This window comes from Quercus robur, chromosome 12 (assembly GCF_932294415.1).
Source record: "Quercus robur chromosome 12, dhQueRobu3.1, whole genome shotgun sequence".
Classification (NCBI taxonomy): Eukaryota; Viridiplantae; Streptophyta; class Magnoliopsida; order Fagales; family Fagaceae; genus Quercus; species Quercus robur.
In genome coordinates, this window is record NC_065545.1 from 6593618 (window position 1) to 6737396 (window position 143779).

The window sequence follows — 143779 nt, forward strand, 5'->3', positions numbered from 1 at the left end:
AGATAGATCCTTAAGACCATGGTGGTCACTACTAGACAAAATGGTTTATATCGATTATGACCTTTGCTAGTTATTTTTAGGCGTAAATTATGCACATTATGCGTGGACCATAGAGCCTATATAATTTTTTTTTCAATATTATGCATATTTATTAGGCTTGGAGTTGGGGTAGATCCAATGCTTTAAGTCAAATCATTGATGCATTTGCTAAGATGGAAGCACACCTAAATCACATGAAATGTTTTGACTATTGTGGCCTCCCTCCCTAAGATCCTTCAAATCATCCAATGCTTTATGATTATGATAACAAAAAATATGTTAAGTCAAACCTAGGACAAGTTCCACTTAGTATTTGGTAATTTCAGATTTGAGGACTATGGGGATTATTGATATTAGTGCATAAAATAGTTACACTTGCTTTATTTTAATAGTGCTTATGAGTTACCCTGCAAATGACTACAATGATATAATGTGAGTTCAAAGTTAAATACTTACCCCATATTTCCATAAAAAGAAAAAAAATATACTTACCCTATATTTGATTGGAGTGATAAGGGAGATGATGGAAGACGACGGGAAAGGAAAAATATAATTTATCATTATTTGATTGTAGTTAAAAGTCAGAGGATTACAATTAGGATAGATGGAGTTTTCACTGAGCTCATCATTTATTTTCCTCTCAAATTAGAGAGAAAATGTGAGAAAAAAAATGGTAATAAGAATAAATAAAAACAAAAACAAAATTGCCCATACTTTTTCTATCATTCTACTTTTAATAATAAAGATATACTAATAATTTATTCTTGATCTTTTTACTTTTTCATCTTCTCAATCAAGCACATATAATAAAAAACACAAATTTTTTTTCTATCTCTCACTTTTTTTATCCTTCAATTTTTTATACTCTCAGCCAAATAAAACCTTAATTATACATTTATATCCTCCCATTTTGTAATAAACATGCAATGATTAGTTTAGTGATTCATTTTGAAACTTTAACATATAATTTAACTCAATTCGCAGAAAATTCACAAATCAATGTTAAGAATGAGGGCAATGTTTTTGTTGAACTTAATAATTTATTTTCATACATTATTTTTATGTATATAATATAACCATACTTTGATACTTTCACTTAATTTTAGATACAAACTAGCAAATAAATAAGTAAAATAAGTCAATCCAATTCCAACCGCATGTTAATTTTGACCTTTTTTTTCTTTAAAAAATTAACTGCTACTTCAAGCGGGCAAAAAAACATAAAATGATATAATGGCAGGAAAGTTACCCCACCAATGCAGCATTTGTAAGATTACCTTGGTTACAACGAATAATGCAGATTGGATTCTAATCATGTTGAACGCATTGTGGGCCACAATATTTGTGTACGGAGGTATTTTGACTGCAAAAAACAACTTAGGAAGGCTCCATTTGGGGACGGCGATGCGATGCAACACCAAGCACCGTGCAATTAACCCCTTATTTGTAAGAGGAAAAAAAAAAGTGTAAAATTAAAATAATAAAAATATATAGGTTTAAATTGCCGAAATTAAAAAAAAAAAAAAAAAAAAAAAAAAAAAAAAAGGACTCTTGAAACTTTAAAGGTCCGTTTGGTAATATTATTCTAATGATGTTTTTTGTATTTTTAAAAAATACTTAGGAATGAAAAAGTGTATGAAAATACATATAATATTGTTTAAACACAAAAAACTGTTGTTCAAAATATACTACCAATCAGTTCCTTAATTTCACCCATTGATTTGCTGTTATATAGTGTTACATCTAATCTCAATTCTGAGCAATAATTTTTCCCCTCAAATTTTTCGGTAATTAATATTTTTTTTTCCGTAATGAATTTGGTTTTGAGAAAAGTGGGTCACATGACATGATCAGTTCCAGAGTGGGGTCATTTCAGGAATGAACTGGAAATGTAGGCCTATTGTGCATGGAAAACATGATACATAATCCATTCCAAAAATCATTAGGGGGGGGAAAAAGAGTGATCTTGCATGTGAGGATAAATAGTAAAAGCTGAAACAAATAGCCAAACATTAATGGAAAGGCATTGCTAATTGCATGTAAGAGTTCCATAAATAAATCCTTTTTTTTTTTTTTTTTTACTAGACAACAAGCCAGCCTAAAATGGTAAAATGGGATGCGCTGAGATTAGGAAGTTGATCATTAATTAGACCATTAAATTATGAAATCAACGGTTGTCAATTGTCAAACATGTAGCTCTCGGTAGTTAGTAAAATGGGGTTGAACCTAAGGTTGAAGTCATTGAAGGCAAGGAAATCTCAAATCACAATAAAAGTTAATTAATAATAATACAGGGAATAACTGGGCCATTGAATATAGAGTTTAGACCGCTGCTTTTGTTTTCTATGCGTTCACTAAATGAGTACACGAGCTTCCGTACACATGATGACACGAATACACATACGTATCACATGGTTGTAGCCTATAGTCGACGTTGATGTCTAATTCTAACATTTTATTTTTGTTCATCTGGGATAGTTTAAATTTCCCCCTTAGTTTTTAATATCATTCTCTGGTTTACCAAAAAAAAAAAAAAATTTATTGATCTATTTAACTTAAACAAATAAATTATATTTAGAAAAAAAAATTAAGATTAAAAAAAAAAAAAAAAAAAAAAAAACTGTACCCAACTCAACTAAGTCAAATAAGCTAGTTCCTTAAAAAAAAAAAAAAAAAAAAAAGTCAAATAAGCTAGATAATGAACCGCGCCAAACACATATGTTAATTCTAAAAAATTTAATAAAAGCCCAAAATGGAAGCATTTGGTTAACAATCACTATTTTTATGTCAAATTGCTTGTTATGCATTTTTTTTCCTTGCCTTTTTCAATGATAGAAACCTATAGTTAAAACTTAAAACCCCTTTCAATCCCTATTGTATCTCAGATAAAGCAATAAAATGAAATCATCTTAAAATAGAGGGGAAAATGAATATTTTGGAACATTTTCTATTTGTCAATTCCTTTTTAGAAAGTCATATAATATGAATTAAACATGCTTGTTAGACATTTGCATTTTACCTACTTGAAATTTCATTAATATTTTTACAAGTTACACGCCAAATTGTTAAAAACTACTAGTGTAAATTATGTGTATTGAAATGAAAATCCAAATAAATACCAGCAACCTAATTACAATAAGGTGTAACTTTTTAAATTACATATTGATAAATTGAAATCAATTCAAAACCGTGTTTCTAAATTGTAGTCTTTCCCACCACCTTGTTAAAAAAAAAAAAATGTAGTGTTCCCCCACAAAAATAAAATAAAATAAATGAAGCATTCTAAAAATTAATGAATTTTGCGATATATAGTTGAGCATATTAATGGAATAATGGTATTCCTTCCCATAAAGTGTGCCTAGAGACATACTCTAGAGTATTATAACGATCCCTTTCAAGGCCGTAAATTGGGTTCACTATCATGTTTTTTTTTTTTTTTCTTGAGAAGGAGGTTCACTATCATGTTAGTTGTTAACAATAAAAGTGAGCACAAAGGTGAAAGGTGTTGATGATTTCAATGCTATCATTATCACTCTAAAATAATTCAAACTTAATAGACAACTTTTGAATTTATTTTGGAGCAAAAAAAGGATTCAATATCAAAATAAGTGAGTTTTAATTATCTCAATTGATAAAGTATTTTATAGTTGAATAAGAGATTTAAAGATTGATTTTTGCGTATATAAAAATCAATTGATATTTTAGTCTAATAATAAAAAGTAATCATTAAGAGATGTTATCATAAATTAAAATTATCTCTAAAAAGATATATCAAAATGAAATCATTACCGACTAAAATGACCAATACTTAATTACTTATTTAGCTTTTTTTTTCTTTCTTTCTTTCTTTTATGAGAATTACTTATATTTTTTGATTCAGTAGTTGAGAGATTAAAAACGCATACATTTGAAACTCCAAAAGATGCAATTTGCATGATTTGAAACAAAAATCCCATCAGCCTGAAAAGTGAAAAAACCAAGAAAGCTGTAGCTGATCTGTTTAGTCGTAGGACTAGTAGGAGTGTAGGACCCAGGATAATCCCCCGTGACCAAATTCAAGAATTCCAATTCCAACTGCCCACTGGAAATTACAAATCCCGTGAACTTCATGGATTTACAATTCCGCGTTTATTATTATCCACAACCACAACCAGAAGCGAACAAATTCCATAAGAGTGACCAAAGAGCAACCACTCTGTGACACGCACACATCGCTCACCGGTCCTTTTTTGGTCGACACGTCACGAATTTCACTCACCGACAGACTAACGCGGCTGTCTGGACCCCACTTTGGTCTCATCCTCGTTAAACAATATTATATTATTTTTATATTTTATAGTATGTGCCAAATTGATTTTCCATCATTGTCGCATGTGATTTCTCATCACTCAACAGTCCAACGCACTCTACACTAAGTATTCTTCAAATCTTTCATTAAAATAAGGTTTATCATTCCGTAACCATTTTTTTAATTGTATTTTTTAATTATTTATTTTTAACCAACTTGCTAATTTATTTTGAAGCATTTGTTCATCTCAGGTAGGTAGAACAGAAGGTTTTCCTATTCTTAGCGAATTTCTATAAAATTCTTTCATCTATTTACTCCTACATTATTAACCTGCTGAATTTTTTTTTTTCAATTAATATCGTTTAAAATATTATCTTCCATTAAGTGATATACTTTTTTCTCTAAGTTTGATCATTATCTTCCTTTTAAGTGATATACTTTTCTCTCTAGGTTGATCTTAATCTGATTTTTTTTTCCATTAATACCATTTAACACATTATCTTCCTTCAAGTGATATACTTTTCTTTTTGAGTTGATCCTAAATTAATTTTTTCAGAAGTTGAACTTCAATTTTCTATATTCCCCTTTTTTCCCCAAGAAACAAAAAGGATTTTTTTTTTTTTTTTTTTTAAGTCATACCACCTCTAACTACTCGTAAATGATATTATAGTTCAAGCGTTAGTCTAGTGGTACCGATACCCTACATGGTACTCTTTTTTTTATAAGTAAACAAGATTGATAATAAGATTACCCTTCATGTACTCATGTTTAGGTTTGAACTCCACATTCTTTTTATTTAGCTAGAAAAAATAAAGTTAATAACATTTAAGGCATTTTTTACTTTCAACCAAACCTAGCATTAAATTGGGACATAGAGAATCATAACTTTAAATAAAGTGAATAATAAGTTGAAAAAAAATTGTGTTTATTTATGATTTAATGCTCGAAAAGTATAATATTTTAGAACATCTGTATTTATATAATAATTTAAAATAATAATTTACTATTTGTTCACTTAAAAAAAAGGCGATAGTAATTTTGTTTATTCAATATTGTGAGGATAAATAGGCTGAGTAAGTGTGTCGGGCCATGGGCCATGCCTGAGGATGGTCAAAAGGTTTGTTAAGTTTTGGGGACAGTGGGCTGAGGACAAGAGAAGATGATAACGGATTGGCGATAGTCCCCGAGGAGCTGAGCCTCCTTGGGAAAGCACTACGGAAGGTTGGAATCCAGCCATCTCGGGAATACTATACAAAAGGCAATCATTCTTTTAAGGATAAGTATCAAGGAAAGTAACAGAGCTAAACTTACAATAAAGGAAGAAATATATGGGGAGAAGGTTGTCCCCATCACATTAAATACTCTGCACCAAACCAACTGGTCGCATTTATGGAGAAATGACACCTGAATAGTGTTATCTCAGCTTACAGCTCATAAAGCTTCCATGAGATTTTGATGGGACAAGCATCTAAGAGATTACGTACAATATCAACAAGTGGAAGGTTGGGATGGAGGTTTGAAGGACCATATAAGATAGTGGTCACTGTAAAAAATGGGGACGAAATCTAAGAAAAAAAAAAAGGAAAGAAGAAAGACATTATATTAATATAAGCTTGAGTTAATATAAGAACACCTTATTCTCGGACTTGACCAAGGAGCGCTATTTTTCTCAATTAGTGTTTTCAATCTTATTGGCATGAATCCTATTATCTATGGTCCATATTTAATGTGCTGAGACGTTTTCTTGTAACACCCATTCTCTAACAAATATCTTGTTTTGGGCTTGTTGGGCCGACATCCATTGTTCTTGGTGGGCTGTGGTGGTTCAAATTCAAGTCCTTACAAATATCATAAGTAACAACAAAAAGAAGAAAGGAATGACACTATTTGATCAAAAACAAAAGCATCCTCGTACTCTTTGGAAGTACTACCAAGAGAGCTAAAGCAACTTTGATACATCTAATAAAAATACTAGAAAAAGTAGTACTAAAACTATAAGAAATAATAGAATATCCTTTAGTATTACATCAAGCTTCTAAAAACTTACATTTTTAATATCACATTCTAATAGTGTGCGTATATGTGTGTGTGTGGTGTGTATGCAGCGGGCAAAAAAAAAAAAAGGACAACTGAAAAGAAACCACGTGGATGCTGATGTGTTATTTTTGCACACACAATATATTTCTAGAGGTGGAAAGTGAGATCCCCCTTTTTAGTACCTGGATTCAATACAACAAGTAATGAACAGATCAGTTTATAGTATGTGGATTTCAAGTTGAAGAGAGAAATAAAAACTCTATTTTTATTAAGTGTTTGTCCTCGGGGTAGTCCGAGGAAGAGCTCTAAAGTTGGTCAGTTCACCTATCCTTGCGCTCTCCCTTTCTCCTTCCTCTCTCTCTCTTTGATTCAGACATTTTCTAACTTTATATATTTAGCTGGAATGCATCTAGATTTTACATTTGGAGGGTTAGGATTTTACTTCCTTGATACTTGTCCCATCAAGGCCTCACTTAGCAGACCTACTGAAGTTTTTAGCTGTGTGGCCATTATTCATGGTCATTTCGCCATTAATATGGCCAGGCTAGTGATTGCAATGCATTTAATGCGGAGGGGATGACTACCTTGTCCTTCCTTTTTCTTCTCCTCCTTGTTCAGAACCTAGTTACCTTCGTCTCCTCGGGGTATGTTTCCTTCATTTCGGATTCTCGGCCTTCCCAAGGTTAAGTAGGAACCCTCGACATAGTCATCAGTGACATCATCCCAAACCCCTTACTAGTAAAATGAGTACTCTCCTTGGACTTACTCTTACTGCCTTCATCAACCACTTTTGATCCTCGTCCCCCCACAATAGCCCCCCAAAACCTCATTCTTTGTTCTTGAGTTAAGAGAGAGAGGTTTTGTCTTCTTAGGACCAATTGTTCTAATACCACGCTTCCAGGATATCCCACGTGAGAACGTCCTTTCAACTGACTGAAGCACGCTTCTGACACTTCAGAAACCACAATGCCTTAATAAATGTTGTAGATGGCTCGCTGTCCACCACATTCTATGGTGAGATCAACATCATACGGTCCTTATTCCTCCACCAAAGAAGCGGGAAAACCGCCGCCACCTTTTCACTCTCTATATATACAGGAAGGTAGAGGACTTTGGTCTCCATTTCTTCCTTTTAAGAACAAACAAACATTCCTCACTCCAGATAACTTGCCCGAGGAGCCATTCTCTTCCGAATTTTGTAAGTGCACATCATTACTATTTTTTCTAAAAAAAATTCTTCCTTCTTCCTTTGTAGTCGCATATTTTTCTCCTCTTTTATCTTTATCCATCCCACATGGGTAGATTCTTTAATTTGGTTGACACTCCCAAACACAAAGAAGAATTTAAGAGATACTATAGGATCCTTAGTAATGTATCAATACAACACTGTAACATAGGTGAAAGGAATGAGAAAAGGCCCACTGAAGCCGTTGTGATTCCAATGATAGCCTTTATTGAGGGAGGAATGAGGATTCCTATGGGTAGAGTCACTAGGGACTTTTTAACTCTATTTAGACTTTGTCCTACTCTATGCGGTCCAAACATGTTTAGGGTTTTAGGTCGTCTAGACGCGATGAACGAAAAAATGGGTATAAACCTCACCTGTCACAACATCAATTGGATCTATAGTTTCCAAAAGAATAACAAGGCCAACTACTACATAAAAACTAGGGTTCCTACTGTTAGACTGATTTCTTGCCTCCTCGAGACGAATAAGGGCATGGATGAAGAATTCCTCATCATTTCCGGGGAATGGCATGACGGACTTCATTGCCCGACCATGGATGGCATTCCAGGTGGGACAGTTTAGGGGAGTCCTTAAGACCTTGCGTTATTTAGGAAAACTACCTTTTTATTTATTTTGTTTATTTTAATTTTAATTTTTTCAAATATTTTGTTACCCCTTAGTTTGATTTTGCTTAATCTGATGAGTAACAAAGATTCCTTTTCTTTCTTTAGATAAAAAAGCTACTGCCAAAAGATGAGGTTTGGTAAATTTTGATTTACTGAACCAAGTTTTAAGGTCCGAGATTTTCCTACACCAGGATAGGCAACTTCAGGCGGTACATGTCATTCTTGGTTTCAAACCTATTTCCAACTAGTTCCAAGCATCAAAGCACGTGATCAAAGCCAGGAATTCACGCCTTGCCTTGGTCGACATTGCCATTGAGGGCTTTATTTGGAAACCTCCACTTGCTGGCACGCAAACTATAGACCGCCCCACTTTCAAAGATCCTCAGCTAGTAGTTAAGGAACTCTTATCCTCAGACGACAAAGCTGACACCCAAACCAAGGATAAAGAAGAAGATATTTCAGAGGAAAACACTAAAAGCCTTGTCCATGATGAGGATTTTAAGGTCTTTTATCATCCAAACTAGACCGAGGATATACCATCTAGTTCAAGGTTAACCACAACTCTCGTTAGTGAAGACCAAGAGGTATTCGAGGTGCCCAAATCAATGGTGCTAGAAAAAAGGATGCTCTACTTGCTGTCTTCACTGGAACCCATGCTGGGACTACCACTCCTGAGGTTCCCATTGTTTCCAGACCTACTACTCTGATTCCTTCTCCTTCTCCCAAAACGAACCAGCGGACAAGAAGTGAAAAGGGGATAAGAAAGGTGGAAGGGGCTCAGCTAAGGAAGGAGAGATCCAAGAGGAAATGCCTCCCGAGTAGACAAAGGTAACGAAGATGAGCCAAACCCAACAAAGGAGGGGAGGAGAAGATTCTGAGGTACTACCTGAACGCCGATCTCGCGATCCGAGCTGGAACCCTCAACTCCTGCTGGATAGTGCCCCCCTCCCTACAGACTCCTCTATTTGTGACTTTAATCACGGGAGGGCAGGTTACATGGCCAACTCTGTTGAACAAGCGCTTATTCTTCTGAGAGACATGGCTGAACTTTGGAATTTGAAGAAGCACGAGATGTTTCTGTCCCTGAAGAGGGATCTAGCCTTGGTACACTTTCTTCTTTCCTCATTTACTAAACACTACTTTACCACTAGCACACATTTTATCGATTTCTAGACACACCTAACTTTTGTTTTGGCATGTATTTAGGCCACTCAGGTAGCACATGTGGCCGAAGAGTGGTTTGATCAAGCTCTCCATGAAAAGAAGGAGAAGGAGTCGAAACGTTACACTACTCAGAGGACACAAGCTCAAATAGATAAAAAATTAAAGGAAACACTATCCAAGCTATCTGAGTGAGATAAGGCCTAAAAGAATGCTGAGGCTTTGATAGAGAGTACTGAAAGACAGACCTAAGAGCAACTCCACCACTTGAGAGAGGCAGAGAGTCAGCTTGCTATTACTCGAGCAAAATTTTTTGAGCTAAACAAGGAATTGGGGCAAAAAGCCTAGGAGGTGGGTAGGGTTGAGCAAGCTGCATTTGATCTGGAACAAAAAGAAACTGAAGCCCACCTTAAGTCCCATATCCCGGTGGTGTGCCGAAGTTTTTGTCTTCGGACCTGGCCTTAAATATTGCTGGCGTTGACCCTTCTTTAGAACTAAGAAATCTAGAGAAGGTGTTTTACCCTCCAGCCATCAAGGCGCACACTTCTGCTCACTCTCCCCCTGGCACTGCTACCACTGCACAGCCTTCCCCAGCTGAGAACCCACCTCTGAAATCCAACACAACTACCCCTCCTACCTCCACTGTGGTAGTTGAGACTCATCATTAGGAAGAGAATCCAACTTCAGCTGCAACGGCTCCCCTGACATCTCAGCCTATTGCAGAAGGGCAAACCTCGAAGGAAATCGAGAAGTAGAAGACACTAGAGGCCTTGGGGGCACAGTAGAGGCCAACTTGAAACACCCTTTTGTAATTTTTCCTTCTTCTTTTTTTCAATATATATGGCTTAAGCACTATGTTCTTTTCCAGAAATTTTTGTGTATTGAACTTTTTATCTCATCAATGAAAGGATTTTAATTCATGCCTTGTCATACACACTCTTCGCAGGCTTCAATTCCTTCACACTTTAATTCATTCATTCATTTTTTTTTTTTTACCAATTAGTCCCAACCAAACAACTTACCATCTCCAATATACACTAACTTATTCAAGGAATCCGAGGACTGGGAAGGCTTGACTAACTTAATCCATAACCATATACTCAGACGTTAATTTATCCAAGGCAAGTGATCCAAGGAATCGAACTTGGCTGAGGTTCTGTTTAACTTGGGGTGAATGAAATTAGATGTTAATTTAACCAAGGTAGGTGATCAGAGGAATCGAACCTGGTCGAGGTTCTGTTTAACCCGTGGTCAACGAAATTAGGTGTTAATTTACCCAAGGCAGGTGATCCAAAGAATCGAACATGACCAAGGTTTTGTTTAACCCGTAGTGAATGAAATTAGGTGTTAATTTACCCAAGGCAGGTGATCAGAAGAATCAAACCTGACCAAGGTTCTGTTTAACCCGTAGTGAATGAAATTAGATGCTAATTTACCCAAGGCAGGTGATACAAGGAATCAAACCTGGCCGAGGTTCTGTTTAACCCGTAGTGAATGAAATTAGGTGCTAATTTACCCAAGGCAGGTGATCCGAGGAATCGAACCTAGTCGAGATTTTGTTTAACCCGTAGTCAATGAAATTATGACAGTTTTAATCAATAGAATGACAATATAGTTTGTCAAAACATGTGTTTGCATATACGTAGGCAACTACTTACAGGACTCCATACTAGAAGTAATACTTTCGTAAATTATTTACATTCGACGAGTGAGGCACTACAACTCCGTCTAAGCCTTCTAACCGATAAATGCCTATTCCTGCCACTGAGGTCACCTGATAAGGTCCTTCCCAATTTGGACCAAGCTTTCCCCACAAAGAATTCTTCATGCTTCCAACCACTTTTCACAGAACAAGGTCCCCCAGAATAAACGCCCTCACTTTAATGCCTTTCTCAAAACCTTGTCTAAGTCTCTATTGGTACTCCACTAGTCTCACTGCGGCTATTTCCCTTCGTTCTTCGACCAGGTCGAGTTTGAGGGACAGGAGATATTCATTGTTACCATTGAGGAACTGCTCAGTCCTCAATGTCGGAAAGCCAATCTATGTTGGGATGACTGCCTCAGTCCCGTATGTCATAGAAAACGGGGTTTCTCTAATTGACCTTCTAGGAGTCGTGTGATACGTCCACAAAATGTGGGGCAGTTTGTCCACCCATTTTCCCTTCGCTTCCTCCAGCCTCTTCTTTAAGCCATCCATGATGACTTTATTTGTGGCCTCTACTTGGCCATTGCTTTGGGGGTATGACAAGGTGGAATGCCTATTTTTTATTCCCAACACACAACAGTATCTTCAAAAGGCCTTGCTATCAAATTGGAGCCCATTATCTGAGATGAGAGTGTTCGGAACCCCAAATCTTGTTACAATATTTCGTCACATGAATCTCTTCACATCCTGATCTCAGATGTTTGCTAGGGGCTCGGCCTCTACCCATTTAGTGAAATAGTCGGTAGCAATAAGTGAATACCTTCGGTTCCCCGTCGCCCTCGGGAATGGCCCAACAATGTTTAGCCGCCATTGCGCAAAAGGCCAAGGGCTACTTAGTGGATGCAAAACCCCTCATGGCTGATGGATATTGTAAGCATATCTCTAACATTGATCACATTTCTTCACATAGTCCTAGGAGGATTTTTGCATGCTTAACCACCAATAGCCTTGCGTTAGGGCTCTATGGGCAAACGACCTACTCTTTGTGTGGCTTCCACAAATTCCTTCATGCAACTCTTCGAGCAAGGTTTCCACCGCCTCAAGATGGACGCATAATAAGTATGAACCTAAATACGAGCGCTTGTATAATTTTCGATCCTCGGACAGCCAGAACCTCGGGGTTTTTCTTCGGATCTTATCTGCCTCAGCCCTATCCTCAAGCAAGGCTCTATCTGTGAGAAATGCAACTACTGTGTCCATCCAACTGGGACCCACCTGTGTGGAGTGTACTTGAACCAGAGTTTGTGTGTTGTATGCAGGGGACACAAGATCTTCCACTAGTATAATCTTGGGGAGTTTCTCCTTACTCGTGGTGGCTAGGATTACTAATGAGTCAGTATGAGAGTTTTTACTCTGAGGTACATGTTACAGAGCAAAAGTGTGGAAACCCCCGATCAAACGCTTTATTTGGTTCAAATACTAGAGCATCTGTGGGTCCTTGGCTTCATAGTCACCTCAGACTTGCCCAGCTACGAGTCTCAAGTTGTAGTATGCCTTGACAAATTTGCCTCTGAGCTTCTAGACAACAGCTAATCCTGGTTGTAAGGCCTTATATTCTGCCTCATTGTTCATCGCTGAGAAGCCCAGCCTCAAAGATTTTTCCAAGATAATGTCGTCCAACAAGATTATCACAATTCCAACTTTCGAACATCTCTGATTGGCCATGCCGTTGATGAATAACTGCCATGGTTGCTAAGTTAGTATTGAACCAACACCCACTACTTCCTCGGGTACCCTTACTTCTTCGAAGTCGATTGCCCCTTCGGTGAACTCTGCAACCAAGTCTGCTAAGATTTGCCCCTTTATGGCTGCTCGGGGCAAATATTTAATGTCAAACGTACCCAGCATAGTACCCCATTTTGTCACCCTTTTGGTGTAATATGATCTTCAGAGCAACGCTTGTAAAAGCAATTGGATCAAGACAACCACCGTGTGGGTTTGAAAGTAATGCGGCAGCTTTTTGGTGGCATGGATGATAGCCAGGATTGCCTTTTCAAGGTGTAGATACCTGACCTCGGCTTGTTGAAAGGACTTGCTGATATAGTACACCGGTTTTTGAATTCCTTCGTCAACCCGTATTAGGACCAAGCTCACAGCATGCTATGTTATAGCAATATAGGCATACCGGACATCCTCCCTCTCTGATCGGGATAAAATCGGTGGGTGGGCTAGATACGCTTTAAGATCCTTAAAGACCTTATCACACTTTTCGGCCACGTAAAACCCTTCCCCTTATGCAATAACTGAAAAAACGGTCTATACCGATCCGCAGACCTTGATATGAACCTGTTCAGAGCTGCTATCACCCAGTAAGCTCTTGCACCTCCTTTGGATTTCGAGGAGGGTGCTGATTACGAATAGCCTCAATTTGGTAGGGATTAACCTCAATCCCCCAGTAGGTAATCATGTAGCCCAAAAACTTTCCAGAACCCACCCTAAAAGAACACTTAGTGGTTTAGGCGTAGCTTATGCTTTCTTAAGATCATAAATACCTCCTCAAGATCTGTCAAATGCTTAGACTCTTTTTTACGTTTTACCACCATGTCATCAACGTATGCCTCCACGCTCTTCGCTAACTGACTCTCGAACATTCTCGTCACCATTCTCTGGTATGTAGATCTAGCATTCCTTAAGCTAAACTGCATTACTCGGTAATGGTAGTTCCCCGTTGGGGTGAGAAAGGTCGTTTTTTCCTGATCTAATAATGCCAAGGGGATTTTATGGTACCCCTGAAAGGCATCTAAGAAGCTCATCCTCGAGTGTCCAAACGTTGCATCCACCAACTAATCTATAATTGGGATATGAAATGGGTCCTTTGGGCAGGCTTTATTGAGGTTCGTAAAGTCCACGCAAACTCTCTATTTCCCTGACTTTTTCTTTATAACCACAGTGTTGGCCAACCATTCGGGGTAAAAAACCTCTTTAATTGACCCAACCTATTTAAATTTCCGAACTTCGTCCTTCACGGCCTTGGCATGCTCATTAGACAAATGCTGAGGTACCTACTTCTTCGGAGTGGCCCCAAGTTTGACATTTAAGTGATGGTAGATAAACTCGGGGTCAATCCCGGGTGCCTCATACGCGCTCCAAGTGAAAATGTCTAGATTTCTCTTCAAAAATTCTATCAACTGCTTTTTATCCTCCACTGGGAGTTGTGTCCCAACTTGAAAGTATCTTTCCCTATCCCCCTCAATGACAACCTGCTCCAACTCCTTGGACGGCACTGAATGATCCAAGGAATCTGGCGAGCCAAGCTGTGATTGCTACAAGACGGGAGCCATCTTCGGAGGACTTGCTTTGGGAGCATGATAGTTAACCGTTGCCTCCAAACACTGCCTAGCCATCACTTGGCATCTTGCCAGCTCAGCTACCCCCTTGCTCGTGGGATATTTTAACTTCACATGCAAAGTCGAGGAGACCACCCCCATAGCGAATAGCCATCGTCTCGCGAGAATAGCAGTATATGGTGAGAAAGCATCGACTACTATGAAGTTCACGCTCACCACCTTTTCCCCCGTTTGCACAGGTAACTGGATCATACCCTTCGGAATAGTGACTTTCCCATTAAACCCAACCAAAGGGACGTTGTAGCTACTCAAATCTTCTAATTTAAGCCCCAAACCCCTAAATAGATCTGAGTACATAATTTCGGCCCCGCTACCTTGGTCAACCATTACCCTTTTTACGTCGAACCCTGTTATCTACAAAGTTACCATCAATGCATCGTCGTGCGGCTGAATTGTCCCTTCCTTATCCTTCTTCGAAAATCCCAAGATTGGGTGTGTCGAAATCTTAGATCTCTTGTAGGACGCTTCTTCCTCATATCCATCCAACTGCAAAGATATCGCCATCACCCTATCGAGTGAATGATAGTATTCCTTTTGGGATGCAAAAATAATGTTTATCGTCCCGAGGGATGACCGAGGAGCTTCATTTCTCTGCGGCCCTGGGCGAGCTAACCCTTTTGACTATTTGGCTGTTGTAGGAATTTCTCCAGCCTTTTGGCTTTGATTAACTGGTTAAGGAAGGCTTGCAAGGTTCTGCAGTCCTCGATTGTATGACTTCGATCCTGGTGATACTGGCAATATAGAATCTGGTTTCTTTTAGTGGGATCTCCTCCCATTTTGTTCAGCCATTTAAAGTAAGGCTCGCTTTTGATCTTCTTTAACACTCGATATATCGACTTTTTGAACACCGAGTTTACTGCTTGAAGGACAACAAGGCTACGGGATGCTTGACTGAAAAAATCCCTCCTCGGTCGGGTGGACGTGAACTGACCCGATGAGTTATCCCTCCGATCAAGATTGAAGACCTTGGTTTTACCCTTTTTAGAGCTCTGATTATCCTCAACCCTTTTGTGCTCCTCAATCTAATCCATCAGTTGATGCATACTTCGAGGTGGTTTCATAGTTAGTGATTTCCACAAGTTGGAATGCGTAGGGAGGCCTACGTTGAAGGTTCGCATAGTAACATCTTCGAAGTCTCCATCAATCTCATTGTAAACTTACCAATACCTATCTAAATAGCTCTTCAAAGTCTCTCCCTCTTTCATGGACATAGACAGTAGAGAGTCTAGGGTTTCAAAACTCGGCTACTTTTACAAACCTTGCCCCAAAGGCCTTGGTTAGCTCTTCAAAGGAGTGTATCGACCCTTCTTCAAGGCTATCAAACCTCCTCATGACAACCGGGCCAAGGCTTGAAGGGAAGACCTTACACATGAGGGCTTTGTTCTTGGAGTGGATAGCCATTCTTTGATTAAAGTGGCTCACATGTTCAACAAGATTAGTCGTTCCATTGTAAATGGTGAAGGTAGGCTGGTTGAAATGACATGGTAGGTCAGCCTGTTCAATATGCCGAGAAAAAAGGGAATGGAATATCTGAAGGAGGGCCCTTCCCATGGTGTCATGCCCCTGGCTCCTTCTTAGTGAAGTTTTGGACCTTCTGCGATATTGCTTTTGCCCAGTGTAGTGGGCCTTTTTGGTTATGTCGGGCTGGGCTGCCTCTTGCGGTATTGGGCCCAAATATTATGAGTAAGGGAGTTGAGACCGGTCCAACTGCAACTCAATTTGGTCTGACATGTGCGCAAACTATGCCTCGTTTGCCAAGAGCACGCTTACGGCGGGCAGAACTGTTTCAGATGAGTCGTGGCAAGCAGATATGATAATAATAAGATAAAAGAAAGTACTTTGACTTCTTAATTAAAGTGAGTAGATAATCCTTAACTAAGAAAAGATAATCACAGTTTAACAACAATTACTTTTATAAAGAATGTAAGGGAATAAGTGGGTAGTATATGGGTTAATCAAAAGAAGAAAGAAATCAGATCAAATCTGATCCACATGATCAAAACCAAAGAGGGAAGAACATCTCTTCTCAAAGTGAATAATCTCCCAGGAAAATCCTACCGTGGAAATTAATCACTTTGAGGGAAACAGACCTGAATGGTTGGTGCACGAGAGAACTCTTTGTTTCTGGCAAATAGTAGGACTTTGAGAGGGAGAGAGGGAATCAACCTATTGGTGCATGCCTGGCGCTCTAACTTTCTATCTTTTTTCTTTTCTTCTCTTCTAATATTCCCCTTTCTTATCTTTTTTTTTTCTTTCTTCCTCTTTTTCTTAATACTTGTTTTCTATTTCCTGGTTTTCAAATTCCTATACCGTGGTGCTTGTGTCGTTGTTTCCTATACATAGCAAGGGCCTCTTTTTATAGTTCCTGTCGTGACTGGTTTTACTATTTTAGCCCTTAACCACCTTTGTTTGGTTTGGGTGTACTTGCGGACCACCACTGGTTCGTCTGTGTGCCACTCCTCATCGCCAGATAAAATAAAACTATTTTGCTTGTTTGTCAACTGTGGCACCCTTCCCTGCTATGGTGTGGGTGCCTTCTCTCTTCTTATCCTTCATGGCATGCACCTAGTGGTTCCAACTCAGTTTTGCTTCTTTTGGGTGGTATGTCATCCCAGCAGGACACTTCCCCCAAAAGAGCCCGAGCAAAAACCTTTAAAATAGGTTTTTCCCCTTTTCCCACCGCCAAACCATGTTCTCTCACCTCTGACTCATGACCTCACCGTGTCCTATATTGGCTGGGTACAGGCTGGTGAGGTCTGGGTCTTACGCGTGTCTCTCTTCCATGTATGTCCAAAATTTGCTTGCTGCTTATGCGTTTTCCATGGTTGGCCTGCACAGTCTGCCGTCCATTTTTGACTATTTTCTGGTTCCCCTTTCTTTTATGGCTTGCCCCACTTAGGGGCTGGGCCTTGCTTGATGGTGGGCTTTGCCTTTCTTCTGCCTACCTTTTTTTTTTTTTTTTTTTTTTTTTTTTTTTTTTTTTTTTTTTTTTTTTTTTTTTTTCTGCTACCATCTCTTGCCATGCCATTCCATCATTCTTGCTGCGAAGTTGTTTGCCTCAATCCTGCTGGGCCTCTTTGGGCCCGCCGTTTATTATTCTCCCAATGGCCCAGTACGGCCATTGATTCTTTTATTACATCACTGGCGGGCTGCTGTGTCCCATTTGTTTTCTCTTGGGCGTCCCTGGCTCATTTGCTTTCCTCGGCCCTTTTCTTAACTTTGCATTTCCATGGGCTTTTACTGAGTTATTTGGGTTTCCCTGACCCAAATTACATTATCCCTCGTCCTTGAGGGTTCATGGGCTTGCCATCAACCCCTTACTTTCTTTACTTTGGGCCTGTCGTGGCCCATTCTCACTTTTTCACACCATATACTGCCCATGGTTTGCTTATTTTTCTCTTTCCGAGCTCCTTTAAGCCCATTTACCCCCTCAAGACCCATTTGTTTATCTCATGAGCCTGTGATCCATTATTCCTACTACTTGGGCCTAATGGGTTTTCTATTCATTTACCAATTCTTTTATGTTCGTGTTGCTAGGCTTTTCCTTTCCACTTGGACTTCCAAAATGGCCATCAACACCCAGAAGTTCGACGGGTTGATGACGTATATGATTTGCTTAGCAGAGTTCTACTTTAAGGACAATAACTTTTGTCGATTCCTATACTTGAATATTGATATGGGGAGGGAGTTCTATCCTCCCTTATTCGAGCTCTGCGATGAAGACGTCAATGAAATCACTCCACCTTCTTCTCTAGCTTATGCGCTGGGATCCCACGGATTCCAATGACAAGCTGCGCCTGGGACCGTCTATCATAGTAAGATTTTGCAGAGGTACCTTGGGAGAACTTCCCACAGATGGTGCCAAATGTAGCAAGTAAAAAAAAAAAAAAAGGACAACTAAAAAGAAACCACGTGGACACTAACGTGTTATTTTTGCACACATAATATATTTCTAGAGGTGGAAAGTGAGATCCCCCTTTTTAGTATCCGAATTCAACACAACAAGTAATGAACAGATCGATTTATAGTATGTGGATTTCAAGTTGAAGAGAGAAAGAAAAACTCTATTTTTATTAAGTCTTTGTCCTCAGGGTAGTCTGAGGAAGAGTTCTAAAGCTGGTCAATTCACCTATCCTTGCACTCTCCCTTTCTCCCTCATCTCTCTCTCTGATTCAGACGTTTCCTGGCTTTATATAGTTAGTCGGATTGCATTTGGACTTTACATTTGGAGGGTTAGGATTTCACTTCCTTGATACTTGTCCCATCAATGCCTAACTTAACAGGCCTACTGAAGTTTTTAGCTGTGTGGCCGCTATTCATGGTCATTTCGCCACTAATGCGGCTAGGCTAGTGGTTGCAATGCATTTAATATGGAGGGGATGGCTGCCTTATTCTTCATTTTTATTCTCCTCCGTATTCAGAACCTAGTTACCTTCAACTCCTCGAGGATTGCACCAGGTTTCCTTCATTTTGGATTCTTGACATCATCCCAAATCCCTTACTAGTAAAATGAGTCCTCTCCTCGGTCTTACGCTTATTGCCTCCATTAACCACTTTTGATCCTCGTCCCCTACAATATAAATAAATATATATATATATATATATAATATATATAGTATAACTCTAAGTAATATTACATTATCCAATAACTTGTTATTGAATTCATATTTTAAAAATTTCATCGTTGGATTATTGTTTTATATGTTCTTAACATGCATACCAATATTCATGCCAATCAGTTGTTATTTATTATTCGATCCATAAACTCAAATTTTATTCATTATTTTAAAATACAAAAATTTGAACTTAAACAATTGATTGATGACATGACTATTGATATTTAATCATCTCGAAATTTTGCAAGCATAGAGAATACACAGAGATAATGTAATCTAACTGTGGATTTGTTAAAATTCGAATTCAATTAAAAAAAATATTGAGTGGTGTAACATTATTTAAAGTTACATTGAACCCAACCATATATATATGAGTTGGGTTCAAGTTACACATGGTGTAATTCTAAGTAATGCTACACCGCTCAATATTTTTTAATTGGATGCGAATATTGACAAATCCACCGTTAAATTACATTATCTTTGTATATTCTTTATGTTTGCAAAATTTTAAGGTGATAAAAAATTAATATCTATGTCATCAATCAATTGTTAAAATTCAAAATTTTGTAGTTTAAAATAATGCATAAAATATGAGTTTATGGATCAAATGATAAATAACATCCGATTAATATGAAAATTGGCATGCATGTTAAGAACATATAAAACATGTAATTCAACAATTGAATTTTCAAAATATTAATCCAATAACAAGTTATTGGTTGGTATAATATTGTTTAGAGTTACATCATGTGTAACTTGCACCCAACTCTCTCTCTCTCTCTCTCTCTATATATATATATATATATATATATATATATAATTTCAATCTAGTGTTTAGAGTTACGAATAAAATTAATTAAAATATGTTAGATTAGGTTTAATCTTATAAAAAAACTATATTAGCTTAAACTGATTAAAACTTATCTCCTTTTTCAAGGAAATCAAAATTAATCAGATTTTGATTATATGTCAACAAACTATAATTAAATCAGATATGTTATTTTTAATAAATAATTTATTTAATTTATTTGTTACTCTTATTTTTTAAATCTCAATTACTCCTATTTTTAATTAAATGTGTATCGAATACAAATATTTATCCGTCTTCTATAAGTTATTTTGTAAATGACACTAAGTCTATTGTTGGTTATATTTAAAATCATTCATTCTCTCATATTAGGAGGCAAGACAATGATTAGCTCATGCCTTAGCAAAAAAAGAACTAGATTATTTTTTTCCTTTGCTATTCTGTATGGAATCTATTTCCTTAGACATTCATAGTATTTTTGTTTTTGATTTTGTAGTTGGTGAATAAACCTTGCTGAGTTGATCCTTAAAAAAAAAATACAAATATTTATTTATGAAACTTTATTCTACTACATTATTGACTATTATTATTATTATTATTTTATACAAGATAGAATTTATACTCTAATATAATCTAAGTGTATATGTGTGTGAAACTCTCACCTGGAGACTTGAACCCCGGCCCTTACCCCTCACACCCCACAAGTACTTATACTTATGAAGTGATCACTGTACCAATGCACGATGATATTATTGACTATTAGTTTTGAACTTTCAACATAGTACAAAAGACTAATAATACATTTTATTAGATTAAAAATGATTAATAATATAACCAAGCCAAGAGTTTGATAGCTCAACTAATATTTGTCATTATTTTCAAAATCCAATAAAATTTTATAAAATCTTATAATAGTTCAAATCTCCCTCCATAAACTAGTGAATATTTTTATTAAAAAAAAAAAAAAAAAAAAAAAAAAAAAAACAAGTAACATGGGAGTGTCTAAAGTGGGAAAAAGAGTGAGTAGGGGTCGGCTTTTGTGTTGTGCCTAGTAGGACGGTTTGTACACTTGATCCAGGCCTTGGCAATTGGCATGATTACCGCGCAGTAATTAAGGTTGAAAATCTGTCTTACTCTTAGATCCTCTGCCCTTTTGAATCCAAAAGCCACAACATTTCGTCTCCACGAGACCACACACCAGTGACACCACCGACAGAGAAAATCATATAAAAGTCTCTTACTTTTTTTATAAATTGGTTGCTACACACAGATTTTGAGCTAATTAGATACAAAGGGAAATTTGGGTTTTTTAATTAACTATAGGACACAAAATTTCATAGATTTTTTTTTTATAAGTTCAAGATGTTAAGTTAATATTGCAGCAATATATAATTATATGAACTACATCAATAAATACGGTAAAATAATTGTGAAAATTCTTAGTATTTATCAATTATTTGTTACTTTGTTACCACCAATGTGCGAGTGCCGTGGAAGTATTAAATGACCCACCGCGAGCTAGTTAATGCGTAATGAGTAATGGACAAGGAGTGTGTGAAATGTGGAAAGAGAACTAACTGTAAATAAAATATTTAATACACCAAAATAAATAAAGAAACAGGGTCCCAATCCGTCAAATTAGGCGCAAGTCAAATGTGATCCAAATACCAATCTTTTAAAGACTTTTACTATTATATGATTTTATTAATAAGTGTCACACACACTCTCTCTCTCTCTCTCTCAATTCTTTTTTTTTTTTTTTTTTTTTGAGAAACTCTCTCTCACAATTCAGATCTACCATTTTAACACTCACTCACATACATACAAACGTCCATCACGCTAGCTAGCCAGCAAGGAAAAACAATTCCCATCGTTTTTTTCCCTATAGAAACAGAAACAGGTCGGTCACTTTGGTTGTCTTTTTATATAAGAGAAAGCGGTACCTCATCCCAAAACAGGGTCAATGATAAGTCTCGCATTAAAAACAAAAATGTCACGATTACAACATTTTTACAATAAGTTTGTAATAAATTCTAAGTATTAAGAATGTGTTTAGATATCATTTATTTGTTAAAAATTAAAAATTTATTGTTAAAAATACTATAATAAAATAATTTTTAAAAACATGAATAATACTATGGGGTCCAAATTTACTTAAAAATCTATGTTTTACTAAGTTTGATAAAAAAGTAAATAGTACTCATAAGACCCACTAAACTCTTTAGTAGAAAAGTAAACAATACTCATAAGACTCACCAAAAAAACGCATAACGCGCATATTGGGCAATACCCCAATCCAAAGGCAAGCTAGGTTGTTGTTTTTAAACATTTATCAGAATTAAATTGTTCTAAAGAGAAAGAGACGTGACTAACGAAAAATGGGTCGGAGTCTATTTCTTTGGGGCTTCCTTTTCTAACTCTCTCTCTCTTTCTCTCTCTAGGAAATGAGATTTGGGTCTGAGTGTCATAACTCATAAATAAAGAGAGAATTACAGTTGGGTTAGAACTTGAGAACTCAACTGGTGAGAGAGATCGCGTGTTTAATAAGAGACTCGTAGAGTGTACATTAGTAATTAACGTAATGGTTATAAATTATACCACTACTGCACTAAAAAAGTGCAATTATTTCGATCTTTCACATTTATACTGTGATACGCAATTTTAATAGTTATCATAATTAAAAAAATAAAATAAAATATTAGATAATCAAAAAAAAAAAAAAAAAAGTATTCACGAGCCCTGTCGTGATTGGATCAGTACAAAATCTCTTTGTTCTCACACTGTGTTCCCCCTCTCTCTTTGCTAACTGCTAAGCATTGAGCACAGTGGAAGAGAGAGTGGGAGAATATAGAGAAGCAATTGGATTAGGACTGATAGCTAAATAAAAGAAAAGAAATCTACAGAAGTGTGTGTTTTTTTTTTTTCTTCGTTCAGCAATTTTCACACTGGTTTTCTAAAGGGCTTTGTTTGCTCTATATCAGCTTTGCCACTCATTCAATAAGGTAGTGTTCGCTTTTCAAAAACTTTGCTTGATTTGATTTTCAAAAGATGCATTGCTAGTTTGTGATACCCATTGAATTGATCTAAATGGGATTTTGTTCGTTTATGAATAGTGAACCAAAGTTAACTTTTTTTTCTTTTATTTTTTGGGAAGAAAGATAAAAATGGAGTTGAGTTGGCCTTTAGTGGTCACTTGGGGTTACAGAACTCACTGAGCTGATTTTGGTGTTTTATTGAATGGAAATGTATCTGCTTGACTTTCCCTTCGTTTTCTCTGAATCCCAATTACGCTTTTGTTTCCTTTTTTGGGTTGTGTGAGTCTTTTACTTTATTATTAGGAAAGTTTTCTTCTTGTTTTTTGATTCGGGTTTGTGGGTTTAGTATTGTAAATTGGATGGACAGGGCTTTATCCAAGACTAAAATTTTCCTTAAATTCTATGTTTCAGACTTTTTGAGTTTTATCTCAGTTGATTAGAAACCAGTTCTGGGTTTGCATGTTTTTTAGGATTTAACTCGTTCAAGTGAAAAAAAAACCATATCTGGGCATCTTTGTTTCATAGGTTTAACTGGTTTTTCATTAATTTTCAGTGTGGGGTTTCTCTGTTTCTTTTCATTCTGTGAACTGTGTTTGAGTGAAAGACTTTTCTGGATTTTGTTTTCTTCATCGGTTTTATTTTGTTGCAATTTTATTGTGGTGGGGTTTTCAGGTCAGAGGATGTCCAGGCCTCTGCATAGAGGTGTATCTGGAGGAGTACGACTCTCTGGGAGCAACAATGATTTGTGGGACTCTCAAATGAAAGATAGAACAGAAAAGGAAGACTTAGATAGAAGGGGTTCTGATCAAAGTATTCTATCTGCGAAGTATCCTTATCATCTAAATCTCTCAGATAATTCTACTCTCAAAAATGGTATCAGCGAGAATGGTTTTGCACCCGATTCATTGACCAGTGGAACTCCGAGAAGTCGGCACAAATTAGCAATGCTGCTTTTGAAGTTCAGTCTAATATCGATTGTAATTCTTGCTCTCACTGGATCTTTTTGGTGGACGATTTCTATTTCTGCATCGTCGAGGGGTCACATATTCCACGGTTATAGGCGACTCCAAGAGCAACTTGTTGTAGATTTGTGGGATATTGGGGAGCTTTCTCTTGGTTCCTCAAGGTTGAAAGAGTTGGAATTCTGTCCTGAGGAGTTTGAGCATCATGTTCCTTGCTTCAATGTCTCTGAGAATATCGCTTTGGGTTATACGGATGGCAATGAATATGACCGATTTTGTGGGCATGGATCGAGGGAAAACTGTTTGGTTCTTCCACCTGTGAAATACAAAATTCCTCTCAGGTGGCCTACTGGAAAAGATGTCATCTGGTTTGCAAATGTTAAATACAACCCACAGGAGATAATGTCCTCAACAGTGACCAGGAGGTAAGCAGAGTCTGGTATTAGCAACTCTCTTTTATATGAGCTTTAAATTCTCCTTGATCTTTATTTAATTTATCCATGTCATGTATATGCAGGATGATGATGCTGGAGGAAGAGCAGATCGCATTCCGTTCAGACTCTCCCACGTTTGATGGAATTGAAGACTACTCGCATCAAATTGCAGAAATGATTGGGCTGAGAAATGAATCTAGCTTTATACATATTGGGGTAGGTGGTCATTTACTTTTTGTTAGAATCTACACGTTAAACATGTTTTTTTGTTTAATTATTTTGGTTGTCCATCTCCATCATCTGGTGAGTGTTCATATCATTTCTAGTATATCCCTTTAGCCTCATCATGTGTGTAATTATAATAAACTGATGAGGTCCAAGCCAAACTACCACCCTGGATGTTAGGATACGCCTTTGGAAAAAAAAAAAAAGAAGAACGAACCCCTCTTACAATCAAATAGTGCAGCTTGTTTATGCATGTATCAAATTTCGCCTTTGTCCTGAAAATACAACTCAGGACATGTGAAGTCTGAAATGTTTCAAGCATATTGTAACTTCATGGTACCCAATCCCAACACGATTAGAAATTCTGTAGCAATTGCATGACATCATTGACTGCTTTTATCAGTTTCTTTGGTTTTATGAAGCTTTTTATACAGGTTGTTGTCTATTGTTTGATTTATTATGTCTGTCAAATCATCTTAGGGTTGCTTTATTACTATTTTGACACAGAAGCTAGCTTCATAGAGTTACATAAAGATCTTTCCCCAGTATATTTATTGAAGCATTGCATATTCGACATCTTGATGTATATTACATATGTATGCAATTCATTTGTTAATATCCTTCTGAATTCTGATGTGTGCTTGTGGTCTGATTCAACCTACACCAATTTTCAGAGACTTGACTTGTACATTGCCTTCCTTGTCTGAAATGGTGATAGAATATGATGAGCTCCTAAATTTTGCAGGTTAGAACCATCCTGGATATAGGATGTGGATATGGTAGCTTTGGAGCACATCTCTCTTCCAGTCAGCTCTTAACTATGTGTGTTGCAAACTATGAGGCTTCGCGCAGTCAAGTTCAACTGACTAGTGAAAGGGGTCTTCCTGCAATGATTGGTTCCTTTACTTCAAAACAGTTGCCATATCCATCTCTCTCTTTTGATATGGTGCATTGTGCATGGTGCGGCATTGATTGGGCCCAAAAAGGTATCGGTACTTAAAAATTAAATGTGGAAGTGATGTTAAATTAAGGACATAATTGAGCAAACATGTATATATTCTACAAAAAATGGAGTAAATATGTTTTCCTTTATCCACAAAGGCAAACATGCTTCTTCCATATTTTGCCTTTTTGTTTTCACCTGTGTCTTTTCCTTCTGTATATTTCAGTCTGTTCCAAATAGGATTCTAGATTACCAGTGCCCAAGTTACTATGAAATTAATTTGAAAAAGAAAGAGATCTTTTTTTATTGTTTCACCTTTTGAATAAAATTTTTTACGTAATATCTGCCTTCATATTCTTTTCTGCAAGTAATTAGTAGGTGATTTAAGGCATGCCGGGTGGATTTTTTTGTTTTTTATGTTATTGAAGTGGTGAACATACTAAGGCATGTCATAAAGCTTAGAATTCCCAAATGATTAAGTCACCAAATGCTTAACATAATGAAAGATTTGTGATCTTGTGAATAATTTGTATTCCATGCAATGCTACTATCTGTCTGTTTTGAATATCATGTAGTAAAGATTTTACAGATTTGAGATGTTTTAACATTTTTGCATTAAGGCTTATTTAAATATTACTTTTGAAAACCAGTCATTTTGATATGCCAAAAACTAATTTGAATTAATCTTCGAATGGTGACCAGTACTCTAGTTCTCTATTCACTTGTGTAAACTGTTGGGTCTTAGGTTGGTCTTATTAACTGCATATTCATTTGATGTGGTACAGATGGTATTTACTTGATTGAAGTTGATAGATTATTAAAGCCTGGCGGATACTTTGTCTGGACATCACAGGAGAACAAAGTTCAAAGAGTAACTCGTACCAAAGAGAAACAAAAAATTACGGCAAATTTTGTCCATAGTTTTGCAGAGAATCTTTGCTGGAAGATGTTATCAACGCAAGAAGGAACTATTATTTGGAAAAAGACAAGTAAAAGGAATTGTTATAGTTCACGGTATGGCTGCCAACATAAGACACACACACCTCTATATATGTATTAGATCTGTATGTAGGTGAACATAGATATAACGAGATTTATATCATAGAGTATGGGTGGTTTTGTGCATAAGTAAGAATAGTCCTGAGTCATAGTATTACCTGCTTGTTTTTATAGGAAGTCCTCATCGGGCCCTTCGATATGTAGCAAAAGCCAAGATGTTGAAACTCCATATTATCGACCACTCCAAGCCTGCATTGGGGGGACACAAAGCCGCCGATGGATTCCTATTGAAGAGAGGACAACCTGGCCATCAAGGACCAACTTGAACAAGAATGAACTTGCATTATCTGGTATTTTTTATATTCTTGCACAGTATGGAACAGCATGCAAATGGCAAAATAAAAACCATGTAGGATAAAAAAATTTGTCTGTAATATTCTTTGTCGTATTATATGTTAATTTTTAAATGTTTGGTCAGGTTTGCACCCCGAAGAATTTGCCGAGGATACTGACAACTGGCAAGTGATGGTCCGTAATTATTGGTCTCTTCTGTCACCATTGATATTCTCTGACCATCCAAAGAGACCTGGTGATGAGGATCCTTCACCACCTTATAACATGCTTAGAAATGTACTAGACATGAATGCTAATTTTGGTGGTTTCAATGCTGCGTTATTGAGAGCCAAGAAGTCTGTGTGGGTCATGAATGTGGTCCCTACAAATGGACCGAACTACCTTCCCTTGATCATGGACAGGGGTTTTGTTGGTGTATTGCATGATTGGTAATGTAACCTTCTTCCTACCATTTTTCTTTCAGTATAAATGATACATCTTGGTATTCTTGCTTGACCTGGAATCTCAACTAAATGTTATTCTATTGCTCCAGTCTTTCATATACATGCAAGGATAGTATATCAGGTTAGTTAGTTTAGTCAGTGAACCCTGGAGATAAATTGATCCAAGTTACATGTTTGCTGTCCCCTTCCAGATATCTTTTCAATTGGCTGTCTTGTTCCAGGAACTTTTATTTAAAAATTTATTTGGTGGGTCATCTTAAACAGAATGGACAAGTACTAACCTTTTTGAAGGGGGCTTGTCTTTCCAATCCTTCTGTTGAACTTGGCTGGCATTACATGTCTACTAGTGAAAGTGTTGATTGGAAAAGATTTACAGTTACTTTAATTTGTAGGTGGTTACCTGCCAATTCTATATTTCAGATACGTATGGTGAGTATTTTAAGGGTACTTAGTAATAGTATCAGTATAGGGGATTTGATTTTTAGCATTCAAATAATTTGGAGCTTGGAGTTAGTTGGGAGTATTGGTGAATCAAATTACCAAAGATTATAAAGTAACTCTGAAAGAAGTTATGCATTCTAAGGATATGCCATAATAACAGAATTATATGATACGATTCAAGGATCCCTTGAAAACTCAGCACTGTCGCAGAATGATCTTTTTGAGTAATATAGAATTATAAGGAACTAATTTGGTATCATTTGCTTCACAAAGAAGTTAGCCACTGTATTGTACTTTTATCTGGTTATTGTAAATAATTTATGCTTTGATCTTGTATATATAATAATTCCATTTTCCTTTCAGGTGTGAAGCCTTTCCAACATATCCTAGAACTTATGACTTGGTGCATGCAGCCGGACTGCTATCCCTTGAAAGTATCCAGCAGCGCCGTTGCACCACACTTGATCTGTTCACTGAGATTGATCGAATACTTCGTCCAGAGGTACCAAATCATATAATTCTCTCTTTTAGTTCTATATATAATCATTATGCATCGGTCGCCTTATTCTTGAAATAAACCTTTAATTTAATGGCCAAGGGTGGAGCAGAAAAATCATTAGACATGCTCGAAGCAATTAGTGTCCATAGATATATGAGAGATTGCATAATAAAAACAATTTTTTCCTCGTGGAGTCCCCCATAAATCTACAATACCATTTTCATGTGCCTAAATTTATTTATTTTGCACTTTGATGTCATTTTATTAACCTCTTCTATGAAATGTGTCAAAATCATTTGAATGGTGTGATATACATGGACTTTTTTTTTTTTTGATGGGGTGATATACATGGACTTGAGTCTCTGTTGTCTTTAGTTCATATTAGATCTTCTGCAACTTTACATGTTACTTATGGTAAGAATAAGAGGTAGGCTGACCACTAATAGGAAAGATACATCATACTGACTGATCAGAAATGGACATATATGCTGGCTGCTTGTTGCAGTAAAGACTTTTTTTTTTTTTTTTTAATGAATGCGCTTAATTAGATAACAAACAACTTTTAAAAAAAAGGTACAAACATATGAATAGCAATTTTACATGTTCATACTTGATTAGCAAATATCTGTTTGTTTATAATCAGTCATGAGTTATATGATTCCTAAAGTCTCACAAATCATATATTGGGGTATAGCATGGAAAAAAAGGAGATCCCAGACAAATTCAATATCTAGCTTTTTTCAAGGCTGTGTTTGAAAAACCTCATGAAATTGAATAATTCAATTTGTTTTAACTTAAAAACAAAAAAAAAAAAACAAAAAACCCCCCTCAAATCTAGAGTAATGCAGCTAGAGAAAATCAAAACCCTGAAATATGGTTAATAAATGATTGTCCAGAGTAAAAGAAACCCCAGATGGTTTGAAAGGATTGGTGTTAATTATTATAAATGCCACAAAAATACGATATTCACGTAATGGTTGCTGTGTTAAATGGCTTTTCATTTGCTCTACCATGTTAAATATGCTGATATAATGGTTGCTGCAGGGTTGGGTGATAATCCGCGACACAGCTCCCCTCATTGAATCAGCAAGAACTACAATAACACGGCTGAAGTGGGATGCACGGGTTGTAGAAGTTGAAAGTAATAGTGATGAGAGACTTCTTATCTGCCAGAAACCTTTCTTTAAGAGACAAGCTAAGTAAGTAATTATGAGATATCAATGGGAGCCCAAGAAATTAGATCATAGTATCCATATTCATTTTCTGGACGTTAATTAATCATCATAAAGCTCCGCCATGAAAAGGTGGATTGAGAATTTTTGAACAGAAAACAGAGAGAGAAAGAGAAGAGTCTTGGTGGAATTAACCACAACTCCTATGGAGCCGTAAGGCTTGCATAGGGCCATGTAATTACGCAGTTGAGTGCAGAGCAAGTCAGAAATATAGGATGAGATTTAATTTTCAATTTGATGTTTCATTATAACTATACAACCACATGATTAAGATTGTGAAGATAATTACAGAATAAGCAGATGTTTGCTGTAGTATATAAGCTGCTTGGCAGTGTATTATTTTTGTGAAGGAATTAGTTTTTCATGTTCTGCCTTTTTCTTCTTTAGCAAAGATCAATTACGTTCATTGACATACTAATTCATGCCATTCTATTATACTTCACCTTCTTAGCCTGTCTTCATAATGCTTTCTACTTCAGAAGTATACTTGTCTTGACTGGCGATTAAATGCGGTTCCCTCACTCTGAAGTTGGATTGGATAAGATAGAAAAACTTCAAGTTGAAGCAAAACTGTGTTCTTTGATCACGTTAGTGTTCAAAGTCGATGCCATGAGCTTTATACTAGTTTGATTTGAAGAATGTAAGAATGTCCAAAAGCTCACGTGCCTTACGTTTAATACAATGGAGCAGACAATGTGGATTTATAATTGAACTATGATGAGGATGAGTGGTAGATGGATTTACCAGCAAAACCGAGCGAACACTTGCACCAATACACAAATTTAAACCTTCCTAGTATCACGCGGTTACTACGTCACCTACTACCAATCTGCTTCCAGCAATTTGTCTCTCCATCGTAACTCCTCGTCGTTACTAAAAACAACAATCACACACAGCCTTATGGATTTAATTAGGTCTCTCCTCCTCTAATCTTGCCGAGACAAGAAATAGAGCTCTCTAAATCGGAGATGCTTTTTGACGTGACTGCTACTGCTTTCGTTCAATTATCCATGTAGGTAAAGGCATGTTCGTGAGACTATAGACAAGGTTTGATTGAATTTGTAGCATATTTATAATACAGTGGATCATTTTGTAATTTGGTCGGGTGTAATTTTTAATGTACATTTTTTATGGAAGGGTGAGTTATCACTTATTAATTACAAGAGTCAGTCCATCACGCACAGTTGTTACTTTTTGTATCTTAAAATCAAGTATATACATATTGAGTGTATAGCTATTTATAACGAAAGTTGTATTATAAGAAGACAAAATAAAATATAAAAATGAAGTGTAACGTGTCATTGTTTACAAAGTGGTCATCTACCAATGATACAACATATAGACAAATGTCTTTGTAATACAAAAATACAAAAAAAATAACAACAATGGCTATTGATTACTTACAATCCTTATCTCGCACTTGTTGATTACTGTCCAATAGAGGCCTAATTGTAATAGCCGAGAAAAAGTCCATTTAGGATCAAACTGAGGTCACTAACAAAGGAAGGAGGGAAGTAACTAAGAAGAAATGCTCGGTTAGGCAAGTAAGAAACACCAATAAAAGAAGTAACAGTTACCTCCGCATTAATTATCCTCACCTATCAGCATTCACTCAACATTAAATGTTCAATGACCCATTTGAATAATAGAGTAGTCTATTGCAACTTGCAAGCCTACTACTTCCTCTTAACATGGGCAAAAGGAGGTGGTGAGACAACAACCCATTAACCCATCAACCATTAATAGGAAGCTAGTATAAATACTCACCCCATCCCTCAACAAAAGGGAGATAGTGAAAAAGAAAAAAGTAGTAGAACAAGCCTCAAGGATGGGAGTGATGAAATAGGAGTTAAAGCACTAGGGTCTGAGTTTACAAGGAAAGGCAAGAGAAAGATTTTAGTCTTGTAGAGAGTTTTCAGAAGAGGGAGAGAATCATCTTTATCATAACTAGGAAAATTTATTTGAGTTCCTTATTGTAAATTCTTTTCATTAAAAAAAAAAAATGTTGTATTGTTTTTTTTCTCAATTTTACCGACTACAAATTTTGATTATCTAAATATCATTTAATTTAGAGCTATATTATATTACAATTATGTCATTGGATAAATTCATATAGTAAAAACTTTTAAGAGCCAATTGACTAGCATCATATATAAATCATGCTAGATGACTCTCAATAATCCGACCTTAGCTCAGTTGGTAGAGCGGAGGACTGTAGTGGGACTAAAACCCGACTGGTATCCTTAGGTCACTGGTTCGAATCCGGTAGGTCGGATTTTTTTAAAAAGTTTCAGTTTTAATTTTTTGCCAAATCTCAATCCCACCTGTGCCTTTTCGCTAAAACAGAACACATATACAAAAGCCTCTCTCTAACACTCTCTCAGTTGAATCCAAAATTCAATGGCTTGGCGCCTGGTCCTGACCAGAACCAACACCAAAACCCAAACTCTAAACCCCAACTCAAACCCATTTCTCTCACTCTTCTTCACCTCCCCATTCTCCACTTCCTTTCTCGTCACCAAAACCCCCAAAAAGTTCAAGAAAAAACGCAAGCGAAACAAAGAATCCCCACGCACAAAACACGTCCAATCCAACCCAAACCTAATCCCCCACTTCGAGCGCATCGTCGAGCGCGACTCCCACTTCCGATTCGCCACCAAATCCAAGACCTTCCTCTCCTCCCAACCCGAACACGTCCTCCGCCTCGACGACGCCGGCAAGCTCCACCGCGAGCTCGGCTTCCCTCGCGGCCGCAAGGTCTCCCGCTCCATCCTCCGCCACCCTCTGCTCTTCCAAACCTACCGCCACACCGACTCCAAGATGTGGTTCGGGTTCACCGACTTAATGGAAGACCTGCTCCTAGAAGAGCAAGCCATTTTCAATTCCATGGAGTCCCAGCGCGTCACCACGGTTCGGAAATTGCTCATGATGTCTGTTAATAAGCGCATTGCTTTGAGTAAAATTCACCATTGTAGGCAGATTTTCGGGATTCCTGAAGATTTTCGTGACCGGGTTTTGAAGTACCCGGATTTCTTTCGGGTTGTGGTTGAGGGAGATGGGAGGAGAGTGCTTGAATTGGTGAATTGGGATCCTTCTTTAGCTGTTAGTGCATTGGAGATGGAGTTTATGGTTGATGAGGATAAGGCTAAGAGGGCATTTAAGTTTCCAGTGAAACATGGGAAGGATTTGGATTTGGATTTCGACGATTCCCGGAAGCTTAACTTGTTGAACACGCTTCCGTTGGTTTCGCCTTATTCCGGGGATGGTTCGAAGTTGGATGTTTGGACATTGGAGGCGGAGAAGTATAGGGTAGGGGTTTTGCACGAGTTCTTGAGCTTGACATTGGAGAAGAGGGCGTCTATACATCACATTGTGGAGTTTAAGGAGGAGTTTAGTTTGACTAGACATACTTATCAGATGCTTTTGAAGCAGCCCAGAACGTTCTATTTGGCGGGGACCGAGATGAACTGGGTTGTTTTCTTGAAAGATGCTTATGATGAAAATGGGGTTTTGATCAACAAGGATCCCCAGGTGGTTTTCAATGAGAAGCTGTGTAGATTAGCTGAAATGCAGGAAATGGAGCCAGGTTTTTGCCTCTAGAAGAACTGAATTATAGATAAGAGTTTAAGCTATACGAGTGTACTTGGATTTCGTATCAATCAGTCTATGTTGGGATTGAGAAGGTTCATTCTTAGGTGCTTTGCTTTTACTAATAAAGTAGCACACCAAGGAAACTCAATGCGTTTTAGTATTGTAGAAATGTAAGGTATAAAGGATTGGTCCTTGAAAATCTTTGTTTCCTGTTTTTGTATCAATCTTCTGGAAAATTTATGTCATTTCTTAGTTATATGACTTATATCAATTAATGGAATGCAGTAACTTATTGTTGCTTGCGGCTGAGTTTAATTCTCCTTTTCCTGATGTGAAACTTTTTTATTCTCTATTTTAAAGGCTTTCTCAAATTTGAGTTTCATTTTGTTGGTTTAGAGTTGGGGCATCACATTATGGCTGGAAGCAGTTTATGTATAATTTTTAACTCTGTATCTTCTGCTAAATCATGTATAGTTCAATGTCGTTTTAGTGCCAGTAATGTCTTATGTCATTATGGCATTTTATGGCAATTAGGATGAACCTATGGCTGTAAACTTGTAATGCCCTTGACTATTTATGCTTGAAAATCACCCCAAGTTCCAAAGAAAAATTCATATAGCATTGATCAAGTTTTTTTTTCTATTGATGATTGACAGTTAACACACAACAGTTGACAGAATTAAACTAAAGCAAATGAAAAGATCTACTAGGAAGTAGGATCCATGTAGGGGCAAGGACACAGTGTCAGCGAAGGTGTTTACAGGCTAGGCATTCATCCTACGAGGACTACATGTGTATGGTTTGTTTTTCTAGCACTGTGGTTTTATAGTTCATTTGTTTTACTCAAACCTTTCATTGATTATGAAAATCCTTCATTCATGGTCCATTGTCCTTTGATTTTAAGCTTTGAGTTTGTTTGACAACTTTTAAAGTTTAAACCTTTAGCGATAAGTTAGTACTAGAGAACTGGTCTTTAAAGGGAAAGAATATGTTACTAGTCATATGTTCTGTAACAGCCAGTGCATTCTGAAAGAAATTTTTTTATGGTGCACTAGTAGATGACTAGACCTTGCATGAAATGCCTTCATACCTCTCAAATTGAGTTAATATTTTTTTTAAAGCATAAGGTTAGAAAATGTGTTAATAATAAGGGGAGGAATAGTTTCTTCTTTCATGCGAAAATTTAGTTGTGGTAATCTTGACAAAATATGGATCAAAAGATTAACCCCTTAATCCTCCTCTATTTGAACTTTGTTACAATGGCTTGAATTATCAAAATTCGGTGGCTTGACATTAGTCAACAAGCCATTAAATGTTTGCATGCGCTTGTCAAAAAGTGTGGCTTGATATTCAACCAAGCCTAGGTTGGCAATCCAACAACAAGCATGAGTGAAGAAATATTCTTCACCTACATCACACTAGCATTAAACGTTGTAGAGTTGTTGAATGGATTCTTGGCCGAAATTGTTTATTTCTTTTGGCAATAGAAGTCTTGCCATTATTTTCATGTGATGAACCTGTTTCAACTCTGGCTGAACCTCTAGATATAAATAGAGGTGGAGCAAGAGAGATAAGCGTGAGCAACTAAGTGAGATAGCTTCTTCTGTGTGTGCACACCAGAGATAGGAAGCAAGAGTGTTTTGCAGTTCTTGTCTAAATATAATAGAGTGTTCTCTATTTATTTGAGAGAGAACCAAGGGTGTTATTTGAGGTTTGGCTTTGTGAGAGTGACTTGAAGCTATTGTTCTAATCTGCAAAATTATAGTGAAACTTTATTCTGTTGCCTCCTGTGGACTACGCATATTGCCAAACTATGTAAAATTTCCTGTGTCATATTTTCTCCTTTCTCTACTTTGACCTCAATGTAAACAGATTTTTTTTTCTTCTAAAAAAAAAAAAAATGAAAAAAAAAAAAAACTGGAAAGAGCTGATTCTTGGGGACTGGTCTATTGCTCTTTCCTTGTGCTTATTTCACCTTATAAAGTGTTGGTCTACAAACTTCATGGTAGTACCTACTGCTTCACAAGTAATGCAACTCTTTAAATCATTTATCTTGCTTGAAGGATCATATGTAGACTGGTCTTTTATGCAGGTAAATCATGTAGCAGCAGTGCACAAGCTAGGATATTCATTTAATTCTCCATTGCTTTGGACATCTGATGTAGAAGGTAAGGGTTGTGAGGTCGCTCCTTAATTTCTCTTGATTGGTATTTCTGATGACTTTCATTTTTGCCAAAGAAAGTACTTAACATGTTTTGCAACAAAATCCTGTTGGCTTATGTTTTTTCCATAAATCTATCGGCTTATGTTTTGGAGTTACCTTTTACTATTTGGCTGTTCATAGACTAGTTTCTCCTTACTTCATGTCTTTTTCTTCTTTTTTGAAGTTCGTTTTTATCCTCGTACAAGTTTTCTTTTCTCAATCAGAGACTAGCTAAAATATGGTGCTTGCAAACTGCTCTCTTTTTAGATTTCATTACAATAATGGAGGAATCTATGACTGGGTTCACATTGAAATGAATGATATATTATTATTATGATAGAAAAGAATTGAAGTAAAATATCATTTCCTTAGGTTATAAATTCTCTATGACTTCTAGTCCAATATGGTTTACACTCTCATATCATGTCCTGGTCAAATTCATAAATGGCTTATAGTAGAACCAGAATTTTCATGCTCTACTAGAATCATTAGTTACCTTGAGTTCCCAACAAAGTTTTATTAAGTCAAATTAACATGGACGAGACTGCATATGCTAGTTCACAACTATCCAATATAATGAGAAACATAATACTTTGTCCAAATTGGATGCTCATGATGAATCAGAGCAAACCAAAACGTAAAGACCTCAACACTGCATTCCAATTACATTGCATTTGCATTTTTATGAAACTCTCATCAAACAGCCAAAGACAGAAGATGCCTAGCCTGCAAACTGTCTTCCAAGAGAAAGAAACACAAGAAAGAAAAACTGAAATATGGAAATAGATTTCGGGAGAATGGGACACAATCTAATGGGATGTAGAAGCCTCTGCAGCTGGTGCTTTCATTAGGGACATTTGCCGATGAGCTTGGCTTTTTGACCTGTTCTTGCTTTTCTGCACAACACTTGCGCTGCTCTTATGCCCAGAGGCATAAACTGATTTGGACTGGCTTGTTCTCTTCACCGCTTTTTTACGAGAGCTTCTGTTCCCAAGTGCTGCTCTGGCAACACTATCTGTCAGTAGCTCCCTTGCCCGCTGAGGTTTAATTGGCTGTTTGTTCAGGTACGCTAGCTTTGGAAGAAGATCACAAACTGCTTTGCGAAGCTGGTCATCACTGATATTGCTCTGGATTGGATTCCCTAACAGATTAAGAGCCTGCAGAGTGTGGTAGTTGGCTACAAGCTGGCCCAGTGCTTTTGTTGTTGTTATTTTGTTGAAGCTCAGGTCCAGGACTGTTAACTTCAATAGCCTATGTAGTCCCTCAACATCACTAATCTTGTTCCCAGCAACATACAGCTCCTTTATTAGTGTACAGTTGGACAACCCTATTACAATCGAGAGCAAAAATTTAGATTTATATGAATTAAGAGGGACCCCAACTAAGCTATCTAAACTTCATATCCAAAGTAACAGGCACAATTAGGATAAGTACCATGTCCAATTCTAGAAATGCGGTTGTAACTGATATCAAGCACCCGTAATCGGGTTAGTTCTCTGAGTCCTTCAATGGTGTTGATTTTGTTTCTTGACAAATTGAGTGTGTGAAGGCCTTTTGGGAGAGATCCTGGAGTAATTTGGACTGCAATTTGAGGAAGAAAAATAACCAATCAGCTCAATTAGGACTTAAAGATAAGTGTAACCAATGAATATTTTATTTATGCTAGGATCATTACCTATGAAGTTATTTGACAAGTTGACAGATCGAAGACTTAAGAAGCTTGAAATGATGGGGATAGCTTTTAAGCCAATACCCGAGATGTGAGCCACTGTTGAGGAGGAATTCAGAGACTCTATGACACTATTGGCATGCAAAATCTCCTCTGTAAAATTGATATCATGCTGCCGGGTCAAGTGAGTTGGACTTCTTGCTGGTGATTTACCAGTCTCAGGAGAAGGTGGGAAGGTAATGCCCTCATCATTTTCATAGTTATCAATCACTGGAATTGGATATTGCGTTTCGAGACCTTTTACCCACTCATCTACTCTTGCAAAGGGGGATGAATCGGAAGAGAAAGCAACCCATTGGTTCTGGGGCCACAAACCAGAAGCTCCATTCTGAAAAGCATTCCAGCTTTTGTTACCATTGTTGTTGTTGTCTCCTTTGTTCAAGGACTCTCCAGTAAATGATCCAGGTGATGCCATCTTGCCCAATTCCATAGTTTGGTTTGGTTCAAGTGTATCTGAAGAATAACCACCTTGTGGATTCAACACAGCTCTAGTCGGAAGTGAGTGTGATTTCATGGCCCATGATGCATTGTGCAAGTTTCTATGGCTCCAGAGGAACAATTTCCACCACAATCTTCTACTTCTAGAGGGGAGAACTTGGCTTGAAGAATGCTTCTTCAACATCACCCTGTCTGCACTGCAGTGGGTCATTACAGACTTGGGGCTGCCAGGATCAATATTCTGCCTCACTTTTTCAGATAATTCCTGCAACTGTTCAAAAGACTGTGACTTGGAAGGAGGCAAATGAAGATCAGCTATCTTCCTAAGCAAATCTCTTGTTTCCACATTGGAGCATGAACGGTTAAGCTTTGGGGAACTCCAGAACTCAGCCTTCCCAACTCCGGGATCACTAATATGTCCGGTTTGAATCATATCAACACCCTTTTCACTATCTTTGTCATCAAATTGTTCTTTCACCAAAGTATCACTTGGATAAGAGAAATCCGCATTTGCATTTCTCAAACCTGAGTCTTTATCACCAGAAAGATCCTCATGAGCAGAGAGATCAAAGTCAGAGTAGTTCTTCTTCATTGGGGAGTTCTCTTCATGTTCATCTTCCCCTTCATAAGCTACCTCTACTACTTCATCCCCAACAGGACTCTTATGGCTCATAACCTTGACGCTGCACTGAGAGTTGTTTGGGATGCTATAAGGTACCTCAACGGTGAAAGTCGTCAAAGCTAACTCTTCACTCTTGGACGAGTTCACAGGGTGTTCAATCTTGACTTGCAGGGTTTTCTGGCCCTTGTGTTCATCATTTCCCAAAGATTCCTTATTCCCCTGAAGTAAACACAGCGAAGATAATGAAGTTAGAAAATCACAAGGTACATAAGTCCCAAATAATAAAATCGTATATATATTTCACAATTCAACTGATTCTTACCTTATCTTTCTTCTTCTTTCCAACAAGCAAGGCAAAGCAATTGAGTTTTGCCATTTTAGAAGATGGGTTTGCTCACAATCCTCAAGAAAACCAGAGTATGCACTTCTACTTCTTCTTTACGCAATTGCTGCTCACATCTCTAATGAATAATAATTGAACTATGGCAGAAAGGTTCTCAATAAACGTAGATTACATTGGAAATCTCTTCTTCTTATCGAGTCAAAAGTTAGCCGTAATCAATGGGCAGGCGTGAAACTAATGACAAAGTCCAGCCCAAACACAAACCGAAATTGGAAAAGAAAATATCATTACTTGCTCTGGATTGTGAAGATATGTTTAGAGTGTCGGCCAGAGTTGAACTCGAATCAGCTTCTCTCCAGAAGCCTCACCAAACAATAACGTTTCTTCAAAAACTCTCCTATTTTAACATACCAAAAAATACCAAGCAAACATCATATTAGAAACTTTCATTATGCCCCGTGTCAAACACGCGAACCCCATATCAAGAAAATTCCAAATTCAGATCAAACCAAAATATATGATCCTTATCAAGTAAAGCAAGAAAGAAAGAAAAACCCATATTAAGAGAATTCCAAAACCGACAGTATTCCATACCACCTTTACTAGTAATTTGGAACAAGTGCGTGATTGTTTGTGTAAAAACAGATTGAATGGAAACTCATTTTGAATAAAAACGATTTGACACAAAACTGAATCCTTTGCTTTTTAAGAATTTTGATACACGTTGGTCCAAACAATATTGAATCTTGCACAACATACTCCATGTGGGTTGTTAATAAAGGAGGAAAGAAACATATGTAAAAACTAAAAACAAGAAGAAAAAAAAACGTACGAGTAGGTTTGAAAATATGGTACCTTTTGAAACCGAACTCCGCCAGATTGTCAAATCGAACCGTACACTGAAATAATTTCTTCTTTCTCTAGCAGTATAAACTCACTTAAAAAAAAAAAACCTGTTTAGATCAAAGAAGAAAAGCCCAACAAAAGAGAGAGAGAGAGAGAGAGAGATCTCTGAGGTTAGTTGACTGGTTGTTTTAGAATTGGGACATGGATGATTGGCTAGAAATAAGGAAATAGGTAGGACTTTGTTGAGATTCCTTTTTATAATGGAGTAACAAACATACGCGCATTAACGCGGTAATTCTTAACGTAACCTACCTTGTGTGTAATCTACCATATAAATATTTTTAAATGCGAATAATAAATAAACTACTATTATTTTGTTCTGTGATTCTCTGTTGCTTTCTGTATATTTTGCTGATCATATGGTACAAAGATTATTACCGAAGCTTTATAGGTTACAGGCTATATAGCACCTTTCATGTAAAATCTGGATTCTGGTTGCTATTGGTTTGTCTACATTCCCAAAGTTTCACCCAGCCCATAGATTGATTTCAAGCTTTTGTCTTCTAGGGAAATAAATAGTCAACATCAAATGAGGTTATACATGCGAAGAGAAGAGGAGGGATCTGTTCTGAATTGTTCTAGAAAATGATGATTTAAGAAATCAAGATCCGGTTCAGGCCGGGTGTGTACAACCTCTGGTAGTTACTAGACATGACAAACATGATGTCCTTACCCTATATTTTATTTGAATTCGGTTAATATATGTCGTATACATTAATAATTTATTTTAAAAAAATTATTAAAAATTGAAAATTTTGTCAAAAAATTTTAACAACTTTTTAAATTTTCAATAAAAATTTTCCTAGAATGGATTATATGTTAGTAAAATCCATTTTATTTTATAGTGAGCCTCTAATTGTGTTTAACACCATGTTTGGTTGTTGAGGGAAGAAAAGAAAGAGGAAAAGAGAAAAAAAAAAAATCATTTGGTGTGTTTGAATATAGGAAGGAAAGGGAAATGGGAAAAAAGAAAAATATAGAATATTCTTTTGTTGAGTTTTTACGTATGTACTCCTTGAAAAAAATTAATGTTTAAAATACTTTTGACTTAAGAGGGATATATTAGTAATTTCAGTATATAAAGTCAAAAGTCATCAAATATTTCTCCCATTCCCCTCAAAAGTTCGGCTTCATGGAGGTTATTTTACTCCAAATCAACCATTTTTATCCTCTCTCATCCAACCAGACGCAATTTGGGTGGTCACTGGACAGGTTTGAGTATGATCAAGAGTGTCTTGTCTCGTCTTTGACTCTTTGAAGTAGAGAAAACCCATGCAAATTAAATGGAAGCGAGGCAGGTCGGTACTATTTTTCCATCCTTTAATTAGTTAGCTTCAACTTTTTATATATATATATATATATATATATATAAAAATATATAAGGTAAGGCAAGTAAAACCTGTCTATATCCTATCACCTTTTTATTGCGAGAAAAATTTGCATGGAGCAAGACCGGCCATACAAGACGGAAAATGTTTGCTATCCTTATTTAGTTGTATCATATATTTTGTGGGATTTCATTAACTAAAAATTCATAAAAATAATAAAGTATATCTATGTGATAAATAATAACCAAAATTTTTTTTTTTTTTTCTTGAAGTTTACATGAAGTTTGTTAAGTAGTGGTACACTACTCCTTCACTTCAAAACTTATAAAGTAGAAAGTGAGGGGATTTCTATTCGATGTGGGACGACTAGGACTTTGCAAGCATGCCGAGGTCGGCCAAGGACGTTGCCAAGCATGCTGAGGACGTTGCAAAGCATGCCGAGGACGGCCAAGGACATTGCTTGCATGCCTAGGACGTTGCCATGCATGCCTTAGGTACCCACATATATATATAAATAAATAAATAAATAAAGCATGAAATTTGGTTTTCATCCATAGACTATTAAAAACTTCTTCTCTTTTGTTGATTATTGAAAACATTCTATTTTATGTCCTTATGTCCACTTCCATTAATTTTCTATCCTACTTGTCTAATAGAATGCTTAGGTGACATTGCTTAATTAATATGACATGGACCAAAAAATTAAGCCTATGTTTGGTTGGCTGAAAAGGAGAGAAAGGAAATGAAGGGGAAAATTGGAGTTTTTACAATTTGATTAAGGAAAGAAAATGAAAAGGAAGAAAAATGGGATGGGTGATTTTCCACCCAGTCCTTCACAACTAAATACAAATTACCAAAAAAAAAAAAAAAAAATTCATAAACTTTACTTACGTTGAGGATAACATATATACTTCTTATATACTCATTAAAAAAATAGTTTTTATAGGCAATATAGTAAATTTAGACAAGTTGTCTTTTGCATCCTCTCAATTCTCTTCCTCATCAAAGTATCAAACAAGTAAATTTTATATTTATTTTTCATCATTATATTTTTCTATCCTTAAACCAAACACACATAATAGAAAACTAAATTTTTTCTATCCTTCAACTTTTTCATCATCCCAAATTTTTTCATCATTTCAACCAAACAAAATCTAAAAATCATTAAAACCTATCGCCTTGATCTTTTCATTTCCCACATGTATGTGGTTCTACTTTAAAAATGCACTATTAAAAATCTTCTTCTTCTTTTTTTGACAATCGACAGTATAACCCCACCCCTTCCTGGGACCACTCGAACTTAGGTTCATGAACCCCTCAAGCCTTTAAGGCTTAGGTACCAACTCGCCTAACGTAGGTGGTGGTTATTTAAGACTACTTATATCATATAAGAAGTCGGTAAGTTCTATGTAAAATTCAAAACTATAAATAATTTATATCTTTGCTTGGAACCAACATCCAAAAAAATATATAGAAAAATGAGCATTGAGGGTAAGATTATTATTCAATTACCTTTCAACTTTCAAGATCTTGTAGACTGAATATGACATTTTAAAATTATTTATATCTTTTTTACCTCTACATTATAAGGGGTTTTATATTCTCATATCAGTATCAACTTGGTCATCAATAGAAACAGTATCTTTGATCATAGTATTGACTCGATGTGTATAAAAATATTTTATGTAAATCCCGTACAAAGTTTGTATCTTTAAATTACAAGTTTATACCTTTATGATGCATAATTGCATATTATAATTAATTATAAGGGGGCATATGATCCCTATTCTTTTCTTTAATGGTTTCCAGAATGATCAACGAAATTTATTGTCCAGTCATACATATGCTTGATCATTATTATATATTCTTTTTCTTGTGATGGCCAGTCGAGGATATATACTTCATGGGGTACACCGGTCAAGAGTGTAGACTACCACGCTTCTTTTCACCATTTAATCACTTGCAAATCAGGTGATGCATACCTTGTAAGCTGGTTCAACCACGCATATGGTATTTGAGAGAATCCTTTGAACCTTTTTATTCTCTTTCTTAGCTAGATTTAGAAATAATGCTTCCTTTATATGAGCTAGTTTCAATGTTTCATTCACTTATTTCTTTGGTTCACTCGTATTGAAAAAGAAAAAGTAAAAAGACCTTTTAGTCAGGTGGACTAGGTCTCAGAGATGTCACATCAATAAGAAGTGAGAAGAATTGATGTTGGGTTAAACAAAAGTATTTCCTTTTTTTTTTTTTTTTTTTTTTTTTTTTAGAATAAGGCATTGTAAGAGCATCATCACCAAAGAATGCTATTCTATTCTATTTTACCATCTCAAAAAGTCACTTTATTACTTATACCATACCATTTTACAATACCTCTCACATTCCAAAACTTTATTTTTATTAAAATATTATTTTTTAATCTTTCTTTATTATTTTTTTTCTAACCGTAACTTTTGGTTTTCCTGGGCTTTTCCAAACCCATCACCACACACACACACACAAACACAAACACAAACCATCAAACCTTAAATAGATCCACACACACACAATCGAAATATCCGCCGGCGATTCGTACTCATTGTGATTAACTGATTCTGGCGACATGTACAAAGGAGTTCCTCTAAAATCCCACCGGAACAAAAATCCCATATTAAAAAAAAAAAAAAAAAAAACCAGCATCACAACAGAAACCCAGCAACACCGGACTCGCCAACAGAAACCCAGCCTCATAACAGAAACCCAGAAACATTGACCTCGCCGTGACCCACTTCAGTCATACCACAACCACTTCAGCCCACTCCGATCTCTGATCTCCGTGACCCACGCCGTGACCCACTTCAGCCCACTCCGATCTTTGTGACCCACGCCATGACCTACTCCGATCTCCGTGACCCACAACTCACCTCAACCATACCTACCACTTCCTTTAAGCACCGGTCACAGTAAAAAAAAAAAAAAAAAAAAAACAAAAAAACAACCACAGAATCCGCCGTATCACAACCCACCAGAGAAAATGAACCACTGTGAGATGTTGGGAGGTGGATGATGTTTGGGTCTGAAGAGAGGAGAGAGCAAATGAGAAAGAGAGAAGGAAGAGAGAGAAGATAATAGAAATTATGGGAGAGGAGAGAGAAATGTCGGGGAAAGTTGATTAAAATATATATATATATATATATATTTTTGTTTACAATACTGCTACAATACAATTCTAAAGATAGAATTGTACTGTAGCAGTATTGCAAAAAAATTTGCAATACCTATGTTTAACATTCCTTGATGCAGAACACTTTGAGCTATGAAATGCCAAAAAGACCTTAGATATGGCATTAGCATTCTTCAATGCTAATGCTTTAAAGAGCATTAGTATTTGGGAATGCTAATGCCAAATGTGTAAGGGATATTTGGCATTTCAAACTCCAAAATGTATTGCATTAGGAAATGCTATTGTTAAGTATTGCAAATTTTTTTGAAAAAAAAAAAATTAATATTTTATTGTGATGGTGATTGGGGGGAATATTATTTTATTGTGTAGATATATTATTTTAATGAGTAGAATAGGAAAATAAAAGTTTGGGATGCTGAAAGTATTGTAAAATGGGATGATATAATTGATAAAATAGTTTTTTGGGATGATAAAATAGAATAAAGTAGCATTTTTTTATGCTAATGCTCTAACTTTCATCCTCTCATCATGTTCTGGGGGAAAAAAAATTAGCTAGGTTGTGTTCTTTCACATGCATATGACATATCATGTCTTATATTATATATTTTATATTGTGCATTATTCACTGCAAGTTGATGCCTTTTATCTTGCTCGATGAAGTCACCCATTACGCGATCAAACTCTTTAGACAAATCTCTTTCTATAATGTTTCCTTGTTGGCTATCAAGTGAGTGAGTTTTGAAAGTATAGGTTCATCTACTCATTACCTTTATTCACTTGAGTAAAACCTATAAATAGTAAAAATTTATAAAGGGAATGTTACAGTGAACTACTTTGAGGTTTTTATTATTGGATGAGGCTTAAGTCCAGTACATTGGACCCATTAAGATGATGACACATATCTAAAAATTGACACATGTCATTATTTCAACAGTCCTGTACAACTAGGCATTGGACCCAAACATCATCCTTTATTATTTCACTCACATGCATCCTCTTTATTTTAAAACAATCACTCACCTTCCTTAAATAAAAACTATTTGCACTAATTTCTCTTAAATTACTAAAACAATTATAAAAAAAAAATCATGAATTTTCTATTTTTTTTTAATCATTGACTTAAATATTCAGATCACCTCCAATATGAAATTCAGAATTTGTAAAAAAACCCTTTTTAAGGATTTTTTTAAAGTTTTTTTTTTCCCAATCATTTATGGGAAAAGCTAGTGTAAATAGTTTGCATTTTAGTAGAGATGAGTGTTTTATTCCAAATTAGAAAGGAGGTGAGTGTATTGACAAAAATATGGGTCTGTTTGGATGGACGGATGGAAAAGTGAGAGAATAGAAAATGGTGGAAGGATAGAAAAGTGGGAAGATAGAAAAAATTTTAATTTCCCTCATTTTTGTTTGGTTGGGAGTGAAAAAATAGAGGGATAGAAAAAATAAGTTTATATAAATTTAATCATTTACCCTTGTTAAAAAATGATGCCCAATTAAAACAAAAAATGAAAAAAAAAAAAAAAAAACAAAAAAAATACAATCACCCAAATTTATTAAAAAATAAAAATCATGTCTAAAAAAAAAAAAAGGAATGAGAACAAAAGAAACACATAACAAGGTTACTGAAGCCCAAGAAAGCAAATGAAAAAAAAAAAAAAAAAAAAAAAAAAAAAAAAAAAAAAGAATGAGACAAAAATCATACAGTTATTAAAACTGGAATTAAAAAAAAAAAAAAAAAAAAAACAACAACAACAACAACACGTATTGAAGCCCATTTGCAATTTGCACATGGGCATTTTTGTCCTTCATCCATCTGATTTTCCCCCATCAAGTTTTCTCCCCATTTTGGGGAAAAAACTTTTTGTTGGGCCCTATCATCATTTTCCCCTCCCTTTCTCGACTAAACATCCTCCAAAAAGTTTTCCCTCCTCATTTTCTCTCTCTCTCTATATATATATATATATATATATTTTTTTTTTTTTTTCATCGTCCCTAAAATCCACTTTACTAAACACACCCTAAAAGGGAAGTCACCCCTTGCGTGATTAAATTTTTTCCATATTTTTCTTCCTACATTGTTCCCTTACTAATGACTATTAATTGTGCATTTGGAAAAGTGAGGATTTGAACCGTAGATATTTTCCTTGGAAAAACAAAAGCCAACTGGTTAAGACAAGACTCTTAGTAGTTAAAATGTTATTAATTGAACCGAATTCATTAAGTATTATATGTTTATAATGAATGATTAAAATAATAGTGTAGTATGCTAAGCCCTAAACTAACCTAAATATTAGAATTAAGGCTATAAATTCAAGCAAAAAAAGAAAAAGAAAAATAAAAAATAAATATGATTGTAAATGAACCAAACTGTTCATAAACTTCTCAAGTTTGGTTCAATAAAAAGCTCATTCATGTTTGATTGTTTATAAATAAACAAAGTTTGAATCTTAGTTTTAGGCTTGTTAATTAAGCAAGCACAACCCAATCCCAAAAAAAAAAAAAAAAAAAAAAAGGTTCAAGAACAGACTCATGAATATTATGACTTGATAATAAAAAAACAAACAAAAAACAATTTGAGCATTAAAGGCTTGGTAGTAAGCTTGATTGAGCTTGACAAATATTCTCGTATCTTACTAAGACCTTAATTAAATAAGAATTGAGACCCCTAATCTAAAACAATTGGACTTGATATGTGGTTGATAATGAACTTGTGTTGAATATCAAGCTCAAAAGCTTAGTATGAGCTTGAGCTTGGCTTGACTAATGAATTAAGTCGAGCCAAGTTAAGCTCAAGTTTTTAGAATTTTTGATGAGGTTGAGTTTAAATATTATCTGTAGGCTTTATTCGAGTTTGAACCAAGCTTAAATAATTTACTTTTGTTGTCAAACTAAACTCCAACATTTCACTCTTTAACAAAACTCAATTCATTTACAACCTTGAATAGAATAATAATTATTTCTACTTATAACGAATAAAACTCAACTTGTTTACAACTCTTATAACAACATGAACTAGGAGAGTGGATTTGAAGTTTTGAACCTCACTCAAGATTTAACCCTAATATCTCTTACATTCCTATTATTTTATCCTCTAGGATAAAAGTGTGGCACTAAGGATTGGCCAAATAATAATTAAAGACTGCCTAGTACACCTTCTCCGGGAAGGGGGGAAAAAAGCAAAAACACTTTTTTCTTTTCAAAACTGGGACCACACATTCTATCACATCTAAACTTAATGCTCTCTTTCCTCCCTGATATTAATGGTCGCCAGGAGTTATCAGGGGACAGAAGCTAAGTCCTTTAAAGTAAGTAAGCAACTAATTGGTGCACCATTTAACCAAAAAAAAAAAAAAAAAAAAATAATTAGTGCACCATGGGGTTTGCCTTTTTTGCTTCACTTTCCACCATGCTATAATTACATTGATTGTTAAGAAAAGGAAAATAATTCTTTATGTGCAGGAATTGGATAAATTGTTCCAAACTCTGTCGGGGGATTAAAAAAAAGAAAAAAAATGCATGGCTACAGTAGCATGACAAAAGTATATGGTGGGAATCAATTGCTAGTAGTACTGATTTATAATTTATATATATTTAATTTAAAAAATCAAATGCATTGGGATTTAACCTATTTTGCAAGTTGCAACCTGATAAATCTATGAAAAGATTTACAGAATAGTAACTTCTCTTGTCCCAGCGAAATAGACAGAGAGAAGAAATAAAATATAGACAACATACACCATACATCATACAATACAACAAAAGTAGTGGTAGCCACGTACTTACATTTTAAGCCATGTACTTGATCGTCAATAATGACATTAGATAGATTAAGTATTTGCTGAGGCAGACAGGCAACTACTTTGTCATCTTATTGCCGATGAATATGGCATTTTTGTGATTTACATATTTATGCTATGCGTATGGTGGTTTGGGTTGGTTGCGTATCTCGCTTACTTGGATTTTTTTTGGTAAAGCTTGTCTTACTGTTGCGTTTCGTTTGCCGTCTGGATTTAAATGAAGAGAGGTGTTATGTCTATAATATTTTCACAATATTTTTACAACAAATTATAGGTGGTTAGTTATTGTTGGTTCAAATTTGAACTTAATACTAAGATTACTTTTTTGCCCCAACAATAACAACCAGTTACAACCTGTCACTTAAGATTTGTTGTGAAAATATTGTAGACATATAATTTCTCTTAAATGAATGTAGTTTTACACTTTTACCACCCTTAGATTTTTGCGTGAATGGCATTAGGCTTGCCTGCCGCCATGGAGATCTTGGTTTGGGGAAGGGGAATGTAAATCTAGAATCACAACTTTTTTTTTTTTAACCACAATTTTGTTTTAATTTTGATATAACAAACCATAAGTGATGAAGAAAAATAATGAATTTATGTAAATTTAATAAGCAGTCACTCTACATTGGACAAGGGTTGGGTCCAGTGCTCTTGTGCACTGGACTTATCAAGATGTGAACACATGATAATTATTTGACATATGTCTAAATCTCAACGGATTCAGTGCTTTGAAACACTAGACTTAAGCTTGTAGTAAAAAATAGTTGCGGAAGCCAAAAAAAAAAAAAAAAAAAACTAGGAAATTGATAACATCCATACACACGTTATATAATCAACTACCCAATTACTACTATTTTTATAAATTTTTTTTTCAAACATCTTATAAATATATTAAAATTAGAAGTATAATAACGCAAAATGTCCAAGAAGAAAAAGATATTTTACTCATGGAGATTTGAATATGTGGTTTCTCTACATCAATTGGTTCCACCAACCTTCTTATTGAACTTTAGTCCTTAAGTGATGTATTATCTATGGCTAAATCACTCAATATTAATATCTCAAATTTAATTGTCAATGGGGATGCTACTAAAGTCATTGCCCTTGTACCTGCTACCAATGTTAAAATTGCCCCCAATAGGGCCGAAACAAAAGGTACAATGAAACTTTGTTAATGATTGGGCTGGGTTCAGGTAATTGGGCCTTTATATATGACAAAGATGCGGATTCTCTACTGGGCCGAGTCATTTCACAAGCTAATCTCCAGATTCTCCACAAAATCCTCTGGTCTTTATTAATCCAATCCAATTCTAATCCAGCGGTTCTCATAATCAGGAAACAAATCAAAAAACCCCACGTGCCGCCACCCCGCGTCAATCTCACAAAACCAACACAAGCCACGCAACGCAATAATAACTCACACACCCTCGATTCCCTAAATTAACGTCACTCGCACTTACTCCACCCACCCACTAACTTTCTTTCTTTCTTCCCTATCTATCCTATTCATTCCCAGAAACCAAAACAGTTGCTCTCACTCGTGCAACCGTAATCGCAATCTCAATTCTATGTCATGGCCTCCGCCTCCGTCGTTGACAACCACCGCCTCGAAACCCTGCCTCTAATCGACCTCCGCCTCCTCTCTCAGTCCGAACTCTTCTCTCTCTCACTCTGCTCTTCCTCCTCTTCCAATGCCTCCTCCCTTTCCTCCTCCAACGACAACGACGACGTTTTGATCCCCAAAATCGACCGCTCCGTTTTCAACGAATCCGCCGGCAGTCGCAAACAAACCTACTCTCGTCTCCGCCTCGCTCCTCGCAAACCCCAGTCTCCTTCCTCCACTTCCTCCTCCCCTTTTTTCCTTCCTCGCCAAATCGACGAAGAGAATTCACAAATTATCTCCCTCCTTAAACAACTCTTCGCCTCCGAAACTCACAATCATGACCTAGTGCCATTTCGGGCCGAATACGAACCGTCCTTACCCGATCCATCTACCGAGGGCTTGCAAAATGTTCGAATCGAATACGAACCGTCGCTGCTGCCTGATTCTTCGAATGCCGGCTTCCAGAGTGTTCCGATTGATGTTATTGGCGGCGGCGGCGGCGGAGAGAAGAAAAGGAAGCGAGGGCGGCCGCGGAAGAATGAGGTTATGATGATTGAGCGGAAGGTGGAGGTTCTTCCAATTGTGCCGGTTAATGTTGGTGTTAGCAGCGAGGGGAATAAGAAGCGGAAGCGAGGGCGGCCGCGAAAGGACGATAAGAGTCGAAAAGATGAGAGGAAAAAAGTGAGAGATGTGAATGTGGTGGAAGAGATGGTGATGGTGAATGAGAAAGGGGATGTGGTGGACTTGGCTGCATTGGGGAATGTGGAGGATTTGTATGGTGAAGAGTTGAAGAGGAGGACCGAAGGGTTGCAGACCAAGGATGAGTTGTTAGGGTTTTTGAGTGGGTTGAATGGAGAGTGGATGAGCTGGAGGAAGAACAGGAGGATTGTGCCCGCTAGTGTTATCGGCGACGTGTTGCCCAGAGGGTGGAAGCTTATGCTCTCTATCAAGAAGAAAGCCGGCTATGTATGGTTGCATTGCCGCCGATATATAAGGTTGTCAATTTCTCTTTGATTTTTTTTATGTTATGTGTCAGTAATTTTGTGTGTGTGTGTGTGTAGTTACTTGTTTGTTAAGTTTGACATTTGAGTATGATTTAGTAAGTATTAATAAGGAAGAATAAGAAAAAGAAGACTTATGGAAGTAGGAAATTAAAGTGAATTTTTAACATACAAGATGTCTCAGTTGTCTTCTGCTACTCGTGGATATGAGGTGTCTATTGTTGAACTGTATAGCTATGGTCAGGGAATATCAAAATGTTTATATCCTGTTAATATCTGGTGCCTGGCGTATGAAGAGAACTTATGATTTTAAGGATACCCCAATGATGTTTTTGAGCTGTATATCATGAATTTGATAAAATTTATCGATTTTAATTTCTAGGAAATATGCCAAGAGCCTTGTAGCCCAATTGGCATCTCCTAGTATTTCCAATGGAGAAAGATATCCAGGGTTCGATTCCCTCCTCCCCCATTGTGACTATCAGATATATATATATAGGAGATTTTTTTTTTTTTTTTTTTTTTTTTTTGGAGTGACTACAGCTCACTATGAAGACAATTTGGTGAGGGATTCTTCTGTAGAAGATGGAATTTTTCTTCTAATGCTTGCTGATTCCAAGTAAGCCCAACTGCTCGTGTCTAGTTCTATTGATTTTATCACTTGATGTTTAACTCAAACTCTAGGTGTCAATTTTTAGGTCCAATCCCTTTGTTTCCCAAACAAAGTTCCTCTCATAGAGTGCATCAATTTTGGTATTAGAGCAAACATCAATCCATCGATCAGCCTCCTCCACCACTAATGACCAAAATGCCATCAACACCAATATTACCTAACGGATTGTTTGCAATCAACAAAGCCCACACCCAATTCTAAACAACCGTCCAACAATCACCAATTTGACACTGTCACACAAAATTAATCCCAACAACCCATATGCCACCTGTTTGGCACCACAATCCACCCATTACAATGAATATAAAAGCACAAGATTAGCCACAACCCGAATCCATGTTTTAGCCATAATAGCCACCAACAATAAAACAACATTTGACTCAAGGCCCAAAGCCAAATCAAAATTCCATAAATAAAATTAAAAAAAAAAAAGAAAAAAAAAGAACCAAACTATTCACACCATTGATAGAAAAGCCTAGCTAGCTACTTATCAAAAAAAGAAAAGCCTAGCTAGCTGTCCCATAGCTATTGTCTTCGAGCCAAACGGTCCCAATTGCCGCTGATTACTCATCACAGATTGTGACTTTGCAAGCACCAAGCTGTCCCCATCTTTAATCACTGCCAAACAGACAATATTGAGTCATCCTTGTGCTGGTGAACCTGCTTTTTAAATCCCCGTGCTTTGTCGACATCATTTTGTCGAAGACAACCTTACAGTGGTTGTCACCACCGAGATCCCCTAGGCAAATCTAACCCTGATTCCAAGAACCGAAATGTCTGTTTCACTGTGTCACCTCAAAGCACGATAGCTTCTATCACTAACTGCAAACCATCATTTGCTGTCGACAGTCAACCACTGACTGAGCACCGTGTTTGACATCAATCGCAATGCAGTGGAACTGATGGAAGTTTTATGATGAACACAAAATGAACCATACCCAGCCTAATTAGACTTGCCCTGATCCATTAGGAGGGAAAACTATACTTGCATTTGACCCAAACCTTTAAAAGCCAAAGTTTGCAACCGACCCAATCTAGTCTACCTAAACCCAAGACTTCACCTGAGCCGACCTATATGTGGGGAGAGAAAGTTCAATCAAAACCATAGCTTTACAATACCCAAAGAAGGGGGAACAATCCTTTCGCCTGACCCAACCCATCAAACCAATTTTTTTTACCCAACCTGACCCATTATGCAAAAACAAATGTGCAAAAGGTCTGGGGAATCCGTTGATCATCTCCTCCTTCACTGTCCTTTTGCTTTTGAGATGTGGAGTATGGTTTTTTGCTTGGGTGGTATTTGTTGGGTGATGCCGCAAAGGGTAGTGGATTTGTTAGACTGTTGGTCTTGCAACTTCAGGCGTCATCATAATATAGTTATTTGGAGGATGGTGCCTCACTGTTTGTTGTGGTGTATCTGGAGGGAGCGGAATGCTAGAAGTTTTGAGGGTCGTGAACGGTCCATTCTTGAGTTTAAGTCTTTTTTCTTTCTTACTCTTCTCGAATGGTGCTTAGTTTTACCTTCTTTTTCTTGTTTATCTCTTCCTGCTTTGTTTGATCTTTGTAATTTGGTTTCTTGATGTTTTTGCCTTCTTAGTACATTTCCTATGTACGGGGCTGTGTTCTTCTTTATTTTATATCTTCCATTACTTATCAAAAAAAAAAAAAAAAAAAGCTTGAGAATTGATCTGACACATTTAAGAGATCCAAGCCTAAGCCATCCCCCACCCAATCCTCAGTTACCTTCACTAAAGCCTCAAACATTTGCTTCTCAATCACCACCATTTTATTTTCTCTCAATTGCAAAGGTTTGACTTACTTTAATACAGTTGCCAAATGTAGTTAATTAGCTCAATATGAATAGAATAAAACTTACTAGAACCTGAACTGGCCTTGTTTTATGTATTTGGGTTGTTTGTCATGGCCTTTTGGATTTTCTGTCTTTGACCTGAACGACTTTGACTCAAGCTGATTTTGCCAAAGTCATTTCAACTGCCATCACATTTATGTTCTTGTTAAGAACATAAATTTATATAGTCTGTGAAAGGATTGTTCTCAAACTTCTTAGATTTACATCAATTATTTGATTTCTTCCTCATGGGAATGGATCTTTTATGTGTAACAAACTAATTAGATTTTACTTGCTGAACTTTTGGGTCGAAATTAGCTTATTCAGGTTGGATTTTTGGGATCAATCTTGCCTTTAAATGTTAATTTTTTTTTGGTTTTCTTTAATGTATGTTGTTTCATTATGTTGGAAAGTATGGTAATTATAATGACTTTGAACTGTGCCTGTCTTACGTCAGTTATATCATGGAACTGTTGGATTTTACCTTTTTTTCCTTTTCTTTTCTTCTTTTGCCTTATGTATGACTAGAAGGGTGTACAGCTACTTTCATTGATTTTGGTGCTTATTCTTAATTCTTTTTAATGCCATGTGGTTCTTACTCAATTTGCCGTAATTCGGAACCATCCAGCCCTAATGGACAGCAGTTTGTGTCGTGCAAGGAAGTTTCATCACACTTACTTTCCTTTTCTGGACTCCAAGATGCAAGCCAACCCAGATCTGGTTATACTGATGAAAATTTTCAGTTGGCTAGCAAAATGGATTTTGGAGATGTAAGTGTCTGGGATCTTCATCTTACCCGTTTAATTTGATTTATATTTATATTTACAAGGTTTGCAACAGGATGCAGATCCTAAACTTGAAGATGCGAAGAATGCTGATGACCTTGTTAGTTGTTCACAGCTCCCCATGACTTCTATATTAACTGATGAGAAGCAGGACACCTTGAACACACAGGATTCAGGGATTCAAATAGGGGAAGTTTTAAAATGCCACAAATGCACCATGACATCTGATGGGAAGAATGATTTAGTTCACCATCTGATATCATCTCACCAGAGTACGGCAAATAGGTGTAAACAAGGTACGTCTATTGCTGATGGTGTAATAATTAAAGATGGAAAATATGAATGCCAGTTCTGCCATAAAATATTTGATGAGAGGCATCGTTACAATGGCCATATTGGGGTCCATGTGAGGGACTATGCAAAGAGTGTTGAGGCTTTGGGAGGATTAAAAGACATGCAGAAGGGCATTGACTCTGCACCAACCAGAGTTCTGCCATCAACCTCAAAGATGCATGAATCTATTGGAATTGGCAGGGAAAAACCTCCCACTGCTGGTGTTGTCAATGAATTAAGTTCTGGCTTTTCTCATGGTATAATAAAAGTAGATAATGTTACTGAAACTTGTGGTGACACAGATGGTCATTTGCTCGTTCTTTTGTCTCAAGACAATCAAAATGTAAAGGCTGACAAAGATGACTATTCTTTAGTTGAGGAATATAGTGATAAGCAGGATAAAATTTGCAACATGAATATGGATGACTTGGTGAAGGTAGATGTGGCTACAGTTTTTGCCAATAGATGTAATGCTTGTCCAGTCGATGAAAATTCTCTTAAAAATGAGAATAAAATTAGTTGTGAATCTTCTGATGAAACAAATGCCCACAAATGCATTCCCAGTGGAATTGATAATTGTGTTGCAGAAAGTAAAAGTTTTGGAAGCTGTTCACTTGCCCCACCTGGAAATGAGAGAGCTCTTGTTGTTGAAAACAATGTGATTGAAGCATCTGTCCACTCAGTGAAGGAGCCACAGCTGGAGATTGGTTCTGAAAGCAGTTTTCATACTTTGAATGGTAAGGATAAATGTAGTGGTGAGGATTTGCAGGACAAATGTCTTACTAGCACAGTTGAAGATACGAAAGTTGACAGTGGTTGTACATTTGAGAATAATGAGTCGGTATCTGGTTTTGGCAATCATCTCAGTGGGCTCAAGGATGTTTGTACTAATGTTAAGCAGCAATGCAGTTCTGAAGTCTCTTCGCTTTTACCATTTGGGAATGAACAAAGATCCAGTTTAATGAATAATGAGAACGAGATTGTGAGTTCCTTCATGTTGGAGTCTCTGCAGGAAGGGAGCTCTGGAAGCAGTTTATGTAGCTTGTCTACTGATAAAAGAACATGTTCTGCCAGCAATATTGTGAACAATGTTTCTACTAGCACAGGGGACAAGCCTAGATTTGATGAAGTCAATATCTCTGGGAACAATGTAATTGCAATTGGTTTTGGGAGCAATCATGCTTCACAGAGCAACGAAGCTGTGATTGGCATTAAGAAAGATGGGAGTTCTGGAAGCTCTTTACACATTTCATCTTTGGATGAGGAATGCATTGTTGATAATAATGTAAATAAGAATCCCCATTGCACAATGGAGGAGCCCTTTCAAGGAGAGGCTTCTAAAAGCCATGTATTTGCCCCATCTGCTGATGAGCAAAGATCTGATTTTGACAATAATATGAATAAAGTTTCTACTGACACATTAGAGGGGCTCAAGCTTGATGAAGTCGAAAGCTGTAAGAATAATCAGTTAAGTATTGCTTTTGACAGGAATGAAACTGGAGTAGGTGTGGATACTACTGCTTGCAGTGAGCAGGAAAAATGTTTTAAAGGCTCTTTACTTGTTTCATCTGCAGATGAGCATGGATATGACATCTGGAATGGTACAACGAAGGAACTTAAACAGACAAGAGGTCCTTCTGAAAGTGGCTTACTTAGCCAATCTGATTATGAACAATACCAGGTTAATATGAATGATGTGAATAAGGTTTCCTGTAGCTCAATAGAGGACGCCGGAAATAAGAAAGTGAAGAGCCCTTGGAGCACTGAACTGTTACCTGCTTTTGACACCCAGGCAGGTCTAGATGTGGATGTGACAAGCACTATGCAGGGACAAAGTTCTGAAGGTTGTTCCTCTGTTCCTTCTGGGGCTGAGCAAACATTCTCCGCTGATAATGACGTAACTGGTGTTTATAGTAGCGCAGTGGGGGAGCTTAAGCATGAAAGAGGCTCTAAAAATGGTTGTGAACAAGTCGAAAATAAGTTGAATAGGTTCTGTACAAGCACAGTGTGGGAGCAGCCCAGATTTGAAGACATGGGGAAGCCTAGGGATGCTGATTTAATGATGGGCTTTGGAAATCATGCCCAATCAAATGAGGATGTCATGGAAGAGCTTATGTGGAGAACTAATGAACAAAATGTACAGCAGAGTGGTTTAGCCAATAGTTCATCTCCACTGATGCCATTGTCTGAATGTTTACCAAACTTTGATGTAATGACAAGCAAGGTATGAAGCATAACTATTTTTGAAGCAACAGTATGTTGCTTGGGATAAATACAGAAATGTTCATGCTTGATGAAATTAAACTACTAAATGTTTTTCTTCAATAAGTTTCTTTTCATTTTTTTTAGTCCTGGATTATTTTTTAATATGTCATAGGATTACTCATTTGCCATCAATTTATTTCTGAAATTCACTTTTTATCTGTCAGACAGCAAGAATATGATGGATCCCTTGATTTGTTTGTGTTGCACGTGGCTAGATATATTCCTTTGTCCCACCCCTTTTGTGTAAAAAAATGCTAAATTGCTTGCTTAGAGAGGATTATGAATTCCTTGATTTGTACATAGAACCAATTTGGGCTGGCTTGGGTGATGCCCAAATCAGTGCTTGAACTGTTAGAATGTTGGAAGGTCAGTTTCAGTGCTGCAGAGGAGCCAAGGTGTGGCAAGCCTTGATTGTGTGTGTCATGTGAATTCTGTGTTACGAAAGAAACAGGGGGGTCTTCGATGGAATCAAACATCATGCCTTTGTAATCAAAGAGCATATTTTACAGTCATATTTTGCTCTAGGAGGCACCCCCTCCATGTTTTTGTTGATTTTAATTGATTGTCTTTTCTATTTGTATCCTTTGAAAGGTGATTGTACAATTATTATGGTGTCTTTCCCTTTTTCTTTTCTAATTAAAATTTTCATTTATCAGAAAAATAATAAAAATTAAAAAAAAATTTTAAAAAAAAACATAAAACCAATTCAGACTGCCCCCTTTCTTGGTCATTAAATTTTTTTCTTCATTTATTTACATTTGTTTTACTATAAAGGCTGAAAAGGTTACGCTATGTGGTATTGGAATTTTTCAGCAGCATTAAACACATGCTACCTTTGTATTTTAATAAACAGGGTGGAGACAAAAGTTTCAGCTCTAATGAGAGATTTGACAGCACATCAGGTTTAGAAGGGCTTGGATCAAGTAGCATAGCACATTTGGAATACAATTTCCTGACAATGCAGCCAAGCCCTAATCCAGAGGAATCGAATGTTTTGTCTTATGATGCAGAGATGGAGCAAGGGTTTGATTCCTCTATTTGGCTTAAAAAGGAAGCTTTGCCTTTGTTGCCGAAGTTAGCAAGCAGGCATCAGGTCAGGACTGCGTGTGTCTGGTGTGGAATTGAGTTTCATATAGAATCTGCCAACTCTGGAATGCAACCAGGTTCAGTGGGTTTTATGTGTGGAACCTGCAAGGCTAAGTTCTCTGGGCAATTCAATGTATTGTAATTGTCCAACTGTCCCGTGACACCTTGTAAGGATTTCTTCTCATATAACCCACTTCCTGTCAAGAATAAGATTTTGAGATATGAGGTAATTACTAAATCTAATTGCATGAATGCATTTGTTCTGTGTTTTAAAGGATAGGTTGATCCTTTTATTAGCTTTCTATATTTTTTAAGATGGCTAATTACTACAGCTTTCTTATTCCTTTTTTCTAATTAAAAATTGCAAATGTTACAATCAAAGTGAACAATAACTTACAATTATGATGACATTAGAATAAAAGTTTATGAAAACAACTTGAGTTTGTTTGCTCTAAGTTCATTTGTTTTCTTTTTTTCTTATTCCAAGGCAGTATCTATAACCTCTCACCTCCTTTTAAGGAGGCTTATAATGTTTCTGTTAGTGTGTAAAATGTCTGATCCCCAAGGAAGGATAATGATCATGCATAGACATCTTCCCCCACACCCCCCCCCCCCCCCCCCCCCCCAAAAAAAATATATATATATATTGGTAAAACCCAAAAGATAATATGAATGTATATGTCACTGATGATTTTCATTGATAGCTTTTATATTTTCCAGGTAATGGTAGACACCAGTTGGAAAAAATGATCACCTGCTGATAGACTCGTACAGCTGCACAGGTTGGTCCTATGCAAGAGCCTGATTTTATAAATCTGGTATGGCGCCCTCTTTTGTTTCATTTTGGAGATCAGTTAGCGCATTATTCATTTTTCCCTTTAGGTCCAAATGATTGTTTATCAGAATACTGACAACAGATTTGTGGGGTTCCTTTATTTTGAGGACCCATCTTTTCCACCCTTGACAAGAAAGAAATAGGATTGCCAACTGTAATGGTTTTATGGGCTGACTTGGGGAACGGTATTGGCATAACCTTGTTGCCCCCTTAACTTGCGCTCTCCAAATATCTACTCACCTTCTTTTTTCCCCCAATTTTTCTGCCTATATAGTTCCTGCTTCTGTTTGTAGTATTTGACTAAGATTGCATTTTACCAACTCACTATTACCTCTATGGCTCTATATACTTTAAGATCATACATGGTTCTTGTAGTGTTAAGAAGGAAAAAATAGGGGGGAATTTGACCTGGATAACTTCTGGTTTCCCACGAAATAATGGGATTTTTTTTTTTCTAGAGATGCTGCAGGATCATCTTTAAACCTTGTTTGTTAATAATTTGGTCTTTAGAAAAGGGTTTTTTTTAATTAAAAATTAAAAAGAGGGCATTGTTTCCTGGCCTTGGGTGCAATTCAATTTGGGGTAAGAAAATTCTTTAAATTGCAACAATTGTAAAGCATTGTTTGCGTCTTGAAAAGTCATTTCGCTAAAGTCAATTTACAACAAGAGAGATATCAGACATTATGGTTTGGATTACGCTGCAACAGTCAAAAAGGCAGTTTAGAGGTGAGATGTCAGGAAACTTAGGGTCATTTGGTAATGTTGTTTTAGTAACGTTGTTTGTATATTTTAAAAATATGTGTAGTTGAAAAAGTATTTGGAAATACGTGTAATGTTGTTTAAACACTGAAAACTGTTACTCAAAACACCTTACCAAACAGCCCCAATTTCATGTGGTTTAGTTTAGCTGTAGTTGGCAGTGGAGGCACATCTAGGACTAAGAGTACACTTTTGAGTTTTCATTGTATCCTTCAAGGTCAACAATTTTCTTTTTAAAATAAAAGGCTTATATATAAAAAGCAATATTTGTCTATTTGCTAGGGGAAAAAGTATGATTTTGCTACTTTGTTTTTGTTTTTGTTTTTGTTTTTGTTAAAGAGAGTATAACTGGTCTTCGGCTTTGTAAAAAAATCTGTGCTCAAGTTATGTATGGGACGTCGATGCCAATGTGGTATCTTGACGATTCTATTATATGTAACTAAGTCCGAGAGCCAGACGATTTGCCAAGGAAGACTTGCTTGTTACTGATCTCCGAAATTTTTATATTCCTTTTAAAATAAAATAAAAAATTTATCTTAACTCGGTAGGTAGTGTGAGTAATACTGGCGTTGTCACAACCCAAAACGCTTATTCCATTACTGAATACTCTTAAAACAAATACTGCCCATGCACCTTTACTGGTTTTGGGTTTCCAAGCTTGGTACGACTCGCATACACCCATTTATTTAAGAAAAATCCCCATACACAGTTTCCATCTGCTGCTATTTTATGTTAATATCTACAATTGATATTAGAATATCTATATTTTAAAACATGAAAGTGGATGTTAAAAAATGAGTGTTATCCTTTTATTTGATTCTCTCATATTAATCTATTTATTCAATAATGATCGCAAATTTTGCTATGCAATTCCCTTTCCTCACTTCAAAATGTCTTCCCCACGGATGGAAAATAAAAATAATCACTTTGAGGCCAAAATTCTAATCGAGAAGGCTTCAAATCTTCATTATTCTAAAATGTCATTGCTCTTGAAAACCTTGTCAATTTTTCGTATCTTCAGATTATAATCAAATTCAGAACGCTAGAAACATCGTAACCCCCCCCCCCCCCCCCCCCCCACCGACTTTCATTTTATTTGGAGGTATATATGGTTGTTTGAGGTCAGCCCAAGCCCACTTCACGGGCCACTTAAACAACAAAATTTGATCTATGGCTACCCGTGATCAGTGGCAATGGAGATTGCTGAATATTATACAACTCTCTCTCTCTCTCTCTCTCTCTTGGGTTAAAAAATGAGTCTTAATAAAACTACCCTGAAAGAGAGCGGGAATCAGTTACATGGATTACATTATGGGTGCTTCCAAATAGCGCTGTCAAAAGTTATTGAAATTAATGAATGATGTAGAGCATTCACTTTGGTGCAGCTATATTTTTTAGCTTTTAGCCACTTAAAAAGTTACTTTATCTATTTTAAATTTTTAACACCACACTTATCAATACATCCAGCATCAATGATTTTATTTTAGCAATATTTTATTTAAATATTATTTCTTTATTCTTTGTTTTCCAAATGTTGTATTTTTAAATAATGGTCTAGTGCAACAAAAATATTTTTTTAATCCTAATGTTTCTTAAAATTAAAGATTTTTTTTTTTTTTTTTAATTTCATCAAAGGATTGTTATAATGTATTTCCTTTATATTGTTCAAAGAAGGAACAAGCGATTTTGCCTTCAACAAGTTTTAGCTTTGGGTTCAGGGATGAGCCTATTGATATATGTATGATTAGGGTCCATTTGGTTGGAGGGGTAGAAAAGTGGAAGGATGGAAAATTAATGAGAGGATGGAAAAGTGGGAAGATAGAAAATATTTGGTTTTCCCTCGTGTGTGTTTGGTTGGAGGGGTGGAAATTTTTTTTGTTTAGTTAGAGAGAAAAGGGGGAGGATGGAAAATGTAGTTTATATAAATTGACTATTATGTCCTTATTATATAATATATAAGTCTTTCTAAAAAACATATATAATATATAAGAAATATATATATTTACACTCATTAAATAATATAAAAATTAACATAAATACATGTACATTTATATTACTTTTCTTTATTATTATATATAATTTAAAATTTATGGACAACAGAAATTGATTATGCATTAATTGGGAAGACATTTTCAAAAAAAAAAAAAAAAAATACTTTATCCACATGACCATTGTTACGTAGACCGAAGATATTAAAAATAAAAAATAAAACTTTATTCACATTGGTGACTAGGCAAACTTGGCAAAACATCCTTCACTTGGCAGCAAAACAATTCACCTAGTAGCAATTCAACTAGGTTTTAACACATCCTTCACCTAGCAGCAAAACACCATTCAACAAATATTTAAATTTTCTTCACCTGGGCAACAAAACTCACTATTCAATAAATATTTATAAATTCTTCACCTGTTTCAAACTTAATTTATTAACACACTATATATATACATTCCTCTACTTCGTGGTCAAAGCAATCATGTTGAACATGAAATGATGTTAATTTCATTCATCCATAGCACAATGTAAATTAAAATATTACATTATCTTCTAGTGTCTTAACCGAAATACAAAGTTATCAAATATTGCTAATTATGTAATATACTACATTCAGCCCACAAAAGTTAGCAAATCAAAAGTTGGCAAAATGTTAAGTTGCATTGTTTAGTATTATGCAACTTAGCTATTACCAAAAATCAGTTGACAATTATCCAATCACTAAGGGGCTGTTTGGGTGGAAAAAAATGGTCACTCATCACTCAAATATCATCACTCATCACTCTATAACTCATTTCCTATCACTCAATAATCCTCAAATATCTCCAAAACCCAGTTTGGCACCTAATTCAGATTTGTTTTTCAACTTCAAAAACTTAAAAATATGGGACCCATTTTTAAAACTTAAAAAACTTAAAAGTCAAAAGTTGCGGCTGGACCCATTCCAAAACATAAAAAAAAAAAATCAGTTCGGTTTGTCAAAAGTTATGGCTAGACCTGAGAAGTGCTCTGACCGTGGGTCCCTCAATGTGTGTGTATTTACAAAAATGCCATCATAACTCAATTTCCATAACTCAAAAACACCCAAAACTTATTTTCATTTTTGCTAACTCATTACTCAAAAATCAAAAAATTGAGTGATGAAAATAAAACTTGAAAACATATCCAAATAGCCTTTCTCTACGTGGGTCTCACCATTTTTGAGTGATGAGTAATGAAAACACCAAAATCCAAACAGCCCCTAAGGTTCCTTAGCATACATCATCTTCAATAATATTTGTTGGTGTAACTCACAGCTAGAACATCATAAAAATGCTCTCATTTTGGATGGATCCTTAATTAGGAAGAGCACAGCATCAAGTTGCACGTTCGTCGGTATTCCTATATTCACCAATTCAAAAAATACTTCCTCTTTAGAGTAACAATGTGAACATCCTCTCTCCATTGTAGCAAGTCCTTTCTTAGCAATCTCATGTCCTTGCATCATAATAACAAGTCTCTCCTTAGCAATCTCATTTTCTTGCCTTATATTTGCTGCCACATTATCAAGGATTGAAAATTTTTCATTTTTTTTTCAAGCATTTCAACCATTTGAGGTGTTTTCTTCGCCTTCTTGGATGATGTCTCACATAAGTAAAAAGGAGAGACCATTGGAGAATATGATTCTACATTTGGCATGCTAAACTCATCAAAGCAATCAATATTTTCTTCCAAATTTATGCTATCCTCTCTTTCCTTTTCCCATCGACGAACTTTCTCCTTTGCACTTATACAACCTTCACCATTTGCCCTATCCTTGGAAAACAAATCAAACAGCTTCTTATAATGTTGAATTGGAGTTATTTTCTATTTTTTAGCATTTGAGTTTGCCTATAAAAATACAATACACACTTATTAGTATTATTATTACAACAAAGTACCAACAAAATGTATCAACTTGATCTAAAAAAACATTTCACAATATCAAAATAAATATAACTAACCTCTATTAAAGGTTCCCACACTTCATCTTTAGTCTCAAAAAGTCCAGTAATTAGATTCCATGCAAATCCACTCCTGTTCTTGAAAAGGTCATGACATGAATGGAAAGTACCTTTCAAAATTTTGATGCGATTCTTGATGTTACCTTTCTCGACGGCATAACCGAACGATGCTTAACACTTTTTACACATATTTGAGTAAGCATGAAAGCTCCATGTTCCATGGGGCCTATTTCCATTGTTTTGTTCCTCCAACATAACGTTAAGTAAAAAGTCATCCATGTCATCAGTTCATCTCATGTTAATCACTTTAGACTCACTATCAGTTGTCTTTTTCAATGTCTTGGACATTTTAAACACTACATGTTAAACATATTATTTTTTACAATATTACATACAACTACTACAAAGAAACCAACAAGATTTACATACAAATACCACAAACAACCCAACAAAACAAAATACAACATAACATAATATTACTATAAATAAACTAGTAATTGAACATTCTTCTAAAGCATTAATAAGGTACAAATAATAGTTGTACAAATCTTGGACATTTTAAACACTGTATGTTAAACATATTATTCTTTACAAGATTACATACAACTACTACCAAAAAAAACCAACAAGATTTACATACAAATACCACAAACAAACCAACAAAACAAAATACAACATAGCATAATGTTACTATAAATAAACTAGTAATTGAACATTCTTCTAAAGTATTAATAAGGTACACATAATAGTTGTACAAAAGCAACTACCGTTAAATGTTCAACAACAGTCATTCCAAAACAACTATTCCATAAAGAAAGATATACATAAGCAAGTCAAATCTCATAACATGATGACTAAAATTATTGATCATGCGATACATAGTCATTCCACATTCTAATTGCTATACTAGTTCATAATATTGCTCATCTTCCAGCATCTGCATCACTATCATTTGTACTGTTTCTAGCTTCATTATGTATGTCACCATTCAAAATCTCTCGATCAACTTCTGCAATCAACCTTTCATCCGAATCAACTCCCATAAGATAGTTGTGCAATATACAACAAGCTAAGATAATCTCAGTAATTGTATCAATTAGGAAAAAGGGTTTTGTCATTCTAGATATAATAGGAAATCATTTCTTTAACACACCAAATGTCCTTTCAATGACATTGCATAAAGAGGAATGCCGATGATTAAATATTTCCTCAGCATTTTCTGGGTCACATGTTGAATACTCTTTTAAATGATAACGTACACCCCTATATGGCGCCATAAGTCCACTTCTCAGCATAAAGCCCGCATCTACTAGATAATATTTGCCTATTAAAAAAATAATTTATATAAGTAATTCACTATATATTTAAGTAATTCTCTATATTTTTTATAAGTATACTTTGTATTTATAACTTAACATTACCTTTTTGGATTATAAGTTTGTCTTCCTTACTTAAAGCGTTTTTAATTATCCTCAAGTCAGAGGCAGTCCTTTCCCATCCAGGTAAAATATATGTAAATCTCATGTCAAAATCACATATTGTCAATACATTTTGAGTTGTGTACTCTTTCCTCCCTTAATATCCAGGCGTATCTGTTGATGACACTTTTACACAAATATGTCTCTCATCAATAGCCCCTAAACAATCTTGGAATTAAAACAATCTATTAAATCAATAATTTTTTATTCATATTAAAGCAATCCATATAGTTGCTTGAAAACATGTTTACCTTAAAGTATGGGTAAATCTATGACCATTTCGTATCTGTTAGGGAACCTCTACCCCATTAAGTTGTAGAAGAAACTGATCTTCTAAGTAGATGACTGCTCTCAACACATTGTGAAAATGATAGCTTATGGTCTCATTAGAATGACGAAAGAAAAAGGAAACCATACGAATTCTCTCATTATGTGCTAAAATGTAAAGAAATTTGGCTACTTGCTTTTCAAAAGAAGCATTACTAGTGTGTTTAAAACAGCCAGTTCCTCGAAGAATTTCACACAACTTAGTAAAGGCATAAGGCCACATTCAAATTATGTCTCGACATTTTTTACTACATCTAAGTTCGCTTAGTAGTTCTTGCCGAACGTTTTCTCTTTCCCCACTACTTTCAATAAGTACTCTATCCAAATAACGTGGACTACAATATATGCCCATCATCCATATTGCATGCACCACATGTACAAAAAGTTGCAAAATTACTACATCTTATCTTCTCTGCCAATCAATCAAAAGTTGCAAACCAAATTGGTTCAATTCATGAATGTGGGCCCAAAGGGCTTATTTTCCACCCCATTTTCTATTTCTCTTGTTTTCTCTCCTGAACCAAATAAGAGAAAACTCTATTTTCCACCATATTTTCCTCTCCTTCTTTTCCATCCTCCATGTTTTCATCCCAACCAAACATACCTTAAAGGTGAGGATATTTGTGTAATTTACTACCCACCTCATCTTTTCTCCTTAGTTTTCCTCCTAAATTGGGAGGACAAAAAAATGTGGGCCCGAAGGGATTATTTTCCATCCTATTTTCTATCTCTCTTGTTTTCTCTCCTAAACCAAATAAGAGAAAATTATATTTTCCATCCTATTTTCCTCTCCTTCTTTTCCATCCTCCCTATTTTTATCCTAACCAAACATACCCTAAATAAATATGAAACGGAGGAATAATAATCAACAAACATACAGTTGCTTGCACGAGAAGGGGAAAAAAAGAAATAAATATTATTTTAATTGGAGGGAGAATAAAATATATTATTTGCTCTAACATTTGAGCTCTAGATGGCTATGTACTGTAGCTGAGTAGTTAAATTTTTTACATATATGATATACCACCACCAATGTAGCACACTTTTTACATATTGTGGTGCTAAAAATAACATTTTAGCATTTTGAAACCACCAATGTGGATGTTCATAGGGAAGAATATAACCGTATCTAAATTTTTAAGGATTTGATGTCCATGAATCTTAAATGTTTAGGAATATAACTCTACCTATGTCTTGTTTGATTATAAATCTAATAACATTTCCAAGAATGTGATTTCCATGGTTGGTTTATTGTTAGAAAATTTATTGGACTTATTTATTCTTCTTAATATATCTTTAGATTTATATACACAATGATAAGTTTGTTTCCATATAATTCTTTTTTAAATCTTCCTACAAATAAATAATAAGAAAAGTATAATAAGTTATAAATCAAGTATTATTCTGTTGTCGTCTAGCTCTCTTTAGAGCTTTTATTTCTCTCATATTTGTAGACAAGGTAATGCTTTAGCTGATGTCTTTGCCAAGAGAGTAAAGTTTTATTTTCCATTGTTGGTTTGGATGGAGTCTGTTCCACCAGATGTTTATAATTGTTATTTATCGGATTTTTCAACTATTGAATAAAGTGGCCTTTTTGGCTTGTTTCTCAAAAAAAAAAAAAAAAAATCAATTTTAAAAAATGGTAGTCTAATTTTTTTCGAATGACACCTACAATACCCAATATATATAAAAATTAAAATCATTATCTTCCCACGCTCAGTTCCATCCCAATCGCTAAACAAGTGCTGCTAGACAAATTTCACAAATGGCTCGCGGGCTTCAAATCAAACTTCTTCTCATGTATCGTAAGACTTACCACTAAAACATACTTTCTCAATGAAAAGCTAGAAAAAAAAAACATTTTAAAAATTCTAGTGGTAATAAACATACTTGATTTATAGATAAGGTCCTAGTTATTGCATAAGATTTCAATTTGACAATCTCAACATCACTTGGCATTTAATGTTAATTGCATTTGTGCAATAAAGGTTGCCATATGCATGTTCTAATCTTGTATGTGTAAAAGTATATGGTTGTTAGTATGAATCAGACTTATTAGTCCAAATGGTATCTCTTCATGCACCGAGTGTACTGGGGTCCATGTGGTCAGGTCGAGCTGCAAGGGGCAGCGTATAAGTTTAGGGTTTTCAACCATTTCAAAAAAAAAGTGTTGTGATATCACCCTTATTCCCTTACCAACCAAATTATTATTAATTTTCTAACATCTACCCTTGTAATCAAATTGCAAGGACTTGAACCACGTAATTTGGTTTCATCCATTTTGGCCCATTATCATTCAGGCAAAAAAGAGCTTTATAAGTTGCCCTCTTGAGAATTGGTGAAGGCTCATGGGCCATTGTCCATGCGATCATAGGCTGGGCTCAAGACCAAAAAAGGGCATGGGCTCATCCGAGGCCTTCACAGCCCAAAGAGCCACGCCCAGGACAAAGAACCATTATCATTTCCTTTAAAAAAAAAAAAAAAAACACACTATAACACGTGCACTGTTCCACTTGCATCACTGCTGGCAAGATCATCATGATCCATTAATATCTATAAATGTCAATTTTCTTTTGTCGTCTAAAACCAACCACCTGATGATCTTTAGCACCCACCAAAAAAAAAAAAAAAATCCTGATCTTTCTCAGCTTGTCGAATATAATATACAAATTACAGAGTACAAAACAAGTTGCAAAAAACCAAGTTAACACCAAAACACACACAGGTCTGACCAGCACCACCGTCTCGCAACCAAACCTAACCAATTTTCCTCTCATCCTCCGCCTCCTCCTCGTCATTAGGCTCAGCTCCTCTGAATCTGAATCTGATTCCCTAATTAAATTTGACACTCAATCAACATCCTCTAACCATATCATAAAACCCTTCTTTTTTTTTTTTCTTTTTTTTTTTAAAATTTCATATTTAATATAAAAAGTAAAAACACCAACCCCACCACCTATTTTCATTTTCTCAAAAAATATATATTTTTTAATAATAGAAAAGATACATTGATTCTCTTTCTTTCAGACCCTCACAAGGCCACAACTTTAAAATGCTTTTCTCTTCTCTCTCTTCTGCTCCAGAACTTGACTTTAAAGTTCTCTCTCTCTTTTTTGTTTAAAAATAGAGATTGATTTTTAAATAAATTTTTGTCTGTGGGTCCGTACGATTTGATTGACAATATCTATCATTAGGGTTATCATAATAAAATCATCGTCAATGGAGATGAGGAAATTGGGTTTGTGTTTGGGAACGAGGATCCTGGTGATTTTGGCGGTGTGGGTAAGGCTAACGTGCGCCGCCGATGATTTTTCTAGTTCCAGTACTAGTTCTAGTCCTAGGGCTTTGTTATTTTGTGCTAAGGAGTCCGTTGCCGATTCGATCCTAGGGTTTCGGGATTCCAATTGCCCCTTGTACGCTGATGTTCGATCCCTTGGTTCCGTTGCTGTTACCGAGGTACGTGTTTCTGCAATTTTTCCATTTCATTTTCTCTTAGGTTAATTTTGTTTGGGGGAGGAAATGAAATGTTTGGTGAATTTTTAGCATCTGATGTGTTTTGTTTGTGTTATTTAGGATTTTTTTTTTTTTTTTTTTAGGTTGTAATATTGATGAAATTCATGATTAGATTATATCTTTGTTAGGATGTGGATTTGGAATGATTAGATTTAAGATGTTATTTTCAAATTCATAACATCACAAGTCTTCAAAACTTGAATCCTTTGTGTGTTGTTTAATTCATATGTTACAATTTATACTAGGAAGTGAATTTTAAACACTTTCTAGAGTTTGGGATTTTAAAGTCAACAGCTCGGCCAGGAGTATTGGAAAATTCTGGGAATTTTATTGTGCTATTGGCAGTTGAAAATTTGTAATATGCTTCGGAAAAATTTTATAGTGCTATTGATCTTGCACTTTGTAGACATTGCTTCGGAAAGAATAAATTTACCAGCTCTTCAGTGGTTATTGTTGAATATAGTTTCATAAGGCTTAAATATTATTCCAACTTAAATAAATTGGATAGGTGACTGAGTAGATATTGGCTTGTGTCATGTAACAACTTTATTCCAAGTAATAGAAAGGATAACAATTGTTGCATTGTAAGTTTGCTCATGCTCTGTGGAGTGAAGTTTTTCTGATGTTTGGGGTTCAATGGGTGATGCCGAATACAGTTGCTTCTCTTCTATTTGCATGGAGCAATTGTTTGGGGAATTTTTCTTCAAATGTTCGGAATATGATACCGGTTTGTTTTATGTGGTTAATCTGGAGGGAACGTAATTTGTGTATGTTTGAAGATATTGAGAGACCGGTAGATCTTGTGAAGTCTTTGCTTGTTGGGACTCTTTTTGAGTGGTCTCGTATTTGGGGTTTTACACATTGTACTTCCATGTCTGACTTCTTAATTTCTGTTAGCTATTCGCTTTGATTTGTTTGTATTCATTTCAAGTGCAGTGGGTTTACTATAGTAAACACCATGTACTTTTCTAATCAATAAAATTTCTATTACCTATAAAAAAAAGGATAAACAATGATTAATCGATTATTACTTTAAAGGTGGCAACATGCCCGATAGGGATAATGCTTATCGTTGTTATGTTTTTTTTATATGTCACTGCTGACATGGTAAATATATGGATCCTAACAATAGTACATGATCTTTTCTTTCTTTTATATATTTGTTTATAAGATTAACAACAGTGCATGATCAAATTGAGAAGTTGCTTTGCTTTTGTAAGTCTTTTAGTATAATTCTGAAGGATATTTTATACTTTGCTATTGTGAAGGGAGATGAGGTTTCGCTTCAAAGGGCACTAAATATAGTTCACATGAACAGTCATGAATATGTAGCTGTGCTGTTCTATGCATCATGGTGCCCTTTCTCCAGGACTTTTAGACCAAGCTTTTCTATCCTGTCTTCTTTGTATCCCTCCATCCCCCATTTCGCAATTGAAGAATCAGCCGTCAGGCCAAGGTTTGTATATCACTAATTTTCCTTAAGGTTTGCTTATTGTGATTTTATCATATTGAAAGTTGACAATGACATTGGTTGAGTTCCTGCAGCATCCTTTCGAAGTATGGAGTTCATGGGTTTCCTACCCTTTTTCTTTTGAACTCCACAATGCGTGTTCGTTATCATGGCTCCCGGACATTCGGTTCTCTAGTTGCTTTCTATAGTGACGTGACTGGTAAGGCATTTAATTTTGCTTATTTGCTGTGGCCTTCTGTTTTGAATTCCCATCTCAAACAGTCTCTGTCTACAATGAATTAATACAGCTAGTTGTAGATTAGAACCCTTTATAATGTTGTTAAAATTGTGCTTAGACATGCTTAAAATGTGATGTTTTAAGCTTTCTATGAGTAAAATTATTATCATATTTTCCATTGATTATTGTTTCCAAATTTACTATATAAAAATTTTAAGAAATTCAAATAACTGATGTTACATTCGAATTTACAAGCTTCTTACAAATGTAGTGCTATTGCACTATCCATTTGAGTTGATAGAAAAAATATATTACAACTTTGAGTTTATTTACTTTTTTCAACTATTTGTCATGAATCTTTTTATGAGAGTCATTATACATTATATTTGAAGAACGTGTTTTCACTTCAATTAGGCGTGCACTTGTGTTTTATGCCTAGGCTCCAAATTCCAAAGGCCTTTATGCTTAAGTGTGATTGATGCTTTTACCTACACTGGGTCCAAGCAAAAAATAGGCCTATTCAAATTTTAGTCAAAAGCTGGCCAAACATGAGAACTAGAACCAGTTTTGATCAGTTTTCTTTAAAATTTAGATTACTTCCACACAAAACAAAAAGGTGCATTACATGCATTTTTTCAACTAATAACAAATGGAATAAGCTATTATTTAACTTAAGAATGCTAGGCCCATTAAAAGTTAGCCCATGGCCCCATGCATTCAATGCTCAAATACTTAAAGGAGTTTGCCATTTATAAAGGAAAAGGTATGACAGCTTCTGTTATTTTCCTTTGTGTGACTTATAACTTTTTGTTAAACCTCTCCATTGAGCCAAAAAAAAAAAAAAAATCCCCCATATTGATAGAGAAAGAATCATGGCATCTTCTTCATTCTTTCAATATAGGAGTTGCAATACTTCCTTTTAAAACATTTTCTATTCATGTTTTTCAATGTGGGACTTGCATATTATTTAATTACTTATGACATCATCTGGTTTAACTCCAATCCAATCTTAAGACCTTGAACCTCTCCCTTTTCTGGTCCTTTTAATGGTCCAAGTTTGGTTATTGAAGGGTTTTTTAAATTCCTCATTTGCAAATTAATTATTACTTATATGTCCTTGAACTTAATTGGGGATTTTTGAATTGTTAGTTGTGGTGTTTTTTTTTTTTTTCAGTTTTAGTTAGTGAAATCATGGGTTATTTCTTTGTGTAGGCCAATAGTTGAAATGTCTCCCCTTATTTATTTCCCCACTTGCTTTATTGAAAATTGTATGTGTATACATGCATGGAGATGGAGAGAGAGTTGGCAGGGGAGGGGGGTTTTTAAGATTACATGTGGTATCAACCATGCCATTGATCTGCATTAGCATGCAGAATGCATCCTTTTTCCTCTGCTATTATTTTTTAATGAACATCTACCATTCTCTCCGTGCATCTTTTCTTTTTTACATATTATTTAAGTTTATTCTGTGCGATTTTTATTGAATTTAATTCATGGTTTTAGGCATTAAGACTGTATCATTGGATCAAGTATCCCTTGACAAAGTTGGGCGTCCATCAAACAATGAGACGCATGATAACAGTGAGCAGGAAAGCTGTCCATTCTCATGGGCAAGGTCTCCAGAGAAATTGTTTCGGCAGGAGACATATTTGGCTTTGGCAACTGCATTTGTTCTTCTGAGATTGATATATTTCATTTTTCCTACTCTACTTTTCTGTGCTCAATATACTTGGAGAAAACACATTCAGAATGTGAAATTAGGGAGTTTATGGGAGCATCCTTCAGCCTATCTGAAGCGTGCAATACATTTATTCAATTCTCTAAAAGAGCCTTGCAAGAGAAGCAATTTGCAGGAGGGAGCAATGAATGCCAGGGCTTGGGCTTCCAAGTCCCTTGCCACAGTTTCTATCGGTGATGCGAGCACAAGCCGGGATTTGCCTGGAAGTTAATGTAGATGACCTTTCATTATTATTGGATTGGAGACTTGAATTTTCTTTTGAAAGCTTTTGGCTTCAAATTCTATTTGCCAGTTCTTTTATTTCAGATAATCATCACGACATCCTTGATTCTCAGTTGGGTTGAATGTCTTTGTGATGAAGCTGAAATATGTTACTGTATCTTGTTGTTGTAGTTGTCTGTTTCTCATTTGTTTATATGTTTAGAGAACACTTTATCCTTGAAAAGGTTAAAATTTTAGACCGCAATTTGTGAATAGTTCATTATTAATAGACTCAATTTCCAATTTTGTATCAGTTATTGGTGAGAGTCCACCTGTCTTTATTCTTACTGAGTTGTAATGTTCATAATTATTTACAATATGGAATTGGAATGTAGCAACCAATGTTTATGGCTGGATCACCAGGGTATGAAGATTGATATTAGGAAAAATTAGCTATGGCGTTTTGGGGTTCAACACTTCAACCCTTAAAAATGGGGATGTTATAACTTTAATCATTCTATTGCTGGTTTTTCTTTTGTTTTTTTGTACTTTATTTTCTTGGGGAGGTGGGGATGGATCTAAAATTGATTTATATTGGAATTCATAATTAGATAAATACATCAAACGTTTCCATAAAATTCTCCCTTAAGAACAAAATTATAATAAATAGCTACTCCAACTAAATTCAGATTTTTGGAGGAATTATCTGGGTACAGTAGCAAGCATATCACTTTCTAGGTTCAACTAATGACCTAGAGCAAATTGCAAAAAACTATGGGCAAGCAACACGCATTGTGGCCAACCTCCATCACAGGAATTGGCCAAGCGAGATTACTCATGCCAGCTGCTAACCCTAATCTCCTACGCAAAATATACATTGAGCAGGTACTCCATACTCCACTATATTTCTATTTTATAGTCAACTCATCAAAACCGCGAACTCGCGTCTGCATAGACAAGGCAAAGGACATTTCATGAGCATCAAGCTTTCCTTCAGAAACTAGTCAAAAGTAACTTAAAAAAGAAAGCGCAATTAGATTCTACCTCAATTGGGTTAGCTAAGAGAGTCAGACACTAGTCAACATCCCCACTGGCAGCATCTTTCTTCACAATCTGCCAAACACATAGAATACCTTCAGAAAGCCATAGTTCAGAAAAACATAAAACATATCAAATTTTTTTCCCCCCAAAAGGAGTATGTATTATTCTTCTTGTCAGTGACTAAGGAATAATCAATTTGTCATGTGCCAGCTTCACAAACATGTAACTCCTAACATTTCATCGGCTCTTACCAGGTTTAAACAACTAAATTATAACATAATTGTCATAAAATTATAAACCATATCACCAATAAATTACATGACTTTTTTGGTTGACAGTCCAATCAAGTCTTCCAGAGCATCAGAAAAATCCTTGGCTCTATGTACTGTATAAAACTTATTATTAGTCCCCATGCATTATATCCGCTTCAACCTCAAGCCATGCAAATTGCAAATATGCAGCAACAAGCCCATTAAATGGGTTCAAGAGGAGATTTCTACACACACATACTTCTGATGAACATGGGCAGTAAGAACCTTGTCCTATTAAAGAGTTGACCATGGAGAATCGATGACATGGAAAACCTCACTGACAGCTACATTCATTCGCTTACCAACAAATGTAGGTAATTCAAGTTCTTGTAGACTGATTAAAAAATAGGAATTTTACGCATTTCAAACAGAACTGATTCTATTATATAAACATGACTTCATTGAACAATCTTGATTGCTAATCAATACCTGTGATATGTATTCTTTAATCCTGTCATTAACTGGTGCATCTAAAGTTCTCTCAGCAAGTTCGTAGAATAAAGTACTACCTTCAGGTCCATTAACTTTGTCCTTCTGCAAATATCTGCAAAGATAAACAAGAATGGGGATAAAAACAACTGTATGTCTGTTGTCATTTAAGAGCACCATAAATGACCAGTTAAAGAAACATTATAACTAAAAATTCTACCCTATCAGACAATTCTAACCTTTGCTGGACAAGTGCCTCCAATGCCTGTTTGACGTTTCCAAGAACTGGATGGATTTCATCACTATCAGAAAATCCCATCCGTCTCAAATGATGCCAAAGACTCTCTGCAATGTTTCACAAATAGTGAGCTTCCATTATGTTAGGAAAGTATGAGAAAAAAGATAAATTTAGAAGGAACTTTTTCCCTCATAATTTCTAAGTGAGAATCATAAGCCAACAGCCTCTTGAGGCGATGTTTACAATCTGATCTGTCATAATTAGACAAGCATCCCACTTAATTTCTATGAAGTGAGAATCCACCAAGCAGATGGTCTAGATCCTCAAAAAGATGAAAGTTTTAACCATGAATTTTCTTGAAAGATAGGCTGTTTCCAATAGAAATATTCTTCCTTCTTGGTGTGCTTTCTAAAGTTTATTATCTTAGAACAATTTAAGCAGAGACCATACCTTCTGGAATTTTGCCTCCTGCTAGATGTACAACACCAAGTATGACGAAAGTGAAACCAGTAAGATGTGTTGTATTTACATCTTCAACATATTTGCTATACACATCAGCAGGTAACTGACTTATAAGGATATAGGATTTTGCATCTGCAACACCTGGAACAAGGAATTAATGTAACTACATTAGAGCCCATAAAGATAGAAAATATTTAAAAACAATTAAAAAAATAACCAAGGGCTAGGTCTCTTGGCACTGCACACCATCTCAGATGGTTGGGAAAAACATGTCGAGATAACTGCAAGATTCTTTGTTCTTCCTCATTGAAACATACGAACAAGTTATTTAGAGTTAGAGGTTCAATTGGTGAACATGCTTTTAGTGCCTCTTGCAAATATTTTCTCCACATTCGCAAGAGGCACTAAAAGCATGTTCACCAATTGAACCTCTAACTCTAAATAACTTGTTATTCGACTGGTATCCGTGTTTCTCACCTTCTTTTTGCTGGTGATACCATTCTTTTCTGTGATGCCTCTAGAGAGCAATTTTTTTCCATTAGGCTGGTTTTGACTTATTTCCAAGCTTTTACTGGTTTGAAGGTGAACGTGGGGAAAAGTGAAATTGTCCCTATTGGGGAGGTGCGTAACATTCAGTCTTTGGCTAATATCCTTCGATGCAAGGTGGGCAGTTTGCCTATGATTTACTTGGGTATGCCATTGGGTTCTTTGTACAAAACAGCCTCTATTTGGAATCCGATCCTTGAGAGGATGGAAAAGAAGCTTTCAAGCTAGAAGCGGCTTTATTTGTCAAAGGGTGGTAGACTTACCTTGCTGAAGAGTACCCTTTCAAGCCTTCCGACTTATTACCTTTCCCTAAAGCTGTGGCGACCAGATTGGAATGCATTCAAAGGAACTTCTTGTGGGGTTCTTCAGTTGAGTGTTTCAAATATCCATTGGTGGCTTGGGAAGAGGTTTGCTTACCGCGTGAGTTGGGTGGTTTAGGAATTCAGAAGTTGGCGCCTTTGAATCAGGCCCTATTAGGGAAATGGCTTTGGAGGTATGGCCATGAAACCTCGCATCTGTGGCGTAGGGTCATTGCCATGAAATATGGGGAAGGAAAAGGGGGTTGGTGCACTAGAGCTTGTAGTAGGGCTCATGGTTGTGGGTTATGGCGGAGCATTAGCGAAGGGTGGGAAACTTTCGCAAAGCATTTCTCTTTCATGGTAGGGGATGGTGCTTGTATTCTGTTTTGGCATGATAAGTGGACTGGGGATGTTTCTCTCAAAATTCTTTATCCTCGGTTATTTTTGTGTTCAGCTAATAAGGAGGCTTGTATCTCTGAGGTGTTAAGCCCTTCAGTGGGTGATAATGACAGAGTGTGGAGTTTAAGATTTCACAGGGAATTCAATGATTGGGAGTTGGCGGATTCCTACTCCTTTCTTCATTTCATCCAAACCCGACTTCCTAGGGGTGGAGGGTGTGACAGACTTTGTTGGGACCTTAATGGCAGTGAGAAGTTCGATACTCGGTCCTTTTATCATAAGATTCGAAATGCAGATCCTTCCACCATCCCTTGGAAAGGAATTTGGAAAGTTAAGGTTCCTAAAAGGGTGGCTTTTTTTATGTGGACTGCAGCCCATGCTTAGATTCTAACTTTGGATAATCTTATGCTTCGTGGTCACCCTTTGGCAACTCGTTGTTGTTTGTGCTATAGCAACACGGAATCTGTGGACCACCTGTTACTGTTCTGTCCGATAGCTCATTCTTTGCGGATGTATATGCTTCGGTTGTTTGGGATCAAATGGGTCATGCCAGATTCAGTTGTGGACTTATTATTTTGCTGGTATCATTGGCTTGGGAAGCATAGCTCTGATATTTGGGATTTGGTTCCAGGTTGTTTAATGTGGACTATTTGGGCTAAACGGAATCGGCGGTCTTTTGAGAATGAGGAGAAAACTGTGATTCAGTTATTAGAGTTTTGCCAGCGGACACTCTTTGATTGGTCTAGATGTTGGGGTTATTCAGATTGTTCTACCCTTTTGGATTTTCTTTCATCTATTAGAATAGATTAGGGGCTGCTCCTGTCTTTTTAGTTCTTTTTCCTTTGTTCACTACCATGAACCCTTTGTGGTTTTTTTTGCTCCTTTTTTATTAATAATATTCTCCTCTTACTTATCAAAAAAAAAATTTCTCCTCATTCGCAATATTATAATTTCAACTATATGGGTAAGGCGACAGCAGTCAAAGGTTACCTCAGTGGTTGTTGCAGCTTCTGGCTGCAAGGTGGTGATCATAGTGACTGAATGAACAACATTACTGTAACTAGAGAAGAAAGTGAGATTTCTGAAAATAAACAAACTGGTTTTTACTAAGTTGACTATCCAACAGATCATGAATCTACTCTGGGTAGCAGCTCAAGTAGTGGTGAGAGAAGAGAGAAAGGTAAAGAAGAAATGAGGAGTTATAGGAGATGGATTAGAGGGAAGGGAGGAGTATTCAACCCCTCCAGATATTAAATGAACTGGTTAATCTGGAAAATAAGGGGGGACAGAATGGCCCCTTTAAACAAAGGGAGTTGAAGGCTAAATTGAGTACTTTGCATATTCCTATTATTTGCCTGGTGGAAATAAGAGTTAAAGAGGAGAATGTATCTAGAGTCAAAGATATTATTACTCCAGGATGGAGTTTTTATGCTTAGTATGGGTTAGGGAGGATTTGGATTTGTTGGAAGCGCGATAAATGCTCAGTGCAGGTTATACACTGTATATACCAAACTGGTCAAAGAAATCATAGCATCTTTTGGTCTTAAAGTATGGTTCCAATAAGGGTGACAGAAAGAAGGAAGCTGTGGAAGGAAGAAGTTGGAGAGTTTAAAGCTCAGATTGTAAATGGGGCATGGTTCTAGCGAGTGATTTTCATGTGGTAAGAAAGAATGGGTGGTAAAGAGCTTTCATTACATGATCATCAATTTGGGCAGTGTTTGTATAATATTGAAGTCATGGATCGTCCTTTTATTGGGTGCTTTTACAAAACGTGCTATAAAAGAGGGTAATTTTTTTTTGGAACAAAGTCTCTCCAAACTACTTTGGAGAGAAACTCTTCAAGCTTCTCATATATTTCTGTTATGGATGTAAATTTTGAAAATCTAACCATTGAATTTCATGTTCCTTATATTCTTAACATGCATATCATATTTGCTATTCAATCAATACGCTTATTTTTTATACACAATTTTAGATCACAAAAACTTAAAATTTTAACATTTTTTTTTATGACATAATAATTGATTTTTGATTTTTTTGAAATTTTGTAATCATGAAGGATATAATAAAAACATGCAATCCAATTGTTAGATTTTCAAAATCCACACTCAATATAAAGATATACAAGGAGTTTAAAGGGTTTCTCTCCAAACTAGTTTGGAGAGAAACTTTGTTCATTTTTTTGCGAGGAATCTGGATCAGGCTATGGGCAATGAGCACTGGTTTTCTGAATTTGGGCAGGCAGTGGAGGAAATTTTAGCCCCAAGGATCTCAGATCACTCTCCTGCTTTAATTTCCATGGGGAGAACAGGAATTATGGGTCTAAACCTTTCAAGTTCTTCAATTTCTTGGCTTATAACAATAAATTTTTAGATTGGGTGAAACAAGAATGGGCTATTGAGGTTCAAGGGTTCTCAATGTTCAGGTTGTATTGTAACTAAAGTAAGTGAAGCAAGCTCTAAAGAGGATCAGTAAGGAAGCTTATGGAGGCACACAGAGTTGCTTGTGCAAGAATAAGGCTTGAAAGTGTTCAAAAATGTTAATTTCCTAGGCAGAATGAGCTAGTTGTTAAAGAAAGGAAATGCATGCATGAGTATGTGTCTATAAGGGGGGCTGAGGAGGCTTATGAACCAAAAATAAAGAAATATTGATTAAATTTGGGAGACAATAATACAGCTTTCTTTAATAGAGCTGTGAAAATCAGAAGCTTTAGAAACTCTATTCTGTGTTTGTATGATAATGAAGGCGAAAAGACAGTGGATCCTCAGCAAGTAAAAAAGATGGCAGTAGAATTCTATCAAAACCTACTTGGTGTTTCTAAAGGACAGCAGCCACAAGAGGTAATTAGTAAAAACCAGATAGTGATGGACTTCCAGATTGTATCTAGGCGTGAGGAGAATTTGCTAAAGGATGATTCAGATATGGAAATTCAGCAGACCTTGTTTTCCATGGATAATGAGAAGGATCCAGCCCTGATGACTTCAAAACCTAGTTTTTCAAGGCATGGTCTATTATTCAAGTTGATGTGGTGAAAGCTATCCAGCCCTTCTTTGCTTCAGGTAAGTTGCTTGGAGAAAATGAATGCCACTATCCTTATCTTAGTACCTAAAGCATGCAATCCATCAAATATGGGTGATTTTAGGCCTAATTCATGCTGCAACATCATTTACAAATGCATCACAAAAATATTAGCAAATAACCTAAGGCATGCTAGAGTTAATTAATCAGCCCTAACCAAACTGCATTTGTACCACGTAGAAGTATAGCTGAGAATGTGTTGTTAGCACAAGAAATAGTCAAGACTTACCATAGAAAGGGTCTTGGCAAGTGTACTATTAAGGATTTAAGGTAGATCTGAAAAATGCCTATGACTCAGTAGAGTGGAAGTTTAGTTTGCTTTGTCATTGTCTTGTTGGCTTTCCCAATAGATATGCTGCATCGGTTGAAAAATGTATTACAACACCTAAATTTTCTGTGGCTATTTTTGGAGGCTTGGCTGGCTACTTCAAAGGAAGTAAAGGTCTTAAACGAGGGAATCCTTTGTCTCCTTACTTGTTTGTGCTAGCAATGGAGGCATTTACTAGACCACCATGGATAAGAGAGTTGAAATCTCAAAGCTTCAAGCTTCACCCTTAATGTGGCAGGCTACAGCTTATCAATATTTGCTTTGCTGACAACCTAATGAATTTACATTTGCTGATTTGTCATATGTCCAATTGGTCAGAAAAGTGCCGGATGAATTTAAGGCTGTCTGAGTTGTAAGCTAATGAATAGCCTTAAACAGCAAATTTTTAGTTCTCTCCACTTCCATGAAGGTACCTCTTTATCAAGATTTTCGACCTCTAATTGATAGAATTACAGCTAGAATGAGCTCTTGGATGTCAAAAAAGTTGTCCTTTGCAGGAAGATTACACCACCTAAAAAGGTCATTACAACTGCTGAACAAAAAGTTCAACAAATTTTTGTGGAATGGTCCTGATAAAGCAGCAAATAATGCCAACATTCCTTGGAAAAAATATTTGTGTTCTTAAGGAGGGTGGGTTAGGCTTGAAGGAGAGAAGTGGAATAAGGTGACTTGTTTGAAACACATCTAGAACTTTTTGCTCAAGCAGGTTCAATTTGGGTGGCATGGGTTCATAACAACATATTGAAGGATTCGGCGTGTCAAAGCATCCCAAGATGGTACCTGGGGATGGAGAAGATTAATTAAGTTAGGGGCTTGGCACCACAATATCTGAAATTTGTTGTTGGAGATGGTTCCCAACTTCCCATATCTTCCTTAGCGCGTGATTGGTGGCATCCAGATGGGATTCTATATGAAAAATATGGCTGTAGAGTAATTTACAATGATGCTACTAGGTATGGACGCAAAGCTGTCTAATGTGCTGAGGAATAATGGAGATTAGAGATGGAAGCCTGAAAGATCAAATGAGATTGTAGCCATTCAAAACAAACTCCGCTTGGTTGAGATTGGTGGTAAAAATCAACCCATTTGGCTGCCCTCAAAGACAGGTAAATTCAATTTTTCCATAACCTGGTGTGAAGTTAGATTGAAAAAGCCAGAAATTTCTTGGAGAAAACTGATTTGGTTTCCTATAGCTACATCAAAGCATGATTTCATTGGATGGGTTGTGTTTAAAAAAAATACGTCCCCCTCATGATAGGCTCCTCCAATGGGGCTACATGGGAATTCAGATTGTGTTTTCTGTAGAAAGGTCTTGGAAAGTAGAGATCATTTTTTTTTTTGAATGCTTGCTGATATGGAGAGAGGTGATGAGGTGCTACCTTCTTAGAAATCCTTAGTGTTATTGGGATGCTGTGATCAACTGGGGATTGCAGAATTTGAAGGGCAATAATCTTAAGACAATGTTATGCCAGCTAGGCTGGGAGGCAGTCACGTATCATGTTTGGATCCAGCGTAATGCCAGAATCCATGCTTAGAATCTCAAGACTGGAAAGTCCATTATCCAGGCAATAAAATGGGAAGTTAGGGCTCAGGTCCAATCTAAAGGAGGCTTCAAAAAAACTATATGTAGCAAGATCCTATGCTGTAAATTGGGAATATCTTTCTCAGTTCTTAAAGTAGTTTAGGATTCTCTTAGTAGAGGTTGGGCCTTGGTGTAATGACAAGTGTCTTTCATCAAAAGCAACAAGTCGCAGGTTCAAGTCCTAGAACCAGCCTCTCCAAAACAAATTGAGGGTAAGGCTACCTACCATGACTTCTCTCAGACCCCGCAAAAAGTGGGAGTTTTGTGCACTAGGTATGAGAGAACATTGCTATAACTAAATTTCACTATCACTCCCTCAAAATGCTTGGTTTCCATTTCGGTTGTAGGCAGGTCACTCAAGGTGTTGGAAATAAACATGGGGGTGGAAAGGAAATTGAAACCTCTTATGGCAAATGCCTATTAAAGGGTAGCCAAAGGTGGCAATTCTTAAAATAATTAATAAATAAGAAATAGAAATGACAGACCAATGTATTGTCAGCCGAACAACTTATTGGTGAAATCTACAATAGAACAAATTATGATCTGATAATCTAACTTTGTGTAACTGGGCTTAAAATAATGGATCAAACTGCACTTTCTCTTATCCAAGAAGTCAAAACTCAAATACTGTTATACATCCATATATACATGCACATATACGTGCGTCTGTTAATTTATAAATTCAGTTCAAATTACAACTAGTGTAACAGTTTCACCATGTTACATCACTTAGTAACTTCTCTGGGATCAATATTTCACTAAACCAATCATTGGATTATATGACCTTTGCATGTATATCATGCTTGCGAAATACCAACATAATCGAAGATTAGGAACATCTAAAAATCGTTTAGAATTATGGGTTTTTTATATTTTAAAAACATACTGAATAAATAAATTTTACATTAGCATAAAACATCATATTGACATTAAATTCAGCATGCATGAATGTGTATCAAGTCAGGAGAATAAAATCCAGTGGTAGTCTTGACAAAATATTAATTTTTTATTGATAGGTGTCTTGACAAAACGTTAATACTTTTAAAAAGTTAATATAACCTGGCCAGCAAGCTCTAGTTTAACTGGCACCTCCCTCCCTAGCAAGTACTAGGTGGAGGGTGAGGTTATAAATTCAAGACCAACTGAGTGCATGTGTAATTTAACTATCCTCCATCCCCTCCCCTCTTCTCCCCCCCCCCCCCCCCCAAAAAAAAAGGTGCCGCTGTAACAGGTAACCATGGGCTTGTACTCATAGCAAAACATGGCAAACATGTGATCACTACTTCTGTTATAGAGATTAGTAAGTCAAGTGACTTGTGATCAATGTGAAACAAACGTGTATATCTAGTGCAAACTGGAGCCTTACACCTTGTGCACACTCCAGAAAATAATATGCTTTATCATAAATTTTAAGGTGATAGTTTCTCACTTTGCTGGGAAGAGCGCCCTTGGTTTGTTGATGAAGGACGAGATCTTTGAAGCTCCCTCATCTCATAGCCAAAAATGCTTGAGAGCCTTTCTTTAGCCTCATTAATCACAACAGCAGGAAGAGCACGCTGACGATAGTTTTTAGTAACGAGTTGAGTAAGCTCATCCCTCTTAATTGGGCACCCAGAATTTTGGTGGGTTTTGAAAAGGACATAGCGGATTACTTCTGCAACAAGTTTGTCCTTTTCCTGGGAAGAATATTGTTTACACATTAGATCAGATATATTTTCTAATTTAAAGACATGACAATCATTAAATGGAAGTGAAATGCAAAACTACACCTCTTTTGAAATATCAAATTGAGAGAAATCTTCCCTAGCACTGGCCATCCTACAGAAAGAAAAACAAGTAGGCAAGAATTACATCAAAGCACCAAAACAAGTACACAAGAAGAGATGCCATATTAGAGTATAAATGGGGTAAAACGTAAAAAACAATACCCTATTTGAAAATTTTTTGCCATTATGAATTTTAAGAGCAAATGCCATGACAAATCCATGATTGGTTTCAAATCCAGCTCATGTTTTATACATGCACAATATAAAACATAGCAACCTAAACAAGCAGACTAACTGATAAGCACTGCCCAACTGCAAATAGGCCTCAAATTTTAAACCATTGTCCTATTCATGCTGCATCGAAGGAAAAATTAATTAAGTAGAATCCAGGTTGAGATCTCCAATCCTCATATCTAGGCCATTGTAAAAAGGATATGCATGGCTTGAGATGCTTGCTATTACTCGAAGAAAAAACTCGTAAAGCAAGTCTTACGACCAGTTATTCGTTTTGGTCTGAGAAGGTAGAAAAGCACAAGAGCACACCACCAATTTGGTTTCGGATGTAACTTTCAACCTTGAAGAAAGGTGCCATCATTAAATTTATCAAGAAGTTATTGTGATACTTCAGCAGGGAGTGTTGCTGTTGATGAGCTCAAAATGCAGGATGCTAAAAGTTCATTTGATGAGAATAGTATTGACAGGAGTACTACGATTGTAGCAAATGAATGAACTGGTGAAATCCCAGTGTGAGAATCAAGATTCTGATTGTGTGGTCAATGCTTTTATACAATATCAATTATTATAACATCAAATTCAACAGGAACTGCAAAACAATTCAGTGGCATGAACCTTATCAGTATTTCCTTATCATATATTATCCCCAAATTATGACGTATTTAGATAATGATAAAAACAATAATATAATAGTACAATAATATTAATAATAACAAAAACAAAAGCACTTGTTTCAGTTTCCTTATTGAGAACTTCCGAAAGATCAGTTTCTTACAGAGCCACCAGCATTTGATTAACATGTATTTTAATAGCTTCCACAAAGAATGTTAAATATTTATAAAATATAAACACATACTTATAAAAAAAAATTATAAAAAATATAAACACACACATCAAAGCACAAATTTAACAGACCCTCCTCCTAATCTATTAACATTGTGTGTGTGTGTTTTTTTTTTTTTTTTGATAATCAAGAATCTTTATTGAAAAAGCTGGAGAACCAGCAACAAAACAGAACCACACAGCCCGAACCAGCAACAATACAGACAAGGCTCTTAAAAGGGAGACCAACAACAACAAACCAAAAGGAACCTCAAATAAGCCCCAGCCAGACAAAGCAACACAACCTTCAAACCTGCAGAACCATAACAGAACTACAACACCAAAAAAGAAAAAAAGAAAAAAAAACCAACTAACAAAAGCACTACCAAAACAAAATACAAGCAACACTCAACAGCAGATAGCCAACAAAGCAAACAACAAACAACTTCATAAAGCTAAAGGGAGGCCTAGGCAGCATCCTTAAGCGAAATAGGGTTTCTCTGAAGAACAGAATCTGTGAATCCAAACCTACACAGCAGAGTTTCTGAATAAAATCGGCACTAGGGAACATGCTACCCCCTTCAACTCGAATCTTTGACTTGCATTCTGATAAGCCCCACAGTCTGATCTTCTTTTTAAATCAATCCTTGAAAAACCATTGCATTTCTATGACTCCAAATGCGGTAAACAGCTGCACTAAGTCCCAGTCTACTACATACAGATTTCAAGGATTTTCCTTTCCACTGTTTCTCTGCCCAGTCAACAACATCATCATCCAAATCATCCCCTATGGATTCTTGGTAGCACCAATAATTAACCCTCTTCTAAATTCTACTAACGCAAAGCAAATCAACTGCTAGTCCTCTGCTCACTAATCTCTCTTTTGTAAACAAATTGTTCTTTATTGCCAACCAAGACATAAAAACACAATGTTCTTTATTAACATTGTGTTTGGATGTAGTAATTGATTTTTTTCATAGGAAAATCTAAAAATGAAGGGGTTTACAGTAATCCATCATTTAAAATCCAAACAATTGCAAATTTCATTGTTTGGCATAGATAGAGAAATTACACTCATCTAAACTAACAATGAAAATATAAATCAAACAAAACAAGAATAATTAATTGCTTTATAATCGTTATAAAGCAATTATAACGATTGAGACTAGAGATTTTACCTGATCGTTAGATAAACCAGAGAGAGTTGGCAGAGCCTTTCAGCCTGAGCAAATGAAGCCCTGTAGTTTTTGCGTGTTTTGGTTTTGATAAGTGAAATGAATAAAGAAGGAATTCAAATTTTCTGAGTTCTCTCTCTGAAACCCTAATCACCGGCGCGGATCATATGGCGGGAAAAATAAGCATATGTTTACATCCTTCTAATCATATTATGCCACGTCAGATATTTTTTAAAGTTAAGCAATAATAGACCTCTTCACACACAATTCTATCCTACAGAACAAAAATTAAAACTTGACTACAGTCCTTCGAGTTTCGACCCACCAAACACACCGACGGGTCCAATTTTGAAACCTCGAACTTTAACTTCACTTTTGACACCAAATTCAACATGCACTGCACTCTCATCACCAGTTCGCACCCTAATTTTGGGTCTTTTCAATTTGGTGAGGATGAACGAAGTGGTGGTGGTGGGTGATTAGATCGAGAGGGTTGTCCTTTTCTTTTTTTTCTTTTTTTTATTTCCTAATGTAGTTTTTTTTTGGGATATAATTGTGTGTGAAGATGTATATTACTAAACTTTAAAATATCTGATGTGGCATAAGATTGGATAATTTTTTCTTAGATAGTTTCAACCAATGGATAAATTATAAGATCCACATGGTGGATAAGTGATGTGATCTACCATTTCACTAAAAAACTTCCACTTATTCAAAATTATTAGTTATAAAACTTTTTTAAACAGAAATTAGTTACTGATTCAGCAATTTTAAACAAGTGGAAGTTTTTTAGTAAAATAGTGGATAAGTGACGTGGTCCACCAAAAAACTCTATAATTTCTCCAACCAATGGCATCCGCTCCTCGTAATAGTTTTATCATCAGACCAAGGCACTAATCAGTTTTTTGTGTAGACGGAAATTGAACCTCATATCTCTTATTCAACCATTAGAGACTTTACCAGTTGAGCTAATTAAAAAATATAAATGAATAATTTTACATTACCTCCTTATTAAATTAAATTTGTCCATTTAATTTTATTTCGACTACTAACTAAGTCTAAATTCATTAGCTAAGCCTAAATTCATTAGCAAGCTATGTTATATGATTCGGCTTTGTTTATTTTCTTATTAAAAAATTTAAACAAAAAAAATTGTTTCTGAGTTACTTGATATATATATATAGAGAGAGAGAGAGAGTAAAATCATGACAAAAATTTTGTTTATAAATTCACAAATTTTTACCAATAATTAATAACTAAATTATAGTTAACATTATATAATTTAAGTTAACTAGTCGCTAACCATGCAAAGCACTTAAAAACTACTTAAAAGATTTTTAAAAATAGTACTAGTACTTTCCAAATAATTTTTTCCATCTATCTCTCGCTTAATAATGGTTGTATCCCTTAATATTTAAATGTTACAAAATTTATAATTTTCTCCATTGTTTGATTTGTCTTTGCAAACACACATTAATACAAAACATATAATTCATAAAAATAAAAAATAAAAAATTCCATTGTAAGAAGATTACTATTCCTGTTCGGAGAGAAGAAGAATACTATTCTAATGTTGCAATTTGGGTTTTTATGATAAAACTTCTAATGTACTAAAAATACCAATTATGTTCATGACCCAGTATGCCAAATACATATGAACCAAAAAAATAAACCCAAGAGAAACAAAACAAACCAAGAAGTTAACTTAAACTAATGCATAAGTAACGTATTTTGTCAAACACGTGGTATAGTGCAAGTAGTTAACTTTGTACCAGAGACCATTTTGATTTAGTTAAGGAAATGATATATTTCGATACCAATTAACACCATTGTAACATTTCGAAAATATTGTCTTATATATACTAAACTAAATGTTCTACAAAATGCTAAAGATATTACAAATTTTATAACATAACATTTTGTAAATTGATGTGATAATAATTGTGATTAGTAAATCGCAATAACATAGTATAAATAATAATAAAAATATCAAAAAAAATATTATGACTGGTGACATTAAATTTTTAGGGGTTAGGAGGTGAAATTTATTGTATCTTTACCATCATTTATATTTTTTACTCTAACTATCCTACCAACATTTTTTTACCTTATTTTATTCTCATCCACTTATTCTCTCTACCTCTTAGGTTTTTTATTTTTTTTATTTAACTACCCCACATGTTCCAGTCCAAGGAAACCAAGAACGTTTCTGTTTTGACTGGCAAACAAAAAGAAAACAATAGATGTACTCATATATTATCCCCAAATTATGACGTATTTAGATAATGATAAAAACAATAATATAATAGTACAATAATATTAATAATAACAAAAACAAAAGCACTTGTTTCAGTTTTTTTTTTTTTTTTTTTTTTTTTTTTTTTTTTTTTTTTTTAAGTTAAGGGTCTGTTTAGGATCTGTTTTTTTTGCTGAAAGTACTGTAAATAAATGTAAAAATTAGCTAAAATAATATAGTGAGACCCATGAATAGTACTAAAAAATGCAATGGAGCCTATGAATAGTAACAAAAATAAGCTGAATAATAAAATAAACTGGCTTTTTAATATGGAGCAAAATGCACACTAAGTTTCCAATTTGAATATTTGGAAAACGTTGAATAGTATGTAGTAATAGTCTAATACTAGGGGGAAAAAAATAAAAAATCGTTAAGAGCATTCATATAAAAGGTGCTAAAAATTTTAGTATTTAACACCTCAAAGACTTACTCTATCAATTTTAACACTTTACTTTTCTATACACACTACATCAAATCTTCTATATTTACATTCAACGCATTAAAATAATATAAACAACCTATTAAAATAATATTAAAAAAAAAACCACCACTAAAAGTCGGAGTAACCAACCACCGCCACAACCTACCACACACACACAAAAAACCAAAACCAAAACCACCAACACAACCACAACCACGACCGTCTTCAACAACCCACTACAAACCCATTAAAAACCACACAACAAACCTACAACGAAAATGATAGCAAAAACAAAACCCACAACCACACAACCCAGCAAAGCCAGAGATCTCACTACACAAACCCACACCATCGGTGGCGGCGGCGGCAACAGAACCCAATCTAGCCACCACAAGTGACGAACACCATCACACCTAGACACAAAGAACTTTAATGGAGCGATGGAGATGAGAATATGGAGGAGATAGACGCGATGGAGCCATGAAGAAGAGATGGCCCTGAAGATTTGGGTTGGATTTGAATTCAAATGAAGAAAAGAGGCATGGGTGAGAGGGAGAAGGGGAGGGGCTATTGGCCTTGAAGCTTTTGATTGGATTTGGTTTTAGATGGAGAAGAAAGGTATGGCTTAGAAGGCTGGAGAGAGGGAGAGAACAGGTGAGAAAGAAATTTAAAAAAAGAAAAAAAAAAAAAAGAGTGAGAGAGAGAAGAGAGAGACCGGTTAAAGAGAGAAGAAATAAGAAAGAAGAATCCGGTGAAACAGAGAAGAAGACAAGAGAGAAAGTGTACGAGAGCGAGGGAAAAGATATTTTAATTGAAGAGTATTATAAAATTATTATTTTTATAAGATTTAAGTTACAGTGGGCTATTATAGATAGCAATCCATTATAACTCAATCACTAAAATTTTTAACAATAACACATTTGTTGTAGTGTGCTATTTTGGAATGAAATGCTAAAAAATAGCATTTTTAGCTCTTAAGAGCTTTAATGTGAATGCTCTAATCCTGCTATTCCCATTCTCCAAACCCACCTTCCCCACCTTCTAATTTCTTCTTCATCTTCCTCCTTTTTAACTTTACTCTTTCCTTTGTACTTTGGGTTCTCCTCCTTCATTCCTTCACTGTTTCAACTTTTGACTAAGAGTTTTGTCAGCAAATCAATGTGTTAGGTTCTAAGGACTTAGGATCTAAATGTATTAGAACTTCAATGTGTAATGTTGGCAAACCATGATCAAAACTTAAAGTCTAGATTTAGGCTACTCAAAGTATGTTTATTGTGAAGTTGGAATCTAGTAAGTGCATAAAATTACTGTTCACTTTCTGTAAGGCTCGATCGATCAAAAATTAGACTCGATCAATCGAAACTTGTGCATAATGTTTTTATGCAGAATTCTCCAACTCAGCCCAAGCCCATATGACGTGTAGAGTTTTATGTTTTGTCTTAAGTATAAAAGGAAAAATCTTGGCCACGTTTTTATGTTGTTGATTATGCCGTGTGTGTGAATCTCTTGTGAGATCTAGAGGTATTTGTCTTCATACGCAATTAGGGTTATCAAGATCAAGATTGATGTTGAGAGTTTGGTGATTGCTTCAACTGCTGCATAAAGAGCTTAAAAAAAAACACAAGTGAGAGTACTTGTGGTTGTTGTAAATCCAAGAAAGAAGTAGTCCATGGACTCAGAGCTGTCACATAGTCGTGGTAATAAGTTTTCTACTTAAGGTAGTAATAGGATGTTAATGGTTTAAGTCGCTATTGTAAAATTTCAATTATTTCATAGTGGATTTGTTTTACCTTGAGAATACCTAGGTTAAATTCTCCTCAGGTTTTTTACCGGTTTAGTTTTCCTGAATTATCATAAAATTTTGTGCTCGAAAAAGTGTAACACATGTACAAAAAGAATATAAGGTGTAACCTCGGCTTATAATAATAAAATTTGTGTGTACATTATTGGGATATAATAAATTTCAAATCAAATAAAATTGGCGTGTACATTATGAGGAAAAACAAGAAACTTACATGATTGTAAGCTTTTATTATAGGAGATGTGAGAGTTATATGATGTAATTCTTTAAGTGATAGTCACTTTCAAACTTATGTGATGAATTTTGTAGAAATTGTGATTGATCACTATTTACTTATCACCTCACATGTATCTCAAGCTATTCTAGTTACACACACTACACAAATTATTCTTTGCTAAATTTAGTACATTATATTGTATTTGATCTTGTTATGGCCATCCAAGATTAAAAGTTTATTGATTTTAATGCAAAATGTGTTTAAAATTTGAGATTTGAGGACAAATTGATTGAAAATATTGTTTTTGGAAGATCTGGGTTAATTCAAGGGTTTTTGAAAAACTTTTCATCTCATACTCATGCATTCTATTCATAAAATATTGTGATTTGAGGAGTTTTTGCATTAAAATGCTTTGTTTTTCAAAAAATTGATTTTTCTAGATTTTCGATCGATCGAACTTGTTGCTCGACTGATCGAAATTGCGATAAAAAACTTGGTTTGAATCTGCTTGGCTCGATCACTGCTCAATTGATACTGGATCGATCGAATGTGATTTTCGATTGATCAAATCTAATTTTTGACCGATCAAAAATCGTTCAAAGAGTTTTTTAAAACAAGTTTTTTCACGTGTTCTTCACTGTTTCAAACTTTTCAAAAAGCTTCTCTCTCTCTCTCTCTCTCTCTCTCTCTCTCTCTCTCTCTCTCTCTCTTCGACTGATCTAGATTCAAGTCAACTTTTTGTTGTTTTCCTCCCAAATTTTTCTCAAGGTTTTTGTCTTCTAGTGTTGGTAAGACCTTTATACCCTTTCTTTTTTAGTTTATTCACCTTTTTCATGCATTTTTAGGGAAATTTTCAGACCTATAGGAATTTGGGGTTTTTGATTTTTGAGTTGGTTTTTGTCCAAATTGATCAATGGGTTTTTGTTCTAAGATGATGTAAACATGTTTACCATGCTTTAATTTGATTAATTTGGTGATTTGAGAACAATTTGAAATTCTAGAGCTTGTAACTACTCGAATTTGGGGATTTTGTTCAATTGGGCTTAATTTGGTAAAATTGACTTGTGAAATTAATTGATTATGTCATTATATGATGATTTCTATCTAGTGTAATGATTAATTACTCAATTTGGTTAAATTTTTGAAAGTGGGTTTTCAAAATTTGGGTTTTTGTTATAAACTCTATATTCAAGTCAATTCTTGGTTTTTAAAGTATAATTGGACTGTTCTCAATGCATTAAAGCATGCATCATGTGTTTATTCTGTTCGTGCATTATATAGAGTGATATTTTCAATTGTTGTTTTCTCTTTAACCTTGTATGATGTAGTCTGCCCTTGGTTTTCTTTGTTTTCTTTCTTTGGTTTCTTTTTTGTCTATCATTTCCAACCCTTAGCATCATGGTTAGGAAGACTAGAGCCTATAGGAAAACCACCTCCTCTTCTTCTCCAGCCTTTGATAGTGATAGGTTTCAAACTGAGAAAAATCAAGAAACTTATGAGAAGTTGAACATCTTTAGATCTGTTTGGGCTGGGAGGAAGGTAGTGTTAGATGAGCTAGATCTGAAAATTAGGAGGAACTTTGAGCATAGGGGTTGGTTACCTTTGTTGGATATAGACCATCCTCCTCTGGCTACCTTAATTAGAGAGTTCTACTCGAACCTCTCTATCCACTCCAGTGATTCTAACACTCAGTTTGTGAAGAGTTAGATATGGGGTAAAGAGTATGTCATTACTCTTTTGGTAGTGGCCTCTGCTCTTGGGGTGCCTAAGGTACAGCAGCCTGTGTACCCTTATGATGAGACCCCTTCTTTAGATGACATTATGTCATATCTCACCGGTACTTCCATTTAGTGGGGTACTGATCCTTGGATTACCTCTCATGAGTTGACCGAGATTCATTACTTGTTTTTCCAAATTTCTTATCATTCCATCTGGCCAATCTCTCACTTGCACACCATTCCTATTGAGAGATGTGCATTTTTGTATACCCTTGTGACAGATGCTCCTATGAGTTTTCCTACTCTTTTCATTCGATCCTTGGTTAAGGTTTATGGGAGTTGTTCTACTGCCCATGGTCTTTTCTTCCTTGTTTTTATTCATCGGATTTTGTTACATCTAGGATTAGATGAGTTTCTTGCATCTGAGCCTGTACACATTATAACTCCTATAGCTGCCACCTTCCTTCGGTAGAGAGCTAGCTCTAAACACCCTCGTGTAGAGTCTTCTTCAGGTGCTGCACCTTCTCCTCCTCCTTCTTCAAGTGACCCCATAGCTGAGGAGTATGTTGATCCGACGGTCGCTGTTGATCCTCCACCTTCTACTTCAGGTGATTCTAGCATTCGGAGTATGTTGGACACTGTCATGACCGTTCAGGCAGCTCATGGTCAGCTTTTGGTGGATGTACTCATGGAGCTTCAGGCCCTACATGCGGATTTGGCAAGCATTAGGCAGACACCTCCACCACCTCCTTTTGATGATGAGTCTTGATTGCCCTTTGGCAATTTGTCACAAAAAGAGGGAGTACATATGGATGAAGATAAGGGGAGATTTTGAGTTTTTGGAGCTTTAGATTATATCTAGGTGCTTCATGATGTATTTATTTTTTTGGCTCATGATGTATTTATCTTGATGTATTTATTTTTATGTGATGTATATGTTAGGGGGAGACATTATATATATATATATATATATATTTATTTATTTATTTATTTCTGTTTCTTGTTTCACATTGTGCTACATTGGCTATTGGTTTATATTATGAGGTTATTCATGATATATGTCTTTTATTTTATATTTTGTGAAATCAAGAATTTATTTTGTTTTACTTGTATTTTCCACACATACGTTTATGCGTTTGTTGAAGTGTTTCAAGAATATACAGGTTGATTTAGTCGTGCTGTTGTCTACACTTGCAACTGATAGATAGTAGTTAGGTTGAATTGTTTTTGGTTAGACAATTTTATTGTAATGGGCTATTTTTGTAACTTTGAGCATTTTGTTTTATTATGTGTTTTGTCACAGATTGCCAAATGGGGAGTTTGTTAGGATCTAAATGTATTAGAATATTAATATGTAATGCTGGCAAACCATGATCAAAACTTAGAGTTTAGATTTAGGCTGCTTAAAGTATGTCTATTATGAAGTTGGAATCGAGTAATTGCAGAAAATTACTGTTAACTTTTTGCAAGGCTCAATCGATCGAAAATTAGACTCAATCGATTAAAGCTCATGCAGAATGTTTTTCTGCAGAATTTTCCAACTCAGCCCAAGCCCATATGACGTGTAGGGTTTTATGTTTTGCCTTAAGTATAAATGGAAAAACCCTAGCCACATTTTTATGTTGTTGATTATGCTGTGTGTGTGAATCTCTTGTGAGATTTAGAGATATTTGCCTTTATACACACTTAGGGTTATTAAGATCAAGATTGATGTTGACAACTTGGTGATTGCTTTAGTTGCTGCATAAAGAGCTTAAAGAAAAACACAAGTGGGAGTACTTATGGTTGCTGTGAATCCAAGAAAGAAGTAGTCCATGGACTCAGAACTGTCACGTGGTCGTGGTAGTAAGTTTTCTACTCGAGGTAGCAATAGGATGTTAGTGGTCTAAATTACTATTGTAAAACTTCAATTCTTTCATAGTGGATATGTTTTACTTTGAGGATAATTAGGTTAAATCCTCCCCAAGTTTTTTACCGGTTTAGTTTTTCTGGGTTATCATATCATTGTGTTCTTTATCTCCCACATTGTTTACTTGATATGATTTACTTGTGTTAACCTAGATTTGAATAATTTACCTAAGTAATCACTTGGTTAAATAACTAGGTTAAACAACTTGTGTTTCAAGGGGTCTAAAAACGTACACAATGGACCATTAAGCATTAATGGCTACACAGAATAAAGATTTATGCCACCTCTTTTACTTTTGATCTTCATCTATCTCGTAAACATGTGGACTTACAGTAGTCCTTTACAAAATTTTCTTATGATTTTGCGTTGATTTTTAGAGCTGGGTTTTGATTTTACGTTTTGGGGAAGGAGAAGGGTAGAGAAGAGAGATGTCGGGGAGAAATGGTTTTTGCGTTTTGAGGGTTTTTTTTAAAATTTTTTTTTTTTTTAATAATGGTGATGTGTAAAAACGTAGGAGCTTTAAACAAAAGTCAAATATTGGCTAGAGGCTTCGATTTTATAGTATATATAGATTAGAATAAACGATTTTTTGTTCATGTGCTTATAAAAATTAGATTCACCAACTTAATTTTGTTGAAATTTGTATACAATAGACTATATATTATTAGTAAATTATAAATATTAATTTGATATATTATGAATTTATTTAGAAACTTATACAATCCAATATTAAATCTATATAAGTATATTTTTACATTAAAAAAAAAGGAAAAAATAACTTATAATCCAATATCAAACACACACTGAATGTTGCTACCCCCTCTCAAAAAGCTCTAGCTTTTCCCAATGATCCATATAAAATATCATCAACATAACTAAACTAAAATTTAAACTCATTAACTGAATGGTCTATAAATAACAGTTTTTAAGGAATCTGATTTTGGATTTCAATTTTATCATTGAGAAGGGTATATCATATGGTCCAAAAATGAGTTTTTATAAGCTCAAAAAAAAAAAAAAAAAAAAAAAAACTCGCATCAATGCTTGTATAATAAAATAAGGATCACATTTTAGTCAATTAAACTCAAAATTCAACCATTTCATATCATGCAAATTTATGTAAAAATACATAATTGTTACAATAATTATGGATATATATATATATACACGAGCATTGTCACATTTTATTTCAATATTTTATTTTATTTTCTCCCTCCTTTTCTCTCATGTGTCATTAGACTCTCTCTCTCTCTATATATAGATATATATGAAGATAATAAAAAAATAATGAAAATTGACCATTTTAATAAAATATAATATAGAATAGATATTCTAATGTGATTATTGTTAAAAAATGATGATGTAAAATACAAAAAAATGGATTTGTTATACTAAAATAAATATAATTTTTTGCCCAAATTAATGGGCATGATTTGGTTGTGCTCGGTGGAGAGTATATGTGTCATTCTAATGCGCTGCCATGTCACCCTCCTGTATGATTTGCTGCAGCCATCTTTGGTAAACATCGAATCTTCAAGAATCATTTTTTATTCTCCCATGTTTTGATTTGTCATTTGTGTCCAAAATGGGACTTTGGTTTTCAAAGGCCTACCTAAACCTTTTCTCTGTCCCAACGCAAAAGGCAATGTATTTTGTTTAATTCACGTGTCCAAACAATTCGAAAGCTAGAGTGGTAAACCACAAGGTTGTAGCCACGTTATGACGGAGACATCATATAAAACATCGAAATAAAACCACATGGGCAGACCCAAAGGTAAGACCATAAATAGGGGCGGTGTATGATAATTGGCTGCTAGGTACCATCACACTTTGGCTTTTGTCCTAATACAGTCATCTGGTGCTCTCATAGGCATAGCGACTTTACAAAAACATGGCAACCAAGCATTGCAAGATGATAAAGAATTTTCCTATTTCAAATTTCTTATTCCTCAACTTTTAAAAAATAATAAAGTTATTTGAAAAACATGTACCTAAAAAATAAAAATTTTAAAAGTCTATACTTCAAAAACTTTCTTGCAAAACCAACAAATTACAATGACTCATTAAATAAGTTATGTGAAAAAAATATATACATACATGAATAGTTTTATCAAACCGATCTAGGGGTAAACTTTTTTTTCTTTAAAAAAGAAATATTTATTAACAAAAAATTTCACTAACCACTAAATGACAACTATTGAAAATCTCAAAAAAAAAAAAAAAAAAAAAATGACAACTATTGAAGCGGCATATTATAATTAATTTAAATAAAAATGTTGTTGATAGCATATAAAAGTAACTGCTCTAATTATAACTTCTCACGTCAATAATTGCGGCAAAATATATATATTTTTAAATGAAAATTTTGTATACTGTACTATGCTTGTAAATGAAGTGTACTTGCTGCGTCTATGTAAGAAATTCCGTGAACTTTATTAGATACAGAGAACATGGAAGCAGAAAGGGACATCCCAACCCCTTTACTTGACAAGCGTCCGGATGGAACAGCTAGTGGGATGTTTCTTTTATCTAGTATATTAAAAAAATGCCCCTATCAAGACCAGCCTCAGGCCCACAGTTTAGATATTCTTTACACCACCACCCTCACTACATTTCTTTCAGTTCACACTCCAAGAAAAGTCTCAAATCTATTACTATACTTTTATAACTAGTAAATGTTGGCTAAAGAAAAAGTGTGCGTTATTATCAACCAAAAAAGAAAAGAAAAAGTGTGCGTTGATAGCAATAGAAAGTTCACACACTATGGCAAGTAAGAGGAAGAACAAGAACATGCAAAGATTCAATGATGAACAAATCAAGTTGCTGGAAATTACGTTCGAGGAAGAGTCAAGGCCAGAGTCTCGGATAAAACACAAGCTAGCTAATGAGGTTGGACTACACCCTCGCCAGGTTGCTACTTGGTTCCAAAATAGAAGGGCCAGATTGAAGACTAAGCAGATTGAACGAGAGTACAGCTTATTAAAAGCTAGTTATGACACTCTAGCTTCCAACTTCGAGTCACTAAAAAGAGAGAATCAGTTGTTACTCCTTCAGGTACCATTATTTTAGTTACTAACAATTATTAAGAACAGTTTTTTATTAGAATAAGTGGGGGTGGGGAATTTGAATCCAGGTTCTCCCTATAGAGAGAATTTGATGTTTTCATTGAGTTACAAGGTTTTTAACATGTTAAGAACAGTTAACTACAAGCAGTACTGATAAGTATTCTGTGGTGCACAAACAGTTGCAGAAACTGAAAGATACGCTGGATAAGCAACATGGAAAAAATGGAATGAGTAGTGACAGCAACTCAGTGAAAGGAGATTCTACTTCTGAATCAAAAGAGAAGCCCAGCATTCTATCAGAAAGTGTCAACCATAACATCAACATGTTTATAGGTGATGCTAATTGTGAAGATGCTGAGTGTACTGAGGAAGAAACTGGCATGCTGAACATAGCAGAACCAATAGATGATTCCTCAACATCATCAGAAGATTGGTGCAGTTTTCTTGACCAGTCAAGTGGTAATTCACAATGGTGGGAGTAATAGTTTTGAGCAACTGCACAACCCCTACAATTACAGTAGCAAGAATATGTATGAAAATAATTTTCCTAGAGAGTAAGGTAATATGATCAGTATTGCATTAACACACTGTTCACTTTTGTACAAGCACGCCCGATACCCATTGGTCACTTCACTCACTTTCGAGTTGGTTAACAAAAATGGAAGAAGTCGTCTACTCAAATATAAGAATTCCAAAGACCTTCTCAAATAACTAATAAGGATTTAAGTATTTAACTGACTCCAGATTCCACAAGTGCATCCACAATTAAAAAATGACCATCAAAAGAATAACTAAATCCAGGACCTCTATAGTCGTCAGTTCTATAAGTTTAGATTCTCCACCTTATGCACATGTAGCATATCTCAGTGTACTACAGGTAAAAGAGAAGGGAAATGTTAGGAACACAGCTATTTTCACTTCTTCTTTTTTCTCACAACTTATTTGGATGGTAAATTATGATTAGAAATTGGAGTGACATCACTTTCATATCAACCCACTATTGACACTACTTTATTATACCCTAATCACAACATGCCATATCGACAACTTTGCACAATTTGCGTCCCAAGACTTATTGTAAAGAGAATTTCTTACTCAGCAAATAGAATTACTTCAGCCAGCTAGCTTCTATTCATGCAAGTGCACACAATACACCCATATGTATATATAAAATCAAATTGTTACGCAAAGATAGCAGTAGGAAGAAACAGGAATTTCAGCAGATATTCAGCCCCAAAAAACCAAAGGAATATCAGCAGATGTGCGCTTCCATGCACATGTTTTGATTTATTATTTCCTGAATAAGCATTAGTCTTTAATAGTACTGAAGCTGAAACAAACACAAATTCATTAGAATCTGGTGGAAAGTTCAAATTATCAAATAATCTCAGAAATATATGCAATAAAATTCAGGTCCCATGAAGAACAACTGAATTTGACTGATAATGAGAAAGTTAAGAGCGTTGAAGAACAAAATTTTTATAATGGCCACACTAAATTGCAATCAGTATTTCTTTAAAGGCTAAATTGCATATTTGGTCCTCAACCTTTGACCTTTGTTTCAAAATCGTCCTTATATTTTAGAATATTTCAAAAAGGCCCTTACCATCATCTAAAAGATGGAAAGTACAACAAACGAAATTAATAAAACTGAGGTCACTTTAATGACGTTGCATGAATTCTGTTGGCCACATCAACATTTTTCATCCAACAAATGACAATTAGAACATTTTTCACACAATTATGAAAGTATAGGGACTAAAGTGAAACATTTTAAAGTATAAGGACGATTTTGAAATAACAGTCGAAAGTTGAGGACCAAATATGCAATCTAAGCTTCTTTAAATTAGATATGGCTTTATTAAAGGATTTAAGAATGGCCATGCAAGAGTCTGCATATGGACTCTCTTACCTTGCATATATTACACTGGAACTGTCTATATCCCCCAAATTAGGATTCCCTTGCTGTGTAACCACGTTAATAACTAATGTCATACCACTTAATATTTCACTCTAACAAAAACACCAAAGATTTTGAAATCATGCATTCTATAACTTTTGACCAATAAATACACATATTCATTACTAATTACATTCACTCTCAAATAGCAGGCATGTGTGAGAGAGAGAGATAGAGAGAACAAAAATCTAGGAAATCCAAGTTTATATTACTTGAGTAAGAAAACCCCTAACTGCAGTTCATAATTTTTCATCAAACATTGGTTGAAGATTAGAATAGTACATACACTCGTCCACAGAGGATATTATACAAGCTAAAAAGCCAATGCATGTCCCATACCTTTATTTATTTTTATTTTTTTTGAGAGGAAGACAGAAGTCCCATACCTAAACACTTAGATAGTGCTGACATGATCACCACAAATTTCTCTATTAATGACCTTGAATATTTTCAGCCTCATTCAACATTCTTGGCAGCCTTTTACGTTTAAGACTTTAAGGCAACAACATAGCATATTCTCAATAAAGAAAGTTAACTATAACTTAAAATAGATACTCTATCCTATTATTTCAGCTTTGTAGGTGAAAATTAATCCCATAACATGCTTTACAACTTCCACTCTACTGATCCTACTAATAATGAAAACTAAATTCCCATATTAGTATGTCCCATAACAACATACTTGGTCCCATAGTTCCTTAGTGTAATGTATCTGAAACAAACCATTAAATTAAAATAAAGGCCAAGCAGACACAATTGGATGAGATGTATACCTTTGTAAAATACATTGAAGTGAAAGGAAAAGTTTCAAGGTATACAAATACAACGAATGGTCTATTTTACAATTTCCCCCACAAAGATCATTAGAAAAAATTACAAGCATGCACATGTCCAAATTTTTTATCAGCACGTATTGAAAAGGAAGTAAAGAAACTCTGCTATAATAAATCAATGTATCCATCTAGAATTTTAACAACAATCACAAAATTACAGATATGCTGAGAGATGGATATTAACAACCAAAGCAATACTTACATAAACACCTAAAGCTCGGATTTGACCTTCATATCTCCATTTGGTAACATGCTTTGTGCTTGTGCAAGCCGCTTTGATTCCTGCATTAGATATAAAAGGCAAAAAAGCTTAATATGGTAAACACAAAACATTAAAAAGAAGATACACTAGACTTTTCTCTCAGATAGGCTCCAGCTTGGTTTACTTTTAGAGGAAAAGCTGATTAATTACTTGAATCAAGAATTGACTTCAACGTTGGGTGTTTGAAATTCTCATACCATTCAGTTACCAATCTCCATTCAAGATTATGAACATAACTGTTTTTAGCATTTCATTCTCCATTGAGTAACATAACTCAAGTAACACAATCGCTTGAGGAATGAGATGCGCATCCAGAATCTTCTAAGACAAATTCTTCACATTTTATGCAACAGCAGAAATAATAATACAGAACTAACAAATAAAGAGGTACCCTACAATTTTTTTTTACTTGATTAGTAAGTTACACAAGCACTTGGTGGGTTTTGAACCCATGACCTCACCCTCCATCTCAATATTATTGTAGGAGGAAGTGCTAGTTGAACTATAGCTCATGGGCAAGGGGTAACCTTTTACAAATGGAGTGGTTTTGATCTTATACATGGCATTAAAGGGAATTGGGGGAGAGCACGTTGGAAGGAGGTTCTTCATGTAATAATGGCAAAAATAATAATAAATGTTGAATTTAAGAAAATTTATGGAGTGACGTGTATAGAGCACCATTCTATGAAATTAGTGCATCAACGCAAACATAACTTACAGCAGCAGAGGCTGCACGTATCTCTCTATAAGATTCAACTTCATCAGGAAATGTTTGTTCAAGTTCTTCCATAAGATGCTTGCGTAAACCCTGAAAAAATATGTAAGGTCAAAATAAAACCACAAATAAACACAAAATCCATTATTAAATCTCAAATTTACATGAAGAAATAGAAGTGAAAATAAATAATTATATAAATATGTCATATCAGGAGCAAAAGCAACCTTAAAGGCATCAGTTTTGCCTTTGGTGATCTGATTCTTGGCAATACAGCTGTTTATGACATCCCTTGTGAATTCGTCTGGATTCTTTCCATCATCAATCAAACTAAAAGAGAAAATAAAATATCAGCAATCACAAGTAAAGAAAACCTGAATTAGGTTCTAAAAGACCATTTGTAGTTGAAAAAAAAAAGGCTAATCAGGGGAAAAGACTCACTTTAGCACTTCCATAGGAATTTGAATGTTGCACTTCTCAGCCAATTTAACCATGTTGTCAAGCTCCGTGACAAGAGAATTGCTGCAAAACCAAACCCACAGTGGTTTATGTCTTAGAAAAGGAAGTAAAAAATAAAAAGAACTAATTGCAATAGATAAGACAAAAGAAACATACAGGCGATGGAGAAGAGGAAGCTGAGAGGCAGCATTGAAGGAAGAGACAGTAAGGTAGAGCTGGTGAAGAAGGCCCAAAGTTTTCTGAATAGAGTTGATGACATGGTTCAGGTTCTGCTTTGGATCGTCCACAGCAGGTGTAGCTGCCATATCATTGGTTTGAGAGATCATCATCCCATTGCCACCACCACCAGTCCCTGCTGTTACAGCACTCTGTGATGAATCCATTGTTGTATTTTACTTCAAAAACCTCACTAAGACTTTTGAAAATATATCTGTTGCAAAGAAATAAAGTACAATATGAATATAAAGAAATTAAAAGCAGACAATTAATTGTTAAACGATATCTTTCTGTAGATATCAAAAGTTTTAAGGAACCACAAAAATAATTCAATCAATAAAATAATGAACATGCCTGAATATATACGCAAAAAAAAAAAAAAGAAAAGAAAAGAAGAAGCTGTCTTAAAGGTATATTCAAATGGATTTTTATCCAGTCCTCTCATTCAATTTTCCATTATATAGGAAGCAAAAGAATATTTTTTTTTCATAGGTAAGAAAAATTATATTTAGAGGAAATTAGTCCATTGAAGAAATGAAGTAGGCAAAGAAAATATGTACAACAGAATGGATTCTCTAGAAGTAAATCACCACGCAACATGACCAATCAAACAAAGTTCCGGCAAATACAGCTAGGAGCTTGTACCTGAGAAGCAAAAGAATTTTAAGAGAACAAAGTTGACTCAATTAATGATTTCATAATTATTTTAAAATACCATCATTTATTAAAGGGAAAATTACAGCACCCTCCCTTGAGGTTTTACAAATACACTACCGGGGAACGTTTCATGAAATGAAACTCCCCCCTCTAAGGTTTGTATAATTGCAACAGTTAAGTTCATAACCTCACAAACTGTTATTTTTATTAACAGGATATTCCATTTTTAAAACAGATTCTTACCCAGACAATGCACAAAATGACACTCCCCTCCCTTGAAGTTTGTGGATGACTGATACTCCCCCTTAGGTATGTATAAATTAATAGGAATCTTTTTAAAAATAGAAATATTCCATTAATGAAAACTAAACTTTTACATTTATATAAAGTAAACCATGAGTGGCATGTTATAGAAACAATCCATTAAAGCTCATGTCATGACCCAAACCCAAATTCCGGATTTGAAACCATGAGTGGCATGTTAATATCAAGCCTAAACTTGATACACTAACTTGTATGCATTTTTTTTACTTCTTACTACTTGCTAGTCAGAGCATCTAACCTTAACCTTTTTTCTCCAATGGATAACAAAGCCATTAATTATTTAAAATATCACATGTTCACAACATAAAATCTCCAATCACATCAAAGGTTCCACCTCTAAACAACTGATTTTGATTCTAAGGTACAAATTCTCAACAGAAATAAGCATAAAAATACCTAAAATAGAAAGCAAGTACTACATAAACCTAAAACGGACACAGGCAAAACACAACTAAGGCTCTTGCTGCTCCTCCATTGCATAGAACATGCTTGGGCTGAGTGCTAAAAGACTTAGTAAGGGGGGTTAGGGAGAATGAAAATTTAGAAAGAAAACATGAATGCATGTATATCAAAGGCTTTTCTTAATATGTGGATATGCTTTGAGATAAAATTCTTTGAACATGCACAAATAATTTTTCATAAAATTTATAAAAAATTCTTTTGCATAACTCTGAAAAATAACTTGCATACTTTCTTTAAAAAATAAATCTCTACACATGAAGAAAATACTTTTCTTAGAAAATTATATCTTATTATATAAAGCAACCATTTTTCCTTAGAAGATTTTTTTTTTTTTTTTTTTTTTGATAAGTAATTTCTCATGAGAAAACTTTTTAAGACCTGATGAGGAAAACTCTTACTTCAAAAGAATCAAAACTTATTAACATCACAATCATATTTCATGATTTAACATCATATAAGACGTTTCCTAATCACTTTAAAACATAATTGTTGATAAGTAAATAATTAATAATTTCCTTTACCATAACATAAAACATAATTACTTAATAATGCAACTTTGGTAAATTTGTCGAGTAAGCATGAAGCATCCAACCCTCTTGGGCCAGGCATCCAATAGTTCCCACCATGTCGGGTATTCCCAAGTACATACATGCTCATATCATCAATCACAAATGGCCTTGGCCACTCATGATGATCCTTCATCAATCATAGAGATGATCAGCATCCACCCAAGTTGGTCTTGACCAAATAAAGGTAGGCTACTTCATTCATCTCACAATTTGGCCTAGGTCACATTCCACGGAAAGCCCATACCGTTATCCATACTGGAGAAGTTCAAAACATACCATATAACTTGGCCATAAAACAATCCTTGCTTCTCAAACTTATCGTTTTCATAACATTTAAATGTGACATCACATATCCACTAATTTAATTGTATAATACATAATTATGTACATAATGTTCTTATTAAAATTAAAATAAGTTAATGAAATATCAGCTTCTCAAATCATGTCATGACCTTCCAAATATTTAAAAACATAATTTCCCTTACCTCAGAGTAGAAGAAACGCAGGCCTAAACTTGAAGGAGAACAATCCTGGGTACTAGGAACACCTAATCCAAAGATTAAAGCTCAATATTCTTAGTTCATTAATTTAAGGAAAATTAACATATAACTCTTAACCTAAAACACTCATGCAACTCAAGAAAATCCTAACCCACCTAAAGGAGGTTCCCCAAAAAGCAACTTACATACATCAAACATTTTAATGCCCTACTTCAAAACATGCAGTTAACAAAGCAATATCACACATCATTCAATAAATTGAGAATTATTAAAATAGAGGTAGTAAAGCTTGTGCCTTTCCTTTGGGAACTAAAAATAAACAAAACGAAGGAATAATAAAATTCAACCAAGTAGTAACTGAATCACATAAGGTAAATACAAACAAGAAACTACAAGTCTTTTAAATTACATCTGAGGCATAAGATTATACAATCTGGGAGGCTTTATCAATAGCTCACATTACAATAACAATAACAATAGCTCCAATGATGGAAAGAAAAGAATACTCCGGTAACTACCTATCGAACCTCATAGTCAACAAGAAAAGAATACTCTGGCAACTTTTACCTCAGCAACTCGGTCTTCTTTGTTACACTTCTTCAATTTGAACCAAATTTGTAAGTCAAATCAATTTTCTGTTCCTTTCTCAAATTTTCCTATGTATGTACATATATAACCTTTTCCTTTAACACTAAACTATCTAACCCTCCCCCATTGTTTCTCTCTCTAGCTAAATCTCTCAGTTGGAGCCTCTCTCTCTCGCTCGCTCAAGTGAGTCCTCCCAAGATCTGAGAAAACAACAAACACAACTTCAATTTGTACTCCTAGTTTTCTTATTTCCAAGCAATTTATCTCTGAATTTTCTTATTTCTTTATATATATATACATTTCTTTATTGGTCTCCGATAATCTTGATATTTTGCAAGTATAGTACAACTATATAATCCACTGATTGATTTGTCAAATTACTTGTTTAGCATCGCAAAGAGTTATACCAGGTGTAACTTGAACATGACCTATATGTGGGTTTCTTGTACCTGCTTTTGGGTTCTACTCTTGTTAGGTTGGTTTATTATTATTCTTTTTCCCAATAAATTAGCTGAATTTCATTCAAGAAAAACACTTACAACAGTAATGAAATAATCCCATTAACACTTAAAATTCAGGAGCACAGCTAACAGAATCCTAAAGTACATTTAAGAACTGAGGAAGATATTTCCCATTTACAGCATAGAAATTTGTTGCAGATAGTGTTTTTGAAGCCTCATTCAGATTGGACATGAGTCTTTTAACTTCCCATTTTATGTCCTAGATAATGGACTCTTCACTCTTTAGATTCCCAGCATGGATTCTGGCATTACGCCGGATCCAAAGATGATACATGACTGCCTCCCAGCTCAGCTTGCATAACACTTCCTTAAGGTTATTGCCCTTCAAATTATGCAATCCCCAATTGACCACAGCATCCTAACAACATGCAGGATTTCCGCAAGGCAGCGTACCATCTCTTCACTCCATATGCTTTTAGAAAATGATCATGTAATCAAAGAATAAATGATCTCTACTCTCCAAGACCCTTCTAAAAAAAACCCACTGTTGCCCCATTGAAGGAACCTATCATATGAGTGTGAAGTCTACTTTTAAACACAAGCCATCCATGAAAGCATGCTTCAATATAGCTCTGAGAAACCAAATTAATTTCCACCATGGAATTGTTGCCTTTTCACTCTAACTGCACACCAAGTCATGGCACAATTGAATTAACCTTTCTTTGGGGTTAGCCACATAGGCTAGTCTTTATCTCCATTCACAACCAAGCAAAATTTTCTTTGAATGGCTACAAACTCATATGATCTCTCAGGTTTTCATCTCCAATCCCCATCCCTCGACATGCTAGCCAGCTTTGTATCCATACTACTAGCAGCATCATAAATGACCCTAGGTAAAACAAAAAAAAAAAAAATTCATATAAAATTCCATCTGGGTGCCATGAATCATGCCAAAGGAAATTTGGGATCATCTCCAATAGAAAATTTTAGATATTTCTGCCAATCCTCTTAACTTCAGTAATTTTCTCCAACCCCATGTACTACTGTCTTGGGTGCCTTTACACACCAAAAGTCTTCCCCTTCAATATGTTTTATATGAACCCATGCCACCCAAATTGAACTTGTTTGAGCAAAGAGGTTCCAGATGTGTTTCAAACAAGACAGCTTATTCCACTCCTCAATCCCCTTCAAGCCTAACTCACCCTCCTCAGAAACACAAATGCCTTCCCAAGTAACTTTGCCATTACCTGCTGCCTCATCAGGACCATTCTACAAAAATTAGTAAAGCTTTTGTTCAACAATCTTAATGGTGATGTGGAATAATCTTAATTAGTAAAGCAAACTTGGTTGCAGCAAATCCTGCACAATGGTGATGTGGCAGCGTATTATAATGACACCTGTCAAGACTATTTTAATCACTTCCAAGTTCTAACGAGACCTTTCACCTCAATCACTTTATCACAAAAAGACCATGACTCTCTAGCGATCAAGCAATGAATTAACAAGCAATCATGCATGAAAGCTTATTTCAAGTTGCAACCATGATCCTGATGTCTACCAAACTTACATTACGCATTCAAATCAGTCATGTGTTTTCCTATGATACTTCACGTAGATTTCATACTTTGAAACAACAGAAGTTAGATAAACTTTGATATAAAATTGATCAGACCCATAAGCTGTAAACTAAATAGTAAATACGGATACAACAAATCAGCTACTAAACACAACCAAACTATTACAACAAATCAACACCTACCACCAGTAATCACCACTCTATTAATCACAATTCCAGCAGCACTCTACGCTACATAACTCAACTAAGATCAGGCCAAACTCAATTATCCAAGCTTTAAAAATAAAAATAACAAAATCAAAATTCTAAAAACAAATGTAATGAAATGTGTTAGTTACCCACGCAAAAAGTTATAATGAATTATATCAATTTTCAATGATTTGTCAGCGTAAGCAAAAGTTTTAATTTACCGAATCTCCGAAAATAGAAGAAATTGTATGATTTACCCACAGCAAACCCTAAAACCCTCAAAAATAATAGACCGATTTGGAGGTCGGTTAGGTAACAAACCTAGAAAAATTCTGAGTTGTAGTCTTCATCTTCGCCACAGAGATTTCTATCAAAAGAAGGGGTTGGAGCGGTGGTTCTTGTCGGCTAAAAGGTGGTGGTGGTGATTTTTCTTTTTGATTTGGTTCTTCTGCCCCTGCTGCGTGTGAGAGAGAGACAGGAGAGAGAAACAGTAGCGTTAGGTTAACGGAACGGAAAATTTTATTAAGATAGTTTTGACAGGTGTCATTCTAATACGCTGCCACGTCACCATTGTGCAGGATTTGTGTAACGTTGTGGGATTTATCCCCCTATCCTCTGTTCTGAACTTTTGTCATGGGTATTTGAAGTTTAGATCGAGATGGTCTTATGTCTTAAAAAGAAAACCGCCACTGTCCTAAACTTTTGTCTTGGGTATTTGAAGTTTAGATGGAGATGGTCTTATGTCTTAAAAAGAAAAAGCAAAACGAGATGGAGATGGTCCACAAAGTTGTAGTTTATTTGTTGTTCTCTTGTTCTTCTTTAATGTTTATTTTTAGTCCAAAAAAATCAAAAATAAAAAAACAACACAAAGCTTGTGTACAATTTACAAATACATACCTATGGTAAGGTCCATTAGGTCCCTACTAAATCCAAAGAGGCAGTTAAATTAACCAATGAACCCCAAACCTTATTTTCTCTCTTAAGGACAGCTAATTTCAATGCAACTATATTTTTAATTTAATGCACCTAAGGTACTTAAAAAAAGAGTAAAATATAAAAACTACAATTGAGATTTTGGTTAATACCAAACACCCAACGTATTTAAAAATGTTCGCAATCCGTGGGTTCCGATTAACTCAACTGGTAAAGTCTCTGATGGTTAAATGAGAGATCTAGTGTTTAATTCCCGTTTATTAAAAAAACTGATTGATGTTTTAATCTGATGATAAAGAACTATCATCAGAAGCGGACGTTATAGGGTGAAACTCTATCTCAAAAAAAAAAAAAAAAAATATATATATATATATATGTTCGCAATCCTCTAAAGAATATTTCAACAACATTTTCGAGCTTAGTTTCAATTGCATTCTATATTTTTGGTTGTTATATCTACCATTTACTACCAGGACACTTCACTGTGCATTAATTCCCATAATATTATCATTGTAGATATGCACTGTGGTTAAATTGAATTTGATTTGGGGGAAAATAAGCACAAATAGTGTTAAGGTTGGATAGTGTATGATGTGGATGCAATAAATAAACCAATGTTTAATTACTTGTTTTAAGAACACAATTGATATAGATTATGCGCTAAAATCAATTTGCAATGGGAAATTTGAATAAGAAACCAAAGATTGTTTCAATCTTGTAAAAGTATGTAAAAAAGCTTGCATTTGTATGATATTTATTTGTTACAATTATCACTCTATGTGTTTCTCTCTTTGTATTTTGTGTGTCCCCTTTCTCTTTCTTCTTTCTTCATTTTTATATGAGTTATTTCCTTATTTTTCATGTTTTGTCTTTGTCCACCTTGATAACTTTTGATCTTATCGGGTTCTTCTTTCTTGGTTTTTCATCATGAATGGAGCTTTCTAGAGCTTCTTCTTACTGTTTAGGCATCCACCTGGATAACTTATGATCTTATCGGGCTTTCATTTTTGGTTAGTCATTATGAATAAAGACTTCTGGGGTCTTTTTTAGTGTTTAGGCTTTTCCATCTACATTAAATGCAGTGATGCTAGGCAGGTGACCTTCATTAATGTGGGGGTTGTTGTGGAATCAGCTGGAAATCTCATACAACTTCCTTGGTAAAGTTGATCTTCTCTGGGATTTACCTTGATAGTTCAGACACTACCTTAAAACTAGGCTAGGAAGAAGATTGGGCTTGATCAATAGTCCAAGGTTCTGTACTTGTTATTAGAATGGGTCAGTCTATGTTGGATTTGTTTTTTGTGTTTCGGCCAATGTTTGAAATGGGCCAAACATTTATCCCGTTATAATAAGGCCCAATGTTTACCCCATTGCATATGACATTAGGAAAACATTAAGATAATTTTATATTATATTTCAATTTGGTTTATAATTTTTTAATTGTGTTAATTTGATCATTAACATTTCAATACTGTGTCAATTTAGTTTTTGCTGTTATTTATTTGATGAAAATTGCTAATATGGCAAATGACCAAAATTAAATTAAAAAAAAAAGTTTTCGTTGATGTGGCAATAAACAAACTTTTTATTTTAGTCATTTGTTACGTCAGCAATTTTCACAAAAAAAATGACAGCAGAAACTAAACTGATACGACACTAAAAGGTTAGAAGCCAAATTAAATTTTTTTTTTTTTGAGAATTCTAAATATTTTTAACACACACACATGGAAAGAGGGAAGAATATCTTAAAGAAACTTATAGTGGTTGTACAGGAATTGGGCCCCCGATACAGGGCTTAAGCCCTTGAACCCGTGTTCCTCGGGCCTAAGCCCCACAACACGTCATACAACCGTCCTCGTACTTGGACCTTAAGCCTCGATCTAGATTCCTCTGAGCACAATTTGGGCTCAGGAACCCGAAATAAGACCACAATGAACACCTCAAGCAAACCCCCCCAATAATTTATGACCTGGATAGGAGAGTTCTTGCCCAGAGGCGCACTATGCCTAACTGTCCGGCCGTGCATTTAACAACGTCACTACCGAGCAAACGTCGGAAGTGGGAATTAGTTCCAATGCCACTTCCACAATTCCGATGAAACATCCACTTTGAGATGATGAAATTGGACCTCCATTCGCACTAAGAGGGAGAAGTAATCATAACTCCTCCACTCATCCTAACCTATAAATAGGAGGAGAGAGTGAGGAAAAGGGGTTGGCAATTTTGGGAAGAGTACTAGGAAAAGAAAGTAAACACTTAAAGAGAGCAAAGGAGTGATTCTGTTAGGAAGAGAAAAAATGCGTGAGGAAATAGAAGTATATTTAGGTCTGCTGAGCATAGGACCACTTACAGTAGGAAACCCAAAAGCCCACAAAACAAATAGATTGTGAGCCAAAGTAGAGGTTAAGCCCAATAGCCATATATTTTGGGTACGCACAGTAGTGGATATCCAAAATGATCAAACTTTTGAATACACAGCACAGACTTTAAGCCAAATTAAAATATAGTATAAAGAATATGAATTAAATATGTAATTTACCAAAAAAAATGATGAGCCACTCCAAATTTAATTATTTCAATAAAAACCACTGCCTTTCCTTACTTATAAAAAACCACCACCTTCCTTAAGAAAAAAAAAAAGAAGTAAAAAAAAAAGGAATATTTTGAATACCAGGTTCTTCTGGGTAAAACTAAAAAAAATAAAGAAGTTAAAAAAAAAGGAATATTTTGAATACCAGGTTCTTCTGGGTAAAACTAAAATATGTATTTTTGTTTGAACTTTGAAATCGGAACCTACGCATTGTAAAAAAGGAAATGTGGGCCAAGGCAGTTGCCGCGAAGTTCGCTAGGAATTGCTCCCTTGGGAAATTGGGGTTGGGACGGTTGGAGCGATAAATACATAACCGTACATCGCTATCTTTCCGTCTATATATTTTTTTTTGAGAAGGATCTTTCCGTCTATATAATAATGAATGAGAATACATTTCAAAAATACAATAAAGTTGACAAATTAGACAAAAAAGTGGAGCCCACGGCATAATCATCACCGCAAACACACATACAATTACATTTACAAGCACACAGATTTTATCAATCTTTCTTTTTTACGACTATCACACAGCCGTCAGTGCTCGTCCCAGTCAACATCACACACCATGTGACTATCACTAACACCTAATTCTCATCCAACGGCCCATATCTCCTACAAACCATATCATCGAACGGCTGAGATCTCACCTCTCGAGGATCCAAAAGGGTTTCGCAAAATCCAAAGCAAAGCCCCCATTTCCAACCGCGATTCCTTTCCTATACAAAATTGACTATACAGTAGTACAATATATCACATCCAACGGCCCGATCGCCTCGTACCGCATATCACAGAAAGCAGTTGGTGAAATCATAACATAAGGCTTCCAAAAGAGAAAGAGAGAGAGAGAGAGAGAGAAACAGGGAGCAGAGAAACGAAGCTATGGAGAAAGAGAGAGAACATCTGGTTTACTTGGCTAGACTTGCTGAGCAAGCTGAGCGATACGATGGTATCTTTTTTTATTTCTATGGATCTTTTTTTTTCCTTTCTATTTCAGCAAAATTTTGATTATATATATATATATTATTCGTGTTTTTTTTTTTTGGCTGTATTGATTTGTAGGTGTATGATATTCTATTCATTTTGATCATTACGGTTTGTTTGATTTGTGTTGTTTACTTGTTTTTACTCATGTAAATAGTGCTGATTTGTTTCGCCTTTTGGATTTTTTTTTTTACTACAAAATGGAGCATATACTAAATTTAAAACAAAGTTATTTGGTGAAATCTGATAAATTTTTTAAGCAAATGTTATTGTAAAACAATGAGTTAGAGATTAGAGAAAAGAAAAAACTCTTTGGTAAAGTGAGCTTAACGATATCATCTAGGTTTTAATTAATTAATTAATTAATGTTGAAAAAATGCCTAATTGAGATATTGTTCATCAGTGAGTGTTTTCCTTGTCTTATACTTTTCCAGAACCAAAAAAAGCCTTAATGATCATGATTTGGGGTTTACTTATCATTTGACATCGGTAAAGAGTTGATGTGGGTGTTCACAATTAAATGAGTTCGTTCTACACTTCTACCAAATTTTGTTTAGAGTGATTTTATGAAAATTAGGCATGATGATGTGCAAATTTAGCGAATTTTCCGCGCTGATTATTTATTTATTTTTCCTGCGATTACATCTACGGAAATGAATTCAGATCCAAAGGTGTAGTTTGCCTTTCATTATCCTTGCAGAGCAATAGTGGACTTTTAGTAATTATTTGACTTTTTAAGTCATTATTTTGTCACATTTTCTTGTTCCAGAGATGGTTGAAGCAATGAAGAAAGTTGCTAAACTGGACGTGGAGTTGACAGTGGAGGAGAGGAATCTGGTGTCTGTTGGGTATAAGAATGTTATTGGGGCAAGAAGGGCATCGTGGCGGATCTTGTCTTCCATTGAACAGAAGGAGGAGGCCAAAGGGAATGAACAAAATGTCAAACGGATTAAGGAGTACAGGCAGAGGGTTGAAGACGAGCTCGCTAAGATCTGCAATGACATTTTGTCAGTCATTGATAATCATCTCCTTCCATCTTCCTCATCTGGGGAATCAACTGTTTTTTACTATAAGATGTGAGACTTCTTTTACTGTTTTTCTTCTACCAGACTTAACTCAACTTACTTTGAAATTATGAACTTGTGTATGAAATAATTGCAGTTTTGGCTGTGGGTTTAATTGGGTTGGGTTGAACCATTTAACATTAATTCATGTAGCCAAATTTATTATAAAAAAAAAAAAAAAACCGGTTTGATTCTAGGCCAATGATGAATGAACTTTACTTGCAATTTTGTTGGTTAGAAATCTATATTGGAGGGGATTTTAACTACCAGTCTTCTCGGTCCCTTGTTTTGTGTGCTACGATCAGCTACCAAGTGTCTTATTTCTTAGTGATATTTCTCTATATTTGTTTGGGGGGTGCTTTCTCCGGTTGTGTATATTCCTTTCTTTCACAGATTATTTGAGTATGTAGTGTTGGTTTTCTTATGGTACTTTTATGCGTTTGTGTTGATTATATTTGGACTGTGATCCATATTTCTGTGTCACAGGAAAGGAGATTACTATCGATATTTAGCTGAGTTCAAATCCGCTGAAGACCGTAAAGAAGCTGCTGATCAGTCACTTAAGGCCTATGAGGTATGTTTTACTTGGTTTCTCTTGCTGAATCTCCTTTTGCCTCTGTTACTAAATTCCCCTGCCCCCTTTTATGTTTTCCTCATATTATTATACACTGAACTAAATTGCTATCTGGATTTGCTCTTATGCTGCAGGCTGCTACTAGTACCGCTGCTTCTGATTTGGCCCCAACTCATCCAATCAGACTTGGCCTTGCTCTGAACTTCTCTGTTTTTTACTATGAGATCTTGAACTCCCCTGAGAGGTTGATATGCATCTCTCTCTCTATAAGTCTGTATTCTTTAACTAGAAGTAGTAGTGGTTTGTTTAACCATGTCTGCATTGTGCAGGGCCTGCCACCTTGCCAAGCAAGCTTTTGATGAAGCTATTGCTGAACTTGATAGTCTTAATGAAGAATCTTACAAGGACAGTACCCTTATCATGCAGCTACTTAGGGATAATCTCACATTATGGACCTCAGATCTGCCAGAAGAGGGAGGTAATAATTGTCACTAATCTCTATCTCTGGCTCGCTCTGGGGATTTTGAGACTTCTGTTGACTTATTTATGCTTTCAAATTATATCGATTCTTCTAGTTGTAGTTTCTGTTGCTGAGGAGTTTAAGGTTTGGTGCATATAAGTTTCAGAGAAAAAAAAGGTTTCTAGCATTTGTTGTTAAATTAAATATAGGCCATTTTCTAATTTACTTACATTTGGTGGTAATATTCTTTGGATCCCCTTGCAATGAGTTATACATTGTTTTTCTGATAGATTGATTAACATGAAATCTTGTTTATTTTGGGGCTAATGCTAATGAGGTTGCAATTACATCCTGAAAACCGATGTTTTAAAGTGAAAATGATTCTTTTAGGTTAAGAAGTGCTCGCCATTGTGAGCATGAAGTAATCTATTTTATTAATAAATTTTGTTGCTTATCTAAAATAGAAAAAAAATAAGAATCGGGGATAAATTTACATTTGGTGCAAAAGATCTTTTTGAAGTTGTGACTAAAGACTTCAGACTGTCCTGATTTGATTTCAAAGTGTTTGAGCAAGCTTTTACTTGTAAGAATCAGGTTATAACTGTTGGATGAGAGTTCTTTGGAATAGATTTTCAGCTAGGTTTAGCTATTGGACTTTTTCTCAGGGGTGGGGGGAGAGGTGAAGCAGATATGTAGATCTCAATGCCCTTGTCCTTTGACTCGTGTAATATAGTGTTTCTATCATTGCTGCAACCGGTTAAAGTTGGTCTGTAAAGTCTAGGCTCACAGGATAGAGAGATTTCCCAAGTTTGTAATGCAACATTTTCTCTTTTTATATTAAGTTCAAATTTCAAGCCCTAGTGAACAGTTTTGATGTATATGGCCTTATCGTTTATGATTAAATCTGGTAAAGGAGAAACTAAACTTAGAATAAATTTCTGCTTTTAATTGAACTTGGATGGTATTAGAGAATATGGTGTCAAGGAGAATGGATGCATGCTGATTTGGGTGGATGTGATGCTTTTGAATTCATATTATCTTGTTTTGAGAAATGAAATATAGTCTAAGTGGGATCTTAATGTATTTTGTTGAGGTTAATCTTTGCAATGAACACACATGAATTATAGGGTTGGTTTTCATTGCATAATATATGACAATTCCTATATGATCAAATTTGTACTGTTTTTGTCATAGCTATATGGGGTGTGAGGCATATATTTGATATCAGCCTTGAAACCATTTCCAACTTTGCACCTTGGTCTGCGGCCCATAAGACTGGATTTCATGATATATGCTTTTTGTATGAGATAAACTTGGGTGGCATCTACTTCTTATCCGGAAGTTCCTAACAAAGGAGAGGAGACTGGTATCAAATAATTGACAGTTAGATACATCTAAGATGTCAATGTAGTTTCATTATTTTTTTAATTGTGGTGGAAAATTGGTTTGATGACCTTACAACATGTTCAGATGCAAGTTGTTAGCAACTAAATTGTTACTAGAATTTGTTTTTGTGTAACTAAATTTAATCATATAAATTTTCTTCTCTTTTAATAGCCACACATCCAGTGTTTGCTGGACCAAATGTCAACTCCCACCTTATAAACAAGGCATGGATGACTGGGTTCAACCCCATACGGGGTTTGAGTACCTATAAATAAAAAAAAAAGGAAAAAAAAAAAAATAGAGGGGGGGGGGGGAGGTTGTTTAAAAGTGACCAGTATACAACAGTTGATATGACATTTCATTGGACCAATGAGTCTTCTTGCTTCTTGTTTTATTTGTAAATGGAGCAATGTGTGTTGTGTTGACCTATGTATAAGTTGTGCACCTAGAATTGTTATTACATGTCTATCTTTGATTTCACGCTTTTCGTTATCAGTATGCATGTTTAATTTTGTGGGGGAGAATATGATAATGCCACAGGAAAGGAGGGGGAGGGGCAAACTTATTTAAAAGATGTACTTGAAGCTTTATTTAAATATTTAAACGTTTGAAAAGGACATTTCAATGACTTCATTTACTGCACCTTGACTTTATCAAACCCAGTGATTGGTCAGCTTCGAGTGTTTCAGATTAGGCACAGATGACTCGTCATAAAGTTTGAAATCTATAATTGTTATTCTGCCAACCATGGTACCTAGGACAAATCTTAGATAATCAGCTATTAGTATACATGTGTTTGGCATTCGATTATAAGCTAGCTTTTTGCTTATTTTATGTACTGTTTGTGGTCCCTTGGGAAATACAATTTCTCAGTCTTATGTTTTTTACTATGTTTTTGTGCTATAAGAATTTGTGTGGCCTCCTGGGAAATACAATTTCTTGGACTTATGCTGTAGACTTGTGCTGAAGTAGGAATTTTACATTCGACAGTTGATGAGTCGTTTATTTTGATTTATTGAAACTCGCAGGTGAGCAATCTAAAGTTGATGAATCTCCAGCAGAGGTAAGGTTTTATTTATTTATTTATTTATTTATTATTTATGCAGTGAAATAGAAAACGCAAATGTTTACCTTTGGGTTGAATGTGAATTTTGACTAGTCTAAAACATCAACTCTTGTTAGATCCTCTTTCAGATTGATTTTGTAATTTTGTTTACTTTACAATTTTTTCCCCTTCATATTCCCATTCCTTTTGGATAAATTACTCACTAGTGTTCGATTTTGCAGAGTTAGTTGGGATAGGAAAGAGTTATTCTTTGAACCTTCGTTCGTTGAGGGAGGAATGGTAGGGTGTGCGCAGGGCTTATTTGCTTACTAGTAGTAGAACAAGGATTTGTGACTATTGGCTTGTACTGTTATCTGCTACTTTAAACTTTACCTTATCTGCTACATTTATGATTGTGATGGACATTTATGTCAATGTGATCTACCTTGTTTAAGTTGCCTGTTTTTAACTTTATTTGCAGGCTGTTAGGTTGATCACTTAGCCTTATCATCTATCAGTTGCAACCTAATATGAAACATCTGTCCTGAACTTATACTTGGTAAAGAGAGATGAATAATATTATTTTCTGGAAAAAAAATATACAACCTCATTGTGGAATATCAATAAAACACACAACCCTCATGAAGTTTTGAATGTAACACTTAAATACCTCGTGGTATTGCTTTACATGTAAGCTGTTACAGATGTTTTGTATACTGGTGAAAAGTATACAAAACCCTTGTCGTTTAGTCACAGATGATTCGAAACAAATGGAGCTGACGTAGGCTGTATAAACTTGATGCAGTCGCATTACAACGAGGCCCTTTGATATCTAATTGATTGTCATATCTTATAAAACTGATAAATATATATATATATATATATATATTTTTTTAAGTGCAAGCACGCAGATGTACAGGAATAAGTATTTAAGAGCTTTATTTAGCAACAAAAAAAAAAGAAGAAAAAAAGAAGCATACTGGTGAAACTAAGTAATGACTAATATTTGTGGAACTATAAATTCTTATACTGCTGAAAATGGGGTATAAGTCGGTGAAAAAGTTACATTATTTCCCTGGTAAAAGACTTGTTAAAGTGAAAAATGAAAAAAAAGAAATAAAGAAAAGAAAAAAACTTGTTAAGAATTGTAAAGTGGAATAAAAGGTTTAAAATGTATTCTTGTTCTAGCCCCCATCTTAACTCCTTTTTTTATTTTGATCCTTGGGAGGTGGACTCGTTGGACTTAGTGGGAATTGCAAATCAACCAGAAAGGATTTCAAGTGCTTGTAGAACTCTTTGGGCTTCTCTACACTGACGGCGTGCCCTACATTCTTGATGACTACTAGTTGAGCATTATCCCCCAAATGCCTGTATTTCAACAAGTCCCCAGTACATAAAAAAAGTTAATAATACACTGCATCAAGCACTCAAACTAATCAATATTAGTACTAAATAGTGAAAGGTAAAAAGTCAGGGTTTATACGTTTTTAATCTTTGACCCAGTTCCAATGGGAATATTTGATCATGGTCTCCCCATATTATCAGCGTAGGCTGCATGAGAAGATGTGAAAGAAAATTGAATTATCTTTCCACTTTTGCATTCAACTCATTAGCTGTGTGGGAGAAATAAGAGAAAAACAAGAAAAAGAAAAACAGTTCTGAACCTGAGATATTTTAGGAAGGTTTACAAGTTTCCGGTCTTTGGGAATAGCTCGGACCAAGTCCCTCCTCTCCTCTACATATTCGGCGCACATTGCCTGCCCATACAGCCAACGAATATGTACATTTATTATTAAAAAAAAAAAAAAAAAAAAAAAACCTACGTACTTTTTTTTTTGGGTAAAAAACCAACCTTTTCAAGCTTTCGCCATCTCAGCATTAATATATATATATATATATATATAATAGAGATGGGTCCTCAATTCATTTTGTTAATCAAATTAAATCACTATAACCATGTGCTATCAAATTTTTTGTTTTTATTTTGAATGGAAGATAGAGCACGTGCTATCTAATTATTGGTTGCTAGTGAGTAGTGAGTAGTTACAACTAGACAAGTGTCCGCAATTGTATGTCTGTATGTTAGTGTGAATGGGTGGACAAGATAAGAGTGCTTAGTCCGAGTCTGAGAGAGCTAATTACTTACATCAATGAAATCAGTGAGCAAGCAAGAGGGCATGAATCCAAAAGGATGAGGTCTGAACAGAGTGTAGCCCATCAACTCCTTGAGCTTCTCAGGCGTCTGAGGCACCAATATCCTAACAGCCTCTTCCAAATCCGAGACCCTGAAAACACCATTCCTCAGGTCCTTCTCTTCCATGCACACGCCGGCGCAGCATAGCACCACCCTCTCCACCACCTCCTTAAACTGCGCCGCCATGCTATACCCGACAAACCCACCGTAACTGAGGCCCACCAGGCTCAGCTTCCTCACCGAGTTGGCCTCCATGACTCGCATCACGCACTCGGCCTGGAACGACTCGCTCCGCTCAGGCCGAGTCGTGAACGAGTCTCCGAAGAACACGAGGTCGGGGACGTACACGTTGAAGTAAGGGGTGACGTGTCGGATGAGGTCAGCCCATTGCCACAATGCGTTGGCTCCTAGGCCGTGGATGAGCAGCAGGTTGGGCTCGGACTCTTTGTGGGTCTTTGGGACCCAGCAGTGCATTACGGTGCCGTCTTTGAGGTCGGTGATGGTGGATCGGAGCCCCGATTTGGTGAACGAGGATCGATAGCACCAGTTCTTTGATTCGGTGAAGCTGAAGCACTTAGACATTTTTGCCTTGGAACCAACTGGAAGTACCTTAAGAGTGTAGAATAGTTTGAAATATAAATGTTGAATAGTAGAGACTAGAGACCGATAAGAAAGCGCGGGTGGGTCAAATGGGTGAGTGGGAATCTATGTACCTAATAAGAATAAGAAGGCGTTGATTGGTTGACTGGGAGAATTTCTTGTGGTTGTGTTGGTTAAACGCTGATGTTTTATTTTTGTAATCGTTTCGGTTAATGTATAATCTAAGGAAATATTTTAATTATTTATTTTAAAAAATATTTTATGGGAATTTGAAAAAATTGTTAAAATTTTTTTTTATTACTTTTTCATAATTTTTTTTTTTAAAATAGTTTATTAATGTATGTTTTAAGGGCATACGTTAATATAATCATTCTATAATCAGTGAAAAGTTAAAATGATTGTCAAACAATTAATTCAATAATCAAAATTATTAGTGTAAGGACGTGATTTGCAACAACCCATAATCGTGTTGGGTTCGCATGTAAAAAGGCCCAAACAATATCATTTATAGAGCGTGGGTTTGAAAGACTAGGCCTTAGTCACCAGACGGTGAGTTTTTCGTGGTGTTCATACATAGCTAAATTGTGTTCGCCCTGGGAGTCCTTCTCCTGGAGGCGAGCTGGGAGGCTCTGATTTTTGGCCATTTTTCCTAGCCTCCCTCTTTGGATTGCTTACTTTTCCTTTTATACTTGCATGTGTTCCTTATCCTTCGTCCACGTGTAGGATCGATTTTTCCCAGACTGATACTTGTCCCATCAGCCCATACCCAGAGTGGTTGGGGGTGGTTGTAAAAGCTGAAGAGTATGGCTCTGTCAGGTGCAGAGTATTGAATGGCAGTAAGGGCAGCTTTCCCTAGTCGTTATACTTTCCAGCGTATCTTTCTCTATTGACCTAGATATTTTAGATTTTTTTCAAGCTGCTCCTATACCGTTTTTGTCCTTCCTTCCGGTGAGACCTCGGACATGCCGAGGACTGAATCGTCTTCGGCTGTGTCCCAAGGCTATTTTGTACTTGTATTACCGAGCTTGGGGTATAACCTTCCTCGGCTCGGGCCTTTGGGCCCCAACGGATAAATGGGCCTGGCTCACAAATTATTGGGCCCCACAATTAGATATGAAAAACGTGGATGTAAGTTTTCTAGCTTTTAGAAATAACGAGAACAAGTTTCTTTTCAAACTACGTGGATGTAAGTTTTCTAGCTTTTAGAAACAACGAGAACAAATTTGGAGATAAACTTTTCAAACTTATTTTATATATTTTTATTAGATGTGAATTTTGAAAATATAATTGTTGAATTGCATGATTTAACACGCATGTCAAATTTCGTTCAAATCGAATGTATTTACAATTAGATTAATGACCTTATTTTTTATGCATAATTTTAGACCACAAAACATGAAATTTGAACATTTGATTAAAAACATAGCTATTAATCTTTGATTTTCTTGAAATTTTGCAAGTATAGAGGATATAATAATAACATGTAATTCAACTGTTAGATTTTCAAAATCTATATCTAATTAAAAGATATATATATATATATATATATAAAGAGTTTGAGTAGGGTTCTCTCCACTCCAAACTAGTTTTAAGAGAAACATTTTCCACACACAATAAAATTTACTCTTTTTTAATTATTATTTTTAATCTCTTTTTATAGAGGAAAATTATGGACATTATTTTTTATTATATATTAACAATAATCTAACAGTTAGATTTTTAAAATTCACATTCAATTAAAAGATATATAAAAAGTTTGAGGAGTTTTGTTGGGTTACACGCATGTGAGTGAAGTTCTACATTGAATAATAATGAAAATAATGAGTAGTTAATATAACATAATTGAGTACATATCTATTGAGCTTAAGCTTTTTGGATTAAATTGTGTCTCTATATATTATATTAATTATTCAAGAAAGTTTTCTAAGGTGTGTTTATCTTGTCAATAGAGTTTCTCTCCAAACTAATTTTGAGAGAAGCATTTTCCATACACAATAAATTTACTTTTTTTTAATTACTTTTTTTAATCTCTTTTATATAGGACAATTATTGACATTATCTTTTTATTATATATTAACATCAATCTATTTATGTTAATAATTATGAAAAAAAATTGTAAAATTTGATACCATGTTATGTAGTTATTGTTTTGAATAAGGAGCAAAGGCTGTGTATGATTGCATATGCTGATTTATATTCAGCAAAAGGAAGCCACCCACTAGAATACGAAAAGTAAAAGGGAGATGGCGGAATTTGGATCACATGTTCAATTGATGTTGTGAGATGAATAGATTATTCAATGTTTTTAACATAATAATATGCTTGAACAATTAGGGTGGGCCTGTATTTTTTTTTTTGGCAATTAAGGATAAAGAAAGACTACAGTACTGTGCTAGTTTTTTTTTGGCTAATTACATGTATCAAAATCAATTAGACTTTGTAACGAAGGGAAGAGGCTTTGAGAATAACTGAATAAGTTAATATCTAATTACTATGTTGATAGTTTTAAGACATTAATGATTTAGACTTGACAAATCCTCTAAGAATTTTAACCCTTTAAAATTCTTGGATTTAAAATTATATATAAAATTAATGAATTTAAAATGAAGGCAATTAAAATTTATTAATTTGAAACAAATTTAAATCAAAATTCAAATTTCCAAATATAACCATGACCATGGATCTGTAAGTACATGAGATCCTTAATTTATGTGTAAATCGCTCTACCGCCTCAATTAGAACATAGCAAAGTTTTTACCATGGGTACACCTTAAATTAGCTAAAACATCAGTACACTCCCTAAACACATGTTTTATCTCTTTTCTCTGAATCTGTTGGACAAGAAACTGCAGTCAGCAACAAGAGCTTTTAACCTTGGGTGAATTTTATCTAGATTATGCTTGTTAGAAACAAGGAATGCATCCAATTTTGTAACCAAAGTCGAAAATCACATGTAAATAAAGTAACTATTCGCAACCCATCCTTTAAATCCCATGTAAATTTCCATTTTATGATTTATTTTTTTGGGATCTAATAGTGTAAATGCAACAATATACATTTAAAATTTTAAAATCTATTCTAAGCCATGAAATAGATGGACAAATTTTGAAATAGAAAGGATCCTTCTCCCACATCTCACCAATTTTACTTGCACACCCACATACCCTCCAGCTAACCTTGGGTTTCCTTTAGATGCACTATCCTTGTTCACATTAGTCATCCCATGTTTTGGGGTTTTTCATTTAACTAGCAATTGTTCAACTCGCCCTTTCGTTGTGTAGCATTAGCTAATTTACAAGCAGATTTTGTGATAAAAAGTCCCTATTTGTTGAAAAGAAATCCTACCAAAATCCACATGAGCATTACCCAAGAGAAATTCTCTCACAACAAGAGAAGTTTCATGGGGAAGTAGGGTTCTCTCAAGTCTCAACCAAGCTTCTTGGAAAAGAAGTTCCTACCCAAAAATTTAGGTCCCTCCTTATTCTCCAACTAGTTCTCTTTTTAGAACAAGTCCCAACCCTTTTTTAGGCATGCCCAAAAACTTGAACCTTTTTAAGTCTCTACAAATCGCCTTGAAATATTTTAGTTTCTAGGCTGGGTCATGGGTGTTCATGACTCTGCCAATGCGTGACATAAGTGTAAATCAAGGTAACTAGTTTGATATGGTATCAAGGATTTGATGAAATGGAAATTCTAGAATTGCATTTGTGGGAGGACTTTCGTCTCGGCCCCCAATTAAGTATTGTTCGCTTTGGGATGGGCAAGGATCAACCTACGTCCCACTCGCACGAATTTGCTCAATCCCACATCAGGGAGAGATGCCTCCCACTTATGCTTTATAAGACTTTGGCCTAAGGATGAGTGTACCACTACTACACATGCGAAGTAGAGCAAGTCTTAAAAATTGCCACCTCATGCTATGGTAGTGCACTCCTTCACGTAAGACCTCAATGGCAGTCCGAAGGGGGAAGGTGGGGGTTTCCCCTTAAATCCCAAAAGGCACCTTTTGGTGGGAGGACTTTCGTCTCAGCCCCCAATTAGGTACGGTACACCCTTCCTTAGGCTAAAGGCTTATAAAGCAAGGGTGGGAGGCGTTTCTCCCCGATGTAGGATTGAGAAAATTCGTGCAGGTGGGACGTAGGTCGATCCTTGCCCATCCCGAAAAAGGAAGCAAAATTGTAACCGCAGAAGCAGAACCACCTACACATGTGCCTATCACTAGCTATAACTAACTGTTACATGTACTGCAATTTACAAAGGCTTAATCACGAGAAATTATAAGGTTTACATGGTAGACAAGTGATGTGGTCCATAATTCTACTAAAAAACTCACACTTGTTTAAAATTGCTGAGTTAGAAAATTTTTTTAAACAAAAACTGATTATTGAGTCAGCAATTTTAAACAAGTGGGAGTCTTTTAGTGGAATGGTGGACAAGTGATGTGGTCCACCAGAGGATTGAATAATTTTTCCTTAATCACTTAGCTATACTACAAGTCATATATACATTGTGTTACTAAAACTATTGTCATTTATTCTCCAACCAAATTTGCAATTTTTGCTCTATTCCTGGCCAAGTCTGTCAAGTCTTGCTACTCTTGTTGCTTATTACTGCCTTCATTCTGATACTCCCCCTCAAGAGCAGCTGTTGTATGTATGTTTATCATACCCATTTTGCAACAAGATTAGAAAATTGATTAAAACTCAATGCCTTAGTGAGCATATCTGCTAATTGACAATGAGTTCTAACATGATTTAGCTTAATGACCTTCTCCAAAACCTTATCCCTGATCACATGACAATCAATCTCAATATGTTTTGTCCTCTCATGAAAAACTGGGTTAAAACCAATGTATAATGTTGTCTGGTTGTCACAAAATAGTAAAGCCTCTCTATTGTGCTCTATCCCAATGTCTCTAAGGAAGTACAAAATCCACACTATTTCACATGTTGCCACAACCATGGACCTATATTCAGCTTCTGTTGAAGACCTTGAGACTGTGGATTGCTTCTTTGACTTCCATGACACCAAGGAATCTCCAATGAGGATGTTATACCCTGTCACAGACCTTCTAGTATCAAGGCATGAGGCCCAATCAACATCTGCAAATCCCTTTAAGTGAATCTCTATATTGGAAGAAAACAGAAGTCCCTTTCCTGGTTCATTCTTCAGATACTCAGGACTTTTATGCTGCATTTAGGTGTGGTTTCCTTGGCTTAGACATGTATTGACTGAGTTTATGAACAACAAATGTGATGTCTGGTCTGGTAATTGTCAAATACAACAACCTGCCAATCAGTCTTCTATAACTACTTGGATCCTTGAGCTCTTCACTCTTAAACTTGCTCAATCTGAGATTTTGTTCCATTGGTGTTTTTGCAGGTTTATAGCCAAGTAATCCAGCATCATTTAGGAATTCAAGTGTATATATTCTTTGGCAAAACGCTATTCTTTTATCTGATCAAGCAACCTCCAACCAATAAAATATTTCAAATCACCTAAAGTCCTTTAATTTAAATTTTTGATCCAACAGAACCTTGAATTTGTCTATCTCGTCTTTGTCATTGCAAGCCACTAAAACATCATCCACATATACCAAAAGAGTCATAAATGTATGTCCCTATTGCCTTGTGAAAAGAGAATAGTCTGCCTTGGATTGAGTGAATCCAAGTTGAATCAAAGTGGTAGAAAACTTAGCAAACCATTATCTAGAGGCTTGTTTAAGCCCATAAAGAGACTTATTGAGCTTACAAACCATCTCCCCCTGGCTATGAAAAGAGCCATATACACCTCTTCATGGAGATCACCATGCAAAAAAGCATTGTTTACATCTAATTGGTTTAAAAACTAGCCCTTGATTGTTGCCACAGAAAGAAGAACCTTGACAGACACCATTTTTGCAACTGGTGAAAAAGTCTCAATGTAGTCTATTCCCTCTTTTTGGGTAAACCCCTTCACTACTAACCTTGCCTTTTATCTTTCAATTGAACTATCAGCTTTATATTTAATTTTTTAAACCCATTCACACCCTATAGGTTTCTTACCAGTAGGTAATAGGGTTAATGTCCACGTGTTGTTGGGCTCAAGTGCTACTAATTCAACAGCCATGGCCTCTTGCCATTTGGGGTCAGAAACAACTTGATAATAAAAAGAAGGCTCAACAGTAGAGGAAATGGAACAACATAAAGATTTGTAAAAAGGGGAAAGATGCTGATAAGAAACATGAGAACACAAGGGATGAGAGGTACCTGATTGGAGAGGATTGGCAGTGAAAAAGGATAATACTTGAATGCAGTGATATGTTTGGAGGTATGATGGTTGTTTAACAGTTTTAGAAGACCTTCTAAGAGGAACAGGATCAACAAGAGGCTTAGGGGGTTCTTCTAGTACATCATCAAGAAATTCATCATCAAGTTCATGATGAACTTGAATGATGGAGTCTTGACAAGTAACAGAAGAATGAGAATTTAACAAAAGAGTATCATCAAAGATGGAAGGAATAGTAGGAACACAAGGTAAAAGCAATGAAGAATTAGATTCAAAATTAGATGACATTGAAGCATAAGGAAACACAGATTCATGAAAAACAACATCCCTTGAAATGAAAACAGTATGGGATTCAAGATCAAAAGGCTTATATCCTTTTACATTGAATGGATAACTAATGAAAGCATGCCTTCTAGCTCTTGGAGAGAACTTATTTCTAGTTTGAACAATGGTGGAAGCAAAACACAAACAACCAAACACCTTGAGATGACTATAATCTGGTGACCTTTTAAAAGAAGATCAAAAGGAGTTTTGTTATTCAACAAAGGAGAAGGTAATCTATTGATTAAGTAAGCTGCTTTTAAAACGCATTCACCCCATAATTGGATTGGGAGATGAGATTGATTTGTAAAGCTCTAGCAATAGAATGAAGGTGCTGATGTTTTCTCTCCACAAAAGAATTTTATTATGTAGTGTAAATACAACTATGTTGATGAATGATACCATTGGAACTAAGAAAATCTGGCATGTCAAATTCTTTGGCATTATCAATTCTTATAGCTTTGATTTTTAGTGCAAATTGAGTGTGAACCATAATGTAAAAGGATTGAACTAACTGCCTAACTTTAGATTTGGCATTAAAAAATTCTTATAGTATTGCATTAAAAAAAAAAAAAAAGGAGTAAGAAGTAACGCATCTCACTTAAAAAGGAAAAAAAAAAAACTTGTCTTCTGTTTTACGTTAAAAATTTAAATTAAGGCCAAAAAATTTAATAAATAAAACTTAATTTTAAAATATTATATTCCCTTTTAATGTTTAGCATTTTATTAACATATTTTACTATGTTTGTAGTAGTTTAAGAGTATAAAATTATTTAATATTCCAAAATTTTTACTCTTCCTTTTTCTCTTTGTCAAAATTATAATTAGAATTAATAGTTTTCGAGACAAATTCATTATTGTTCAATAACTATAGTCCAAAATTGCCAAAAGAGACAACGACCATTTAAAATAAGATATTTATTCTCACATTGATTGTTTCAAAGTTTTTAGAATTAAAAGTTTTAAAATGCATTTAATAAATATATGAAAATAGTCCAATTAATGTATTAAATTATATAAAAATGTTGGATTCTTATTTCTAAATCATGTATTGCTTATAAAATATTAGGTCGCAATACATTTTATTTTCGCTTATATTGAGTATGCCTGAGACTAGACCCTATTTTGGCAGATGGTGAATTTGAGCAAGGTAAAAAAAAAAAAAAAAAAAAAAAAAAAAAAAAAATCGGTTTAAAATTGAATTGAATGAAAGACATTTATAATGTACAAGTTTTTTAAATATTTTAAAATTAAGTTTAAAATCTCTATGCATATGAAATTTATTTTATAGAAATATGGTCATATTGCATGAAAGACATTTAACATGCCAATAACATGGCAAATATTGCATAATTTTGGCATTATCATAGTGATATTAATACAAAGAAATCAATTTAATCAAGGCTAAAGTTATTAACAAAAATATATCAAATTGACGGTTTTTTTAAAGAAGTCTTCAATGAGTACTACCATTAGGATATTGGAATAAATTAATAATTTTTCGTAAAATGATTCATAGAAGAGCCACTACATAGAAATTTATTAATACAATTCTAGGTCAATGCTAGTTTTGTTGATGAAGGTATACCTTCTTAACTATGCTTTTTTTTTTTTGCATTAGCAACCTTAACATCTTCATAAACCTTGCTATGACTTTCGTCATCCATGCCTCCATTGAGTTTAAGCTTCTTTTGATAAGCTTTCTTGGAACAACTTCAGGTTGGACCTCTGAACCCAAGTCATTGATATCTTTCTTAAATGTTTCAACCATTAAATGCCAAGTCATTGATATCTTTCTTAAATGTCCATTAAATGCCAAGTCATTGATATCTTTCTTAAATGTTTCAACCATTAAATGACATGGTGGTTGCCCTTTTCTCTCTCGTTCTTCAAAATCAACCGTGCACACCAATCATTGCTAGAGCTTCAATAGAAGCCGACATTTTCTCTATAGAAATCCTTCCGTCAATAACAAATACTAACCTATATATAAAATAATAGGTGAAGTAGAGAGAGTGTGAAATTAAATTCCAAATTAGAACTCTAATTTTGTGCCATGTGTCTAGAATCTGAAATTGAAGTTAAATTTTGCATCATGTGGCTAAATGTATGTGGGCTCATTCTCATTAAAACCACTTCTATGTATCGGGTCAAGTGAGTTACTGTGCTAATTAAGTTTTTTCTTGATTTTGTAGTCAAACGTGAAAACCAAAGAGATTAATATCGGTGATAAGAACTTGGTTTGGGTATATTGCATAATTTCCAAAAAGATAGCAAAGCTAGAGTTTGCATCTTTGTTATAAATTGCTTACAAAGTTTGCATCTTTACATTTGCACTGAGTTTCAGATTAAAGTGCTTTCTTCTTGGTTCTGACACTGAGTTTTGTTTACTATTCACTTACAAAGTTTGCATCTTTACATTTGTTATAAATTGCTAATATGTGATTAGATGCACATTATGCCTAAAATTCACTATCCTTATATTTGGTTTTTTGTTCAGGTTTGGCACCTATAACAATGAAGAAAGTATTGCTGTGGACCGATGGATGATACTTTTTGCAGGCTGCAAAGGAACTTAGTGATCAATGGAATCTCACGTGAATTGGAGAGGACCCGACTGTAGATGTCTAGATGGCAGATGTGAGTCACTATATTTTTAAAATGTTCAGTGAAGGTAAAGGTTATGAACAATGTAAATTTTCTGAAGAGAGATTTATTATTCTATATTTACACAAGTTTGGTCGCCTTCTTGGAGTGGATCACTCCACCTTGCCTTTCTACTGATATTTTTTATTCAGATTGTTACAATTTAATTCGAAATTTTATTTGAATTTTCCTATTATTGTTACTATCATATATTATCATTCCAATTGTTCAATTAGAATCTGAAATTGGAGTCCAATTTTACAATACACGTGTACAATCTAATTATTTTTAATTTTGCTGTCATGTGCAGAAGCCAATGAGATGAAATTAATAACACATTAAACACTCATGCTTTTGGAATCAGTAGTACCAATCTAAATCCATCGGACCTGCTTCGTGATAATACAACTATGAAGGATGTATAAAAATACGTACAAACCCCTCTCTCTATAACTCTCTCTATAAAAAGAGATTGAAGAGAATTTCTTTTATTAGCCATGGAACTTCAGAGGTTTTTTCTTCACACAAGTGCCCATCATGTTACAAAATGACCCATTGTAAAACTACAAAATGAGTACTAACTCTGAGAATTTTTTTTTTTTAATTTTTTTATAATTTTAAATTTTTTAAACTGCGAAAATTTCAATCACCAATAGAGATTGAAGATTCAAAAGTGTGAATGGATCTTTTAGATAAACATTGTCACCAAGGTTCATCTTTCTGTGTAAAATATATATACTGCTAAGTTTTGTTAATGAAATTTTCTGGTTAATAATATGAATTTAGACTTAACTGAGTCTTTTAAAGATGAATAAACTTATGATTAATAATATATCCATTCCCGTGCGGTAGCACGGGGCTACATACTAGTAAACTATAAATAAATAGAAACCAATTTATAGAAGAAATAAAATTGAGTTCAACTATTCTTTGAATCTTAACTAAAAAAATTTGAATCTTAAATTTGTCTTTTTTGTCTTTATTTAAACTAAAGAGATATTTCATTCAAATTAAAATTTAAAATTGAATCTTTTGTCTTATTTAAACTAGAATCCAAAAGCTATCATGATTGTATAGGTATTAAAAAAATTGGCCTAACTGTGCTAAACCATGACTAGAAGAGGTAGAAATAGATTTTTTTTTAGTCATATCATGGGTTGGGCTCAAAGTTTTTTAATTTTTATGAGAAAGTAGAGATGGAGGCAACGTAATTGAATCCTGGAATACCTTTTATCTTTTTGATTTAGGTGATCCTAACCTTAGGACAAGGTGTCACTGAAAATGTGTTTATATATTGTTTAATAAAATGCTTACAAAATGTTTCATGAACATGTGTTGATGGTTGCTCAATAAAAGTGAATAAGCATAATTACTCTTTCTAGGTGCAATCAAAAAACAAAAACAAAAAACACACAAATAGCTCTCAACCCAGCCAAATCAAGTGCCTTGAACCACCTACAAAATGAGGACCTTTTTCTTTCACATAAACTGTACTTTAAAAACAAAAAGGCATAACGAGTAAACACAAATTTGGTTCTTAATGAAATATTACACAAATACACGAAACAATGGAAGTAAAAATACGAAAAAAGATATACAAACATGGGATATTAAAGAAAACAATATGAAAACAAAAGAAATTATGAAAGAGAAATACATGTAAAAGATACCTTGATGCTTAAAAACAAAGGGTTTGTAGAAACAAAAGAGCAAAAACGCTTTTGTACCCTTGAAGTTGCCGTGCAAATAGTTTACCTCCCCATCCTCACTGTTGTGCACGCAAGGGTAAAGTGTTACCAGCAAATGGTGGCAACGAAATAACTATAGCAATGAGGTTTAATGGTGCTACATTAATATATTATTAGGTAAAGTAATAGTTGGTTTAAAACTCCTTAGATTGCTTAGTAAATATTCAAATGTTTTCGGATTGGTTTAAAACTCTTCATTTAGTTGAATAGTAGTTGGTTTAAAACTCTGTAGTTTTCTATATAATAGTCGGTTTCAAATTCTTATTTTGACATAATAAATAAATTAATAAAAAAACAATGTGCAAAATTGAGTGACTAGCTTATGTGGCAAAATATTCAACTAATAGTCAAATTTCTTTGACTACCTGTGTAATGCATGAAAATTAATAAAAAGAGTAATGTGTAAAATTGAGCGTGGCAAAATATTCAACTAATAGTCAAATATCTTTGACTACCAGTTTAATGCATGAAAAACTATTGAAAATGAAATTTAAAGAAATCTTAGTTATTTTTTATATTCATTTTAGATGCTATTAAATGGAGATTACATTAATAATATCTTATAACTGTAACAATTTTGCAAAATAGCAATTACAAATTTTATAAAAAAAATTTGAACACTCATAATAAATTTTAAAAAAAAAAAAAATACCATCCAACAAATATTGAAAATATGCTAAATGTGTAGCAATTTTATAGCTGCAGATGTGAGCTGGAAATCGCCTCAATCATCTTGAACATTTGTGTAAGTTTAATTATATTGACAATTTGTAAAATAGAGTCAAAAGCCTTCTTTATGAATTACCTAATTCCTATATTGGATTTGTGGGGCCAGAGAATTCATGGCCCAGTCCCATGCTACATTAGGGCTCGAAGTCCAAGCTGAGGAGAGCCATTTGCCGAGGACGCATAATGAAATCCCAAAAGGAGCATAAGGATATTGCCGAGGATGACCTCATGCTCAGCACCTCACAAAATGCCTGAAGAAATGGGCAAACTCAGTGTAGGGGCAGGACAAGGGAAAAAGCTGCCAACATCATGATACAAAACCCTGTATCTGACAAGCCCATATTCTAAACCATGCCCTTTAACTTTCCCAACGACCTCTAACCACTCTAGGCATGGGTTGACAGGACAGGTCTGCACCCCAAAAAGTAGAACTTACACGTGAACCCTAAAAGGAGAAACGAACACTAGTATAAAAGGAGATTCCCACCCCCCTATAGGGGGAGAGGAGGGAGAGAAGGCTCCTCGGACGCTATCCGAGGACATAAGTCCTACAACCCGTACTAATGGAGGGCTTGGCTAGTCTAGCCAAGTCCGTCTATACATAAGCTCCCATAGAAGCTACGACTAAACCGCTCACCTGTGCCCAATGTCAGGCCTTTTCAAGCCCACTCTCTATAAATCATATTGTTAGGGCCCTTTACATACGAGCCCAATGTCATTCTTGGGCCGTTGAAAATCGTGTCCCTACAAGATTCAATGCTTACAGTTCAAAGAAAATTAGCAACAAAACATATTTTTGGCTAAAAGATCAAGTTGTGAACATTATCTAACATAAGTGAATTATTAGATTTCCTAAAAGCCTCCCAGTACAAAAATGCAACTGATAGTTCAAAGAAATAGAGCTTCAAACTACACTTTTCCTGAAGCTGAAGTTAGACAAAAGAGTTTTTTTGACCGTTAAGTAATAGCACTATTGAGCAACATAAACAGCTCCTTTTATATTTGAAAAGACAATCAGGCAATCTCTCAAACACATTAAACACATTAAGGGCACGCCAAGGATGCTTGTCTAATAAAAGAAAAGGAAGGGAAAGACCCTAACTGTCCCAAAAGATGAGCTTCAAGTATAGTAGAAACCTTAACTTGTTTTATTCCTTCCAGCCATCACCTTTGTTTTGTGCAAAACTCCTTACACAACACATAATACAGTTATTAACAACGTTTATACTCTCTCAAAAAAATAAACTCTAAAACCCCATATGGATTTCCTATCCACTAATATGAACCCCACGATTGGCCAAGAAAAATATCCATATCTGAAACAGTCTCATTCATTCAAATACTTATAACACAGCTTTTCAATATTTCATACTTTTTTTTTGGTACTTACAACCCAGCTTTTCAATTTTGCCATGAAATATCTTTTTTTCGATAGTTTCTGCTAAAATTCTCTTTTTCTTTTAAATACATATGATAAATAAAATCATATAAATCTCACAAGAAACAAACTTTAGCAATGATTGAGACCAATAGACAATAAACAATACAGATCTCGGTAAATAATTGAGACCAAAGCTTTAAGCCCTAAAACCAACAAAATCCAATAGAACCATGTTAAAGCACAATCCCAAGGAAAAAACCAAAACCAAAACCAAAGTCCAGCAGTTTGACGATGGCAGAATCCATACCTGACGGTGGATGGGGAGTAGAGTAGAGTCAAGTAAATTTAGTACAAAATTAACTTATTTTTAACCAGCTTTACTCTACTTCTCTCCACTCCCCCTTCTTCCCCCCTCCATCCAAACAGGCCATAAGACTTTGATTATATAGTATTTATAGATAAGCATAAAATTATTCCCCCTAAATTTAATAAAAAGGCACACACAAATAGCTCTCAATCCGGCCAAAAAAATTCCATTTTTAAACAATGCGTTTAAAAATGAAAAAGTTTAAAAACGCATTGTTTTTATTAAATCCGGGCAATGTAACAAAACTTTTTCATTTTTAACAAAAAAAAAATTCCAAACGCATTTTTCGTCCCTACTCCTCTAGCAAACTGTAATTCTTAGAGCACTTGCTAGTCTTGTTAGTAATTCTTATAACCTAATCACACACCAAGCATCTCATTAACTAATCTGCCTACATACCAACTGCTGCAATCCTTAAAAACATTTAAGTGCCATATAAAGCTAACCATTTTCTCCTAAAACATTTTCCAATCCCAAGTTGAAATCAAAAGCCATGCTCCAATCCCACCCTCTAGACTCCAACAACGCCCCATTACACTTTTAGCACAAAATCAAAAGGCTAACTCCTATAATGGAAAGAGGTGAATGATTTCAAGCTACAAAAGACCTCTTCAATCCAAGACTACCTCTTAACACACGGTCATAAAGAAAACAAATTAAAATTGTCAATACCACATTAACAAGGAAAGGGAAGGCAAACAAAAAATTGAATTGTTATGTAGAATGAAGATGACAGTAGTGAAATGCAAGCCTTTAAGGGAATACTATAAAGGCCAACCCATGCCCTTTAACATAAAAGACTGCGCCAAAAACATAACTTTTTTCACGCAGAATCTTGAAAAAGTAGATGTATAAGCACCTGTCCTTGATACCACCATTGGTCAGCACTTGTAAATCAACATTTTGCAATCAATAAGTCTAGAGTCAAAACATATTTCACAAAAAATTTCACAACTGTAGAGGTGACAAGTTATTATAAACCAATATGAAAATCAATAATAACCTACCAACTCAACAATTGTGAAATTTATTGTGAAAAATATTATGTCTATAAAGCATTACTTTATTGCAATGCAAGCCAAAAGTTGAACCATTAATGGGCTTCAATGGCAGGCAAAAGAATACAAACTTGCAACATTCAACAAATGATCTCTACTTGTTCTCTATTGATTGTTCTTCATGGTGAAGACCACCATATAAGAGAAAAAGCAAAATGCAATAAAAACAATTTACCAACAGACTGCATATTTTGAAGTTTATTACAATTAGTAAAATTTCCAATACAACTTAATTGTTTTCCTTTTATTCATGTCGATCCAGTTCTGGACATTTTAGTTTGAAACACATCTAATCTAGACTGCATCTAACTTGCAATTAGTTGCATGCACACCACTCTCACATGGGTAAGAATTCCAAATCAAAGAGTGGTTATTGCAAGATGTGCAAATAACATCTTCATGGAACCCACACCCATGTGAGAGAAATGTATAAACACTTGATGTGCAAGTTACACACAACCAATGAGTTTTGAACCCATGACTTTACCCTTCACCCTTTTATGAGGAGGAGGTGCCATTTGGGTTAAAGCTCATTGACTACACAAACTTTAAATTGGCAACAAATGGTCTGAAATGAAAAGGAAAATTCTTCAAAAAAAGACCCCAAGATCTAAGATTGAAACTTTCCTTTTTCTTTTCCTTCCATTCTGATGACCCAACAGAGCAAAAGCAATTCATAATCCAAAAATCAAATCACAAAGAATGATTAGAATGTATCAAAGAAAGGGGAGCCAGATAAACAAAAACGAAGTATCTGGATAAAAATAAACCCCCAAGACATTGAAATTCAGTCTATGCCTCAAGAACAAAGCCATCAAGAAACAAATCCTTGCAGCCGAAAGGAGAGGCAAAACACACCCAAACTACCACAATCAGTTATATCATCAAAATCATAGTTGACCCCTATACGTTGAAGTTCAAAATACACTTTTAAATCGTATACGCTCCCACCTCGTGCACTAACTCAGTTAACAAAAAACTTGAGAACAACACCCATATGTTGAACATCCTAGTGGATTTGTTAGGAACAGCTTAGCTAGCTGAATCCATGAATGGATTATTTTGAAAAAAAAAAAATCCAAATTTATCAACAACACCCATAGTTCTTAAAATCTTAGCTAATTCCTTAAATAAATTTAAATTAAAACAAAAAACAAAAAAATTATTTAAACTTGTTGGATGGATTCCTATTAGGCAAACAAGATAACAAAATAACAATAAAGCTGTCTTAGCTAAGACATTAATCCAGAGCATTTCAAATAGAAATTATAGAGAACAAAAATGAAAATGTAGCAGAGGCAAGGGGAGGCCAGAGAAGTAAGAGGCAACTAAACCGGATAAAGTTGAATCCCCAGGCCATTGAGCTAAATTGATTTATGCCCCCAGAACAAAGCCATCAAGAAATTGATCCTTAGATCTTAGCCCTTGTAGCTGAAAGAAGAGGCAATCATTATCACATACTCACTCACTACGCTACCACCTTCACCATTTAACAAAAGCAAAAACCCTACAAAGAGATAGAGATAGAGATAGAGAGAGTACGGCTATAGATGAATTGTGAAGCGGCATATATATAGCAGCAGCTAGCAGGGCTTCAAGTTAAACCCTAGAAGGTGATCACATGACATCACATTCTTGTCCTTTATTACTCTCTATAAGATGCTAATGGGCTTCAAGTTTAGCCCAACCCAACTGGACCCTCTTTGAAGTAGAAAAAAGCTCTCCGTCCAAACCAAAAAAAAAAAAACCCTCTTTCTCATTTCACTACTCGATTAAATATTGTAAATTAAAGGAATATGCATAATTATTACTTAAAATATTAAAAATTAAATCTTTGACCTGAAATAAACTTTGAAGATCAGATGATTAGATATTAACAAAACCAATTGGGGCATTGATTTTCACATTCCTTATTGTATATTATTTGTACATGTCACCTATTTCGAGTTGTAAATGTGAACATCACATGTGAAATTATAAATGTTAAATATACGGGATGTTCATCAACAAATGTAAGAAAATAATTACCATTAGTAACGTGTTTATCCTTGGAAGTATATCAATATTGATCTTTCCACTTAAACGTATCCATTAAAGCATCCACAACAGTGGAGCTATTTTTTTAACTATTTAACACCACAAAAAACTACTTTATTTATTTTACCTACTCATTTTACAAAACATCCAGTATTAGTGGATCTATTTTAGCTTTTAACATAATAAAATAATATATCATAATAAAATAATATATCTACTACAATAAAATAATACATCTTACTACCTGTGGTGGGTCTTTTTGTGGTTAAAGTGGGCTGGGCTGGGCTGCCTCCTGTGGTATTGGGTTCGAGTATTCTGAGTAAGGGATTTGAGACCGGTCCAACTGCAACTCAATTTGGTCCGCCTTGTACGCAAACTATGTCTCGTCTGCCAGGAGCACGCTTACGGCGGGCAAAACGTGGTGTTTATCCTCTGTTTCTGCCACAGAAGGAACTTTTCTCCACTTTCTGCCGCAGAAGGAACTTTTCTCCAGTTTTTGCCGCAAAAGGAATTTTTCTCCAGTTTCTACTGTAGAACTAACTTTTTTTGCTATGTAGCAAAACTTTCTACTGTGCAATAAAGTTTCCTACTGTGCAACAAAACTTCCTGCTGTGCTTTAAAGCCTTTTGTCGTACAGTAAAACCTTTTGCAATGTGAATGACTACTCTTCGTTTTTACTGCAGAAATACTTTTCTACTTCCTGTACATAAACAAATCTAAAGCCCAAAGAAAATACCCATAAAAAAAATGTTAGTTTAAATAGGTTAGCATATTCTCAAATATATACATACATATATATGAGTATATATACTTATAAGTATTCACATATACATATATAAAATATATTTTGCATAACATGAAAAACAAGATATATGTATATATATACTTATGGCATGATAATGATTAGTTTGTGTCAACAGTGAAACACGTAATAACAAATAAAGAAGAAAGCTTCCGCAGAAAAGGTTTAGCTAACATAATAGCTAACACGGTACATATAATGAAAAGGTGCTACAGCAGAATAACTAGTACAAAAAGTAAAGATACCACAACGGGACCACTGATGCAGCAGACGTGATAAAAACGTTCTATGGCAGAATAACTAAATACAGTAGATATAATTTATAATGAGATAAATCAAATATATTTGCAATCAAAATCAAGTATTGAATCTTCTCATAGGATAAGTAAACCAAGAAAGAACCCAAACCCCAACTTGAACAACCTTGTCACAGGTTTTTGCCATCAAAGTTGTGTATTTTGGAGAATAGGCTTAAATGGCTACTAGCTATTACTTTTGGGGACATCAAAGAGTGGGTTTGCTAAGAGGGAGGGAAAAGATGGTCTATTGATGCATGCCCCTATTCCTGTCGTATTTTCTCTCTTTGTTTTACCACTTATTTCTTTCTCTCTGTTCTTTCTTTACTCTTAGTTTTTTATTACTCTCCTGTCGTGTGTTGTTCCCCATTTGTGGTCTTTCCTTTTCCTGGGTCCCTCTCTCTGGGTGCTTACTACTCTCTTACCATGGGTTTTCCTCCCTTAAATACTTCCCTCCATTGGGTCTCTCTCTTTCGGTGTTTTTCTCTCTTCCCTTATTTTTCCTTTTCTTCCTCTGTTTTTCCTCCTCCATTCCCTCCCTTTTTTCTGCCTGGTTACCTTCCTTTTATAGCAAATTGATTCAATGGGATTTCTCCCTTTTACCCCTAGGGCTTCACCAACTGTTTTTGGTTTGTTGTGGGCATCCTTTCAAGATTACCCACTCACCCATTGGTTGCCCAGACCACTGCCATTGTTTAGTTCATGTCTGCTGCATTACTACCCATTTCACGACAAAATTCTCTTTTGTTTGTTCCTGTTGTATACCTCTACTCATTACCTAGCTCTATGGCATGCATCAGATGGTCTTAACTATTTATTACTTCTTTTGGATAAGATATCATCCCAACAAGATATATTCCCCAAAAGAAGTCACGGCAAGAAACCAAATATAGACCCCCTTTTCCCCCCACCACCAAACCACGCCCTCTGAATTCCCTTGATCATGGGCCCACCTCCCTTATATTGGCTAGGTATAGGTTGGTGGTGTCCCGACCCTTCTGTGCTTGCTCCACTGTCTTCTATGTTGTCTCCCACACTGTTTCTGCTGTAGCAGATTAGCTTTGTTTTGGTCTGCTGTGTGTTTTGTCTTATTTCTTCATGTGTTTCCTGCTACATTTGTCATTTTCCTTTGGTTTGGCTTTTCTTTCCTTCACGTGATTCCTGCTGCTAACACTTTCTGCCGTTCCTAGTTTCTTTTCATCGTGCTTCTTCATATCAGTTTTTACGCTTATCCTTTTATACAAAAGAATTTGGACCTTTGTGGGCCAGATAATGTTGACTGGATCAAAAGGGTCTTGGGCCCAATTTGTCTTTGTCTGCCGAAGCCATTTTGCTAGGGAACTATATTATGCGGCAGATCTGTATTCTGCGGTGGATTTGCGTTTTGCTATAGATTGCTTTCCCTTGCATTTCTTTCTTTGGACCTCTTTTGCTCTTTGGTCTTCTTGGTGGGCCTTTAGACCTTGCTTTTTCATTGGGCTTTCTTCCTCATGGGCTTTTGGATATGGATTTGCAAAAATGGGCATCAACACTACCAAAAAAAAAAAAAAAAAACCACAAATCGATCAATGGCACAATCCACAACTACTGCCAGCCAAGAACAACCACCCAACAACAACTAGCAAGCTAAGAACAACCACCCACTACCACAGCCAAAAATCCAAATTAGCCAAAAACCACCACACAAATCACCACCAACACAGCCACACCACCACTAACCCACGAAACCCAGCCAAATTGCCATCACAAAACCTAAAGAAACCCACGAAATCTAGCCACAACCATGAAATCTGTGGCGCTCTTGAGTTCAACGAAGGTGGCGCTGGTGGAGCTTTGATCGACGATGAAGCTTGGATCGGCAATAGAGGTTGGATTGGCGATGAGATGGAGGACTAGGCTTGTTAGCATAGGGTGAGAAGTGAGATGGAGGACTAGGCAAGATGGGTTGGCGGCGTGGGACGACAACGTGAGTGATGAAGATGAAGATCGGCGATGAAGATGAAGACAGACCCAGAATAGATTGGCGATGAAGATGAAGATCCAGAACAGATCGGCGAAGCAAAGAGTAGACGAGGGAGAGAGAAAAAAAAATGAGAAGGGAAAAGGAAGAAAGAAGAGAAGCCAGAGAGAGAAAGGAAAGAAAGAAAAGAGAATATTTTTTTAATGAGAGAACATAGAGAAATTTAATAGCAATAAGCTAAAAAATTTTAGCTATAGCACCATTAGAACACTCATAGCAGTGGAGCTAAATAACTATATAGCTATTTTAGCTCCACCAAAACACAAAAATCCACACTACAGCAGTGGAGTTAAAGGTAAATTTGTTACCTTCATTGCTACAGTGCATAACTATGTATGATTGTGCACTGTAGCTAAAAGCTAAAAAAAAAATTTATTCTCCAGCCGAATTAAAATATATTCTTTTATTCTCACCGTGTCCCTCTCTCAGTGTCACTCTTAAATCACTTACTCACTTTGAAGCTCTCATCTCTCTGTCTCACCTTCTCTCAAGCTCACTCTCTCACCTCTCTGTTTCACCGTCGCCGGCCCTCGATCCTTAACGTCACTACCATCGAAGCTCAACGTCACTGACCCACCAGCCGACCCATTTAGTCAAACTCCCACGCCGCCGATCCACCTCAAATCCACGCCGCTGAGCACTTCTCTTCCGTCGATCCATTTCAGGTCAATTGTCTCTGTCTTCTTCATTTACATGCTTGAGATTTTTTGATTTGGGTATAACATCAAATAAAATGATGGATATTTTGTTCTCTGTTGGAATGGGTGTTTTATTTTCCATTTTAGCTTGGGGGTTTAGGAGACAAAACTGAGATAACTAGCAACGTGGTCAATGATTTTTTTTTCTTATTCTTCCAGTTTAATATTTTAGATGTAATAATTTTTTTGTTGTTCTTGCTCAATGAAAAGTTCTGTCATTTGATCTTAAAGCATCCATTCGTTTTGATTTAGAGCATCCATGAATGGACTGAATGTATTTGTATTGGAATGTATTGGGAATTTTCTATTTGTAGGAATTTGTTGTGTGGTTTTCTTGTAATAGAAGTTCTTGTCCTAGTTTTATGTTTTGTTGCACAAAACCAGAAACAGAAAAACACAAAAAGGAGTTCTTGTGGTCATTTTAATGAGAAATTGTTAGTTTGGTTTTGAGATGCTCAAAAATGAATTTGTTGTTTTCTTTATCAATGGGTAGCGGTGGTGGTGGCGTTAATGATGGAAGAGACGGTGGTGGCGATAGTGGTGGCGGCAGTAGTGGCAGCGGTAGCGATTGCTGTGGCAATGGAAGAGTCAATAGTGGCAGGAGTAGCGGTTGCGGGTTGTTGTGATTGTTGTTTATTGTAGTAGATATATTATTTTATTGTGATGTTTATATTATTTTATTGTGTTGAAAGCTAAAATAAATCTATTGCTGCAGCATGTGAGTAGGTAAAATAGATAAAATAACTTTCTATGATACCAAATAGCTAAATTTTTAGCTCTATTACTGTGAATGCTCTTACTGCATCATGCATTTTAAGTATTAGCACTACTACTGTGAATGCACTTATCCAAAATTATCAAAATAAACAAAAACAAAATAAAAAATGGTTGTGTCACTATCGGGAGGGAAAGGATAAAATATTCTAATTTGCTGGGTACAGGGGAAGTATATTCTCATCAAGATTTATGGCCTGTTTGGATGTTTAAAAAAGGAGGGAGAGTAGAGTAGAGGAAGAAGAGTAATTTAATTACCTTGTTTGGAAGTTTTTTAAGGAAGGAGGGAGAGGGATTTGGAGGGGTTTGGAGGGGTTTCAACTAATTCTAACCCCTCATTTTTAATTCCCCCAAATTGGAGAGATTTGGAGGGAGAGTAGAGTAGATAAATTATTGACCAAATGAATTTCCTAATTTATCCTTTCTAAGTTAACAAAATTACAAACTGATTATATAAATAATCTTTGTTTGTTTCCTGAGAAAATTTAACACTTTGTTATCTAACAAACTCTGTTACACTGTTACACTTAACCCCCAAAATAATCTTTGTTTGTTAGGTTTATTAAAAGCACCGATTATGGAGGCAGAAAGTATTGTTATGTAAGATTTGTTCTAGCCAGAACACAAAATCAGTGCGCTAGTTATCAATCTAAGGCCTGATTAGAATCAGGTATCATAAATCAAATTCAATATATATATATATATATATATATTTGAAACCAAAATAAGCAAAAAGAGATTATAAGTGTTAAAGAACATAAATTCATTAGTACTGCTGCTTGATAGGCAGAATATTTGATTGGCGTTTTTAAATTGAAGAAACTTTGTATCCCTAGTCCAAGTGCAATTCGTATTACTATTATTCAAAGGAAAGCCACCGCTTGTTCTAACTTCTAAGTGCATTAGGAGTCTAAATAAATAGCTTGTAAAAGCCGAATATTTATGTGGGTGCATTAGGCTCCACCAAAATCTCTGACCCTCAATGGCTAGCTAGTATACAGTAATTAAGGAACTCTGTTACACTCTGTTTCCCGTATATAAGAACAGAGCAGCTGTATTTTCCGTTTGGGAGAAGGTGAAAATCAATTTCTTCACTAATTCTTGGCTACACTGGTAGAGCTAGTCTCAACAAGAAAAAAACCATAATATTGGTCAAGATATTAGTCATTGAGGTGAAGATCAAGTAAAGATTCAAGAAGATTATTTACAAAAAATTTATTTGAAATCAAGTTTGTTGCATCAAGGTACTTTATTTAAAATCTTTCTAATTAAAATGTCAAATTCTAGCAAGTATGTGGTTATGGATAATATGATCCTGATTTTAATTCTGATATGTATTTCATAGATGAGATGCATTCAGATTATTCAGCAATAGCACATAGGACGAAGCTGTACATTGGCTAGGAGGCTGTGTGGGGAAGAAGAGAAGTTTTGGAAGAGGAAAGAGGTGAGAGAGAGGCTGGGGTTGGTGGGGAGGTGAATCGGTGGTCTTGGGGATGTGTAGGTTTGGGTTTTGGGGTTGAAGGTGGCTGCTGTCATGGCTGTTTGGGGAGTGAGAAACTGTGGGAATTGTTTGTTTCTCGGGAAAGTTGAAGAAATTGGAGGAGGTTTTTGATTTTTTATTATAATTTTTTTTGAGGTAATTAAAATTATTTTATAATAGTTAATAGTAGTTTTATACCGATGGAATGAGAACGTTGATTAAATAATTATTTAATCTAACAAATTAATTATAGACCAATGTTGAAGTTTATTTTTAAATAGGGGTAAATTTGTCTATTTAAATCATTTCCTTTCTTCTCCTTCCTAATTTTTAAAACATCCAAACAAGAAGAAGGACTAATTACTCCCTTCCTCCTTACTAACTTTAAAAACATCCAAACAAGGTGGAGGATAACCATTCTACTCTACTCTCCTCCCCACTACTCTCCTCTCCTCTACTCTCCTCTACTCTCCTCCCTCTCTAAACTTCCAAACAAGCCATTAGGATTGAATCGCATCTCCAACCAGAAAGCGTGCAAAAAGTCCAAGAAGGGTTTGGTAGTGAGGGTTTGGTAGTATATTTAATGCATAAATTGGTACGACTCAGGATTCAATTTGAAACTATCGAAAATTATATGGTTTAATTTTTCAACGGTGTTAAACTTCAAGGTTTTCTAAGGTCTAAATTATAATTTAAACAAAAGAATATTTGAAACTCAAAAGGCCAAAGCTAAACATGGCCTATTCCAAAAATTTCTAATGACCAGATGATAAAACTAGGAGGTACCAACACCAGAGTATTAAACAAAGGCAATCCTCCAATCACATAAAAGCATATATTCATCTACACAGCCGCAAGGAAATAGATCTTGAGAATAAAACAATATGTATCATTTCAAGCTCCTAATTCACTTTTTAAAAAAAGAAATCAAACAATATCAAGCACTGATCGAGAAATTAAATTTACAGTAGGGGAATCCTTCCTTTTCTTCTCCTTTTTTTCCTTTGACGAGTTCATATTTCTGGAAAATTCAGTGTGGATTACCCCAACATGGTATCTATTTGTTGTCGGTCTAAACATAAATTGGCATACAGTGTAATAACTCTTATTGTAGGTATATACTGCACCTTGAAAGCAACACTGATTTAAAAGGTATCATCCCTTAAATCTAACAACAACACACGATATGTCATCTTTACTGTCTCTTTTCAATGCTTCAGCTGTTAATTGCTTAGCTGCTTTCTGCGGGTCTTTGATCCTTCTTGCAATATCAACTGCTTCTTGATTAGGCATTACCTGAATATAACGTGCAAAAGGGAAAACGATCTCTTAAAGGTTTACACTAATGCAAGGACAATGTAGACAATCATGTGCCATTTTTTGTATGATCGCGTAGATAGTGCTACAGATCTTCAGAGCGAAACAATTACCTTCCAAAGACCATCGCTGGCAAGGATTAAAAGTTCGGTATTGGCATCTACAAGAGTCTCTTGTATGTCTGGGTCAGATCGCAAATGTGATTTGAGGCTCTTGTCTCCAAAAGCACGAGAAACTGCCAGCTGCCCATTGACTCTAGGGACATCCCCTGATAAGATGGCGACAGAGATCAGGATTATTACTGTAACATTACCCAACTTCCAAGCTTACTAAATCAAAACACCACAAAGAAAATACCATATCCAAACAGTTATGAATAAACACCATAAGAGTTATTGTTTCATTCATAAAAGCTGCTACATTGTGTCTGATGACATATGCAGATCACACGGATCTTTGGCTTAAATCTATTTTATTGGCACTTAGCAAAGTTACTAATGATAAAGATACTTCACATTATTGGAAAGAAAAACAAGTGAGTAGTTTGAATTCATTAAAATTTGCAAGAGACAAGGATAAAGCGGTAGGCAATAGCTGGTATGGTCAAAGCACCTTCACTAAGAGAAAGAATACACTTGAATTAAAGCTCTTAGCATGGTTAAAGCACAATGAAGAAAAAACACGTAAAAATCAGCATGGGTGCTCCTTCCTAAGCTTGGACCCACTTTATTCTGCATAAGTCCCCATTGAGAGCAGGGACCATATTTTCTTTGAATGCTTTTTCACACAAATAATTTGGAGGAAGATTACATGCCTGTGTCTGGTTAAAAACTCAAAGTGTCAATGGGATGCTGTGATTGAATTGGGTATTAGAGAGATCCACAAAAAATTTCTCAAAGCCGTGTTATGTAAATTGGGCATGGCTGCCACTGTTTACGAGATCTGGCTTCAAAGAAATGCCTGGGTCTATAGAGGGCATATCAAATCTGAAGATTCCATCATCACCTCCATCATGTGAGATGTTAAAGCTTGATTTGAGATTTGTAAGAAGGTGAAGGTGAAGCTGTCACTGCAGTAAAAGTTTTATGTTCAAATTGGAGCATCTCTTATAAAGTTTTTAAGAACTGAGGAGGCTTTGCTGTTCTGGTTTATACTTTCCTTAGTTTTACAGTGTAATAATTCCTAATAGTGCTGATGTATGTGTTGTTCTGTGATATTAGGGTACTAATGTCTTGTGCTGCTGTGGGTTTTGGTGTGGTTCTGTGTGGTGCTAGTATGCACTAAGTAGTAGAAATGTTGTGTTCTTTTTTCTTTATTAATGAATTTATCTCTGTTTCATAAACATATATATATATATATATATATATATGACCAACATGATAATAAGCAGATTGCTGAGCAGCATAGATTTGTCAAAGGAAGCCGAAAAAAAAATCAAGCGACACCTAAGATATACAGAGTAGCACGTTAAAAAAAGATATATGCAGCAGGGACCCACCCACTTCCTTATAGAGAATTAGAAGTCCCTATTTCTGAAAGAAAGCCCTGAATCTTGACCACCACCCAAACTTTTGGTGTCATCTGATATTTACCTAGTATCAACAACTCTGGAGAAGAACAAAACAGCATCACAGTCATCAAGAGGTATAAGCCACATGCTGAGGTATGATACCAAGTTACCAACTCAAAGGAACACCAAAGCAGAGGGCATCCATTTTCACTAGGAGATCGTTTTCTAAGAGTCAGTTTGGGAATACCTTAGTCGGGGCATACTAAGTACTATGTATATCACAAACCCAAGACACTGGAGAACTCCCACAAGCCTACAACTATTCCATATGATGACAATAGAGTTATCACCTTCTGAATGGATGCAGGAAATTTTTCTTGTTTTTCTCTTCTTATAGCAAAGAAGGATATCCACTCTGTTTGTGTTATCTCATCCAACAGGTTCATGATACCCCCAAAAAATGAAGTCCCTCTCTCCCAATCAACCTGGTTACACTATAGAGCAAAACCCACAATTCAAGGTCATCAGATGTGGGTCTTTCAAAGGGCAGCAGATGCAGTACTATCAGATACTTGTTGACAAAAAATAGTGTAATACCTTTATGATTTTGGACAACACGGATCAGATTGTGAACTCCTCGTATTTTTCTGAAGTGCCCCAGTGGACTATAAAAATAATTAAGTTATTCCTTGGTTTATTTGATACAGTAACACTAGTGACCAATAGGCAGTGTAAGCAAACTCTTTTTTCTGGGTAGTCTTGCATCCAAAGTGAGGAGCACTAAATCCCACCCAGCCTCCCAACATGAGAGACATCTAGATGCCTTAAAGATTCATTACTGAAAGCCTAAAAAAGTGTCACTACAATGAAAATTTCATGCAGCAATCATATGAGAAATTTGGGATAAGGCTTGTTGTTGTGGTAATCATATGAGAA

The 143779-nt window shown here is 35.3% G+C and overlaps 11 protein-coding genes and 1 non-coding gene across 21 annotated transcripts in view; 7 read left to right on the forward strand and 5 right to left on the reverse strand.

Annotated features, from left to right (window-relative positions):
* The first annotated feature begins 22634 nt into the window (after positions 1-22634).
* On the forward strand, positions 22635-29791 carry LOC126708040 (probable pectin methyltransferase QUA2). Its single transcript, XM_050407861.1, has 9 exons — positions 22635-22857; positions 23563-24277; positions 24370-24502; positions 25257-25497; positions 26240-26468; positions 26628-26803; positions 26932-27235; positions 28055-28193; positions 29235-29791. The coding sequence occupies exons 2-9, from the start codon at positions 23571-23573 to the stop codon at positions 29391-29393; spliced, it is 2088 nt and encodes a 695-aa protein (XP_050263818.1). The 5' UTR covers positions 22635-22857; positions 23563-23570; the 3' UTR covers positions 29394-29791.
* Positions 29792-31603: 1812 nt separating this feature from the next.
* On the forward strand, positions 31604-31697 carry TRNAY-GUA (transfer RNA tyrosine (anticodon GUA)). The gene is made up of 2 exons: positions 31604-31640; positions 31662-31697. It is a non-coding gene; the product is annotated as a tRNA-Tyr (tRNA).
* On the forward strand, positions 31671-35334 carry LOC126708042 (protein WHAT'S THIS FACTOR 1 homolog, chloroplastic). 2 transcript variants are annotated; one of them, XM_050407863.1, is made up of 3 exons: positions 31671-33188; positions 33670-33812; positions 35106-35334. In XM_050407863.1, the coding sequence occupies exon 1, from the start codon at positions 31823-31825 to the stop codon at positions 33020-33022; it is 1200 nt and encodes a 399-aa protein (XP_050263820.1). In that variant the 5' UTR covers positions 31671-31822; the 3' UTR covers positions 33023-33188; positions 33670-33812; positions 35106-35334. The 2 variants fall into 2 exon arrangements, with proteins under 2 accessions (XP_050263820.1, XP_050263821.1); XM_050407864.1 differs by having other exon boundaries at positions 33670-33807.
* Positions 35335-35767: 433 nt separating this feature from the next.
* LOC126708041 (uncharacterized) lies at positions 35768-39429 on the reverse strand. The gene is made up of 5 exons (XM_050407862.1): positions 39204-39429; positions 38328-38745; positions 36892-38224; positions 36651-36797; positions 35768-36543 (listed from the first exon to the last, which is right to left on the reverse strand). The coding sequence occupies exons 2-5, from the start codon at positions 38379-38381 to the stop codon at positions 36026-36028; spliced, it is 2052 nt and encodes a 683-aa protein (XP_050263819.1). The 5' UTR covers positions 38382-38745; positions 39204-39429; the 3' UTR covers positions 35768-36025.
* A 9528-nt stretch (positions 39430-48957) lies between these two features.
* On the forward strand, positions 48958-58311 carry LOC126710133 (uncharacterized). The gene is made up of 5 exons (XM_050410515.1): positions 48958-50143; positions 53300-53441; positions 53512-56013; positions 56908-57366; positions 57861-58311. Exons 1-4 carry the CDS (start codon positions 49119-49121, stop codon positions 57280-57282), a joined length of 4044 nt encoding a protein of 1347 aa, XP_050266472.1. The 5' UTR covers positions 48958-49118; the 3' UTR covers positions 57283-57366; positions 57861-58311.
* An 8853-nt stretch (positions 58312-67164) lies between these two features.
* On the forward strand, positions 67165-71967 carry LOC126710452 (5'-adenylylsulfate reductase-like 4). Its single transcript, XM_050410916.1, has 4 exons — positions 67165-67970; positions 69296-69483; positions 69573-69697; positions 71219-71967. The coding sequence occupies exons 1-4, from the start codon at positions 67734-67736 to the stop codon at positions 71662-71664; spliced, it is 996 nt and encodes a 331-aa protein (XP_050266873.1). The 5' UTR covers positions 67165-67733; the 3' UTR covers positions 71665-71967.
* Positions 71968-72261: 294 nt separating this feature from the next.
* LOC126710453 (uncharacterized) lies at positions 72262-84863 on the reverse strand. The gene is made up of 8 exons (XM_050410917.1): positions 84368-84863; positions 82137-82185; positions 81797-82043; positions 74124-74276; positions 73675-73780; positions 73436-73550; positions 72699-72767; positions 72262-72601 (listed from the first exon to the last, which is right to left on the reverse strand). Exons 2-7 carry the CDS (start codon positions 82182-82184, stop codon positions 72729-72731), a joined length of 708 nt encoding a protein of 235 aa, XP_050266874.1. The 5' UTR covers position 82185; positions 84368-84863; the 3' UTR covers positions 72262-72601; positions 72699-72728.
* Positions 84864-95306: 10443 nt separating this feature from the next.
* Positions 95307-96374, forward strand: LOC126707957 (homeobox-leucine zipper protein ATHB-12-like). The gene is made up of 2 exons (XM_050407721.1): positions 95307-95780; positions 95971-96374. The coding sequence occupies exons 1-2, from the start codon at positions 95490-95492 to the stop codon at positions 96271-96273; spliced, it is 594 nt and encodes a 197-aa protein (XP_050263678.1). The 5' UTR covers positions 95307-95489; the 3' UTR covers positions 96274-96374.
* On the reverse strand, positions 95870-106212 carry LOC126707959 (mediator of RNA polymerase II transcription subunit 10b-like). 4 transcript variants are annotated; one of them, XM_050407723.1, is made up of 8 exons: positions 105884-106210; positions 102734-102795; positions 100177-100450; positions 100003-100083; positions 99789-99891; positions 99565-99654; positions 98787-98866; positions 95870-96297 (listed from the first exon to the last, which is right to left on the reverse strand). In XM_050407723.1, the coding sequence occupies exons 3-7, from the start codon at positions 100401-100403 to the stop codon at positions 98795-98797; spliced, it is 573 nt and encodes a 190-aa protein (XP_050263680.1). In that variant the 5' UTR covers positions 100404-100450; positions 102734-102795; positions 105884-106210; the 3' UTR covers positions 95870-96297; positions 98787-98794. The 4 variants fall into 4 exon arrangements, with proteins under 4 accessions (XP_050263680.1, XP_050263681.1, XP_050263679.1 ...); XM_050407724.1 differs by lacking the exon at positions 95870-96297 and adding an exon at positions 96347-96662 and having other exon boundaries at positions 105884-106212; XM_050407722.1 differs by lacking the exon at positions 95870-96297 and adding an exon at positions 96864-97121.
* Positions 106213-109764: 3552 nt separating this feature from the next.
* On the forward strand, positions 109765-115049 carry LOC126710279 (14-3-3 protein 7). Its single transcript, XM_050410667.1, has 7 exons — positions 109765-110031; positions 110836-111142; positions 111617-111704; positions 111839-111948; positions 112034-112182; positions 114579-114613; positions 114838-115049. Exons 1-7 carry the CDS (start codon positions 109965-109967, stop codon positions 114841-114843), a joined length of 762 nt encoding a protein of 253 aa, XP_050266624.1. The 5' UTR covers positions 109765-109964; the 3' UTR covers positions 114844-115049.
* A 529-nt stretch (positions 115050-115578) lies between these two features.
* Positions 115579-117567, reverse strand: LOC126710278 (uncharacterized). Its single transcript, XM_050410666.1, has 4 exons — positions 116742-117567; positions 116260-116352; positions 116079-116146; positions 115579-115963 (listed from the first exon to the last, which is right to left on the reverse strand). Exons 1-4 carry the CDS (start codon positions 117369-117371, stop codon positions 115792-115794), a joined length of 963 nt encoding a protein of 320 aa, XP_050266623.1. The 5' UTR covers positions 117372-117567; the 3' UTR covers positions 115579-115791.
* Positions 117568-140815: 23248 nt separating this feature from the next.
* The window catches only part of LOC126707986 (probable protein phosphatase 2C 10), a 6483-nt gene continuing 3519 nt past the window's right edge, over positions 140816-143779 (reverse strand). For 3 of the 6 annotated variants that reach the window (XM_050407769.1, XM_050407768.1, XM_050407767.1), the window contains exons 6-7: positions 141447-141601; positions 140816-141312 (exon numbers count right to left, since the gene is read on the reverse strand). In XM_050407769.1, coding sequence (XP_050263726.1) covers positions 141172-141312; positions 141447-141601 — 296 coding nt within the window. In that variant the 3' untranslated portion in view covers positions 140816-141171. Of the gene's footprint in view, positions 141313-141446; positions 141602-142831; positions 143509-143779 lie in introns of those variants that run through there. The other 3 variants (XR_007649167.1, XR_007649168.1, XR_007649166.1) reach the window with 3 other exon arrangements.

Coding starts and splice junctions, on each gene's coding strand:
- LOC126708040 (XM_050407861.1), top strand. CDS start 23,571: ATGTCCAGGCCTCTGCATAGAGGTGTATCTGGAGGAGTACGACTCTCT. Junction 26,469..26,627: donor AGGAATTGTTATAGTTCACG/GTATGGCTGCCA, acceptor TTGTTTTTATAG/GAAGTCCTCATCGGGCCCTT. Junction 26,804..26,931: donor GAATGAACTTGCATTATCTG/GTATTTTTTATA, acceptor ATGTTTGGTCAG/GTTTGCACCCCGAAGAATTT.
- LOC126708042 (XM_050407863.1), top strand. CDS start 31,823: ATGGCTTGGCGCCTGGTCCTGACCAGAACCAACACCAAAACCCAAACT.
- LOC126708041 (XM_050407862.1), bottom strand. CDS start 38,381: ATGGCAAAACTCAATTGCTTTGCCTTGCTTGTTGGAAAGAAGAAGAAA. Junction 36,798..36,891: donor CTTGTCAAATAACTTCATAG/GTAATGATCCTA, acceptor CTCAAATTGCAG/TCCAAATTACTCCAGGATCT. Junction 36,544..36,650: donor CATTTCTAGAATTGGACATG/GTACTTATCCTA, acceptor CGATTGTAATAG/GGTTGTCCAACTGTACACTA.
- LOC126710133 (XM_050410515.1), top strand. CDS start 49,119: ATGGCCTCCGCCTCCGTCGTTGACAACCACCGCCTCGAAACCCTGCCT. Junction 53,442..53,511: donor GCAAAATGGATTTTGGAGAT/GTAAGTGTCTGG, acceptor GGTTTGCAACAG/GATGCAGATCCTAAACTTGA. Junction 56,014..56,907: donor TTGATGTAATGACAAGCAAG/GTATGAAGCATA, acceptor TTTAATAAACAG/GGTGGAGACAAAAGTTTCAG.
- LOC126710452 (XM_050410916.1), top strand. CDS start 67,734: ATGGAGATGAGGAAATTGGGTTTGTGTTTGGGAACGAGGATCCTGGTG. Junction 67,971..69,295: donor GTTCCGTTGCTGTTACCGAG/GTACGTGTTTCT, acceptor GCTATTGTGAAG/GGAGATGAGGTTTCGCTTCA. Junction 69,484..69,572: donor GAATCAGCCGTCAGGCCAAG/GTTTGTATATCA, acceptor GAGTTCCTGCAG/CATCCTTTCGAAGTATGGAG.
- LOC126710453 (XM_050410917.1), bottom strand. CDS start 82,184: ATGGCCAGTGCTAGGGAAGATTTCTCTCAATTTGATATTTCAAAAGAG. Junction 74,277..81,796: donor AGGGCGCTCTTCCCAGCAAA/GTGAGAAACTAT, acceptor TCCTTGTTCCAG/GTGTTGCAGATGCAAAATCC. Junction 73,781..74,123: donor AGGAGGCAAAATTCCAGAAG/GTATGGTCTCTG, acceptor GAAACATTGCAG/AGAGTCTTTGGCATCATTTG.
- LOC126707957 (XM_050407721.1), top strand. CDS start 95,490: ATGGCAAGTAAGAGGAAGAACAAGAACATGCAAAGATTCAATGATGAA. Junction 95,781..95,970: donor ATCAGTTGTTACTCCTTCAG/GTACCATTATTT, acceptor GTGCACAAACAG/TTGCAGAAACTGAAAGATAC.
- LOC126707959 (XM_050407723.1), bottom strand. CDS start 100,403: ATGGATTCATCACAGAGTGCTGTAACAGCAGGGACTGGTGGTGGTGGC. Junction 99,892..100,002: donor ATTCCTATGGAAGTGCTAAA/GTGAGTCTTTTC, acceptor TTTCTCTTTTAG/TTTGATTGATGATGGAAAGA. Junction 98,867..99,564: donor TACGTGCAGCCTCTGCTGCT/GTAAGTTATGTT, acceptor TATCTAATGCAG/GAATCAAAGCGGCTTGCACA.
- LOC126710279 (XM_050410667.1), top strand. CDS start 109,965: ATGGAGAAAGAGAGAGAACATCTGGTTTACTTGGCTAGACTTGCTGAG. Junction 110,032..110,835: donor GCAAGCTGAGCGATACGATG/GTATCTTTTTTT, acceptor TTCTTGTTCCAG/AGATGGTTGAAGCAATGAAG. Junction 111,705..111,838: donor AGTCACTTAAGGCCTATGAG/GTATGTTTTACT, acceptor CTTATGCTGCAG/GCTGCTACTAGTACCGCTGC.
- LOC126710278 (XM_050410666.1), bottom strand. CDS start 117,371: ATGTCTAAGTGCTTCAGCTTCACCGAATCAAAGAACTGGTGCTATCGA. Junction 116,147..116,259: donor ACCTTCCTAAAATATCTCAG/GTTCAGAACTGT, acceptor CTTCTCATGCAG/CCTACGCTGATAATATGGGG. Junction 115,964..116,078: donor CTGGGTCAAAGATTAAAAAC/GTATAAACCCTG, acceptor GTTGAAATACAG/GCATTTGGGGGATAATGCTC.